The 105,819-nt window shown below is 40.4% G+C and overlaps 1 protein-coding gene and 2 long non-coding RNA genes across 7 annotated transcripts; 1 reads left to right on the top strand and 2 right to left on the bottom strand.

Moving 5' to 3' along the window:
• Positions 1-1,063: 1,063 nt before the first annotated feature.
• On the bottom strand, positions 1,064-50,976 carry SLC16A1 (solute carrier family 16 member 1). The gene is made up of 5 exons (XM_046018489.1): positions 50,826-50,976; positions 17,530-17,790; positions 11,534-11,677; positions 6,197-7,063; positions 1,064-3,844 (listed from the first exon to the last, which is right to left on the bottom strand). The coding sequence occupies exons 2-5, from the start codon at positions 17,744-17,746 to the stop codon at positions 3,573-3,575; spliced, it is 1,500 nt and encodes a 499-aa protein (XP_045874445.1). The 5' UTR covers positions 17,747-17,790; positions 50,826-50,976; the 3' UTR covers positions 1,064-3,572.
• A 125-nt stretch (positions 50,977-51,101) lies between these two features.
• Positions 51,102-101,333, top strand: LOC123955341. 5 transcript variants are annotated; one of them, XR_006821243.1, is made up of 9 exons: positions 51,102-51,401; positions 51,688-51,773; positions 53,818-54,214; positions 62,709-62,797; positions 73,366-73,500; positions 89,479-89,619; positions 94,883-95,011; positions 99,118-99,220; positions 101,274-101,326. It is a non-coding gene; the product is annotated as an uncharacterized LOC123955341 (long non-coding RNA). The 5 variants fall into 5 exon arrangements; XR_006821244.1 differs by lacking the exon at positions 62,709-62,797; XR_006821245.1 differs by lacking the exon at positions 94,883-95,011.
• On the bottom strand, positions 63,631-78,931 carry LOC123955352. The gene is made up of 4 exons (XR_006821251.1): positions 77,879-78,931; positions 71,965-72,044; positions 68,694-68,826; positions 63,631-63,665 (listed from the first exon to the last, which is right to left on the bottom strand). It is a non-coding gene; the product is annotated as an uncharacterized LOC123955352 (long non-coding RNA).
• Positions 101,334-105,819: the final 4,486 nt, after the last annotated feature.

Below are 105,819 nucleotides of genomic sequence, written 5' to 3'. Positions count from 1 at the left end.
TATTAAATGGCTCTTAACACATTTTTTTTTCTTTTTAAAATACAGGATTAATATTGACATATTATCTAAGGTACAAACAAACTAAATTCAGACAACTCAAGAATTCAGACGATTAGTCTTCGGTGTGATTATCAGGGATAAACCACCTCTGAAGTTTCCATAATTTGTCTTTACCATCATGCTTTCCTGGGTATTTTGTAGAAATTATTCATTTATCCTAACTAGTTAAGATAATTTAAATTCTCAACAGACGGGAGTGTGCCGGTTAATACAGTCTTGTCACCATGATCATCTATAATTGCTAACCTATCAGTTTAAGTAATACTCCAGCTTTGGCTTAGCAGCTTGTTACAGAGTAAGCTCTTAAACAGTGCCAAGCATTTTTAGGGCCTACGACTACAGAAGAGCTGTACATGTTCTCTCTGAGACTTATGGAAGGTGTGAGACAGAGAGAAAATGAAGATGGGCAGGTGGTCTTTGCATACATTTGTTTCCCAAAGCAGCCACAGAAACTGTGTGAATTGGAAGAAAACTGTCCTCACGTGGAGTAAGGGACAATAGCTTGGCTCAGAAAGCCCAGCTGCTTCTCAGCGTTTAACACAACCTACAACACAGACAGGATCCGCTGACTAATAACAAGGAAAAGATGGCACAGAGTCTGTACTGGGTTTTATGGTGGGCTGTTACCACAACTAATCTTGAATAAATACCTTAATTTCTGCCTCTTCAGGGGAAAAAAGTCTGGGTTGGACTGGGCAATAGAAGGTTTAATTCCAGCTTTGAGCCAGTTTTTAACCCTTTACTAACAAGATTCAACTACTGAACAAAGACTAAGGAGGGTCTTAGGTATGGACATAGCTCAATGATTGGGATGGGAGTGATGGGGTTCAGGACAAGGCTGCCCCCAAATGTGCCACTTTGAAATGTGGAGTATTTGAGCTGAAGGCAGTCAATGCCTAGCAGACTCAAGAAGAGCTTTTTACTTCCCCTGTAACTGCCTTAAAAAATTTAGATAGGGAGCCTGTACCAGGAAGAGAGGTATTACCATTTTTTTTTTTTTTTAAATGCAAGACTTCTCTATATTGGCATGGTCTACCAAACATTTGCTCTTCCCATCTTCGTATAAATTGCCTTCATTCCTTTTGAAGCTACAGACCCCTACCCGCCCCTCCTTGGCTTTGGATGGCTTGTAAGTCTCAGCTGTCTGATTTTGTTTTGTTTTTTTTTTAAAGATTTTATTTATTTATTTGACAGAGATCACAAGTAGGCAGAGAGACAGGCAGAGAGAGAGGAGGAAGTGGGCTCCCTGCCGAGCAGAGAGCCCGATGTGGGACTTGATCCCAGGACCCTGAGCTCATGACCTGAGCCGAAGGCAGAGGCTTAACCCACTGGGCCACCCAGGCGCCCCTGTCTGTTTTTGACCCTCTCATGTCTATGTGAAGTTCCTATATGTATGAAATTAAAATTTTCTATCTTATCTGTCTTATGTCAATTATTAGGCCATCCAAAGAACCTAGAAAGAAGGGAAACTTTTCTTCCTTAGAGGAGAAAATAATTCTGTACTCCTCTTCCACTCCACCCCTTCCCACTTCCTTCTCAAGGACAGTGATCCTCATTTTTATGGAAGGGGAAAGAGGCACATAGAGGTTATGGATTCAGGTCTATGGAAAACAGCAGAGTCCCAACTGGAGCCAAGCCTGCCAACAATCACAGCAGGCTTCTCCCCTAAAATTCCTTCTCCATCTGCCATGACACTCAGGCATAGAAAAGGAATTTTCATTGTGTCCTTAAGGTTAACTGCTTTGGATGCTTTCAGAGAGGTGATTTCAAAATTCTCCTCTTCCCTGCCTTAAAGAAGAGGAGGAAAGAAGAAAAACAAAAATAAGCCATATACACAGCTCCCACAGCACATAAGCTGAATGATTTAATTAGTAAGGGCCAAATTGGATCTTGATAACGAAAATGAAGACACAGTATTACTTTCTCAAGAAAATAAACATTTAGAGGGAGAAAGATTTCTTAAAAAAAAAAAAGGAAAAAAAAGTTTATTTGGAAAAGCCAGCCTCTTACACAAAAAGTTTTGTACCTGTACTTTCACTGTGTCAATTACAATGATACTTTAAAATGCACTAGATATGATTTATTGAGTGTCTATCATTATCTTCTTGTGCATTTTAGAAGATATTAGGTTAAAAAATATTTACAGATTTGATTCTGGTCCATCCTCCCAATCCTTATGCTAAACTCATTTCTCTACTTTTCAAATAAGTAAAAAGGGTCACAATATCTTTAGGTTTCTGTGGAGTAGTAAGACTGTGTCTAATAATTATAAGCAAAACATAATTTTTTTTTTTCAGGCCTTCTCAGTAAAAGAAATGGAGCAACTTCTCTCCCAATCTTACTCTTACTGGTTTGCCTGGGGCCAAATCACTCTGGCTTTAATTAGCAAACATTAAAAAAAAAAAAAAAAAAGAAACAAAAAAAAAAAACCCCTAAACACACAAAGACTGAGTATCTCACACACAGCTCTAAGCTAGACACAGATATAATGGAGCCACTACGAATCAATGGGGGGGGGGGGGATTCCAGGAACACCACCACCAACAAAAAATTCCAAGCCTCACAGTTTAACTAAGGTTTTGGTAAAACTGAAGGTGAATTCAGCTGCTGTTTGAAATATCTGCCTACATTTAATCGGATGTGTTGTGTTTACTAAGGAGGCACAAATACATAGTTTTGCATATTTTAAAATTAACTTTTAGAGTGAAAAGTACTAAGTAATTTCAAAGGGGGCAATGGTCTATAACCACTCAAAATGTGTCTTTGAAAAGGGAAAATAGTAATTTAATGAAATAAATTCTCAAGCACTAATAATATTAGCATCCTAAGAAAAGATTCCAGAGGGATGCTGTTGAGTACAATGTATCTAGAACAGCCAAGATGTTTCCAAAGTTTTATGCCTTAAATTTCCTAAATATTTAGCTAGCAGGCACTATGCCAGGCAACTACTGATACAGGGAAAATATTTTAGACAGGATTTTATAATATCCCAACTTCCAACCAATATTTCTATTCATAAATCTTCCAGTGATATGTCTGACAGTATATTACAAATAACAATGAAGCAAGATTAATTTTAAATTTTAGATTTGTCTTGAACAAGTTAGTTGTTATTTTTCCTTATAATGTAACACTTAAAATAGATGAATTCAGCAGAATGGTTTAAAAAGTTAAGGCTCCCTAAAGAGTTCTAAAGACTAAAACTTAAGGCACATATTATAATCTTCTGGACACTGTTAAAAGCTAGGATTTAAACAAACAAACAAACAAAAAACCACCACACTACTGCCTTCTCTCATTCTTTGCCAACCACTCCCTCCCCAAAGGTATGGCATTTTTAATTCAGGCTACTGGTAAGGAGTGAAACAAAAATCCCATCCATGAACACCTGGTATGATTCGCACACACATGCCCACTATCGTCATTGAGCACCACTGCTGGAATACAGGCCAGTAGATATTTTCAGGTATCTTGGGTCACAGCTACTTCATTGACCCTTGGGCCACACAGGTTTAGACTGGACTCTCCTCCTCTTTGGGACTCCCTTCTGTGTCCTTCTGCTCTGCAGATTCTGCTGCATATTCTTTTGGCTTCTCAGCAGCATCGACACTTGTCTCCTCCTCTTTGTTTTCCTTTTTCTGCTGCTCCTCTGCTTTCTGCTCTTTCGCCACAAGTCGGTAATTGATGCCCATGCCAATGAAGAGATAGAGGCCTGCTACAATAAGGATCACACCACATGACCAGTAGGTGTATTTGTAGTCTCCATAGATGTCATTCAGACGACCTGAAGATACCCAAAACAAAGTTATGTGGACAGACGTAAACATGTACACCTTCCCCCAAAGAGAGCTGAAGGATCCACTCAGAAAGATGTCAGCCAATCCTCAAAGAGCCCACAAATGACAAATGCTTCTAAAAAGGGACTGCTAACAATGATCTCATCTTTTATGACATCACACTTGATTTAAGATGGCCTTGCTTATGCCGTTACTTTTAGCAACTTGAGAGTAATGAAATCTTGGCCAATTGGAATAGGAAAAGGCCTAGAGATACGTAGAATCAAGTCTCCCCCTTCACAATGGAAAAATGTGTGGCTCAGAAGAGATGTAGGAGCCTTGCCCCAGGCTCCAGACCTAACTGCAGCATCCCGCCCAATGCTCTTTTGCTGACATCAGCATTCCCGAAGAGCAGCCCTAGGGACACTTTCCTGTGCTACAGAATTAACTAACAGCAACACCTTTCCAACTTCCAGTCGTAAGTGCTTAACCCTCACAACAGGCAGCGTCTGTCATCACACTTGCTGTATAATCTGCTGACTGAAGTTAGAAACCTTGGGTAACTTGTCCAAGCTCACAGAGCTAGTAAGTGAAGTAGCCTGGCTTGAACCCCAGGAGGTCTGACTCTGAAGCCTGACCTGTAACCTCCCAAGTGTTTCCAGAGTCAGACCTAGGAAATGGCACAGCATATGCTTCTCCAGTGAAGGGAGCATATTAAAGATTTTGCAAGGTCCTCTAGTAGAGACATTTACTAAACTTAGCGTTCCCAACATTTTTTTTGGCCATGAAATCCTTATGATAATAGAATTTATTAGCATCTCATCCAATTGGTATGTTAAGGAATAAACTCTGGAAAACCCTACTCTATCCCTCAGAGAAGGACCGAAGAGAACCAATTCAAACACCATTCCATGTGTTTTTCTAACTCAGGGCACTGGCCATCCAGCAATACTTACTGTGCCTATACTTGTTCCAGGCACTGGGCTGCTGGCCCTTAGGATAAGGGAAAGCAGAGGAGAAAACCTCCACAGTTCAGTGGACAAGAGAAATGTTAATCAAATAATTACACAAACCATGACAAGGAGGGTTTGCAAGCAGAAAATAGGGGGTTGGCAGCAGCAAGCAGGGTCAGGAAGGCTTCTCTTAAAGTGTAAATGAAGTGGAGACCTAGAGGGGGATGGGAGTTACCCAGGAGGAGGGGATGGGAGAAGGCTGGGGCCAGGAACAGCAAGTGCAAAGGCAGGTGGGAGGAAGTTCTGACGTGAGAGGGGAAGGAGGAAGGGCGGGGTTGCTGGAACAGAGAGAACAAAAGGTGAGTGACAGGAAATGAGGCTGGAGAGATTGGTGGCCAGGCTGGGGACTCCTTGTAGGCCACAGGAGGGAATTTCATCTTCACCCTGAGAACAGTGGGAAGCAACTGGAAAGATCTAATCAGCTGGGCTATCAGGTTTGTATTCGCACAGATAAATTTTGCCTGCAGTGTAGAAAACAGATTGAAGGTGGGATAGAGTGGATATGGGTACACCAGCCAGGAGGCTATGCGAAGCCCAGGAGGCTATGGGAAGCAGCAGCCCAGAAGGAATACAGGAGCTGTGAACAGGGTGGTGTGATGGAAAAATGGGCTGACTAGAAAGAGACTTAGGAGGTGGAAATTGACAAGTCTTGGCAATCATTGGATATGGGGTGGAAAAGAACAATAGAAAAGATAGCTGTAAGACTTCTTTCTTTTGTGTATCCTCACTCACTAGCTAAATACTTTCAAGAAGTATACACCTAAAAGGAGGGCCAAATTGTATTTTCACTAATATTATCTAATGAGCTATTAATTTAAAAGATGAAGTATTTAATAACCTTAGGAAACAGTTCCCAAATCATATCTTCACTTACTAGCCATGTGATATAAGGCAAATTATTTAACCTTTCAAAGTTTCTATTTCTTATGAGGTAGGAACTACAACAGTTCTATTTCATAGGCTTGTGAGATATAAGAGAATATAGAAAATTAACAGTCCTTGGTAAACCATGAGCTTACATGGTAGCTATTATCAGAGATGGAGTTGTATTTTACATGTTTTCTACAACAAGCACATAAGTTTTTTGAAGAGAAAACATACTTCAAAAAAGAATGCCATTTGTAAAAATATTTGACTCCCCTTTCAGGTGGATGGTTGAGTGTAATTCACTTCTGTAAGAATCGAGCAGTTCTGCTGTGCCAAGCACGGTGCCAGCACTGAGGCTAGAGGAATCGGAAATACCTTCTGCCACCAGGCAGCTTACTAATCTTGGCTTTCTAGCACCCTTCTATCTTCTATGCCTGCTTCATGTTAATAGAACCAAAGAGGGAGTAAGGCATACTATACCTAAAAGTGGTGGCCCCAGGAGGACAGGACAGCATTCCACAATGGTCACCAATCCCACGGCGCTGGAGAACCTCTGGGGTCCAACGAGGTCCATCAGGGTTTCAAATAACACGGAGCTGAGCCACCCAAATGCAAATCCGAAGAATCCAGCATAGACACAGAACCCAATGTAGCTGGAGGATAAAGGCGCTAGCAGATGACACACTCCATTTGCAACAATAGAAGCTGCAAAAAAATACTGAACTCGAGGTCTTATCCACTTGGTGTTGGCTACGAGTCCCATAGAAGGTCTAGCTACCATGTCAACAAAAGCCAGAATGGAAAGAAGGAAGGCAGATTTCTCACTAGAGTAATGTTGACTCTTGCCATAATTACTAAGAAAGACCAAAGGGGTAAATAGTCCAAAAAACATGAGCACATTTCCGGAGAGGTATAGCAAAAAGCCTCTGTGTGTGAACAGAGATAAATCCAGGAACTTATTAACTGTTTGGAAAATGGACCGTTTCTCTTCTTTGTGGTTTCCTCCAATAAGATCTGTATTTGCGTCACTTGACCCCTTTTTCTCTTCAGATTTCCCAGGTTCCTGAAGGGATTCTTTGGACCTGTCTTTCCCCGCACTTGTCACTGGGGGCCCTATTGGTCGCATCAGGGCTCCAGCCACACAGCAGTTTAGGAGGAGGCCCCCGAGAATTAGGAAGCTCCCTCTCCAGCCAAAGATACCAAAGAAAGCCTGATTGAGGGGGGCGAGGGTAGAGAGGAACACAGGGCTGCCGGCCATGGCCAGTCCATTTGCCAATGGTCGCCTCTTGTAGAAATACTTGCCAATCATGGTCAGAGCGGGATTCAAGTTGAAGGCAAGCCCAAGACCTGGGAGGAGGGGGAAAAAGAACCACATAAATGTCAGAAACATATTAGGGTTCAAACCTCAGCATCACTATTTAATGGCTGGTAAGATCAGACACGTGAGTGTTTCCTGATACATAAAAGAGGCATACAGTGCTACTGTGAGTAAAACATTTAGAAGAGTGCCTGGCATATAGAAAGCACTCAATAAATGTTATTTTTATTATTGTTGCTTATATTACTTGAAGGTGAGTAACTATTTGTCTAGTCTTACAGAATCATCTGAGGAGTCACTGTAACAATAGAAGATCATTATGTAGATAGTTACAACTAGAGACAAAAGTTTTACAACAGAAAATACAATACAAAATTATTTCTTTTACAGTAGTATCAAAAAGTAAAAAAACAAACATGTAATGTATATTCACTACAAAAACATGCTCACTATAATTCCATTACTTTCCTAAAGAGTCACTGAATTTAAAAACAACAAACACACATACACACAATTTTCAGATAATAAAACACAACATTATCAAGGTGTCAGTACTTCCCAAATGAATGCATTAATTTAATATTATTCCAAATGAAATGTCAGTGCATTTCATTTGGAATAGGTAAAATGACTCTAAAACATACTTAGAAGAATGCATGGGCATCAACCAGGAAAGTTTTGATGGTACAAGAGGAGTGGGACGAACTTTAACAGATATTTAAGTGTTCCTCTAAAAGCTACAATCATTACAACAGTGTGGCTCTGACTCAGGTAAACACTTATCAGTGAAAGTGGTCAGAAAGTCCAGGAACATACCTGATTTTATATATATATGTAGATCGATCGATCGATAGATATCTGTATATAAATGTAAATTATTTTTTAAAAAGATTTTATTTATTTGACAAAGATCACAAGTAGGCAGAGAGGCAGGCAGAGGGGGAGGGGGAGCAGGCACCCCACTGAGCAGAGAGCCCAATGGGGGGCTTGATCCCAGGACCCTGAGACCATGACCTGAGCTGAAGGCGCCCCATAAATGTAAATGATTTAATATATATAATGTAAAATGTAAAATGAAATGTATATTACATTTTAATGTAAAAATGAAATTTTAAATTACTATAGAATTATTCAATAAACAGTGCTAGTCAAAGTAAATACTCAAATAACTTCTAGATGGTCTCCCTGGCCCCAAGTTGCTCCAGCTCCCTACCATTTATGTTTAAGGTATTCACAGAGGCTTAAACCAATACACCAGGGCGGACCACTCTCTTAGTTCAGGCTTGCTAAGGGCTTCCCATCTTTAACCTTTACCTTGGCTTTTACCTTCCTTCCTCATCTCATATGAGACCATTCTCACCTGTGCCAATAAGCATACTGTTGACCTGGGGCTTAGATTGCCCCAAATTTTCACAAAGCTTGTTTCCTGTTGCTACTCAGATCTCTTGGTTAAGGTCATCTCTGCAGAGCGACCTACCTTTGTAGATTACCACTCCTTCCCTGTCAGAACAATTTGTTTTGAGGCTTTGTATAGCATTATCACTACCTGATATTCTTCCTACTTATAAATACATTTGTGAGTAGTACTGTCTGTCCCCTCATTAAAGAGTATGATTTAGCCCTAGTTGTTGCTCTATTCCCAACAAAATCTAGAATATTGCTTGACACACACATGGTTGTTACTCAGTAAAAATTTGAGGAAATAAAAGAACAAACGAACAAACTGAATAACCATGTGGGAACAAAGAGAGTTTCATATTTCTTCATTTTATGTAAAATGTTTTCCTCCAATCAGAAATTTTAAATGTAAAAAAAGGAGGGGGGAAAGATTAAATTTAATCCTTATCAAACTACCAAGAGCATTTTTCACAGAACTAGAACAAATAGGGACGCCTGGGTGGCTTGGTTGGTTAAGCCACTGCCTTCAGCTCAGGTCATGATGCTAGGGTCCTGGGATCGAGTCCCGCATCGGGCTCCTTGCTCAGCGAGGAGCCTGCTTCTCTCTCTGCCTCTGCCTTCTGCTCTGCCTGCTTGTGTTCTCCTTCCCCAACCCTCTGAGAAATAAATAAATAAATAAAATCTTAAAAAAAAAAAAAAGAACTAGAACAAATAACCCTAAAATTTGTATGGAATTACAAAAGACCCCCAAATAGCCAAAGCAATCTTGAAAAAGAAGAACAAAGCTGGAGGTATCACAAGTCCAGATTTCAAGTATATTACAAAACTGTAGTAATCAAAGCAGTATAGTACAAGCACAAAAATAGACACATAGATCAAGGGAACAGAATAGAGAGCCCAGAAATAAACCCATGATTATATGGTCAATTAAATTAGTCTTTGACAAAGGAGGCAAGATATGCAATAGGAAAAAGAGAGTATCTTTAACAAAGGGTGGTGGGAAAACTGGACAGCTACATGCAGAAGAACGACACTGGACCACTTTCTTACACCACCTACAATCATAAACTTAAAATGGAGGAAGGACCTAAATGTGAGACCTGAAACCATAAAAATCCTAGAATAGAGCAGAGGCAGTGATTTCTCTGACATCAGCATAATATCTTCCTCATATGTCTCCTGAGCCAGGGGAAACAAAAGTAAAAATAAACTACTGGGACTGCATCAAAACAAAATCTCCAGCACCACAAAGGAAACAATCAACAAAACAAAAAGACAACCTACTGAATGGGAACAGATATTTGCAAATGACATATCTGATAAAGGGCTAGTAGCCAAAATATATAAATAACACACACACACACACACGCACGCACCCCAAATAATTCAATTAAATAATGGGCAGAAGACATTAGACATGTCCCCAGAGAAGAAATACAGATGGCCAACAGACACATGAAAAGACTCTCAACATCACTCATCACCAGGGAAATGCATATTAAAACTACAATGAGATAACACCTCATATGTGTCAGAATGGCCAAAATCAAAAGCTCAAGAAACGACAAATGTTGGGGACGATATGGAGAAAAAGGAACCCTCGTGCACTATTGCTGGGAATGCAAGCTGGTAGAGCCTCTGTGGGAAGACAGTAGGGACGTTCCTCAAAAAATTAAAAGTAAAATTACCATATGATTCAGTAATTCCACTACTGTATATTTACCCAAAGAAGATGAAAACTCCAGTTTGAAGGGATATATGCACCTTGATGTTTACTGTAGCATTATTTACAATAGCCAATTATGGAAGCAACACAAGTGTCCACTGATTGGTGAATAGATAAAGAAGATGTCATACACACACACACACACACACACACACGAATATTATTTTTGTTAAGGATTTATTTGAGAGAGAGAGTGTGTGCATGCATGCATGCGAGAGTGGGGAGGGGCAGAGGGAGAGGAAGAGGATCTCAGAAAGACTTCCCACTGAAAAAAAAAAAGCCCGAGACAGGGCTCAATCCTAGGACTCTGAGATCATGACCTGGGCTGAAACCAAGAGTCAGATGCTCAACCACTCAATGCACTGAGCCACCCAGGCACCCCTATACAATGGAATATTATTCAGCCATAAAAAGAATGAAATCCTGCCATTTGCAACAACATGGATGGATCTAGAGAGTATAATTTTATGTTAAATAAGCCAGCAAAAGAATACAAAGAGCATATGATTTCACTCGTGTGGAATTTAAGAAATGAAACAAATGAACCAAGGGGCAGGGGGGAGACATACCAAACCAAAGCAAGCCAAAACCCCAGACTCCGAACTATAAAGAACGAGGGGAGAAGGGGTTAGGGGGATGGGTAAAATAGGTGAAGGAGATGAAAAGTACACTTATCTGGAGGAGTACTGAGTAATATATGGAATTGTTGGGTCACCAGATTGTACACCTAAAACTAATAGAACAGTATGCTAACTACACTGGAATTAAACAATTTTTAAAAAGTAGGCAAATACATTCATAATCTTGGCATGGAGAACAACTTTGTAATAATGATATACTAGACAAAAATCATAAATATTGTGAGTTTTGAATACCCGAAATTGTAGATGAAGAGGGGAAAAGATAGAATAAGACTAAACTAAAAAATTTTCTTTCAAACAAAATTCAACAGAAAAAAAATTGAGACACACACACAGCGAGAGAGGGAACACAAGCGGGGGGGGGGGGGGGCGGGTGGGAGAAGGAGAAACAGAATTCTGGCTGAACAGAGAGTCGGATGGATGCAGGGCTTGATCCCAGGACCCTGGGATCATGACCTGAGCCAAAGGCAGATGCTTAATGCCTGAGCCACCCAGGTGCCCCGTCTCTTTCATTATTCATTCATTCAACAATGAACACCCACTATATAACAAGAATTTCTTTAGAAGTTTGTTTTTCTTGTACCCTTTAATGTATTTATAGCTCTTCAAAATGATAATCAAGTAATTTCTTTAAGGTCAGAATTTCACTCAAAAGATCTGAAAGATGAACATTAAATGAATACCAAATAGCCAGCAATAAATTAATGCTTGAAAATGAATCAACAGTAACTCACCTCCAACAACTCCAACACTCAAGTAAAGTTCCTTAACAGTATTACAGAACGAAGCCGCAATCAAGCCACAGCCTGACAAGCAGCCACCAACAATCATGATTGGACGACTGCCATATTTATTCACCAGAATACTGCTGATTGGACCTAGGAGAGAACCAGAAATTTAGTAGCAGAGAGGAAAGGCACCAACTCCCTCATATCTACACAAGGCATTGAGGCTAAATTACAAGTCCTTTAAAATAAACAGATAAAAACAAAGACAACAGTAAGAATACCACATGTGTATTAGAAAATAAAGATGCGAAAACCCATCGTGTATCTTCCTTATGAATATTGGATGGAATTTTACTAAAATATCAGACTCTGGTTCTCTCCTTAATCTTCCTGTTATAAGGCGTAACTGGCTGAAAACACTTGTTAATGGATGCTCATAGGCTTGTTGATCTAAGATATGACGAACATATTTAGTAAAGTTTGCTCTGTTTTAATTTCTGGACAGGCACTCTGATATGATGATTATTAGAGCATTATTTACACATTACCATAAATGTATTTAATGTCATATTTTAAAAAAAAGATTCCCTGAAAAATATGTAATTATTTTTTCCAAGTTTAAGTAGCTTTGTAATTAGGAAATCTAAATTGAAAACAAAAACTGTTCCCAGTTATACCTAGATGTCTCAGGTACCAAAATGAATATTTCTTTTAGAGTTAACTTGGTTCCATGCCTAAATTACTGTTTCATGGTAGCAATACTGTAAAAAAAAAGCGTGCAGGAGATTAAGTCAAATAATGATCAAAATATCTTGGATCTAACAACTCAAGAAGATGGGAAATAGAGTGTTATCTAAAATAATCAAATTAAATTTCCTCTGATAATCAAATAGATCCATACCAAAATACCAGTTTTCCTTCAGTGTGAGAAAGGGACCCAAATAAAATATGAAGTATCATAAGGATAAGGAAGAAAAAGACTTGACGCATTTAATGTATCAGTTTTCAAATATGAGTATCAAATGGGCTCTCCTTACTTGCTACAAACAGATATAATCTGTAATTCTCCTATTCCCCTTTCCAAATTTTTAAGTGTTTATTATAACATGGGGTGCCAAGGGTTGGCTCAGTCGGTTGAGGCTCCAGTTTTTGGTTTTGGCTGGGGTCATGATCTGGAGTGGTGAAATTGAGCCCTGCATAGGGCTCCACACTCCTTAGGGAGTCAGCTGGCAGATTCTCTCCCCCTGCCCCTCCCCCGCCACCGCCTGCACTTGCTCGCTCTCTCAAATAAATCTTAAAAAAAAAAAAAATAAGAGCTGTAACACAACTCTTAAGTAGACTAACAATATTTTCTGATTACCCTGAATGACATTCATTGCATTTTATTTCTTTATAGAAGAATATACCCATGTCTGTACTGCATGGATAGGGACTTGTGGGAAGGGCAACTTTCTTTACATGACACCATACCTCATCTGCCTGTTTAAGGTAGATGACTGCAAACAGACAGGATCAGTGCAATCCATCAGTGGGGAAGGGCACACAAGGAAATGAACTGATGTTTGAACTTTGCAAAGTCACAAAGCTACCGAGGACCAAGTTTCAAATCTAGCCCATTTCCTCCCTATTATGTGTACTCCATATATTTGGAACTAAGCTATAAAGCAGAAGACATAAAAATTATATTTTTCTTCTATTAGCACAGTAAATTCGGACTTTATTCTGTTTATTCTATAATTAGTTCCTTAGAAGACAGTAAGTCCATTTTTTAAAACAAATATAGAATGTATGTATTCAGAATATATTACTAGTTATATGTTGACATATTCTATTTCCATAAACACTATGGGAAATTCTGCAGTTACTTGTATTCTAGTATTATACTCCAAGTTGCAGTATGATGCAATTAAAAGGTCAGCTCTGACCCTAGGGAACCCAGATTCAAATTATGGTGTATGTAAGCATACAAGAAGGAGGGGGAGAAGCAGGCTCTCCGCTGAGCAGGATGGAATCATCACCTGACCTGAAGGCAGCTGCTTAATCAACTGAGCCACCCAGGTGCCCCATTTTTTTCTTTTTAAAGATTTTATTTATTTACTTGTCAGAGAGAGAGCGAGCACGAGTGAGAGCACAAGCAGGGGGAATGGCAGAGGGAGAGGAAAAAGCAGGCTCCCCCTTGAGCAGGGAGCCTGACTCAGGGCTTGACCCCAGGACACCAGGATCATGACCAAGCTGAAGGCAGGTGCCTAACAGACTGAGCTATAAAGGTGCCCCAGAATCAAACTTTTTGATATCCTAGTGTTTCAGAGGACTACGTCTCTTTAAGGGCTGGATCAAGAACTGGCTGCCAGCAAAGACTTCCGACCCAATCAAGGATATATATAAAGAAGTTTTCATTGAATTTCTAAGTCACTTCATGAAAATATCAGGCCATGGCTGGTTTGGAAATAGTCTGAATTTACAGCTTGTATAAGATGAAAAGAATTAAATACTGAAAGAATATTCATGAAATATTTCCATATAATTTGGTCATGAAATAGATTTCGGTACAGTCAGAATTACAAAGATCAAAATCCTGCCACACACAAGTAGAAGTTAATACTGTAACATCTGCAGGGGCGCCTGGGTGGCTCAGATGGTTAAGGGTCTACCTTCTGCTCAGGTCATGATCTCAGGGTCCTAGGATAGAGCCCCACATTGGGCTCCCTGCTCAGTGGGAGACCTGTTCTCCCTCTCCCACTCTCTCTGCTTGTGTTCACTCTCTAGCTGTGTAATTCTGTCAAATAAATAAATAAAATCTTAAAAAAAAATACTGTAACATCTGCAATATTAAACTAGGAAATGTTAAGGACATTAGTGTGAAACTGAAAACAGGCAAATTTACACTTCCCTTTAAAAAAAAAATAGGAAAAACTCAAATAAATAAAAGAGTAGGCAACTAAAATCTCTTCCCTAAAAATACTTACACTCTAACAAGCATCAGCACATATCTCTGAACCAAAGTACTAAAAAATAAAAAAATGCTAAACCACTCATAGTTCAAAACATCAGCACTGAGGATGTGGGCCAAATACATTAAATTAAAGAATTGTGGCAGTTGAAAACTGATGATAACTCTTAGGGGATATGCCACCTAGGAGCCAATCAAAACAAAATAACCCATTTAGTAAAAATTCTGCCACAAGGCTCTCGATATGCAATTTGTCTTTCAGAGCTATTTCAGGAAGGATGGCCCCAATTAGCTATCATTAAAAATAGAGAGGGGTACAGTTTGTAGGCCTATTATAACACAAATTCAGAGAAATGTGCTAGTTATCTCTGAGTGAGGACAAAGAAGGAACTGTTTTTCCAGAAGAAAGTGTCATGTGCCATTAGTACAACTGACATCACTTCTGATGCAAAATGCAAGTGGTTCTCAAGCTCTTTGGCAGCTCCAAATTGTACATGTGAACCTCTGGTTTATAGTCAGCTTAAAGATACAGTGAGCACCTGGAGTACGTCTGGATAATATTTATACCAGTTTCTTCCAGTCATCATAGTTAAAACCTGATTAGAAAATCCTGGCAGGGGCACCTGAGTGGCTCAGTGGGTTAAAACCTCTGCCTTTGGCTCAGGTCATGATCCCAGGGTCCTGGGATTGAGCCCCGCATCAGGCTCTCTGCTCAGCAGGGAGCCTGCTTCCTCCTCTCTCTCTGCCTGCCTCTCTGCCTACTTGTGATCTCTGTCTGTCAAATAAATAAATAAAATCCTTTAAAAAAAAAAAAGAAAATCCTGGCAGATGGGAGGTCAAAGCCTCCAAAGCTACTGGCTCTCAGAAGCTAGATAATATCCAAAGTCCCTTTTGACTTCTCTGAACTTACAAAAAGAAAACAAGTACTACAATTTAGCACTTATAGTCTCTTTTTTTAAGATAAAAAAAAATTATTTATTCGACAGAGATCACAAGTAGGCAGAGAGGCAGGCAGAGAGGGCGGGAAGCAGGCTCCCTGCTGTGCAGAGAGCCCGACATGGGGGCTCTATCCTAGGACCCTGAGATCACGACCCGAGCTGAAGGCAGAGGCTTAACCCACTGAGTGCCCCACCCAGGTGCCCCAGCACTTATATTCCCTTAAAAGTACTGGACAGGGGGCACCTGGGTGGGGCACTCAAGTGGGTTAAGCCTCTGCCTTCAGCTTAGGTCATGATCTCAGGTTCTTGAGATGGAGCCTCACATTGGGCTCTCTGCTCAGCGGGGAGCCTGCTTCTTCCCCTCTCTCTCTGCCTGCCTCTGCCTACCTGTGATCTCTGTCAAATAAATAAGTAAAACCTTAAAAAAAAAAAAAGTACTTGACAGAATAGGCATACCTTCAAAATTCAAAAGGCATAAAATAAAAAGATATACAGTGAAAAAACTTAAGTCTTCCCGCTTCTGTTCCCAATCACCGAATTCACCTCTAAGGCAACCAGGTTACCTGTTTTTTGTAAATGAAATTATATGTTTAGTTAAATTATGACTTCAACTATTCTTGTTTCATGAGTTTATGTTATTGTCTCAATAGGATTATAAACTCCCCAAAGGCAGGGATCAGGACCAAGTGTTCTCTAACACAATATCTAGCCTAGTATGAAATATGTGCATACCGCTAAACATTGGTTGACTCTGCCACCAGGTTATTGGAATTCCAAGAATGCCTATTCTTTTTTTTTTTTTTTTTTAAAGATTTTATTTATTTGTCAGAGAGAGAGGATACACACAAGCAGGCAGAGAGAGAGAGGAGGAAGTAGGCTCCCTGCCGAGCAAGGAGCCGGATGCGGGACTCGATCCCAGAACCCCAGGATCACGACCTGAGCCGAAGGCAGTGGCCTAACCAACTGAGCCACCCAGGCGTCCCCCAAGAATTCCTATTCTAAGGTTTTACAGTCAACATACAGAATCTTTGTATTGGCTATGAAGGAGCTACATGTGAAAATAATCTGAGATACTAAACTGCTACCAAAAAGTAGTATTAACAGAGGTGAAAGTTTGGCTAACTAAGCAACATGAGACACTGTCAATCTCAGTAAATAAATACACTTGGCTTTAGAATCTCACTAAGCAACTATATTTTAAGTACTATGGAAGGTTTTGAGTTTTACATTTTACATTGTAATTAGATGTTCCAAGGGGAAAGGGAAACAGAGTATTTTAAATGATGTTAGTTAAGCAACATACTCTTCACATTTCCTTTATAACATGTCAAGGAAAACAGAAGGGAAAAAAATGATGAAACTTAAGTTTAAGGTTCAGCTGAAATGCTTTCAGGATGAATAACATCACAAGGAAGAATGGGAAGATTTTCATTCAGTTCTTTAAATCTAACACCATGAAAAGATTTTACCTGAGACTTTGAACTATACTACTAAGGTGGGCCTGATTTACTTTAATTCTCCCAACATCAATTTAAGAAAAATCTTTATTTGTGGGATGCCTGGGTGGCTCAGTTAAGCGCCTGCATTCAGCTCAGGTCATGATCCCAGGATCCTGGGATGAAGACCTGCATTGGACTCCTTGCTCAGTGGGGAGCCTTCTTCTCCCTCTGCCTGCCATTCCCCTTGCTTGTGAGCTCTCTTTCTGACAAAAAATTGAATAAAATCTTTGAAAAAGAAGAAAAATCTTTATTTGTGTTTACATCTTAAGAATCTAGCAGAGAACAGTAAGAAAAATCAGCTGTGCATGTTATTTCTCTGAGAATTACTTCTCTGAGAATTATTTCTCTGAGAATTTTTTTTTTTAAAGATTTTATTTATTTATTTGACAGAGAGAGATCACAAGTAGGCAGAGAGGCAGGCAGAGAGAGAGAGAGAGAGGGAAGCAGGCTCCCTGCCGAGCAGAGAGCCCGATGTGGGACTCGATCCCAGGACCCTGACACCATGACCTGAGCCAAAGGCAGCGGCTTAACCCACTGAGCCACCCAGGCGCCCCTCTCTGAGAATTTTTAATGATACTGAGTTGAACCAAATCACAGGCCCTCACAGATACTTACCTCCGCCATACATGACAGCCAACATGATTGAGGATATCCATGATACTTCACTGGTGGTGGCATTGAATATGCCTTCAATTTCTTTGAAGAACACAGTAATGGATTTGGGAAATGCATAAGAGAAGCCGATGGAAATGAAAGCTCCAACTACTACTGCCCACCCCCAGCCTCCATCTGGGGGAGTGTATCCAACTGGACCTCCAACTGCTGGTGGCATTTTAAGTGTAGATGAATTCCAAAATGCAGTTCAAATCCAAGTATCTGAAGGACATAAAATTAAAATACCATGTCAGTAATAAAGCACTTCCACCAGTAAAGCACGTCTACCCTTTATAACCAGCTCTCAAGTAACCAGAATTGTTTCCCAATATTACTTTAGCAATAGAGATGATCTTCTAAGGACATTATGAGAAAAAGAGTCTTAGGGCCCCCTGGGTGGCTTAGTTGTTAAGCATTGCCTTCAGTTCAGGTCATGATCCCAGGGACCTGGGATGGAACCCTGCACCAGGCTCCCTGCTTAGCAGGAAGCCTGCTTCTCCCTCTCACAGCGGTTGTGTTCCCTCTCTTTCCCTGACTCTCCCTCTCTGCCAAAATACATAAATACATAAAATCTTAATTAAAAAAAAATAAGAAAAGGAAGAAAATGAGTCTTAGATGGGGCACCTGGGTGGCTCAGTTGGTTGGGTTACTGCCTTCAGCTCAGGTCATGATCCCAGAGTCCCAGGACAGAATCCTGCATCAGCGTCCCTGCTCAGTTGGGAGGCTGCTTCTCCCTCTGACCTCCCTCCTCTTGTGCTCTCTCTCTCTCACTCTCACTCTCTCCAATAAATAAGTAAAATCTTTAGAAAAGAAAAAAGAAAGAAAGAAAGGAAGGAAGGAAGGAAGGAAGGAAGGAAAAGAGTCTTAGAGTCATGGTATTGCCAAGAATAGCATAAAGGAAAATAGCTTCATACCATTTAAGGAGCCATAACTGAAATATATCCTGTTCAATACAGCCTTTGTATTTCAAATAAACCTACTTGTTTCAGCAGTTAGTATAATTCCTCAAATTACTAACTAACTGTGTCATTTGACTTATCTGCTTGCAAAATTCACGCAACACATGCCATATGCAAGTTTCAGCCTTGAACAAAGTCTTTGTAAATTTTCCTCCTTTCCCAAAATTTATTCTTCAATCCTACCTTTACTTTCTCTTATTTGCTGACAAAATATTAGGAAGTGGGTACGCGAGTCACTAGATATGCAGGAATTTACAAAACAGATCATTCTGAACACCAAAGAATTTCATTCAGTGGGCTAGAAAATTCTCTCAGAAAAGTTTCCTTTTATCTAATTGTTTTGATTCAAGGTATTTTTTTCCCATTATATAAGAAAAGACCCTAAACATCAGCTAGTCAATATAAACTCACAAACTGAACTATGCTGTCAAAAGATGGTACTTCAAATTATTTATTTATTTATTTATTTATTTATTTATTTATTAAAGATTTTATTTATTTATTTGACAGAGAGAGAGATCACAAGTAGGCAGAGAGGCAGGCAGAGAGAGAGGAGGAAGCAGGCTCACCTGCAGAGCAGAGAGACCGATGCGGGGCTCGATCCCAGGACCCTGAGATCATGACCTGAGCCGAAGGCAGCGGCTTAATCCACTGAGCCACCCAGGCGCCCCTTATTTATTTATTTGACAGAGAGAAAGATCACAAGTAGGCAGAGAGGCAGGCAGAGAAAGAGGGGGAAGCAGGCTCCCTGCTGAGCAGAGAGCCCGATGCGAGGCTTGATCCCAGGATCCTGAGATCATGACCTGAGCCGAAGGCAGAGGCTTAACCCACTGAGCCACCCAGGCGCCCCAAAAACTCCCTTTTTCTTGAAGTCACCCAGTACTAATGAATAGCGTGGCTAGAAAATGTAACTTCCTGTTAAAGTGTGAACAAGATGAGTGAGTGTGTGATGGTAGTCTTGCCTGTTTTCTCATGAAGCTCTCCTTTTATTTATTTGAAGCTAACTTCTACCTTACAACTCATCCTGCAACACTATGTTAGCATGTCCATTTCAAATGATCACCACTCAGATTTATTACAGCAATAAATACTGGTCACAGGGGACAAGTTCACTCTTTGCTACAACATTCTTTAGTCTAAAATACAAATCCTAGCTTATAATATAGTAGTAGTATAGTAGTCAACTGCTAACCACTGTTTCTTCCAGTCCATTTGAACACTTCAAATATGATTTAGTGGTAGGAAAAAAAATAGCTCATAAGGGAAGTTTCCCTAAAAGCAACAGTATAGGTTTCAACAGTTCTACATGACATTATACTGGAGGTTCTAGCCTCTAGAGTATGCAGACAAGAAAAAGAAATAAAAGGTAAAAAGACTAGGAAGGAAGAAGTTGTCTTTAGTCACAGATGATATAATTATCTATGTACGCAATGCTAAAGAATATTTTTAAAACGTTCCTGAACTAAAAATGAATTTAGGGGCTCCTCGGTGGCTCAGTGGTTTCTGCTCAGGTCATGGCCCCAGGGTCCTGGGATCAAGCCCGCATCGGGCTCTATGTCCAGAGGGAGCCTGCTTCCCTCTCTCTCTGCATGCCTCTAGGCCTACTTGTGATCTCTGTCTGTCAAATAAATAAAATCTTAAAAAAAAAAAAAAAAGAATTTAACTAGGTTTCAGGATATAACAGTAATAAACAGAAATTATCTGTCTTTATATATAAACCAACATCAGAATTTGCAATTTTAAATAATACCATTTAGAACAACATCAAAAAACTATTGAACAGGGATACATCTGGCAAATAATGTGTAAGATGTATACAATGAAAACTACAAAATATTACTAAGAAATTAAAAAACAAAAGACAATCCATTCTCATGGTTTGAGAAACTCAGTATTTAAATTAGGCAAATATTTCTAAAGGCACGCAACAGCACATTTACTAAAAAGTGTATAAACTGATTTTAAGCTACAGGTTGGGAGAAAATAAATACAAAAAAATAACCAACAAAAGACATGTCCAAAACATAAAAAGATCTTTAATGACTCAGTAGTAAAGACAACTCAATTAAAAATGGACAACAGAAATGGAGAAATAATTTATCAAAGAAGATACACGGATGACAAAGAAGTACATGAAAAAATGCTCAAAATTGTTAGCCATTTGTAAAACGCAAATTGTAATCAAGAGATACTAATACATATTAGAATGACTAAAATTAAGACTGATAATATCAAGAGTTGGTGAGGATATGAAGCAAACAGAATGCTGTTGTTGGTGGTAAAGCAAAACGGTAGAGCCAGGTTGAAAAACATTTTGGAAGTGTCTTAAGAAGTTAAAGATATAAACATATGATCTAGTCATTACATCACTTGGTAAATGAAAACATATATCTTCACAAGACTTATGTGAGAATTTCCTAATAGCTTTATTCATAACAGCCCCAAACTGGAAACAACCCAATTGTCCTTCAACAGTGAATGGAAAAACAAATCATGGCATAGCCATATATTGGAACAACAGACTTAAACTATCGATGCATGTAAGAATATGGATGAATCATAAAAGCATTATGTTAAGTGAAAAAAGACTAGACATAAGACTATATTCTGTATGGTTACATTTATATCATGCTCTAGAAAAGGCCAAACCCTAGGGCACCTGGATGGCTCAGGGTTAAGCCTCTGCCTTCGGCTCAGGTCATGATCTCAGGGTCCTGGGATTGAGCCCCGCATCCGGCTCGGTCCTGGGATTGAGCCCCGCATCTGGCTCTCTCTGCTTAGCAGGGAGCCTGCATCCCCCTCTCTGCCTACTTGTGATCTCTCTGTCAAATAAATAAATAAATAGAAAGAAAGAAAGAAAGAGAAAAGGCCAAACTCTAGTAACAGAAAACAGATGAGGGACTAGAGAGATGAGGCTGACTGCAAAGGGGCCTGAGAGAATTTCTCTGGCCCATGGAAATGTTCTGTTACGATTGTGGCAGTAGTTACACACCAAATTGTATTTACCATATGTAAATAATACCTCAGGGGCATCCAGGTGGCTCAGTAGGTTAAGAGTCTGCCTTCAGCTCAGGTCATGATCCCAGAGTCCTGGGATCAAGCCCCACTCTTTGGGCTTCCTGCTCAGCAGAAGCCTCTTTCTCCCTGTCCCTCTGCCACTCCCTCTGCTTGTGTTCTCTTACTCTCGCTCTCTCAAATAAATAAATAAAAATCTTAAAAAAATAATACCTCAACAAAAATGATCAAAAAAAATAGTTCAAAGACAGTGACAAGGAGGATAAAATCTGTTCAGTAGCATATGGAGATTATACAGAAGCAAAAGGTGATAGCAGGCAAATTCTCTCTCGACTATCTGGTGATTAAAAGAAAGAAAAGGAAAAGGAAGAAGACTAGGAAGAGGAGATGACATACTCTTCTGGGAATTCACAACTACAGGTCTGGGTGAGCTTGTGCATGGCAGGGCAATGTCTGTGGGAAACTTCTGTTGTTCTTTTAGATATATACTATGCTTGACTTTGCTAGCAAAGATTTCCCACAGATAAAGCCCTGACAAACAAGCTGACAAACTATAAATTCTCATTCATTTAAAGTAGGCTGGAGCCCAGCCGAGGGTCTGAACTCACAACCCAGAGATCAAGACCTGAGCTCAGATCAAGAGTCAGATGCTCAGGGGCGCCTGGGTGGCTCAGTGGGTTAAGCCTCTGCCTTCGGCTCAGGTCATGATCTCAGGGTCCTGGGATGGAGCCCCACATCAGGCTCTCTGCTCAGCGGGAAGCCTGCTTCCTCCTCTCTCTCTCTGCCTGCCTCTCTGCATATTTGTGATCTCAGTCTGTCAAATAAATAAACAAAATCTTAAAAAAAAAAAAAAAGAGTCAGATGCTCAACTGACTGAATCACTCAAGTGCCCAGACAATCTAAAATTTCAAAACACATCAAGAATCAATTAACTATGAGTGAAGTAAAGCCAATTCAATATTGCTGGATTAGACACAAGCACTACAGACAATGCACATGAATATTTAAAATTATTAAAAGCATGAGATAAGAAATTAAGTCCACTAAATAAAAAACAACACATTAAATAGTATTAAAAGACCAGCTGACCTGAAACAGAACTTCTAGAAATAAAAAGTTTACTCAGTGAAATAATAGGTTAACCAGCAGACTGAATATAGCTAGAAAAGAGAACATAAATCTAAAGGATAGGTTTGAAGAAAACAGAATTCAGGGGAGAGCTTTATTCTGGAGCTGAGAGAGAAAGATTTACAAACACAGGAGTTGAGAATGGGAGCATCTGGCATACATCTAAATGGACTCGGGAAGAGAATGGAAAGAATGGGACAGAGGCAATTTTCAGGGGTTAATGCTATGGCTACTCCAGATTTGATGAATGATATGAACCTACAGTTAGAGGAAACCTAATAAGATAAAGAGGAAAACCTTAAAAAATTTTAAGAAAATACAGATTATCAGGAAATACAGATTACAAGATAATCAAACTTGACAAAACAGAATTCTCATCAATTTTGAAAAACTCTAAGCCACTCTGTCTTCAAATATTCCTTCTTCCTCCTTCCCTTTTTCCACTCCCCTGAGACTCCAATTAGATGTGGGCTAAACCTTCCCATGGTATCTACTCTCTCTTCTGCGTTTTCCATCCTTAGTACAGTTCCATCTGTACTGAGAATTTGAGGCTTAGGATAGTATCTTCCTCCAGAGTGATTTTCACTTACCTAGGGCTATATAAACCTAGAATCTTTTCAAGTATATTTCAAGGACCAATATGTTTTGTTCATACAGATGACGTGAAATCAGGCTGCAGTCAGTTGAGGACTGTTTTACCTCCAATGTACCCTTATTCCTATGGCACAACTCTTTAGGATCCCAACTCAAAAGAACAGGATTTACCAGAGCTCTTACTCTTGATGGGCCCTAGACTCTCAACATTTGTTCCCTTGGATCCATGAAGCTTTCCAAAGCACTACCCAGGCCACCAAGACAGTTGCTCCTCCTTCTATAATCAAAAAGCCACGGGATTCCATAATCCTATCACTATTGGCACAACTAGGAAGCCAGCAATATAAAAAAGCTGCCAAAATCAAGTAATCATCAAAATCAGGAAGTTGCAATCAAAGGCTGTTAATTTCTGCAGTTAGCTCCAGAACCATATGTGCCTCCTCTGATAACATCTTCAAGATGGATCCCATATGCCCTGCTTCTCAAAACCTCAAGGCTAGTGAGTAGACAGCAAGACCTTTGTTCTCATTCTGCCTTACAAATGTCACATGAATACATGTGACTGGCAGAATTTAAATCAAATTCAGGAATATAGTTACAAGGAAGCCTGAGAAATGAAGTTTAGCTTTAGAGCCTCTGCAACACAATAATGTACACTAGCAGAGGATGTATAATGGATGTTAAACACCATTTCCAAAATACACCTTAGACATACACAGTGTGATTCATGTAAAACTATATATGTATATATATCTGCATCTCTATAAAAGAGTGTATATTGATACTATTACATACAAACATATACAAAATTGAAAAAAAATTGCCATAAAAGTTTCTAAATGCTTACCACTAACATTAATGTTTGTACTTATCTCATCATGGACTGGAAATACACAATAGACCAGCACTGATCCCCTGCGCCATACTTAGTAGTGCTCCTTCAGAATTGTCTGAGAAAAGATGCTCAAGAATGTTAGGCAAGGGCATCTCCTCCATATCCTCCTGGTACTGGAACTTCCCAAGAGGAAGTACTAGCCAAGAATGATGTGATCAGATATAAACTGGAAGCCACCACAACAATTATAAATTTGTTACTATCAGGGTTTCTCTTCATTAACTTGTCAGGATAGGTGAAACTGTGTCATAATATAATTCTCAACCTATTCTTGTTCATTGGTGGAACAGACAAACATGGCTGATGAAAAGGTGAAGTGCCTGGAGAAACAGAACATACCATCCATTTCCTTTATAGAAGTTCAAACAGTGTGAAGAGACATTTCTGAGAGATAGTCACAACCTCACTGAGTTGCAGATAGGTCTTAATCTCCTGAAGCATAATTCTCCATTGTCAAAGAATGATTTCAGGCACTTGGCCTATCCATGGATCTCAAATTTGTTTTCTGTGTGAAAACAGTGTCACTATCCTAAAATAATATTCTTTTCCTTGGAACTCTAGTCTTGTTTTACTCAGTATGTACATTAATTATGACACATCATTACCCAAGACTCCATAGTTTGCCTTAAGGTTTACTCTTGGTGTCATACATTCTACATCTGGACAATTTATAATGATATGTATCCATCATTACAGTATTTAATAAGTAGTTTCATGGCTCTAAAAATCCTTTGTGCTCCCAATATTCATCCCTTCCTCCTCTTTAATCCCCGGCAACCACTGATCTTTTTACCATCTCTATAGCTTTGCCTTTTCCAGAATGCCACAGAGCTGGAATCATACAGTATGCAGCCTTTTCAAACTGGCTTTTTTCACTTAGAAATATGCATTTAAGTTCCCTTTAGGTCTTTTCATGGCTTCATAGCATATTTCCTTTTGGTGCTATATAATAATATTCCACTGTCTACATGTAGCACAGTTTATTAATCTGTTCACCCTCTGAAGGAATCTAGGTTGCTGCCGAGTTGTGGCAATTATGAATAAAGCTGCTGTAACTTCCACGTGCAGGGTTTTGTACAGACCAAAAAAAAAAAAAAAAAAACCCAAAAACTAAAACAAAACAAAAACTACTGTCTTATACATTAATTTTACATCTAAAATTTGTTATTAAGCTTAATAGTTACATAGACTAGAACTTCTGGCATATTATATGTTGTATTCTATGTGCTTTAAATATATTTGTCAAAACTTTGGTGCTAAAAATTTAGCCCAATTTATAGAAAATACCATCTAGTCTAATTGGCCAGATTTCCGTCAAAGTCATACCTCATTTTAATTGAAATAAACGTATTTACACCATCCCTGTGGTAACCACCTCACTTTTAAAATCTAATTCTAACTTAGAAAACAGAAAAAGAAGGAGTTCATTGTCCAAAAGGAATAAAGTCCTGTCTCCCCCAATATTTCTGACCTAACCCCTGGATTTCTGTCATGAGACACTCTGTGGGACAATGCATTCTGCAATTTTCTCTTGTTTGGGGAGCCCTAGAGATTTTGATAGTATGGGAGCAATGAACCATAGTCAGAATTAGGATATGTGAGAGATATACCTTTCTTTCACAATGGGGTTAAGGGCTTTTGAAGAAAACAAACTGAAAAAGGAAGGAAAAGACTGCAGACATCCATTTTCAGGAGAGATGATTTTTAGTTCAGAGTACTTTGAATCTGAAAATCTGAAGAATTAATTCCTTTAAAAATATAACCCAGTTTAAAGACTAAAGATCTCTGTCCTAGGGTATTTCACCTACCTATGGTTCAGGAGGGATTAAATTATTTACAAGTTGAAGCTTCCTAAAATTCCTATTGGAATGAATATAAGAAGCTATGTAACTACTTTGTTCTGCTAAAAGAAACAGTCTCGATTCTAAGATCATGTTAAAGAGAACTGCTCCAGGCATTAATTTTATGAGTTTTTCCTTCATCTTTGTATGAAAAAAGAGAAAAGCACTTGAGATTTTTCAAAGAACACTAAAAAGATTAATTTGCCCCAGATTGTTTACACACATAGAGAGATACCCAGACAGCTGAACTATTTAATGCATCAAGCTCTGACTCGAACAGCTAATACGTGCTGGACGTGATGAAACTGAGCTTAGCTGCCAGCTATGATTTGTCCCGGTTGGTTAAAGCAGTTACAATTTTTAGTCACTAAGACTTGCCTCATCAAGTTAGTAATATCTTACTCCCTAGTGTCAAAATTAGATTTAAAACTTGAAGAAGCTTTAAAAAGATTCAGAAGGAAGCCAAAAGTATAAGAGAATGCAAAATTTTGAAAACAACACTTCAAAAAAACCAGATATGGATTCAACACAATGTGGCTCTTCTTATTAACTTAAAAAATTCTGATGGCACACGGTTAAAAAAACTGTGTAATTCCATTATCTAAATATATTATTTCCTTTTAAACTGACCACATCTCAGCTATTAAAAAAAGGGTTCATACAAGTAAATTATGAAAGCAAGCTCCCCCACATTAGTATTCAGAGCCCTGTTGAGAAGTACTCAAGTCCAGAGGCTAAAAAGGATTAAAGTTTAAGATTTTAATCCTTACAGTGTGCATAGTAGCCTTCCTGTTAGCTTTGCTATTATTTGATGACTCTCTTGCAGTTCCCTGACAATGATGGGGAGATTTTAAAGAAAAGTGATATGGTGATCAGAAAGTTCACTGTCAGTTTTCCTTGTAAAGGACAATGGGAAACAACCTTAACTTCTTGGCGATGACCATGGTGCAAGAATCACCCAATTTCTCCTCTATCACTTTCTGATTTTTTTCCTTTTCCCATGACTCTCAGGAATTGTGCAAGTAAACTAATCTGGAAAGCTGAAGTTGTGCTCCATACCCCCCATGTTCTGCCCCCACTCCAGAAGAGAAGAGTTACAAAAGTCCTTGGAAATAGTACTACTCATTATGTTCCCTACACTTTTCTCCATCGACATTTAAAACAAAGCCACTGTGATTTCCTAATATGACAATGGCCAGTTTGTGAACTTAAAAGAGGCAGAAAGTATCTAAAATCAATAATCTTAAAAGAATTTGTTACTAAGTGTAGACTAGTTTTAGGTTTCAAATTCACATGGAAACATTCACATAGAAAATCCAGAAGGCTGATTTACTGAAGCTGTTGCTGTTAATGTGGGTAAGCTACTACTCTTTACAATCAGCTCTAGTCCAGTTTCATGGTTTACAGAACTACCTGCCTCAAGGTAAATCCCAAGATTCAATGTTTAGGAAATCTCATCTTCTTTTACCTTCTTTCCTACTTGAAACAGAACAGAAAGAAAGAAAAGACTGTGAACAGAACAGTAAGTAAGTAAATAAATAAAGCAAGCACTGGTGAAAGGAGAAATGTAATACTATTGTTAGGCAGTCAAATACTCAACAGTTAAGAAATGAATGGTTTTGACCAAACTCAATATAAAAAACCTAGAAAAATACAAACTGGCTCTGCAAACTTCCAACTGTTTGTATCTCCCTTACCACTGAAGGCCAATCTGACCAGCATTACAAAGAGTTAAATACACTACTCTTGAAGAGAAACATTTTGCTAATTGTTTATCTTAAAGAAAGATTTTGAGTTTGTCCTCCATATACAGGAAAAGTAACTGTAGATCTTACTTTTACTTAGCTCATATTTATAATCTCTAAAAATAGCAATATTTTAATTACTTTCAGATTTTTTATTATTTACATGGTCAGCCTATCCTACCCATAGATATAAAATAGATTCCTTTTTTAAAATATAACAGATCTCAAAGTTTTTGGTCTAAAGCAACCTTAAGCAGATACATAGTTGTACAAGGGAGTATTTTAATAGTCTTTTCAGATAACTGTGGATATTTTACCTTGATACTACACCAAAACTCAATAAACTGATTAGTTACAATGTGCAATCTAAGGATTCCAACCTTGAATCTTGCTGTCCTTGAGGGGCCCGTAACCACACTTTGAGAATGGCTGTTGTTTCAAATAATTAACTCTACTTGATTGCAAAAGTAACTAAATTGATATCTATTGGTTTTTGGTTTATTCAGACTGTAACTTATCTTGGTGCATTCAAATGAATCAGAATCTCTCTGCTAGGCCATATTTTTGAAGTGTTTTAGTAAATAATGATGTATAACCTGAATGTATTAATTACACAAAAAAGCTGATGCATATGTATACAGGAAAGGGTGGTAGGAGATGATGTATAATGGACTATCTTTCATTTTAAATCCTCGCACTTATTAAAATAACTTTGAATAAGGATGTCAAATCTTTGTTCTTTTTATTTCGCCAGTTGAAAAGAAAACAATCGTGGTAATTCTATTATAAAACAAAATAATAATTTCTTTTCCTTTAAGAGTTCTTTGGCTTATTAGGCATTCCCTGTCATCCTCCTCACATCTTTTTTTAAAGGATTTATTTGAGAGAGGGAGAGAGAGAACATGTGTGCACGTGTGTTTGGTGGTGGGGCGGGGGGTGGGGGAAGGCTAGAGGGAGAGGGAAAGACAGAGTCTTAAGCACATTTTGTGCTGAGATGGTAGAGGTGGGTTTGATCTCATGACCCTGAGTTCACCACTCAACCAAGAGTCAGAATGAATGTACCAAGAAACGAAGAGTCAACTGAATGTACCATCCAGGCGCCCCCTCCTCACATTTTTCTGGTTGTCCCAAATACCATATGTATCCTTGGAGAGTATTTTCTACCCAAACCAGCAATTTGTTCAAAGCTTTTCCCAACAGAAAGCTCACAATATATACCTGTCAGGACTCAGGGCACCATGAAACACATGAAACCTAGCATCTGTAACTGTCTCCACTACTACTGTGATGTAGAAAAGGGCTGCTGTTTCAAGTAAATGTATCATGTGCCAAAGGGTATGTGATGAAATTAAGAGTGTTTGAACTAAGGGCCTTTTACCATCTAAGGTAAGACTGAAGGGTGTGTCAGAAGTCAAGGGACAAGGGCTTCTCAAACATAAACAACCAATACCCTTAATTTCCAGCCCTTCAGCCATCTCTCTTGTCCACTGCGGTCTTATGTACAGATTGTTCAAGTATAACACTTTTCTGTGTTATGAATGACAGCTCTCTATGAACGATCTTCCTTAAATACTAGTCAACTACCTTTTGCTCAGTTGAGCAAAACCTCGAGGCTAAACTTTTTTGAAAAGGCAGAAATACAAATTTATCAATAACAGAGAGACATGTTAACATAAAGACCCAGTACTGAGAAAGGCTTCCAAAGAATGGAATTTAGTGCCACCATCGAATGACATGCATCATAAATATTCTTGGCTTATTTCATGAAATGGGTTTGTTTTCCTACAAGGCTTCCTGGCAATCAATACATATCACTTTTTATACCAATATATCACTATTATGGTAACAGAGCTACTTTTGTTGTACCATCAACAAGGCCAGGCAAGCTATTCGATGAATGACAAACATGGGGAAATTTTGGCTATTTGCAACTTCAACTACAAACTGCCTAACAGGGGCACCTGGGTGGCTCAATCAGTTAAACACATGACTCTTTTTAAGATTTATTTATTTTAAAGAGGGAGGTGGGGAGGAGAGAGGTGCGTGGTAAGGGGAAGGGGCAGAGGGACAGAGAATCTCAAGCAGACTCCTCTCTGACAATACATGGGCTCAATCTAACGACCCTGACATCATGATCTAAGTCGAAATCAAGAGTCAACACTTAACTGACTGAGCCACCAAGGAGCCCCTAAACATCAACTCTTCATTCTCAGCTCAGGTCTTGATCTGAGGATCATGAGCTCAAGTCCCATGTTGGCTCCACACTGGGCATGGAGACTACTTAATAAAATGAAAACTAAAAAAAAAATAAATTCCATGAGAAACTACAGAATGCCCAAGACATAACAGTAAATGAAAACCAATTTTTGCTTATTTCTGCTTGACTGGGCCTACACTGATGCAGACTTCCAATAAATTTATCTTGACGTTCTTTAATACTCTACAACACTCTATGATGCTGCTCTAACAACCTGAATTTTTAAAATGTCAATCCTAATTTCTTGTAGTTGTTTTAAGAAAGAGGACTGGGGTGCCTGGGTGGCTCAGTCGGCTGGGTGTTATACTCTTGATTTTGGCTCAGGTCATGATCTCGGAGCCGAGAGATCAAGCTCCGCATCAGGCTATGCACTCAGTGCGGAGTTTGCAGGAGATTCTCTCCCTCTCCCTCTGCCCCTCCTCCTGTTCGCTCTTTCCTTCTCTCTCAAAATAAAAATAAAATCTTTTAAAAAATTGAAAAATTAAGGGTCATCTGGGTGGCTCAGTGGTTTAAGTCCCTGCCTTTGGCTCAGGTCATGGTCTCAGGGTCCTGGGATCGAGCCCTGGGTCAGGCTCTCTATTCAGCAGGGAGCCTGCTTTCCCCCTCACTCTGCCTGCCTCTCTGCCTTCTTGTGAGCTGTCAAATAAATAAATAAAATCTTTAAAAAAAAATTGAAAAATTAAATAGAGGATTTAAAGTTTTATAAGTACTACAGAGAACTGATGAAATTGATCCTATCTGCAAATGAACAAACTAATATGCAAGCTTAAAGGTAGTGACTATACATATATGCACATGTGTATGTGTATATATGTGTGTATATACACATATTTACTTATTTAATCCTCTTTTGTCAATCTCGGCCAATGTCATACTCAATAATCTGAATCTGTAATGCTCTTTAGTTCTTATAAGACAATGATCACTGGCATCCATTTAACCAAATAAGCATAATTTTAATCAAGTGGGTAGGGGAAAGAAATACGGTTCCTGATATGTGTAGAAATTTTCAATTCAGGTTCTGGTTTCTCTTGAGGGTTAATTTTCGTATTTTATTTCTCTCTTCTCCCTGTACCAGTGCAATGTCTTTTAAAGGTAAGTAATCTACTTGTAGACTTACAGAATAGATAATACTGATACATATTAATATGCATTTTAAATTGAGAATAGAATTTTTTAAATAAGGAAAAGAGAAACTTCTACTTACTTTTAAAGTCTGATTTGCAGACTATAAGCATTATCAAACTAATTCCAATAAAAAGATCTCTCCCTTTGGGGCACCTGGGTGGCTCAGTTGATTAAGCGTCTGCCTTCAACTCAGGTCATGATCCCAGGGTCCTGGGATAGAGCCCCACACCAGGCTCCCTGCTCAGTGGGGAGCCTTGCTTCTTCCCCTCTTTCTCTCCCCCCTATTCAGGTTCTTTCTCACTTGCTCTGGACGTGTGCTCTCTCTCCCTCTCTCAAATAAATAATCTTAAAAAAAAAAGTCTCTCCCATTCATAATTTATTATAAAACTCAAATTATACAAAAAATTGTGAAATTGTTAAAATGTTTATTATAAAAAGGATTTTTTTTAATATGGAAAACTTTTTTTTTTTTAAAGATTTTTATTTATTCATTTGAAAGAGAGAGAGAGAGGGAGAGAGAGCATGAGCAGGGGGAGGGGCAGTGGAGAGGGAGAAGTAGGCTTCCTGCCAAGCAAAAAGCCCAATATGGCGTTCGGATCCCAGGACCCTGGGATCAGGACCTGAGCTGAAGGCAGATGCTTAACTGACTGAGCCACCCAGGTGCCCCTAAAAGGTTTTAAGAAACTAGCAACTATTTCTGCTTCAGCTGACAAATAGCAAAACATGAGAACAGAGTAAAATAATGAGACCCAACTTAGCATCTTTTATTACTAGGGTTCTGGCTCCCAACTTTCTAAGAATAAGTAGACTTTTAAGGGGACATAGTATGAAAAACATAAATCTTCAGTTTAACATTGCTTCTAGTGAACTACTAGATTCACTACTACTAAATTACTACTTCAAGAAGTAAAAAGTGTAGCTCATTAGCTATTACATACCATCCAAAGAAATGAAAAGACATTCCATGTTCATGGATTGGAAGAACAAATATTGTTAAAATGTCTATACTACCCAAAGTGATCTACACACTTAATGCAATCCCTATCAAAATACCAATAGCATTTTCCACAGAACTAGAACAAGAAATCCTACCATTTGTATGGAACCAGAAATAGCCAAAGCAATTGTGAAAAAGAAAAGCTAAAAGCATCAGAATTCCAGATTTCAAGTGAAATCACAAAGCTATAGTAATCAAAACAGTATGGTATTGGCACAAAAATAGATGCACAGATCAATGGAACAAAACAGAAAATCCAGAAACAAACCCACAATTATATGGTCAACTAATCTTCAACAAAGAATACGCAATGGCAAAAAGACAGTTTCTTTCAATTAATGGTGTTGGGAAAACTGGACAGCTACATGCAAAAGAAAGAAACTAGACTACTTATTACACTATATACAAAAGTAAATTCAAAATGGATTAAAGATCTAAATGTGAGACCTGAAACCATAAAAATCCTAGGAGACAAAACAGGCAGTAACTTCTTTGACATCGGTCATAACAACTTCTTTCCAGATACGTCTCCTGACGTAAGGGAAGGAAAAGCAAAAATAAACTATTGGGACTACATAAAAAAAAAAGCTTCTGCGCAGTGAAAAGAAACAATCAACAAAACTGAAAGGCAACCTACAGAATGGGTAAAGATATCTGCAGAAGACATATCCAATTAAGGGATAGTATCCAAAATCTACAAAGAACTTAAAAAACTTAACACCCAAAAAACAAATAATCCAATTAAAAATAAGCAGAAGACATGAACAGACATTTTCTCAAGGAAGACCTATAGATGGCCAACAGATACATGAAAAGATGCTCAACATCACTCATCAGGGAAATGCAAATTAAAACTACAATGAGGTATCACCTCACACTTCTCAGAATGGCTAAAATTAACAACACAAGAAACAAGAGGTATGGTGAGGATGTGGCAAAAAAATGGGCCCTCACGCACTGTTGGTGGGAATGCAAACTGGTGCAGTCACTGTGGAAAACAGTACAGAGGTTCCTCAAAAAAGTTAAAACTACAAGTACCTCATGATCCAGCAATCATATTTCTGGATATTTACCAAAAAAGACAAGAACGCTAACTAATTCAAAGGGATACATGCACCCCTATGTTAATTGCAGCATTATTTACAATAGCCAAGATATGGAAGCAGCCTAAGTGTCCATCGATTGGCGAATGGATAAAGAGGTGATGTATATACCTACAATGGCATACAGTCATAAAAGGAATGAAATCTTGCCATTTAAAAGGATATGGATGGAGCTAGAGTATAATGCTTAACAAAATAAGTCAGAGAAAAATAAATAGCATATGATTTCACTCATATGTAGAATTTAGGAAATAAGCAAAGGTTAAAAACTGAGAGACAAATCAAGAAACAATTAGAATAAACTGTTGGTTACTAGCGGGGAGGTGGGAGGAGGATAGGTGAAACAGGTTATGGGGAATGAGGAGTGCACTTGCGATAAAGTGATGTATGGAAGTGCTGAATTACTACACTGTACACCTGTAACTAATAAAACACTGTTATGTTAACTACATTAAAATAAAAACTTGAAGTCTTTTTTTAAAAAAGATTTTACTTATTTATTTCAGAGAGAGCGGGAGAGAGGGCCTGAGAGCCAAGGGAGGGGCAAAGGGAAAGGGAGAGGCAGAGTATCTCAAGTGGACTTCTGAGGAGCTTGATCTCAGGACCCTGAGACCCTTACCCGAGCTGAAAGCAAAAGTCAGCTGCTTGCTTAACTGACTGAGCCACCCAGGTGCTCCCAGTAATAGCCTCAGAATAGCAGATTAATTCTTTATTCTTATATATAACAACTTCGTAAGTGCCATACTGAATTCCTTGGGCAATTATCCTTCCTTTCTACTACCCAAGCACAAACCGTGGTGTAACTTTCTTTATAAACACTACAATCCTGGAGCACCTGGGTAGCTCAGTCGTTAAGCATCTGACTTTGGCTCGGGTCATGATCTCAGGGTCCTGGAATCAAGCCCAGCATCAGGCTCCCTGCTCTGGCGGGAAGCCTGCTTCTCCCTCTCCCACTCCCCCTGCTTGTGTTCCTTCTCTCGCTGTGTATCTCTGTTAAATAAATAAATAAAATATTTAAAAAAAAATAAACATTACAATCCCAAAGAACAAGGGTTAGTTCTATTCACGCCAATAAAGAGGCATACCTTGTTAATAATAAAGATGATTACAAAAGCAGGATTTTAGCATTATGAGATCCAAAGAGGATCGATTATCTATGTCCTAAATTTCATAAATATTTTTGCAATTCAGATTTTTAAGCTTAAACACAATAGGACTATATAACCATTTTAAAAAACTGTATCAGGTTACACACCAAATTTTTTGCCATTCATTTAATAAAATTTGAGTGCTTGGAGTGAAAGCAGTAAATAAACAGACATGGTCCTTGCCCTCAAAGGGTCTAGATTCAGGGAAGAAAGAAAAAAAAAAAAAAAAGGTAATGCATTTGCAACTTTATATCTTTATATTGGTTGCCGGTTGTGAAGGGTAGATAATAATCTTCTTTCCATATACCTGTGTTTGATTTGTTCCAACATACCTTATTCATGATAAAAAAAAAACCCATAAAGTAGCAAAGTAATAAAAGATACAAGTTATACATACTCATTACAAAGAAATTAAAAGATATACCCATATAAATAGAAAATGAAGTCGGCCTGGGGGCACCTGGGTGGCTAGTCTGTTAAGCGGCTGACTCTTGATTTCAGCTCAGGTCATGATCTCAGGGATCAAGCTCTGCATTCAGTGGGGAGTCCCTTGAGGATGTGAGTGCCCACCCTCTCTCTCTCTTTCCCTCCCTCCCTCTCCCCTCTCACCCAACTGCATGCTCTCTTTCTCAAATAAATAAATCAATCTTTAAAAGAAGATCCTTGCCTGTCATTCTACCATCCTCATATCACTTACTCACATTCTTTTTTTTTTTTTTAAGATTTTATTCATTTATTTGAAAGACAGAAATTACAAGTAGGCAGAGAGAGAGAGGAGGAAGCAGGCTCCCTGCTGAGCAGAGAGCCAGATGCGGGGCTCGATCCCAGGACCCCGAGATCATGACCTGAGCCGAAGGCAGCGGCCCAACCCACTGAGCCACCCAGGCGCCTAACTTAAGAGAACTTTCGCACTTCACTATGGTTAGCCACCTAGGCTACCCCTAAAAGTTACATCAAGAAGAAATTATTGTATATTGTAATATTAGAAAATAATAGTATAAATGGGGTGCCTGGGTGGCTCAGTTGTTAAGGGTCTGACTTGGGTCCTGATCCTGGGATCCTGCCCTGCCTCGGGCTCCCCGCTCAGCCAGAAGCCTGCTTCTCCCTCTCCCACCCTCCCTGCTTGTATTCCCTCTCTCACTGTCTCTCTGTCAAATAAATAAAATCTTAAATAAAAAAAAAGAAAAGAACACTATAATAAACTAAGACAAAACCCATGAAATCAAATTAGTTTAGTTCTCTTTAATAGTGACGCTTACTTGGGGGGATAAGGAGGTAGATGAGGATGTCCAGAAATGAGAAAGTAACTTCTACTGATATTTCAAAGCTTTAAGTGAAGTTAGTAGAGCCAATTCTCTATTATATCAGTCACAATTTAAATTTATACTTAAAAGTTTCCTTTCCCTTCATACTGTTGTATTATTAGCACTTCTCACACTTATTAGCAAAGACTGAGGCTTTTTAATCTCATAAACCAGAGAGGAAAGAAGGAAAGGGAAAAAGAAGAGATATTCTGGTAATGCTACTATGTAAGAGTTGGAAGTAGAGGAGGGAAAGTTTTTTTTTGTTTTTTTTGTTTTTTTTTTTTTTTAAAGATTTTATTTATTTATTTGACAGACAGAGATCACAAGTAGGCAGAGAGGCAGGCAGAGAGAGAGGAGGAAGCAGGCTCCCTGCTGAGCAGAGAGCCCGATGCGGGACTCGATCCCAGGACCCTGAGATCATGACCTGAGCCGAAGGCAGCGGCTTAATCCACTGAGCCACCCAGGCGCCCCGAGGAGGGAAAGTTAAGGGACTTTTTTTTTTTTAAGATTTTATTTATTTATTTGACAGAAAGAGAGAGAGAGAGAGGGAGAGAGAGACAGACAGACAGACAGACACATGCCGAGAGAGGGAACACAAACACAGAGAGTGGGAGAGGGAGAAACAGGCTTCCTGCAGAGCAGGGAGCTCCATGCAGGGCTTGATCCCAGGACCCTGGGATCATGACCTGAGCAGAAGGCAGACACTTAAGGACTGAGCCCCCCAGGCACCTGGTAAGGGACTTTTGAAGTATGTATTTAGAATTCAGGATGCATTCACACTTCAGTTATTCTCAGTTGTGAATGAGCAAAGAAGGGAAGAGAAAGTCAACTCCATGATTCTCCAGGAAGAAAAAGACAGTTCAAGAGGCAGCACTGCTTTAAAGACCATATCAGAAACAAAGACAAAATGTACAGTTTTATTCCAAATTTACATATTGATGTGATAAAAACATTTAGTAATTTATAAAAATGAAATTCTCACTTACTGACAATTTCCATAATCCTAATTTTATCTAATAATAAAAATCTATTCTAGCCCACCAACATCTTTATTGTTTTTCTGAATACATCACGTCACATGGAGTTAACTTCCTCCATGACATCTTAGGTAGCATTCTGAAAACTCTAAGATACTAAACTGTATGTCTATTTCTTTCTTTATAAGTAACTATTTTCCTAATTAGTTTAGGTGTGTACTTTTAGATCATGAATTAAGGACAGAGGCTATTATTACTTTTAAAAATTTAACCTCCAGGGGCACCTGGGTGGCTCAGTGGGTTAAGCCTCTGCCTTCAGCTCAGGTCATGATCTCAGGGTCCTGGGATCGAGCCCCACATCGGGCTCTCTGCTCAGCGGAGAGCCTGCTTCCTTCCTCCTCTCTCTCTGCCTGCCTCTCTGCCTACTTGTGATCTCTGTCAAGTAAATAAATAAAATCTTAAAAAAAAAAAAATTTAACCTCCACCTCCAAAAGTCAGCATTAGATGAACTTCAAGGAATTTGATCTCCCCAGTTTTTGAGAAGCAGAGAAAAACATGCAACCAGGCAAAACCTTCCAGGAATATGATGTTATGCTTTCTGGACCTAGTTAGTGCCCTATATAGTCAAAGAGGCAGAAAAGCTTTTTTGTTTGTTTTTATTTTTTTATTTGTTAGGAGGAGCATGGGCATGAGAGCAGGGGAGAGAGGAAGAGAGAAATCTTAAAGGCTTGATCTCACGACTCTGAGATCATGACCTAAGCCAAAATCAGGAGTTGGACATTTGACTGACTGAGCCACCCAGGATCCCCTTGTTTGTTTTTAAATAACGAAAAAAAATTACTGAAGACAACTTCTGGCACCTAAAATTTAATTTAATCAGCCTCACTTTCTGAGTTATTACTACACCAGCAGATCATGCCTTCTGTAATGCTTCATTTTTGCCTGTTTCTCACAGACTGAAAAACTGGCTAATGTCCATGTTTAGGGCAAGTCCTGTTCCCTTTCACATGCTAATTTATTTCTTGCTTGGACAAGAGTTTCCAAATATAAACCCATTTCACACTTTATAAAATAAAGAATTTGAGTAGTAGTAGAGAACGAGAAGTTGGGAAGCTTTATCCTTCGATGGCAGGTTCTGCTTGGCACAATTCCAAATTATATTCTGGAATACCTGTGTATGTTCTGGTTTTCTTCAGCAACCCAAAAATATGTTCATCAAATCAAGATCTAAATGGGTCATTCCAATTTATTAATATAAGATCTGTCTTGTTCCAGAATCTAAAAAAATGTACTGGTTAGATTTTTTTTTTTTTTAAGTTTATTTATTTATTTATTTGACAGGCAGAGATCACAAGTTAGGCCGAGAGGCAAGCAGAGGGGAGGGGGAGCAGGCTCCCCGCTGAGCAGAGAACCCAATGGGATGCCTGGCTCCATCCCAGGACCCTGAGATCATGACCTGAGCCCCAGGCAGAGGCTTAACCCACCAAGTCCACCCAGGCACCCCTGTACTGGTTAGATTAAAATTATAAACATATGTACTGTTAGGGTTGTGTCATTTATTACTTTGAATATATATGTGTATTTGAATATAGTAGGTGGTATTTCTGCTAGAATCTACTTCATTTCCAGGATTCTGAACCCTAATGGGGAGCGTAAGTGGATTATAATTCATTAAAAGATAAAGAAATCTTTTCTTTTTCTTGCAAAAGGCTGAGTTCACTGACAGAAATAATTAACATTATACTTACTTTCACATAAACATAGCTTAAGTTTTGAGGACCAGAGACAACGTAGTAATATGCTAACATTTAATTTCCAAGCTTTATTCTCGTTTTAAATGTTCTCAAACTGTATTTTCCTTCATCCCTTTCTAGTAACTTCTTGTACACATGGTAATTCTTTTTTTTTTTTTTTTAAGATTTTATTTATTTATTTGACACAGAGAGAGATCACAAGTAGACAGACAGGCAGGCAGAGAGAGGGGGAAGCAGGCTCCCTGCTGAGCAGAGAGCCTCATGCTGGGACTTGATCCCAGGACCCTGAGATCATGACCTGAGCCAAGGCAGAGGCTTTAACCCACTGAGCCACCCAGGTGCCCCACACATGGTAATTCTTTAATAAACATCCCTTCAATGAATCTGAACTTCATTATTATGCTATCTTTGACTCTCATTATCTCAAAAAACTAAGTTGTTTTGTTTTCTTGTTTCATCAGTAACAGACAAACCACAGTAGAGTATTAAAATTGAGTATTATCTAGAATCAAATCATTACCCACCATTCTTCAATGTATATCTGAGAAGTTTTTAAAATTTAGTTTTATTTAAAGTCAATTAACTAACATATAGGATATTACCAGTTTCATAGGTAGAGTTCAGTGAGTCATTAGTTTTATATAACACCCAGCGCTTATTACATCACATGCCCTCCTTAATGCCCATCACTTTGTTACCTCATCCCACCTTCCCCTCCAACAACCCTCAGTTTGTTTTCTATGGTAAAGAGTCTCTGGGTGCCTGGGTGGCTCAGTCCTTAAGCATCTGCCTTCAGCTCAGGTCATGATCCCAGGGTCCAGGGATCAAGCCCTGCATAGGGCTTCCTGCTCAGCAGGGAGCCTGCTTCTCCCTCTCACACTCCCCTTGCTTGTATTCCCTCTCTTGCTGTCTCTCTCTATCAAATAAATAAATAAAATCTTAAAAAAAAAAAAAAAAGTCCCTTATGGTTTCTCTCCCTCTGATTTCACCTTGTTTTATTTTTCCCTCCCTTCCTCTATGCTGTTCTGTTTTGTTTCTTAAATTCCGCATGAGTGAAATTATATGGTATTTGTTTTTCTCAGACTGACTTATTTCCCTTAGCATAATACCCTCCAGTTCCATCCATGTCACTGCAAGATATCTTTTTTTTGATGGCTGAATAATTAATATTCCATTGTGTATACAAATCATATTTTCTTTAACCACTCATCTGTCCATGGACATCTGGGCTCTTTCCACAGTTTGGCTATTGCGAACATGGAAAACTTTTAGAAGATATTCATAGATGCTAAAGATGTAGCAAAAATAAGTCAGCATTATTACTTCAAAATATACTAGGTTAAACTTAAATATGGGATACCTGGCTGGCTCAGTAAGTTAAGCATCCGCCTTCAGCTCAGGCTGCGATCCCAGTCCTGGAATTGAGTCCCACATTGGGCTCCTTGCTCTCCCTCTGCCTGCCACTCCCCTCCTGTCTCTCTCTCTGACAAATATATAAAATCGTTAAAAAACAAAAAACAACAGGGCGCCTGGATGGCTCAGTTGGTTGGGCAACTGCCTTTCATTCAGGTCATGATCCTGGAGTTGCAGGATCGAGTCCCACATTGCACTCCCTGCTCAGCAGGGAGTCTGCTTCTCCCTCCAACCTTCCCCCTCATGCTCCCCCCCTCTCTCTCTCAAATAAATACATTAAAATCTTTAAAAAAACAAAAAACCAAAAACTTAAATGGCGCCTTAATTGCTGACAAGACTATATTGTCTTTTAAAGTAATTATCAGTTCCTTTATTAGAAATATTCAATTTTCAAAGGAGTGTTTTTATTTTCCGGGAAACTATAGTTATCGTTAAACCATCTGTTTTCCCTCTACTAACTTCTCATGTAGTATTCTAGATGACAGCAAATACAAACATCATTACACAATCACAATAGAAAGGATGTGTCTTGGGCACCTTAGTGGCTCAGCTGATTAAGTGTCTGCCTTCTGCGCAGGTTAGCAGGTTACGATCCCAGATGCTGGGATCAAGTCCCACCCACATCAGGCTCCCTGAAGGGAGCCTGCTCCTCCCTCTCCCTCTCTCCCTCCCCTTCATTCAGCTTGCGCTCTCTCACACACTCCCTCTCTCTCAAAATAAACAAATAAAATCTTTTAAAAAATAAAAAGGAAAGAAAGAAAAAGAGAAGATGTGTCTTTCTTTCATTTTTATTTAAGTAATCTCTACACCCAACATGGGGCTCAAATTCACACATGACTCACACACTCTTCTGAATGAGCTAGCCAGGCACCCCAAAGATGTGTATTTCTAATCTCCAGAGCAGGTACTTCAAACCTGAATTCCACTAACCCCATTAAGGATTCATTCAGCTAAGCAAAATAAAAGCCTGCATCTAATAGAGTGAACTGATAAAGATAACACTGGAAACAATTTGAAATATTTTTGCTGATTATATCCAAAAGAGGGTAAGAAAGTCCTCCAAGTCAATAAAGACACCCCCTATTCCGTTTAACTTACGGCACTTAAGAGAATTTGGGGGGCACATGGTTAGCTCAGTCAGTAGAGTGTACAACTCTTGGTCTTGGGGTTGTGAGTTCAAGTCTAGAGCTTACTTTTAAAAAATTTTTTAAACTTTTTAAAAATAAAAAAACCCATGGAATTTTGGAAACCATAATTTTAAGTTATATAAACATATACTTCCTGAATACAAAGGAAAATTATTCTGCCCAAATTTGTAGAAATCATCTTACTAGCCCCTAAAATACATATTTTGTTCCCTATCATTTGTGTGGTCAAAATTTATGATTTAGTACACAAAATTCAATGGCCAAACAATTTACATAAACCTGTGATATCATGACTTATATGCTGTATTCCATCACAGCTTCTGGCTAACCATTCCTATATCAGAACAGACATATAAGAGTTAGGAGGAGTTAGGAGCAGAGGTTCTTAGCCTCTTTGGTGCCACAGATTCCTTTGACAATTTGGTAAAACCTGTCATTATTCTTGTCAGAATGATGTTTTTAAATGCATAAAATACAAACATACAATTGTCAAAATAGAATTTTAATTGACCTGTACTTTTAAAAATAACAAGTTAGATAAGATCTAGTAGTTGGTCTAATAATCACAGTAACTTTGAAGTAATGATGAGTTTAAACAATTTCAAGTTGGCTGCAACCACTGTATCATATGAAAATTTCTACTGATGACAAAGTCACAGGTACTGCAAAAACTACTCATTGCTTGTTGCCTACATTCATAGTTGGAATAACTAGATTTTATGCAGAAGTTAATGAGAAGATGTAACTTTTTTTCTTCAGCAAGTTCAGAGACCCCCTGAATTCCATTGACCATGGAAGACCAATCTGCAGATCCTAGGTTAAAAACCGCTGATGGGGAAGAGAAGAGAGTTAATAAAGTAAAACCTCTGAGTCTCAAAACGATATAAGGCAACTTTGAAAAGCCCTGTTAGAAGTACACTTATCATGATGAACACTGAGTACAGAATTGTTCAATCACTACATTGTGTATCTGAAACTCATCACACTGTTAAATGTATTAGATTTAAAATAGAAACTTAAAAAAAAAAAAAAAAAAGCCCTGTTGCTATCCAACACAGTTTAATACACTAGAGCCGTATTATCAAGCTTTCATTCACTCAATAATTTTGGTGATTTACACAGTAAAAGCAAAATCAAAGGGAAGAAATATTTTTCAACAAATGATCAAATATGTAGCTTACAATGCTTGTACATTTTGAGAAACTTCTCCTTTATATGAACGCTAAGTCATGGTAATCACAGCAGATTAGATTTAACAATATTATCAGCTGTGAGTAGTACCATAGTAGTAGTAAGGACAACCAACAGAGCTGGACCCTGCTTCTTCTGCATAAGTGGTCAGTTGTACTCCTCAACAGCTTAGCCCCTGAGCCAGGCTCCCTTTTGGTAGATGTGAACTCCTGCTGTCACTGTGTGTGCTGTGACCCCAGAAGAGAAATCATCATTTCCTTAAGATCATCATTGCTGGGGTGCCTGGGTGGCTCAGTGGGTTAAGCCTCTGCCTTCAGCTCAGGTCATGATCCCAGGCTCCTGGGATCGAGCCCCACGAGCCCTGCATAGCATCAGGCTCTCTGCTTAGCAGGGAGCCTGCTCCCCCCGCCACCCCCAAATAAATAAGTAAAATCTTTAAAAAAAAAAAACCATCATTGCTGTTTCATTACTTCTTTATAGGACACAAGGGTTCAAACATCTCAACTATACTAAACTTGGCATATAGATCCATTATAAAATGGATCCTATGACCAGGAAAAGAGAAAAAAAAATTACAGGGAAAAAAGCATGGAGAAAAATTTCAGTTTGTCAGTGCAAGTTAAAGGAAGAATAACATACAACTCAGAAGGGTAACTTGGGAGTCATATACTGAAGACTTTATCCAGACAAATACTAAATTTGGTAGACACTAGAAAACCATGAGAAAATTTTGATTAGAGAAATGACATGATCAGAACTGGTAGGACAGCAGTTATGGTCGAGTAATCTTCAACAGAGCAGGAAAAAATATACAGTGGAAAAAAGACAGTCTCTTCAATAAATGGTGCTGGGAAAACTGGACAGCTTTATGTAGAAGAATGAAACTCGACCATTCTCTTACACCGTATACCAAGATAAACTCGAAATGGATAAAGACCTCAACGTGAGACAGGAATCCATCAGAATCCTAGAGGAGAACATAGGCAGTAACCTCTTCAATATCAGCCACAGCAACTTCTTTCAAGATATGTCTCCAAAGGCAAAGGAAACAAAAGTGAAAATGAACTTTTGGGACCTCATCAAGATCAAAAGCTTCTGCACAGCAAAGGGAACAGTCAACAAAACAAAGAGGCAACCCACGGAATGGGAGAAGATATTTGCAAATGACAGTACAGACAAAAGGTTGATATCCAGGATCTATAAAGAACTCCTCAAAATCAACACACACAAAACAGATAATCATATCAAAAAATGGGCAGAAGAGCAGACACTTTTCCAATGAAGACATACAAATGACTAACAGACAAGTGAAAAAATGTTCATCATCACTAGCCATCAGAGAGATTCAAATTAAAACCACATTGAGATACCACCTTACACCACTTAGAATGGCCAAAATTAACAAGACAGTAAAAACGAGTGTTGGAGAGGATGTGGAGAAAGGGGAACCCTCTTACACTGTTGGTGGGAATGCAAGTTGGTGCAGCCACTTTGGAAAACAGTGTGGAGATTCCTTAAGAAATTAAAAATAGAGCTATCCTATGACCCTGCAATTGCACTACTGGTTATTTATCCCAAAGACACAGATGTAGTGAAAAGAAGGGCCATCTGTATCCCAATGTTCATAGAAGCAATGGCCACAGTCGCCAAACTGTGGACAAAACCAAGATGCCCTTCAACAGACCAATGGATAAAGATGTGGTCCATATATACTATGGCGTATTATGCCTCCATCAAAAAGGATGAATACTCAACTTTTGTATCAACATGGATGGGACTGGAGGAGATTATGCTGAATGAATTAAGTCAAGCAAAGAGAGTCAAGTATCATACGTTTTCACTTACTTTTGGAGCATAAGAAATAACACGGAGGACATGGGGAGATGAGAGAAGTGAGCTGGGGGAAACTGGAGGGGGAGACAAACCATGAGAGACTGTGGACTCTGAGAAACAAATTAAGGGTTTTGGAGGGGAGAGGGGTGGGGGTTGGGTGAGGCTGGTGGTGGGTATTAAGAAGAGCAAGTACTGCATAGAGTACTGGGTGTGGTGCATAAACAAAGAATTTTGGAACACACACACACAAAAATAAGCTTAAATTAAATTTTAAAAAAGGAACTGGTAGAACACCAAAGAACAGACTGGAGAAGGGGAATGGCAAGGATGGGAGGTACAAGGCCAAAGCAACAATCATAGCCGCAGCCAAAACTAGGGAGTAATGATAAAATGAAAAGTGGGGTTGGTGGGGGGAGAGAATGGACACAAGAGATAACAAAGAAGAGAAACTTTGGCACATAGTTGCATTTGGGAGGGCAGGGGGCCCACTAGGGAAGTGTTAAGATGACTCAGAGTTTTTAAGCCTAACTACCTGAAAGAATGTAGTCAGAAGAAAAGACTAGGTTTGGGGGATGAAGGGAAGTGGAGAACAGGCAGAAATAATGAACCTCAGGCAACATTTTATGAATGAAATGCCCAAGAGATAATTAAAAAAGCAGATCACGGGTAAGAGTAATCAATCTCTGTACTTAAGTAATTTAAAATCTATATTCTAATTACAGCTTGAGATTTAGATTTGGTAGTGATTCTACCAGAAATTCCCCAAAAGCTATGGGAACAAATAAGCTGAAAGAGCAGAGAAGAGCAAAAGAGACCCTATTAATGTAAGAATTGAAATTCTAAATATTCCAAATACTAAAAACCATTTGAATTGCTCATATCAAGTGCTAAAAACATTTTAACAAAATACCGGCTTTTAAAGAGGATGTATCTTGATACATTTAAATACATTTCTCCAGGGGCATTTTGGTGGCTCAGCGGGGTTAAGCATCTGCCTTAGGCTCAGGTCAGGATCCCTGGGATGGAGTCCCACATCCCCATGTCAGGCTCTCATGGCTCAGTGGGAAGCCTGCTTCCCCCTCTCCCTCTGCCTGTCACTCACCCAGCTTGTGTGCTCTGTCAAATAAGTAAATAAAATCTTTAAAAATACATACATACAGGGGCGCCTGGGTGGCTCAGTGGGTTAGGCCTCTGCCTTCGGCTCAGGTCATGATCCCAGGGTCCTGGGATCGAGCCCCGCATTGGGCTCCCTGCTCAGCGGGGAGCCTGCTTCTCCCTCTCCCTCTGCTGCTTTCCCTGCTTGTGCTCTCTCATTCGTTCTGCCAAATAAATAAATAAATTCTAAAACAAAAACAAAAACATACATACATACATATCTCCAAAAAAGACAGTGTCTCAATACATATGATATTCTATTAAAACACACAAACTTTGGGGCACCAGGGTGGCTCAGTCATTAACCATCTGCCTTCGGCTCAGGTCATGATTCCAGGGTCCTGGGAGGGAGTCCCGCATTGGGCTCCCTGCTGAGCAGGAAGCCTCCTTCTCCCCCCTTCCCCTCCCCCTGCTTGAGTTTCCTCTCTCTTAGTCTCTCTGTCAAAAAAACAAAAACAAAAACAAAACACACACAAACTTTAACTTGCCCTTACTATTCAAAAACCACTTAGAGGAAGGTAGTCAAAAGGTAACAAACTTCCAATTATAAGTACTAGAGATGTTAAGGTATAACATGATGACTATAGTTAACACTATTATATTATATATAGGAAGGTTAAGAGAGTAAATTCTGAGTTCTCTTTGGAAGGAAAAATTTTTTTTTTCCATTTTATTTATTTTTTCAGCGTAACAGTATTCATTCTTTTTGCACAACACCCAGTGCTCCATGCAAAACGTGCCCTCCCCATTACCCACCACCTGTTCCCCCAACCTCCCACCCCTGACCTGGAAGGAAAATTTTTTTTTTGCTCTTTTTATTTTATCTGATGAGCTGATGGATGATAACTAAACTTATTTGTGGCAATCATTTCATAATATATGTTCGTCAAGCCATTATGCTATGTATCTTAAACTTACACAGTAATGTCAATTATATCTCAAAATAAAACTGGGGGAGAAAACCCTATTTTCTATAGAGGTATTCTAGTTAATCAATTAGGAAGGAATGTTAGAGAGGGGTGCTTGGTTGGCTCAGTCAGTTAAGTGCCTGCCTTCCCTGCCTTCAGCTCTGATCCTGATACCAGAGTCCTGGGATCAGCCCTGCATCAGGCTCCCTGCTCTGCGGTAAGAAGCCTGCCTCTCCTTCTCCACCTGCTTGTGTTCCCTCTCTCGCTGTCTCTCTCTGTGTCAAATAAATAAAATCTTTAAAAAATAAATAAAAAGATTTTATTTATCAGAGAGAGAGAAAACAAGCAGGGGGAGCAGCAGGCAGAGTGAGAAACAGGCTCCCCACTGAGCAGGGAGCCACATGTGGAACTTGATCCCATGACTCTTGGGATCACAACCTGAGTCAAAGGCAGACGTTTAACCAACTGAGCCACCTAGGCATCCCTAAATAAATAAAATCTAAAAAAAAAAAAAGAGGAATATGAGAGAATTAAAGGCCATTCGCAAGCTACCTATGAATTATATTTGTTCTCTCCTCCACACTGTTCCTACTCTCAGAAATCAAACCTGAACTGATCTAAGCATGCTTGAAGTCTTCAACCTAGCTACCAATTTATAGGAAATACAGGGAAATCAAGGGATATGCTGAACTAAAACATGTTAAAACTATTCCAGAGGGACATATTCAACAAAATCCAGAATGGGAGAAACCAGGAAAAATAACCTGGTTCCTTCAGCAAATCAGTTATGAGAAATGACAAAGGGGGAAACTGCAGATTAAAAGATATAGCAACCAAATGTAATGTGTGACTATGTTTGGATTCCAAATCAAACAAACCAATTACTTAAAAGCAACCTGGAGTGGGGTGGTGCCTGCGTGGCACAGTTGCTTGAACACCCAACTCTTGGTTTTGGCTCAGGTCACCATATCAGGGTAGTAAGACAGCATCCGAGTCAGGCTCCATCGTCCACGCTCAGCATGAGTCTGCCTGACTTCTCTCTCTGCCCCTCTCTACATGGTTTCTCTCTCTCTCAAATAAACATTTAGATCTTAAAAAATTAAAAAACAAACAAACAAACAAAAAACCCTAGAGGTACAATGCCTGGCTGGCTCAGTCAATAGAGTATGTGACTCTTGATCTTGGGTTCTTGAGCTCAAGCCCTGTGTTGGGTGTAGAGCTTACTTAAAAAAACATAAAAACAAAAACAAAAAAACAAAAAAAGCCAACTGAGGAAAATTTGAATACTGCCTGGTTATTTGGTTATGTTCATTTTTACAGAAGAGACAATAATATGTGGTTATGATTTCCTGGAATCCTATCTTTTAGAGATATACTTAAATATTTGTAGACAAATTAATTATACACATATGATGTGCTTCCGAATAACCCAGCAGGTGTAGGGGAGAAAAGAAAAGGGATAGATAAAACACTGGCTCTCAACTGTGTCTGAAATTTTTCGATAGAAGTTTGTTTAGAGGGGAATAAATAAGAAAAAAAAATCACTATCAATAACACTATCAATAATAGAACTACAAAGAGGACAGGAATAGATTTATTTCCAAGACTGACAACCTGAGCAGCCCTGGGCTAATCATACAATGTCTTAATTGCCCCCACTGGTTAAATGGAGACAAATACTATCCGGTAAAACCACAAAATCGTATTTGGTCAAGCTAGAAAGCTCGGAGATACTTTTAACTCTAGCTGCCCTAGTTTCTACATCTGGTCCGCCACTGAATCCTGTGTGTTCCCCCCTCTCATGTCCTCCCACTACTGTCCATCACTGTGGTCTCACACACTCCCAAAAGCCTCCCTCAGCCTGTTTTCCCACATTGTATACAGAGTTAAGTTCCTAAAATGCAAAATATGATCCTCAACTCCACTTCAAACCCTTAAACTGCTTTTGATTAGCTTCAAGGCAAGAGTGCTTCCTTAAATTTTTAAGGTAGTTCCTTCCTTAATTCTTTAAAATGACTTATAAGACTTTCCATTATCTGATATTATCTATCTCTCCAACTTCCATCTCCCCCAAATTTCCCTTCTCCCTCTTATGCTTTAGCTTTGCTAAATTCTTGCAGTTTTTCCAACGTACTCTGTACTATGGAGCTTCAGCATTCATGGCTGGAATGCTTTTTCCACCATCATTTCCTGGCTTAGTTAGCTCCTAACCATCAAGTATAAAAAGTTAAGTAGCATTTCCTCACAGAAGCCTACCCAGATTGCTTTTATACTAGGTTGGGTGTCTTTGCATAAGTACAGAATACACCATTTCGTTGCCCAGGAACCTGTACTTTCTCTATCATAACACTCAGTATTTCTTTATAAAGAGTACTTGAAGTAATCACTGTTACCAGTCTATCTGCTCTTCAGTTAAACTACAAACTCCAGGAGGAACAGGGCCAGAACCTGTTCATTGCTGAAACCTAAGTCTCTCATAGTGCTTAGCAGCTAATAACAAATTGCTGAATACATAAATACCCACAACTCTCTGGTTTGTTTTTCTCACATCCAAGTTCCATCTTCCTAGTCTTCATCTGCAACAAAAACAGACTGACCATATAGGCATTTACAGGGACCTAAATCCTACATAGGGATGCATTATAAAGTGGACTGAAAACACAATGAGAATGAAGGACATAAATTGGGCAAAAGCTACTCAAATATCTATTTTTAGTATAAAATAATTTATATCCATATTAACAATTTTACAGAAAGCTCAAGAATGCCGATCTGATTAATAGGAGTCAAAAGACATTAATTCCCACACAAACAACAAGTTTTCACATCTAAGATGTTAAGTCACTTAACTTCTCCAATTTCAATTTCCTAATCTGTAGAGTAAGGGAATCTGACTAGCTGGTCATTAAGATCCTTTCCAGGTTAACATTATATGCATTAGTATTTAGAAGACAAAAAGACATGTAAACTATTCAAACACTATCAAATGGTTTCATCCTATGACCTTTTTATCCTTTCTAAAAAAATCTGTTTAGGGATGTTATAGCCTATTATGTTAAGCTTACAACCAAACCTTTAAACCTATCCAGCTATAAAAATCTCACAAAATCTCTCCAGACCATTAACTTACATATTTAACAAGAGTCACTGCAATACGATTAAAGAACAGCACTTAGGGCGCCTGGGTGGCTCAGTGGGTTGAGCCGCTGCCTTCGGCTTGGGTCATGATCTCAGGGTTCTGGGATCGAGTCCCGCATCTGGCTCTCTGCTCGGCAGGGAGCCTGCTTCCCTCTCTCTCTCTGCCTGCCTCTCTGCCTACTTGTGATCTCTGTCAAATAAATAAAATCTTAAAAAAAAAAAAAAAAAGAACACTTATCTAAACCCTAAATTACTCAAGTATGTTAAACTCTAAAATAACACTTACCATTACCTCTATTAAAACCTAGATACCTTGAATTCCTGATATTTCCTATGGCAATTTTAAGGCAAAGTTGTACTTCACAGCATAAGACTTGGACTTATGGGCACTACTTAATGCCATACTAAAAAGCTGAAGATACGCAGTCTCTAATTCACTCACAGTTCTGGTAAACGTCACTGACATTGTTTATTAATGTCTAATTCCTAGTCATACTCTTCCAAACTTTCACACAGTACTGAGTTCACCCTATCATGACATTCCACTAGTTACTAAGCCCACATTTGTTTTATCAGGGCACTGACATGTGCGCATTTTATTTCGAAACCGGAATAACTTTTGGGAAATTAAAAAAAAAACATTTCAAAACTAGTTATGGTAAAAAGTAGCTCTGTAAACATTCTACTGTTATCAGTAGGCGCCTAGTTCGTAAGCAAACGCTGCAAACCGGCTCAAGCAGAAATCCGTTTGTTCCTTGGTTGAAAATAATTACAAAGTTGTTTGGGCCAGTGCTCGTCACACCAAATAAGTCGTGACAAAGAAATGAAATGCTAAAATGCACGTGGAAGAAAAGGATGTACTTGGAACAAAACGCGTGCATCTGACCAAGTGTAACGCTATCCTTCAGATCCCTCCCAACAGGGCCGCCTTCAAGACCAGGAGCGCGAGGGCGCTCCAGTCGAGATTCGGCAGCCACAGGTTGAATGACAAAGAGTCCCCGGCAGCACCAGTCCCCGCGTCGGCCAGCTGCACTGTTCTCTCCGCAAAGTCCACTCGAACCCTGCAGTCACGTCTTGGCTGCGGGGACTGCGGCTCCCCAAACCACTCTCGCAAGTCACCAGGTGGGGCAAGGATTGGCCGGCCGAGGTTGGGGCGGGCATGCCACGAGTCCAAAATAACTCCCGCCCCGAGTCCCTTCCCTCCGAGCAGAACGCGGCCAGGAGAGCGGGGAGGCACCACGTGAGCCAGCCCCACGTCGTCCCTTTTCCAAATCAAAAGCATCTCTTGAGGAGACTCCTGAACGCTAGGGGAAAAGCTACTTCCCCAAGGTCACCGGCATCCAAACCCAACCCCCCGGCCAGGCCAGTGGCCCGCACCTGACTAAGGGGCAGCAGCCCCGCCGGGCAAGGGAAGGCGCTGTCCCCATCGCCTCAAGGTCTCCTTCCCCAACGCCGCGTTCCGGCGCTACGCGGCTGCCCGCGGGCACGATGCCCCTGCCGGGCCGCCTCCTTCCCCCGAGACCCAGGTCTGCGCCCCAGTCCCGAGGCCCCCTCCCACCCGCCAGGGAGGCAGGGGCACCGGGGGGGTCCGCGCCCAGCGCCGCCGCGGGCCGTTACCCAACTAACCGTTATGCGTGGTTCGCGCGGCCAAGCGTGTACGTGACACGGCTGGAGTCCCGCAGGGCCCAGGGTCCAGGTCGCGTCCTTCGCCAGCTACCTCGTTCGCTCGCTCGGGCACCCACGCGGCCGGCAGGTCACGTCGCAGCTCGCCAGCACTTTGTCGGGCCGGGCCCGCGGGGCTGCCTTATAATCCGCCGGGGCTCGAGCATGCGCACAGGGGGCGGAGTCGGCCCTCCCGGCCGCCGCCCCCTCCCCCCCCATACATACGCCCGAACCGCGACTCGCGCCTCCACACGCTCTCAGGCGCGCGCGCCCGCCCGCGCAGTGGCGCGCGCCGGCGCCCCCTCCCCGCCACGTGACCGGCGGCCCGGCAGGACCCGCGCTCTGCGCCCCCTCTCTGCGGCGTCCACAAGGCTGCTGCGCTCCTCTGCGGAGCTTGCCCCTGGGGTCCTCAGTCCAAGGAGTTCGCGGTGACCAACACGCGTGCGGGACTTCGGCACCGGCCTCCCCCTCAGTCTCGGGCAGAGAAAAGGGAAAAGCCATCAAGGACGGATGGGGCGTACCCCCGGGGGCCTGACTCAGGTGTGGGGAGCGACCAGCGCGGGGAGGAGCGGGGAAGCGACTGGAAGTGGAGGGACTGGGCAGGGTGTGAATGGACGCGCGGCCACCTCGGGCCCGGGAAGAGGCCGAAGGGGCGGGCGGTGAGAGCGCGGGCTGCGGCCTCAGCAGAGTTTGGTGAACTCAGGGAAGTCACTCCAACCCTCAGGGCCTGTTTCCTGTTCTCTAAAAACGCAGCCGTAGTAGAACCGACCTCCTGGGCACTTTTGGTGGTTTTGGGGCGAGAACTGATGCAACTTTCTTAATACAGAACCTCCCCTGCGGCATTTGATGAAGGCTGGGCGTTAAACGCCGAAGTCGGGAAAGCAGAGGGTGGTGAGACTGGTCCCCAGGGAGGTGCGTATGTTGGAAACACGGAGAAATGAGAATGCAGAGGCCAAGTTTTTGGTGGACACAGAATGTTGGGGACAGGATATAAATACAGGTAGCAGTTTTGAGGGACGATTATGTACTTAGCAGGTCACCTGAATTACCATCATAGCCTTATGAGGTAGGTAACTATTCTTATCATTTTACAAACAAGGGGCTTGAGGCTCAGAGAGGTTAAGTAACTTTGCAGAGGTCACAGAGAAAGTGAGCAACATCCAAAGTCAGACTCCAGACTCCAGAGCCAGATTTTGTTCTCACAGCCATTGTAGGTTCTTGAGCAAGACCAGACACTGGAGTGTATCAGTTTTGGTGATCAGGTTGAATAATCATGAGGTGTTTCTTATGTTGGCTTTCCAAAAATGTATGGAGGCTCCTGCCTTCAAGGAGTTTACAAGTTCTTTGGAGGGATTGAGTGAGGCAGAAGAAATCAACCAACATTTGAGGACCACTGGCTGTTGGCCCCAACCCTGCCCCCTCTGCCTTTAATTCTCACCTCCCTGCGAGGTTGGCCTTAAGGTTTTGTGTTGCAAATGAAGAACTGATTGAGGAGTGGGGATTGAGGGATCAGGTTCTGAGATGTAAATGTGCTTTCCCTTCACCCACTGTGCCTGGTTCACACAAAAGTTAGTTTTCTGTAATAGTTTACCACCTCAGAAGGCTGTACAGAATCTATCGCCAGACAGTGCATATGAGCAGTAACTGCTTTTCACCTTTGATAAATGCAGAGAATTACATTACAACAGGGCTTTAGGATTGCTAGGGTGGTAGCAGCATTCATGGTAGATGATAGGAGAACGGATTTGGGGAGACAAAATGGCACTGGTTGAGACATGGGCCTATCAGGCCCAGAACTGTAGATGTAGTAGGAAGTGGTAGAATAAGTTGATTCCCAGGAAACCCGAAAAAAAAGACTTACATAGGAACAAAGTACCGTAGATTTATAATATCAACCCAGGAGTCATGTCTCAGTTCCAGTTTTGATACTTTGCACTTACAAGCTCTGTATCCTTGGGCAAATTATTTTGCTCTCCAAGCCTCATTCTGTGCTCTGTAAAACAAGGATTATACCTACTTCATAGGGTTTTTATGATAACAAAAATAGTATTTTACTTAAGTGTCTGGCATACAGTGAGCATTAAATAATTGTGTAGTCATGGAAAACCATGAAACTCAATCCTTAAGATTAATCCTAAAAGCACTTCACTTGAATAGACCTCCTTCCAGCGCACTAAGAGGGGCCCTAACAGTGTGTTCACAGGATTATGTTAGTGCTTTATTGTAATTTTGTATTCCTTTTCTTGAAAATGTCCACCAAAATTGTATAAACCTCAGGCTCCACAAAATCTGGATCTGCTCCTAGTAGGAACGGTAGTGTTGTGGAAAGAGTATAGACTTTGGAATCAGAAGGTTTGTTTCCATAACTTATTATCGTGTTACTTTGGACAATTCATTCACTGAACTCTTCTGGGCAGGCCAGGTAGACTGAATATAATAGCTACCAGCCTGAGCTGTTACGATAATAATCAAGTAAGAGTATTTGCAGAAGGGGTTGGTAAATCTTGGAAAGCACTCTACAGGTGTTTATGATTAATAATATAATTTGTTCATAAAGTGCATAAGAGGGAAAGATCAAAAGCAAGGGAAAGGTTCTCAGCCTAAAATTAGAAATAGGATGAGTGAGCTGGCAAAACTGATGAAATGATACAGGTAGAAGTCTTGGTTTTCTCCAGATTTCTTCCTGATTAATTCATGAGACACTGAAGAAATAAACTAGTAAGCACAGGGTCCAAAATTTAGAGCTGAGAGGAGGTTTTACAAAATGGAAATTAAGGCCCAAAGGAGCTAATTATTCTGAGGCCACTCGTCTAATAAATGGTATGATCAGAAGAACCAGCTCTCCAGGCCCTAGGTTTTTCTACTGTACCAAGTGTGTTGTTACTTGTTTATTTGTTTGTTTTTTTGTCTTGGGATTTTTTTTTTTTTGAAAGGCTGTCTTTTTTTTGCCCTTAAGATTTTATTTATTTATTCAAGAAAGAGCACCGGCGAGATTGAAGGAGTGGGAGGACCAGAGGAAGAGGGACAAGCAATTCTACAATGAGGGCACAGGCTGCATCCAGGACCCTGAGATCACGACCTGAGGCGAAATCAAGAGTTGGTCACTCAGCGAACTGAGCCACCCAGGCGCTCCCCAAGCGTGGTTTTTTAAGATAAAAGCGTTTCACCACGGAGTCTTTCAAAATCATTATCTCAAAACCAGAGAACGCATGATGCTCTTTAGTGGCTTTCGGCTTTAGCATGAAATTCCCCAAATTCACTTTCCTGTTTTAAAGGCTGATAGACTGAATGATCTGTGGGTAATCTGCTCTTGGCAAGCTTGTAAAGTGAGAAAAACTTCTAAAGATTTTAAGGTAAGAGTTTTAACCTCAGAAATTAGTAATGGGATGAGAAATGCAAATGCAAAAAGTTTGAAAATTTGTAACGATTAGTTATTATTTAAGCTGAGTGAGTTACCCAGTTGCTTTATCTAGAAAAGGAAAATAATAAAATTAGAGTGTATTTTCTCTGGAATTCAAATACTTCACTTATGTTCTCTTAATTATTCCACCATTTCTGTGGTAGAAGATGCTGTTACCCTCATTTTACTAACACCAAACAAAGCAAGAAGGGGTTTTTTAAAAACACGGTAATACTTAATTGATTAAGAATACTTCCCCATTTATAATTTGTAATAACTCAAAGGAGAATATGGAAAATGAAATTTGCTTTTATACCATGTATGAAAAAAAGAGTTTGCTAAGCAAATACCTAGCATAAAGAAGATAATGTCAATGCTAAAATTAAAGTAGAGAACTCTTGGGCCACCCACCCGGCTGGCTCAGTCCGTCTGTGGGGCATGTGACTCTTGATCTCTGGGTTGTGAGTTTGGGCCCCATGTAGGACGTAGAGATTACTTAAAAATAAAATCCTGGGTGCCTGGGCGGTGCAGTCGGTTAAATGTCTGACTCTTGGTTTTGGCTCGGGTCATGAAATCAAGCCCTGCATTAGGCTCTATGCTCAGCACGGAATCTGAGATTCTCTCTCCCTCTCTCACTCGTGCAATCATGCGCTCTCTTTCTCAAAGAAATAATCTTTAAAAAAATATAATCTTGGGGCACCTGGGTGGCTCAGTGGATTAAGGCCTCTGCCTTCAGCTCAGGTCATGATCCCAGGGTCCTGGGATCGAGCCCCGCATCCGGCTCTCTGCTCAGCGGGGAGCCTGCTTCTCCCTCTCTCTCTGCCTGCCTCTCTGCCTAATCTCTGTCTCTGTCTGTCAAATAAATAAAAAATCTTAAAAAATATATATATATAATCTTTAAAAATAATAATAATGAACTCTTTCATTCAGAATATCCCATATTTTATGTCCTGTATCAGTGTAGTCCTGCTGCATCCTAAGGGCCAAGTCTAGATCTAAGATGAATTTGCTACCCTTTGAAGGAAGACTAACTCAGTGTTGGTGAGATGTATTTCATGCCTTGTCCTGAGCTCTCCCTATCTTCCCTTGGCCCTTCTTGCCCTGTTTTGACCCTTCACGTATCTCACCAGCCTACAGTTTGGCATCCTAATCAGTTAGCTCCTTTGGCTCTTTGCTGGCAAGAGATGGTTTGGTTAAAACAGTCAAAAAAACTGCCACATATGAAGAGAGCCTCAGCAATTTGGTAGAAAACAAAAATGCTCCCAATAATAATTTCCTCAACATGCCAAATTAGTAAAAAATGATTATATCCATCTGCTGACTTTTTGTGTGTTTGGTAGTTTTGCTTTTCTACTTGAGTCTTCGAGAATTTTTTTGTGAGAAACTCTGTGTTTTTCAAGGAATCATACTGTCCTGCGTTTACTAGTACACATATGCTAATTGTAATTACATGTGTGCTAATTGTAATTACATGTGTACTAATTACGTGTACTAATTGTTTACTGCATTTTTTAATATTTGCAATGGCTTTGATCGTAAAGGACATTTACATTGTTTTTTAATAATTGAAATTGAGATTAAAAAGCCTGCAAATTTGGGGGAAGACCTAAAAAATTATGATAAACTCATGCTAATACTTAAAGACTTCAAAGTCTTAAGAGACTTAAAGACTTTAAAGGTTGCAAAACAATCCATGTGAGTAAAAAGTACCAAGAGTATTCCTTTTGACCTGTTTATCCTCTAATTCAGTTTGTTTCAAGCAAACTGCCTAAGGCTCTGTTTGTATATGGCAGTACAGTTCCCATATCATCACTCCATTTCTGGTCTGATAAAGCTTGTGTCCTGCTTATTTCTGCCAGCACAGAGACAGTTTTGGCCTCTGCCCTTTGTAACCTATATCATTATTTAGGATCTTTCCTGGCAAGCATTCCTTCTAGGCATGGTCCTACATATTTTCCAGACCTGTCTACCTCCTTGACCCTGGCTAACCCCTAAGCTCCTTCCTTTTACTTTTTCTCCCTTCTTCCTTCCTCCCTACTTGCCCATCTTTAGTATTCTGGGCAGACTGGGGTGGGGGGGGATTGGAAATAATAATGATAAATTGATAATAGCTAGGACTTAGGAAGTGCTTACTATATGCCAGGCATTGATCTAAGCACTTTACACATATTAACTCATGTACTACACGTAAAAATGCTATAAACTAAGTAGTGTTATAATCCCCATTTTACAGACAGATACAGATACAGTAACTTAAGGTCACATAATCAATATTTTCTGGAATCATCAGGAAGTATTCTTCATTTTGTTCTCACCAAAAATACATGAGCAGAAATTGTCATTTATAACTATTAATACCATAGGAGGTTAATCCCTAGAGTTCGAAGGCCATCTTGACTTAAGAAAATCCTGTTCTAGTTTCCTTATATCCCTTGTAGGGCTAAACAGTCCTGACAAAAACTGTTGGCCACAAAATCTGCCTTCCAAACCAGAAAATGCACTGCAGGGAAGAATTACTCCCTGCTTATCTGAATTTGGGAGAGTTGTACTCACTTCTTGTGTTCATAAGGCACTTCTAGGCACTAAGTTGGGGATGGAGATATTGGGACATGTTTTTTAAAGCTTAATGTTAAGATCACCTGTATTCCAGGAAGTTCTGGGTGTCCTGGCGCCCATATTCCATGCTGCGAGATCTTTCGTTGTGAGAACTTGGACCTTATGGCCCCTACTCAACAGCAGCAGCAGGCAGTTGGAACTCCTGAACAGCTGTACCTCAAGCCTGATGTGACTCAGAAGAGTGGTGCATGCAGTGAAGGAGCCCTCTTAGATCATAATGACTAGCTTTATGTATCCACCTGCCTGGGTAACCAGACCAGGATGTTTTAACTGGACCTTGATGCTCCTGCACTGGTGAACAAGATAGGGATTAAATAAAGCATGAACTCAGTCTGTGGTGACCTCTGAGAACTGTAATCTGCCACAGTGCCTCATGCCATGCAATATCTATGACACCTGTACCCAAGCCATGTCCAGGGGCTACCAGTCCCCCTTCTGAGCTGTGTGTTGAAAGAGTGAAGCCTCCTCCCTCCCTCCAGCTTGCCTTTCCTATAAACCATGAGTTCAGATGTTATGCCTCTTGTACTCTGATAGGATTATTTTTATGGCCACAGAATAAGGTTATACACCGTTGGGTAGGGTGGAGAGTTTTCCTTAAATAAGAGATTCTCATTATCAGTCATTCATAGAGGAAGAAGGTCCAAAAACTTGGAACATAGAATAGGTAGAAAGTGGCACTTGCGGGTTTAGCTTTTCAGAGTTTGAACTTAGAGGAGTTAAAAAATTTGAGGGCCCTCCTTACTGATATGAAGGAAATGGCCTTTGCCACAGAGCTGCCTAGTAGGATCCAGGCCAAGAGGCTTTCCTGGAGACCCAAAAGGGAAGGTAAATACTCCTGTTTTGTAAGTCCGTTTTTGGTGCATTACTCTTCTTTTCCTTGAATTTTAGTCAAGTTTAATCTGAATCACAGATTTGAACCAGAGAATCTTCAAGAACTAGGAAAAGTTAAGCAGCCCCAGTATAAGATAATAAGAAGTAGAGCAGTATAGTAAAAGTGAGTCCGTACCCTTCTAGATGTAGTTCAGATGTTTCAAATGTGCTTCATGAAGCCGTTCCCTTTATAGCTCTAACTACAGGACATGTTTGCTTGACATTTCTACATCATACATTATTCAGTAATACAAAAGAAAGCAGAATTCTCTAAACTCCTAATACTTTGTTTCTAATCAGCATAAAGTGGAAAAACAACGACAGAAAATTGTGTGGGATTTAGAAAATGAGGGATGGACAGGCAGTTAGGGCAGAAGTGGCAAATACATATTGTAGCAGCTGGTTTGTTTCTGCTTGGATTCTGCGGAGCTAGCAGGCAAAACGGGAGGATACCTGGCTGGCTCGGTTAGTTGAGCATCTAACTCTGGGTTTTGGCTCAGGTCGTGATCTCAGGGTTGTGAGATCCAGCCCACCTTGGCATCTGCACTGACCATGAAGTCTGAAGATTCTCTCCCTTTGCCACGCCCCCCTTGGTCACCTACTCTCTAAAATAAATAAAGTGTTTTTTTTTTTTTTTTTTTTTTTAAAGGGAAGTGCTACCCATCCCCTGGTCTTCCTCAGAGTGTCAGTGATAATTTATGTAACATTCCCAAGGAAAAGTTCAATGTTGCAACAGGAGTCTTAGTAACATTTGGCAGTCTCCTCCCTCTATGGAGATTCTTTTTTTTTTTAAAAAAGAGATTCTCCTTTTATTGTCACCTTTGGCAGATCAGGATTTACAGTTAAGAGACCTGGTAGACTCCCTGACCACTTCTTCCACAATTTTTTTTTTTTTTAAGATTTTATTTATTTATTTGACAGAGATCACAAGTAGGCAGAGAGGCAGGCAGAGAGAGAGGAGGAAGCAGGCTTCCCGCCTAGCAGAGAGCCAGACGCGGGGCTCGATCCCAGGACGCTGAGATCATGACCTGAGCCGAAGGCAGAGGCTTTAACCCACTGAGCCACCCAGGCGCCCCCTTCCACAATTTTTTTTTATTTCAGGCCCATGGTTCCATTTTGGTCACCCTGGCCACAGTGACTAAAACGGCTCCATCCTTTGCAATGGACAGCCTTCAGCTTCAGATTCCAAACAACTACTTATAGACAAGTTCTTTTCTTTCTAGTGTCTTCAAACTCATCGTCTCAGGGGCACCTGGGTGGCTCAGTGCGTTAAAGCCTCTGCCTCAGCGAGGAGCCTGCTTCCCTTCCTCTCTATCTGCCTGCCTCTTTACCTGCTTGTGATCTCTGTCAAATGAATAAATAAAATATTAAAAAAAAACCAAACTCATGGTCTCAGACTGAGACTCTTTAACTCTATCCTGCTTTGGCAGAGCCCTCTTTAAGTCTTCTAGGTATACAAATATACCTCCCCTGTTTACTACCACCAATCTGGTAGCAAGAAAGAAACTGGAAAATCCTGTAGTAGGGGAATACTCTTTATACTATGCTACCAACCTCCAGGACTGCTAGTCTACTCAGTACTTCAGGGCCAGAAGTGGAGTAAATCTCACCAAGCTTAGAATATTCGATTTTGAGACAGCTATCATTTTTACCACTCGCTCATCCCCACCATACACACACACCTCATTATTTTGTCTTATGTATACTTGCCACAGCCACATCAGTGGGAACCAGAATCTGGAAAAGTTAAAAGCCAAAGGAAGTTAACAAGAGGCATAAAGACATAGATTGCAAACAGGTAACACTCATTGGGGTAGCCATCCAAGTAGAGAGCTACATACACTGCCCTTTGTCTCATGTTCCATCAGACCCAAACAGGCTAGAAAACAGTTTTTTGCTCCTGTTTCCAGTAAAGAGTTAAGTTAATCTGGAAGCCTTATAACTCCATTTTGTATAACCCCTGTGGTCCACTAGTCATTCCTTTGACCAGCCCAGGTATGAGAACACATTATGCATGAAACAGCAGAGATGTGCTTCAACCATAACATGGGAGTACATGACTTAGGCTATATTGGCAACCAGGCCCACTTACAGAATCCAGTGGAATGAGACAGAGATGAATTCCAAAAATTATTGGGGAGAACTCTTCATTCATTGTAAACCATGCTCCTAAACCAAGGTTTTTCTACCAAGAACCTAGGGAAATCCCATCTCCCCAAACTTACAGATATGCCACTGAACTGTTCTTAGCGTATAAGTACTTTAAAGCTGAGATTAAACCTAGGTCTGCTTAACTCAGCCTGTGCTAAAGCTAGGCTATTTTCATTTTATCTTGTTCAAAATCCTCAGGTCATAGGGAAGACAGTGATGAGGATAATAAGAGGTGGAAAATGCAGGGTTGTCTCAAAGTCCTAACCCTGGCCATTCAGCATATGTGTATGCTGTTTCTTCTTCCTAGAAACACTTCTTCCTTCTACCTAGTAAACTGTGTACCTGACAACCTGGGGATGAGAGAGAGGCAGAAAGACTAACAAAGGAGCGGTTTTAGTAATTCTGTTATATAATTCAGACCTCTTCATAATGAAATTTAGGTTCCCCACTGATAAATGTGAGTTAATAAGGTTTCATAATTATATTTATAACCAGGTTCTTTCTACATAATTATTGTTTGTGCTTGAATAAATTGCTTAGGAAGGCCACCTCCAAATCCAAATTGAATGTAATGTTTCATTTCCTATTTCCTCTATGGGGGTATGTGATTATTTTGGGAAAAGCATTGGTTTGAGAATTAAACTCCGTGTCTTGCTCTCTCTCCTCGGGAAGACCTAGATCTCTCTCTTTCTTTAAACATATTCCTAAGTGTTACCAGTCTGTGGGAGGAGCCCTTAGTGGATCCTTTGAAGTATTAAGGACCTCAGGCAAACATGTATGCAGTCTTTGTATTTTAAAATTCAGGTATTCCAAAGTCCATGTATTGTCCACTCTTAAGAATGCAAAAGTTGCAGAATTCAGAAATAATCTCAACAGTATCAGAGAGCCATATAAGCATGTTGTGATCTAATTTATACATTCTCCATGTAGAAAACTTTTCCTCAGGTTAGCAAAGCAAGTTAAATTTCTCCTTAATTTCCACCTGAGAAGAGAAAGCTGGGGGGAAGTGAGAGACAGAGTATATTTTAAGGTAGATAAGAAAGGCCTAATGCCTCAAGGGTAGATTTTCTATTGTATGTCAGAGGGAAATTTAAATTATGTGTTGGAGTTTGGTGTGCCTTCCTGTCACTTTGGAAAGTTAACCTTTCCAGGACAATCTCTACCAGAAATTAAAGCTTTCTTTTCAAAAAGATTTTTGCCCTCTCCTTTTCAGAGAGATTGTAAGACAGTTTTAATTCACTGAAGAACATTTCCCACCTTTCGATTATCCAGTACAGCTGTAGAACAGTTCCTTTTATTCCTCCCCCCCCCCCGCCTTTTTTTTTCTTTTCTTGTCTTTTCTTCCCCTTTTCATAGACTGGAAGGTATTCAAAAATAAAGATGTTCAGAAATGGAGGTATACATACATGAGAGCTAAGGACAGTTCCACATACCCAGGTCTATAGGCAGTCTTCCTCCTGGCCTTTTCCTCTTGGCATCCTACCCTTGTCAGAAAGAAAAAAAAAAAAAAGATTATATAGACTCCTACTCAAGTGCCTTACTTCTCTGAGAATTTTGATTCTTGTATTCAAGATCTATATGGAGTTTGGTTTAGATAGATTTTATGACACCAGAATTGTTGAAAAGCAATAAATTTGTTTCACTTTATTTTAAATATTAGTGGTCTCTGTTTTTAACTTATTTGGGAAGAAGGAGCTATGAACTTTTCTCAGCCTTTGATGCAGGACGCTAGCTAAACTATCAAAAGATGCTGCCTCAAAGAAACTAAATATTTTTTTCTTTAACAATTTAACTTTCTATTCTTCAAAATGTATCACTATAGGGGCGCCTGGGGGGCTCAGGAGGTTAAGCTTCTGCCTTCGGCTCGGGTCATGATCTCAGGGTCCTGGGATCGAGCCCCACATGGGGCTCTCTGCTCAGCAGGGAGCCTGCTTCCCCCTCTCTCTCTGCCTGCCTCTCTGCCTACTTGTGATCTCTCTCTTTCTGTCAAATAAATAAATAAAATATTTTTTTAAAAAAGATTTCTTTAAAAAAAATGTATCACTATAAACTTCTTACAAACAGGGACTGTTTCTCCTCTTGGTATCCTACAGGTTATATAAAGGTACAGTATGGCTGATAAAAACTTTCAACTATTTTGAAGTGGTGAGTGTCATAATAAGGATGATAATAAATAGCATTTAACATTTACATAGCAAATCTCTTGTGCCAGACACTGTTGTAAGCATTTTACATAGAGCTGCTCAACCTAAAACCACTTTTATCCAGTTGTCTTCAGTTTTTGGCAAAACTCTTTGAGAATCTGTGTGCTGTAGTGAATTCTACAATTCAGCTTTCATCTCCCCAACAAGAATAGCTAGAATTCCAGTGTCATCCCCTTATTACTTTGATTCCAAGAAACTGTTACTTTTTATTTTTTTTTATTTTTTAAAGATTTTATTTATTTATTTGACAGAGATCACAAGTAGGCAGAGAGAGAGGAGGAAGCAGGCTCCCTGCGGAGCAGAGAGCCCGATGCGGGGCTCAATCCCAGGACCCTGAGATCATGACCCGAGCCGAAGGCAGCGGCCCAATCCACTGAGCCACCCAGGTGCCCCAAAACTCACTTTTTAGATCCATGCTTGTTCCTAAGGCTTGACCTAACTGTACAGTAGGTTGCTGGTTTGCTTCTCTTAGGACATAAGGCAGTAAACAAAGCCTAAAGTAACTTTGCACTTCGTAAAAACTCTTGGTTACTTTCACTGACGTAGGTGACACAGTAAACCTATTCATTAGAAGTCTTGTTTTCCCTCCCTTTTACTATTTTTCAGAAAAATATCAGAACCAACTTCCTCAGCAAATGTAGGGAGACGCAGATCTTCCTGGACTTACGATGAGGTTACATCCCAATAAACCTATTGTAAGTTGAAAATATTATAAATCGGAGCGCCTGGGTGGCTCAGTGGGTTAAACCTCTGCCTTTGGCACAGGTCATGATCTCAGGGTCCTGGAATCAAGTCCCGCATTGGGCTCTCTGCTCGGCGGGGAGCCTGCTTCCCCCTCCCTGTGCCTGCCTCTCCGCCTACTTGTGATACCTCTCTCTGTCAAATAAATAAATAAAATCTTTTTTTTTTTAAATGCATTTAATACTCCTAACTTACCTTAAAAGTGCTCAGAACGCTTGTATTAGCCTATAGTTGAACAAAATCATCTAGCACGAGTCTATTTTGTAATAAAGTGTTGCATATCTCAGGCAGTTTATTGAATGCTGTACTGAAAGTGAGAAACAGAATGGCTGTGCAGATACAGAATGATTGTATCGGGGTTGTTTACCTTTGTGATCACATGGCTACCATGTGATCACATGGAGCTGTAGTTCACTCCGCCTGCCCAACATCACAAGAGAGAAACATACTGCATGCATATCACTGGCCGTGGGAAAAAATCAAAACTCGAAGTACAGTTTCTACTGAATGTATCACTTTTATACCATGGTGAAATAAAAAAATTCTAAGTTGAATCATCCTAAGTTGGGGACCATCTGTATAGGAAACTTCCTTGTAATAAAGAGTAACGAATTGGTTCCATTTAGAGATACAACAAAGTGACAATAGCTTTATCCCCAATTCAGTCTTCATTTCTGTTTTAAAAAGCCATTTAGGGGTGCCTGGGTGGCTTAGTTTGCTGAGCATCTGCCTTTGGCTTGGGTCATGATCCAGCGTCCTGGGATCTAGGCTCCGTGTTGGTCTCCCTGCTCAGTTGGAAGTCTGCTTCTTCCTCTCTTCCATCTCAAATAAATAAAAAAAAAAAGTCATTTAGTAAGGGTACCTGGGTGGCTCAGTCAGTTAAGCCTCCGACTTGATTTTGGCTCAGGCCTTGGTCTTGGGGTCGTGGAATTGGCCGCCTTGTCAGCCTCTGTGCTGGGCATGGAGCCTGCTTAAGATTTTTCCCTCTCCAAGGGGCACCTGGGTGGCTCAGTGGGTTAAGCCTCTGTCTTCGACTCACGTCATGGTCTCAGGGTCCTGGGATCAAGCGCCGCATCAAGCTCTGCTCAGTAGGGAGCCTCCCCCCCAACCACCGCCCCGTGTCTCTGCCTGCCTCTGTCTACTTGTGATCTCTCTCTGCCTGCCTCTGCTTACTTGTGATCTCTTTCTCTCGCTCAAATAAATAAATAAAATCTTAAAAAAAAATAAAAAAAAGATTCTCCCTCTCCATAATCCCCTTCTTCCCACCCCAAAATATAGATAAATACCATTTAATCTCATGCAATTATGAAATTTCACTGTTTAGCAGTGAGAGGAAGGTTGATAAAACTGCCACTAGACAAGTTTAGGACCTGACTTATTAACAGTAGAATTAGTGCTTTTCTTCTAGACCATAAGAGGTGTTTTTGCCCATGACTAGTAATTCTTTCACAGATTTGGGGGATGGAGGATAATCTGGTTTTATTTACTTAGGAATTTTTAAAGGCCTAACTCTAGAACCTATATACCTATATTTTATACCTAACAGTATAAAAATGCTGCTCTTCTATCAACCAAAGCGCTTTTCTTGGCTATGTCACAATTCTGCCATTTCTGAAGATTTAAAGATATTGACCATTTACAACCTTAAAGTTTGCTGCTGTTTGGGCACATACCACCGCAAGGCTTTAATGCAAGTTTAAGTTTAGTGCAGGTTTCAGATTCATTAAGATTCATTTTACTTAAGGGGCGCCTGGGTGGCTCAGTGGGTTAAAGCCTCCGCCTTTGGGGCGCCTGGGTGGCTCAGTGGGTTAAGCCGCTGCCTTCGGCTCAGGTCATGATCTCAGGGTCCTGGGATCGAGTCCCGCATCGGGCTCTCTGCTCAGCAGGGAGCCTGCTTCCCTCTCTCTCTCTCTCTCTCTGCCTGCCTCTCTGCCTACTTGTGATCTCTCTCTGTCAAATAAATAAATAAAAAAATTAAAAAAAAAAAAAAAAAGCCTCCGCCTTTGGCTCAGGTCATGATCCAGCATCCTGAGATCGAGCTCCGCATTGAGCCCCGCATTGGGCTCTCTGCTCAGCAGGGAGCCTGCTTCCTCCTCTCTCTCTGCCTGCCTCTCTGCCTACTTGTGATCTCTGTCTGCCCAATAAATAATAAAATCTTTAAAAAAAAGATTCATTTTACTTAATTCATTTATTCATATTTTTCCATGTTTATTGAATACCTACTATGTGTAATAGGATTTTTATTCTATTTTTATTTTTAAAGATTTTATTTGACAGAGAAACAGCAAAAGAGGGAACACAAACAGGGGGAGTGGGAGAGGGAGAAGCAGGCTTCCAGCCAAGCAGGGAGTCCGATGCGGGGCTGGAACCGGATGCAGGGCTTGATCCCAGCACCCTGGGACCATGACCTGAGCTGAAGGCAGACACCCAATCCACTAAGTCACCCAGGCACCACTTATTAAATTCTATTTTTAAATTGTTAATTCCTGTATATGGAATAAAATTTTTAAGGTATAAGGAATATACAGTGAAAAGGAAATCTTGCACCCCTGTTACCTAGCCATTCACCACACCTTAGAGTAAGCCAGTATTAATAGTAGCATTTTGTTACTTTGTATCCTGCATATATTCTATGTATATAAAAATATACACTTTTTAAATATATATAATGATGTATGCCATATACTATTCTGTCCTCTTTTTTTACTTAACAGATTCTAAGATTTATTGTCTTTTGGTACATTAGATTAATTTCAGTATCACAACCAACACATTTCAATATTAAATTGTTAAAAAAAGAGGATGCCCCAAAAAAGACCTTAAAGTGATATCCTTAAAATCATTAAGAACAGTGGTTGTAACAAATCAAAAAGTTATCACAAAGATTTGTCTTTTCTAAAAAAAAATTCTAAAAATAATTATACACATGAAACAACCCAAAACATGAGAAATTTAAAAAGAATAGTGTATATTGAAAAAATTTACCAGAAAATGGTAAAGGGACAAGTTGCATGAAGATGTGCTTTGTTATTCTGTACAGGGCCAGTGAGTTACATGTTGTTCTTTTGAATGATCAACTATCTACAATAACCTGCTCAGCCAGTATGTCAGCCTAGCAAGGGGGTTCTGTGTCTTTCCTGTGTCTCTAGCTTAGTATTTCTTCTAAAGCCTCTAAAGAGCACCACAATTTTTACGGCCACTGAAGGCCATTGTTCTGTGTTTTTCTTGAGGTTGTGGAGAAGATAGTCACTTCCAAGGTGTTTGCCTGTTTATTTATCTAGCTGGTCCCCCAACCCAATGTTGTGAATGTAAATCTTTTGTTTTGCTGCTGTAATTTTGACACATATTCTGTAATAAGTTACACATTTAAAATTGAACACCTGCAGTGTACTAACTTTCTTCCAGTTTATTCAGTATTGCCCTACCAGTGTTTAAGATTTGTTACTGTTCCAAGGCATAAAAGTAATGAGTCTTAGTATTTTATTCAAAATACTTCATTATTAAAATGTTGTTGGAAAAGGTGCTCCAGAATAGTGCCCTAAAATGACTGATTGCTGTGGGATTTAAAAAGCAAAACAAGGGGCATCTGGGTGGCTCCGTGGGTTAAAGCCTCTGCCTTCGGCTCAGGTCATGATCCCAGGGTTGTGGGATCGAGCCCCACATCGGGCTCTCTGCTCCGAGGGGAGCCGCTTCCTCCTCTCCCTTTGCCTGCCTCTCTGCCTACTTGTGATCTAGGTCAAAAATAAATAAAATCTTAAAAAAAGAAAAAGCAAAACAAAATCATAAAATGATTTGTGGGTAGGCAGGAGGAAAACTGTAAAAAAAAAAAAGAGAGAGAGAGAGAGCGCCTGGGTGGCACAGCTGATTAAGCAGCTGCCTTTGGTTCAGGTCATGATCCTGGAGTTGAGGGTTCAAGTCCCACATTGGGCTCCCAGCTCCACGGAGAGTCTGCTTCTCCCTCTGACCTTCTCCCCTCTCATGCTCTCTCTCACTGTCTCTCAAATAAATAAAATAAAAATCTTTAAAAAAAAAAAAAGAAAAAGAAAGGACATTCATTGAAGTTTTGGTCTGGGACCATAATTAGTGCGATTATCTCTAAAAACAACTTTGAATCTCCCTGAATCTGCAGGGCAACATCGAAAATAATGAGGAACTTGAAGTGTCTCAAAAAAAAGTGAACAAGTAGAAAAATGAATAAAGTAATGGAAGTAGACAACAAGAACAACAAAAAGAAATGCAAATGACCAAAACAGAACAAAAATGTTCAGTAATAATCAGATATGGATATTGACATTCATATAAGGGATATTGAATTATAAAGCCTACGACCTCAAGGGTTTTTCAATGGTATAATGCCCAAGATTTCTTTATGATTACTATTATTAGTAGTATTTAAAGATTTTATTTATTTACCTGACAGAGAGAGTGAGAGCACAAACAGGGGGAGCAGCAGGTAGGGGAGAGGGAAAAGCAGGCTCCCTGCAAGCAGGGAGCCCAACAACACGGAGCTTGATCCCAGAACCTAGGGATCATGACCCAAGCTGAAGGAAGACACCTAAAGTACTGAGCCATCCAGGTGCCCCACAAAGATTTCTTTAAATTACAAAACCTGTTTTACAACCTCCAGGATGTCTGGAAAAATCAGCACTCAAAAATTTCTAATAGGAATATCTCTAGTTATGAAAAATTGTTCTTAGGAAATAACCACTTATTTTTTTTTTAATATTTTATTTATTTGACAGAGAGAAATCACAACTAGGCAGAGAGGCAGGCTTCCTGCGGAGCAGAGAGCCTGATGCGGGGGCTCGATCCCAGGACCCTGGGATCATGACCTGAACGGAAGGCAGAGGCCTTAACCCACTGAGCCACCAGGCGCCCCAGAAAATAACCACTTATTCTTATACAAATTTGTTCACTACAATGTTATTTATAGCACAGATTATAAATAACCTAGATGTCTAACGATAATAGATGAGTTAAATTGTAGTATTTAATAGTTGATTGCAAATGCAGCACGAAGGAAAATTATGCTTTAGAAGAATGTGAGGAGATCTTTATGATATTATTAGGTAAAGCAGGTTTTCAAACACTAAGAGGGGTTGGGAGGGTTAGGGTGGCTGGGTGATGGACACTGGGGAGGGTATTTGCTACGGTGAGTGCTGTGAATTGTGTAAGACTGATGATTCACAGACCTGTACCCCTGAAACAAATATTACATTATATATTAATAAAAAAAACACTAAGTACAAAGTGATCACAATTTTATTTTTTAAATAAGTATGTATAGGGGCGCCTGGGTGGCTCAGTGGATTAAGCCGCTGCCTTCGGCTCAGGTCATGATCTCAGGGTCCTGGGATCGGGCCCCGCATCGGGCTCTCTGCTCCGCGGGGAGCCTGCTTCCTCCTCTCTCTCTGCCTACCTCTCTGCCTACTTGTGATCTCTCTCTCTGTCAAATAAATAAATAAAATCTTTAAAAAAAAATAAGTATGTATAAAAATATGGGCACTGAAGTAATAAAAGATTATAACTCAGTAGTGGGTTATAGAGAAGTATTTTCTTTTTATCTTTATTTGGATATATTTTATAGTCTTTGAGTGGTGCCATGACTACTTGGGGAAAAAAAAAAAGGCAGACATTCTATATAGAGAGCTTTTTATTTTGAGCATCTGTGGTAAGTGATTTAAAAAAAAGAAACCAAACTTGAAAAAAACTGAGCATTCTGCATACAACAAGGATGACAAAGGGGAGAGTTTGCTTGTCAGATGAAATCAGAGAACTGGAGGATGTTTTAGAAATAATTTAACTCAACTCCCTCTATTTTACAGATGAAAAAGTTAAGTCCAAACTTACCCAAGACCACAAAGATAGTGTTTAGAATCCAAACAATACTTGGATTTTCTTATTCCTAAAATCCTTATCTCATCTTTCTTCCTTTCTACTTATGTATTATAATGCCGTAGTTGTCAACTATGGTCTTTTAAGTCTGAAAAAGGAAAAGGAAAAACTTTAGGATAAAGAGAAAAAACATTAGGATAAAGGATATGTCAAATAATGTGGTAGCATAGCTTTTCTTCCTATTTTTGAATTAATATTTGCCGAGAAAAAAAAATACACACTTTGTACTTTTCTTCAGAATAGCCCGTACAACACATGCAGTGTGTTTGTCAAAGAACGTAGTACACACTTATATTCGAAAAGGAACATCATGTACATATCTTTTCATACATTTGTACATCCAACCAATATTTATTGAGTACCTGTCATAAGACAGACACTGCTATACTTGAATATAAAGTGGTACTTGAAACAGACCCCAAACCTGACCTTGGAGCATACAGTCAAGTATATAATAGTCTCTACTAAATTATATATTAAAAGGCAGCAATCATGTCTTATTCAGTACAATGAATATAGATTTTCTTTGAATATAGACTAAATGAATTAATTTCCCCCAAATTACTTTGCCCTAAAGTAAGAAGTTTATTATTTCTTCAGGCATTATTACTTGTGGCAGTTGAGGAATAATGTGGACTAAGGAACCCTGATAAAACCTCACTACTAAGTTTAGAATGCTTCTTCCCAAGCCAATTTGTCTTTCAAATCGCTCCAAATTGGGCCTACTGTCTGGCTATGAAAAGATTTCTGACAAAAAGTCATGTAATTGTGGCCACCCTATGATAAAACAAGCAGCCTTGATGCTCAGAGACTGCTGTCATTTAGATTAGAACAGGTTATTGTTATTATTGTGATTTTGTTCTTTAAAAAGAAAACCCTCTGACATTTGTTTTACAGTGGTTTTCATAATTGCATGAGATATTTGGGAAAGTAATCGGAGATTATATGACCCAGCATTTTTAGAACAAGTAACAGATTTCAACACCAACACTTAATAGAAATCTCAGGTAGTAATCTCTTAATAGTAATACATTTTTAAGTGATCAGAATATCAGAAACTTTTACATTTTGGGAGATTAATTGTTATGCAAACTTAGCATTTGTTGATATCTCCTTCATTTTAGAAACTGCTCTTGAATCAAAGAATCAAAACTTATAAGGGCTTTCCTTTTTATCTCCCCTGTAAATAATAGAGTTTTCTACCTTAATTTCCCTGGGGAAAGAAACACAAAATGAAAGGCAAAGACATTTGCTCTTCTAAGGTCTGATCTACCTAATGGATTAAGTGGCACTTACCTGGGACTTCCAAGAATTAGCCTCTACTGTGTTCTCCAAAGGAAAGAGAATGCATCGTCCTCTGGACTTATAGAAACAGGGGAAGACAGCAGCTATAAGTGACCTTGTGTTCTGATATGGTCCTGGCATCTGGACAGAATCTTTTTGGTAGCCTGTGCTTTGTCACTTTCTAGCAAGTACAGAGGCTGGGCACCATGAGATTCCAAGCCTCCTTGAGGGTAGGAGAAAGGGATCCCAATAGTCTGAGCATTTGGTTATCTGTCACAGATGAACTTTCGAGTCCGGTTAATGAGCAGGCACCATGCCAGGAAAAGATACATGAGCTTGGACCTCGAAGGGTATGTACTCTGAAGCTGAAATCATAAACCAGCACATCTGATGTGTGTCTCATACACAATGAGGGAGGGAGGGCTGTTGATGGAAATGTCACACGCAGCTGCTTTTAGCACTTGGCTCTCACTGAGGAAGCTTCCCCCTCTGCCACTATACCCCACCCTCTTCCTGCATAAAAGCCATTTAGGGCTCTTTAGTTCTTATCCTGTGTGCTGTGAAACAGGCTGAAAATTTATATCTGTTACATCAGTCAGGTTCATTGCTGATTGATGTACCTGATGGACTATGGGAGTGACTGGCTCAGTCAGCTATGTTTGGGTCAGGATAGAATCTGCCTTAGAGAGACAATTGTGTGCCATTCTCTGTAAGGTAAAGGATATGGCTTAGGGTCCTAATTAAGCTGCTTGTTAAATAGCATCCTTTGAACAAGTCACTTTCTTCTACCACTTCTCCAGCTATATGATTAAGCATGTAATCCTATTGAGATTTCCTAGTGGGGTTGTGAAGAGAAGCTATTCCCTCCATCTGGAATTCTTTCCCTCGCTTTTCCATGCCAAATTCTCTCTATGCCCTGGATTGAAATTGAAACATCGGTTTCTTGAGATCTTGCCTTAGACCCTACTTTCTTCCTGTTTGTACTGCTGAAAACGAAGAAATTTCCCAGTTCACTCTATAGCACCTGCGACTTAGCCTTTTGCAACCTATGTCATGCTTATTACAATAGTTCAGTGGCTGTCTTCCCTATTAGACTCTAAGTCCCATTGGGGTAGGACTCAGTATTAGTCTTTTGCACCTGAATCTCTAGCACCAAGCATTGTGCATGCACATATTTGGTGCTTAATAAACATTTGTTGAATAAATTATGAATTACATCTTATAGTCACTTTGAGACTCCTTTGTGAAAACCAAATATTGAACTTTTTGTGCTGTCCTATCATGCAGATAATGTTAAGAACGGGTGTTGAATTAGAGCCAAAAGGGCGGCAGGTAATGGTAAGAACGGGTGTTGAATTAAAGCCAAAAGGCAGCTACTTATTGTGCTTTCCCCATGCCTGACTGCTGTTTGCCTTCTCATATCAGCACAATCTAAATTCTTATCATGATGGCAAATTGTTCCCAACTCCCTAAGCAATCATTTCTAGGAAGATTGCAGTCTGTGTTCATTTTTTAAATGAAACTAACCATCCAAACTGGCTTTTAGAGTCGAGTGTTGTATTTCCTCATATTTTAGTCAATTTAAAGAATCATTAAGCTCCCAGAGAAAAGATTTCTTATAATTTGTAATTACGTTTGAGAATGAGTTTGCCGACTTCAATAAATTGTTATCAAAATGTCTTCTTGTCAACACTAGGTGTTTCTGAAATGTTAACCTGAACTTGAATATCTTCATTTTTTTCTGAAAACTTTTCAGATTCATAGTTGAAATGAGGAAAAACAGCTTCAGATTCGATTTATTCACTGACTTACTCATTTAATAATTGTTAGTGAACACTGCAAGCCAGACACTATTCTAGATATTTGGGAATATCAGTAAATAAAACAGATTCTTGCCCTCAAGAAATAATTATAGGACTACTGTGGTATGGACAGTACTTACCAAATATTCCATTGCTGCTCTGTTTTTGCCAGCCTCCCTTCAGGTAGGTTGGGGTCCTGTGATTACTTCTGGCTGATGGCCTGTGAAAGAAGTGATTTGTATCACTTTCAGACTGAACAAGTTATAAGCTGATATCCTCCCCTAACCCTTTTTGCCCTGTCACAGCAAGCTTGGAGGTTACATACTGCACATGGTATAGCTATATGATGGGAGAATCTGAGTCTTGTTGGCTACTGAGTGCAGTGGAGCTGCGCACGGCCTTCACCGCCTGCCACCCTGTGCTAGAGATAGGACATGCATGAGATAGAAACTTTCATTGGTTAAGCCACTAAGGATTCAGGGTTTGACCTCTGGGACAGCCAGCATTTAACTATCCTGAGTAACACGACATGTATTATTTATTTAACACGTTTTATGTGCTAGGCACATTACTAGGCTGTTTGTAATAGTGATTTATTATTGTTAAAACTGACAATTCACTTTCCTTGCCAAAAGGGAGACATATTCAATATTTATCCTGAACTACTGTGTTCATTCTCTTCAAAGCTGCCTTTTTTTTTTTTTAAGGTCGATATCAACCTTGTAATTTTAGAGGGAAAAAAGGGTTTTAGGCTTAGTCTAGAGGGCTGAACTGGATGACCCTTACGCTGATTCTGTGGCTGTTTGAGTAGGTTATTTCATCTGTCTTCTTTTTCCCATAGATAAAACTGGGGCTAATATTCTGCTCCTGATACAAGATTATTATGATGACCAAAATGAGTTAATATGTAAGCCATGAAGCACTTATACAAATATAATATGACCATTCTCATTGAATCTAAGACACCACAGATTGTAGGGTTCACCATTATTTTTTATTCCACTGAGGAAAGAAACTAATGAAACAAATTAATCTGTGACACAATACTTTCTTATCATTCAGCCCTCATTAAAGGACTTATTTAGATTTATTTGAACATTTTTTTATCATATATAAAAGCTTTGCATTAAAGGGAAACAATTCAGTTAAAGTAGCCCAAAATGTCTTCATATTCCGAGTCTGTCTTCTGAATCACTTTTCAATTCTGAAAAATTGATGTACTTTGTTTTTCAGTACAGTATTACCCTCGTGCCATCAAAAAGCAGTGGCAGGGGTGCCTGGTGGCTCAGTCAGGTAAATGTCTGACTCTTGGTTCTGGCTAGTTCAGAGTCTGCTTGAGATTCTCTCTCTCTCTCTCTCCCTCTGCCCTTGCCCTACTTGTGCTGCCTATAAATAGATCAATAGATTGATTGATAGATAGCTGGCTAGCAGTGGCAATGCAGCAGTGCTGAGGCAGGGCTCCCTTTTCTTCTGAGATTTTCTTCTAGCCTTCTGACATCGATTCTGCAAATTTTGATGTTGACACTTTCTTGTACTTACAGGAAGGTGTCAGTGTAAGGTCTTCAGACAACAAGGATTCGTATTTCTTGTGCAAATGTTGCTTAAGTGATTGACTGAAGTGTCCTTGGGTTTCAGTTGTCCAGTCATTCAACCAGGAGTAACAACCAAGTTTGTAGGTAAGCAGACAACAATGACTTTGAAAGTGCTAAGCAGCAGAAACAGCTGAAAACTGTCAGTTGCCTCAATTACAGAGATGTTAGGGGTGTCTGGGTGGCTCAGTCAGTTAAGCCTCGGCCTGTAGCTCAGGTCAGGATTTCAGGGTCCTAGGATCAAGCCCCTCATTGGGGTCTCCACTCAGTAGTGGGTCTGCTGCTCCCCCACTCCAATAATCTCTCTCCCTTTTGCTCACTCTCAAATAAATAAAATCTTTAAAAAAATTTTTTTCAGAGATGTTAAAAAGTGAAAACACATGTATCTTGGAACAACTAAAATAAAATACTGGATTTGGGGTTTTTTTCTTTACAAATAAAGATAAAGAATATCTTTATATCATATCTATATTCCTAGTATCAGCTATGCAGGAGCTCATAGATCATTCTTTGATCTCCACCTCATCATTAGCACTCTGATCCAGGCCTTCACAACCTTTAGTCTAGCACAGTGCAGTAAGAAGAGGCCGGGGGCAGGGCAAACAAAACTGGCTTTGGGGCCTGAAGACCTGAGTCTGACTCTCAGCCCTGCAATTTTTCAGATGTGCCACTTTTGGGGTCAAGGTACTGCTCTGGGGGCAATGACTAATTCATGAGGTTTTAGGGAGGATTTAATGTAAACAAAAGCAGGTTGTAAACTGTGAAATCCACATGCCAAAGGAGGGAGTGCCAGGGACTGTGCTGGGTACTTTGCATCCTTATTTCATTTGATCTGGCATGAATGTTAAGGCATATAGTGTCTTGACGGTCACCTTGCTGTCTAATCCATGTAATGCTTGCTATATTAATAAAATACCCCTTTCATTGCCTCATACTTTAAAGCAGAAATCTTTGGTTCAAAACCTAGTAGGCGACCAAGAGTCCTTTGCAGAGCTGTAGCCTCTCACTTGTTTCTGCCTTGTAGCCCGGAAACATTTGAAATAAGAGACCCTTGGGCTACCAGCGTACCATCTTTGTCACTCTGGTGCCAAAACTAGCCCCCGAGGGCCATACGGAAAGTTTTTAATTGATGATAAAAATTCCAAAATGAATCTGAGATCCAGGGTGTGGATCTAAATAGGCATTAGGCCATTTTCAGATTCAGATGCATGGAAAGTTGACATCCAGAAAACATGGCCGTAGAAACCAGAGGCCCCAGTGACAAGGAGATAGTTTGGGGGGCTGTAACTTTATTTTGGGGAAGGAAAGTTACTAGCAGGAAATTTAGTACTGAGGAATAGAGATAGAAGGTAGGAACCTTCCCAAAACCCGATTATCTTTGAGGCTGACTCTTTGAACTAATGATCCATTCTCTTCATGTTCTTCTAGCAGGAAGAATTGGGATACTTGAACTGGAGCAAAGCTTAATCTACAGGTTAGGATTATAGATTCAAGCTCACAGGCTAGAGGATATGAACAAAACACGTTACTACACCAGCTATGTGAGATGCTATCTTGAAATCCTAATGGGGGAGATGAGATGGAGGAGGGTGCTTTAGCAATAAACTTCTGTATGTTTCAAATATCCACAAGATAGAGAACTTTGTGACGACACAGAGGAGCAAAGACCTACAAAAATTAGGGAACTTCCAAGACCCATCTCAAGACTACCTTCTGTAGGACACCTTCTCCAACAGCAAAGCTATAATGTTTAATTTGTAATTCACTGTAACACTCATATTATTCTCTGACTAGTTTGGGAATGCATATGTTGAATTCCCATTAGGATTTTAATAATTTCTTTTTTTAAAAAAGATTTTATTTATTTATTTGACAGAGACAATGAGAGAGGAAACACAAGCAGGGGGAGTGGGAAAGGGAGAAGCAGGCTTTCCACAGAGCAGGGAACCCGATGCAGGGCTCGATCCCAGAACCCTAAGATCATGACCCAAGCTGAAGGCAGATGCCTAATGACTGAGCCACCCAGGCACCCCAGGATTTTAATCTTGAGGTCAGTAATAGTATTAAAAAAATACTCTCTAGGGGTGCCTGGGTGGCTCAGTGGGTTAAGCCTCTGCCTTCAGCTCAGGTCATGATCTCAGGGTCCCGGGATCGAGCCCCGAGGTGGGCTCTCTGCTCAGCGAGGAGCCTGCTTCCCTTCCTCTCTATCTGCCTGCCTCTCTGCCTGCTTGTGATCTCTGTCAAATGAATAAATAAAATCTTTAAAAAAAATTTTAAAACTATGTACAATACCTAACATAATGCTATGTAGTGCTAAGAAAACTTATTATTTCACCCTTTCCTATTTGAATCTAGTGGAGATTATATCTTGCTATGATTGCTATAAAGGTGAGAACCCAGATAACTTTTTGCCATTTAGCACATGTTTTTCCACGAACCCAACCACTCCAGAAAATCTATCTTATTTGCAGAACTATTGCAAAATCTGACACTCCTCTTCACTTCACTGGAATGCCCTTGTAATTGCCAAAAGTTGCCTTGCCTCATGGAAATTCTTGGCCAGAAACCTATGGATTTCCAGCCCTTGCAGCTGTTGACCCCAATTCTCCTATAACATCAAATCAAACAACAGTTCTTAATGACGTACTGAGAACAGGCCCTGAGCTAGTTGTCATCGAAGGTATAAAGATGCGATCACTGCCCTCAGGTAGTTTACAGTATATATAAAACAAACATGAACACTTAAATACGAGGTAAAGGCTATGTGACAGTTATGAGCAGTAGGAGGGATAGCGAAGGCAACGATGCAGGAAAAAAAAAATGGCGAAGAATTCACTGCAAGATGAGGCATGATTTCTACCCCTTCTATCTAGAAAGCTAAGAACCCAGTGTAGAAACTCCTCATGTCCTGTTCTCTTTTGTGTCACTGTTTTGAAGTACATTTATGGAAAAGATCAGGTGTCCTTGTCCCCTACAAATCTCTTTCTTTTTTTCTTTCTTTCTTTCTTTTAGAGCATGACAGAGAGCATGTGTGGGGGGTGGAGGGGAGGCAGAGGGAGAGAGAGAGAATCTTAAGCAGGCTCCATCTCACAACTCTGAGATCATAACTTGAGCCAAAATCGAGAGTTGGACATTTAACCAACTGAGCCACCCAGGCACTCTGTCCCCTACAAATCTTATGTGTACTGTGGGATACCTTCTGGATTTTAGATTCTTACCTCTTGACCTGAGGTTGCTCAGTGGCACCTTTGAGATTTCTGCCTTGGGAAAGCTTCACCTCCTCTCTGCTACTAATCCTATATATTAGAGCATAGACTCTTTTGGGGTTTTTTTCTGCATAAACGCTATGCCCAACATGGGACTTGAACTCATTACCCTCAGGTCAAGAGTCACATGCTGTACTGACTGAACCAGTCAAGCGCACCTACTCTTGTTGGTTTGTTTTTAAGTTTATAGATCTGGGGACTTTAGACTGGTACTACACCGCAAAAATATATTTATTCATATTACCACAAGACTTACTCTCTTCTCTTAAGATGGTGGGCCAGGATATATATGATTTCTACTTATCCTCATCATTCTGCCTAGAATACAATCTTCCTGAAACAGTCTTTTCTTCCAAGATGAAGAGACTTTGTCAAAGGTAGTGCAACAGCCACTGTCCCTATTCCTTCACCTCATTTTCCCTGTTCCCTCCCTACCCTCTCTTGGCGACCTCATCTGTTTCTCTATGCGAATGAATGTTATCCCATTCCAAGTCTTCAATCAATGTGTTCTAAAAGGAGAGAAAGCCTAAGAGTATGAGTCAACTTTATTCCTGGTACTGAACCCTGTTTGTTCTCTTGTTAGTTGCCCTGAGGAACAGGGAAGAGAAGTTCAACTTCTGTTTCTCTTGCTATTAAAGAGAAGTGAATGGCAGTCAACCCACTTCATTAAGTTAAAAGAGATCCCTTTAAAGGAAAGTGTTAACACACTGAGCTCCTGTTACATGCACATAGGGCATTACAAAATATTTGCTTATGCTGCCTAACATGTTACAGTTCATCTTGGCGTTGGCTTCTGAGGCCAAAAGAGATTCAGACTCCCCCATCCGATCAGTAGGCACAAGGCTAGTGGCCTGGTAGGTGAGAATTCTCACCTTTAACTTTTCCAGGTGTGGAGAGTACCACAGTGACTTATCCTTACATGCTCGCCTTTTATTACAGTGATTTCTGGGTGCACCTGTCTCTGTTACAGTGTGTACTTCTTTGAGGAAATTAGCCCTTCCTCATTCATCTCTGCTCCCCTTCACATCATCAGGTGGTGCATTGCACTTGCCAATGTTCAACAGATGCCTTTGAATCGATCCCTCAAGCAAGCCTTGCTAAAGTGGCAACCTGTTGCCTGGCTTTGTCTTTCAGCTGTGTGCGCCAGCTCTCTAAGTATTAAAAATCTCAACACCAACAGCAACTATCGTAGGAGTTACCTGTGGCAGCCATGAACAGCAATTCTCCTGACAGCCAGTGACAACAAGAGGAAGGGAAGGAGTCATGCTGGGAGTCGTCCGGAACCCAGGTCACGCAGAGCTAGGGAGCAGCTCTGAGGAATTACATCCAGAACAGAGCTGCTGGGAAACACCCACATTCAACAACAGTGTCTCTGACTTTCAGTACTCGGCAGGCAGCCTCTGAGAGACCTTGCTTTATGTTTTACACAGTGAGTGAGGAAGCGGAGACTCTCTGTGGCCCCAGCCTGTAAACTGGAGAGACTCCCTGACACAAGGATTGCTGAGAGACTGAGCAGATGCGATAGGAATGTCTGTGTTCTTCCCTGACTGCCTATTTTGGCCATCTCCCTGCTTTTAGTCGCTGCAGTGGAGGGGTCAGAGGCTTGAGCCAATCCAAAGATACAGGAGAAAGATGTGGAATCTACCTCAATGGGTAGGGCTAATTAAGACAAGAAGGGAGTGCACAGAGAAGAATGTTCAGAAAACAAACTTCTGGCAAGAATCTGGAGTCATAAAGGGGCCAAGTCTTCCCTCACTCAGTTAACCCCTAAACACTGATGGGAACTTCATTTTAATGTATGAATACTGGGGAGAGGTGGGCTATGGTAAGAAATGGTATCTTGAGTGAGTAGACTTGATAGTCTAGTCTCCTGGTTGGCTTTCAGTGAAGAGACTTGACTTCCCAGATCAGCCCTACTCCTTTCTCCCAGCATCATCTAGAGATCTTTTCAGGAAGAGGCTGTGGAGTCAACAACTCCATCCAGTGTTTTCTCTCCAGGCCCTGGAAACTCTGGGGCTCCCTGGGATTCTTAACATGCTATAGAAGGGAACCAGGAATGGTAGGCCCTGAAACCCAAGAGCTTCAGTTCTTGTACCTTCCCAGTAATGCTGGGAAAATCCCCGCCCCACCCAACACCCGCACCCTGCTCCCTGCTTCCTGCCCGTGTGCTCTGCCTTTGCTTTGCGTCCAAAGATACATACGCCTCACTTGCGGAAGGAGAGGAGAGGAGTTTGTCCACACTGTTCTTTCCTAATGATCGGCTGTGCATGGCTGCCGTGTGGCACGCATACACAGTGAGGCATCCATTCCTTGCCTTGTGGTTCTGAAGTTACCTTGAGCCCGAATGTTCTGGGGTAACTGCCCTTCTTTAAGTCTTGGCTGTTGTAGCTGGTAGGGCTTCCAACCTCTTTGCTTCCATTCCATACTGTTATCAGCAGGAGACTCCCAGGCATTTTGGAAGCTCTGCTTGAGAGAAGCAACCGCTGCTGTTGCCTTACCTGCCTGGACCTGCAGCAAAGAGCCAAGAAGAAAATCATTTCACACCATGTACACTGAATTCCCTCAAAGCTGGCATAGCCAGGCCATTGACAGAGCCATGTAAATCTTCAACCAGCCCATTCTTTCACTAGTTACGGAAACTGTTTGTTACCTTTGAGATTGTAGTAGGTGGGTGAAAATTGCCGGCAACAGTCTCTTTCTGAAGCTGGAGAGCCAGCCAGCAAAAGTTTCATAGAGGAGAATGCAGCTTCCATCGGAGGGGTCTGTCTCTTACTGCTGCTATGAGTACTTTGTGGCTTCAGTGAGAGGTCTCCCCACCAAATGAAGCTGCCCTTTTAGATTTAAACCTTCAAATCAATGCATCATGCGTCAAAGCATAGCTGTTCAGAATCTTAGCAAAAAAAAAAAAAAAAATTATGCTGTAACCTGAAAAAAATTAACCTAAATTGAAGAAAGAACATAGCGTCAGCACAGGTCGGCCCTGAAAACTTAGAAAGAAAGAGGATCTAGGAGGCAAATCCTGGTGATGTTTATCCAAGTGTTTTTAGGTAAAAGGTTACACTGATCTGTTCAGTTTTGGAAGTGGGTAAATTGCTGCTTTGGAGTTGGATGGATTCTGTTCTATCAATCATTCACACATAAAACAGACATCCTTATTTCTACTTCTATGCTCCATAAGCAGCCTGCTCTTACAATCTGATTCCCAAGTGTTGGTCACAGGATGTGAATTTTTTTTTAATTTTTTATTTTTTAAGTAATCCCAACATGGGGCTTCAACTCACTACCCTCAGATCAAGAGTTACAGGCTCTAGGGATGGAGCCAGCCAGGCGCCCCAGAACATGAATGTTTTGGGCCTTAGCTATTATATTTCTTTCTATTTATATTCATAATTTTCATTATGAGTACACTGGTGTTCTGGATTAGAATACCAGGGTCTGGGAACATGAATGTTTGGGAGAAGAATTCACAATCTGTGTATTAACAGATTGCATTTCTAAGCCTATTGGGCTGAGGACCAGAACCTCACTCTGATGAAAGATAAGACCATACTATGGAGGACATTTTGGGGTTCCTGGAAACTCCCTGACTGGTCAGTGGTCAATATCCTTACTATTCAGATTGCCAAGTTATCCGGGTTTTGTCTACATTCAGTGACTAGCACGATAGAATTGTTTGGGATCCTGGTTTGAAGTCAGATAGACTTGGTGCATATCCTTTCTTTCACTTTTAATTTAAGCAAATAGCAAAATCTTTCTGTGCCTCAATTTTCTCATCTGATTTGGGCATAACAGAAGTGTCTACTTCATGGAATTGTTAGGAGACAATGATACAGCATGTTATGTGCTGTAAGAATACTAGGCTCCTATGTAATACCTAACATAAAATGTTGCTTAATAAATAGCAGTTACTCTTATCTTTAGAGCTCTCACTCGATGCTAGGCACACTGCTGAACATTAATATATTTGCCCAAAGTAAAACAGTTGGCAAGTGCTAGAATCAGGAGTTGAACCAGGCCAAAGCTAATGCATTTGACTATTAGCTTAAACTGTCTCTGTTGATTTAATAAATACAGCAAACCTTGAGCTTCCAAAAAGTATTGTCTCCTTCAAATGAATAAATTTGGAAGACGGGGGGCACCTGGGTGGCTCAGTGGGTTAAGCCTCTGCCTTCAGCTCAGATCATGATCTCGGGGTCCTGGGATTGAGCCCCGCATGGGGATCTCTGCTCAACAGGGAGCCTGCTTCCTCCTGTCTCTCTGCCTGCCTCTCTGCCTACTTGTGATCTCTCTCTCTCTGTCAAATAAATCATAAAATCTTTAAAAAAAAAAAAATTGGAAGACGGTATATTTATTCTTAAGCCCATTCAGGACTCCTCTTCTGAACTCACCTGGGCAAATCTTTGTTCTTTTTCTTTTTTCTTTTTTCTTTTTTTTTTAATGATGTAGGGGTGCGCTGAGGGAAAGGGAGAGAATCTTCTTTTTTTTTTTTTAAGATTTTATTTATTTATTTGACAGACAGAGATCCCAGGTATGCAGAGAGGCAGGCAGAGAGAGAGAGAAAGGGAAGCAGACTCCCTGCTGAGCAGAGAGCCCGATGTGATGTGGGGCTCCATCCCAAGACCCTGGGATTATGACCTGAGCCGAAGGCAGAGGCTTTAACCCACTGAGCCACCCAGGTGCCCCGAGAGAGAAAATCTTAAGCAGGCTGCACGCCCAGCACAGAACCTAGCGTTGGGTCAATCTTATAACCCTGAGACCATGACCTGAGCTGAAATCAAGAGTCAGATGCTTGACTGACAGAACCACCCAGGCACCCCAAATCTTTGTTCTTTAAGAGAAGATTTGATCTTCCTTAATAACCAAAACTTATTCAGTGCCAAGCCCAGTAAGTGAGTTGGAGAATTACTTTTATTTTATTTTTTTATTTTAGCAAATAGTGGGACACGGCTATCTTTGGCCTAAAGCATGCGGTTAAGAGAGCAATTCCACAGAAGTAGCAAATATCTCTTTGTCACAAAAGGTATTTTCTATCATGGCTGACTTCACTATCCTATCACATTGGTTTTGTACAGGATTTGAAGTAAGAATTATGTATTATTATTTGTAAACTGGATTAGCTACAAATGGATTAAATTATTGTAACTAGTTAGCAGACTAATACAAACATAAAGAAAGTTGGCCAATGAAGGCCTTGTCTTTTTAACAGTTCTGTCATTTACATGAAAATATGCTCATCAAACAAAGCTGAGAATGAGTGCGTTTTTTTTTTTTTAAGGAGGGCAATTAAAAATTAAGTTTAACGAGTTAAATGTAAGATCCTGTACTTCAAGCTAGAAAAAAGTAACTGCATGTACAGAATATAAACAATATAGCCTAACAGACGTTAGAAGAAAAATGCTCGGGGGGCAGGCATCTGGGCTGACCCAATCAGAACAGCATGTGACTCTTGAGTTGTGGGTTCGAGCCCCATGGTGGGTGTAGAGACTATTAAAATAAATAAATAAAAACTTAAAAAATGCTTGGGTCGGGGTGGGTACCTGGTGGCTCAGTGGGTTAAGCCTCTGCCTTTGGCTCAGGTCATGATCCCAGGGTCCTGGAATCCAGCCCCACATCAGGCTCCCTGCTCAGTGGGGAGACTATTTCTCTCTCTCCTGTTCATTCTGCTTATGCTTTCTCTCTCTCTGTCAAATAAATAAATAAAATCTAAAAAAAAAATAATAAATAAATATTTAAAGTGCAATCACACAGGGAAAAGATTCAGTTCATTTCATATGGTAGCAATGAATGGGATAAGAAAAATGGGTAGAAGCCTCACTGAGATAGATTTTTAGTTCAGAATGCAAGAGAAGTGTATAAAATTTTGACACAAAAGTAAAAATGAAATGAGGTGGGGCGCCTGGGTGGCTCAGTGGGTTGAGGCCTCTGCCTTCAGTTCAGGTCATGATCCCAGGGTCCTGGGATCGAGCCCCGCATCGGGCTCTCTGCTCGGCAGGGAGCCTGCCTCTCCCTCTCTCTGTGCCTGCCTCTCTGCCTACTTGTGATTTCTGTCTGTCAAATAAAATCTTTAAAAAAAAAAAAAAATGAAATGAGGTTTCAGGAAAGTTTCCCCATCACTTGAGGTGCTCCTGCAGAAACAGAAACTGAACTAATTCTTCCTCCCTAAGAGAGGACTTAAGCCTCTCTAACAGGATAAAGGATAAAGATCCTATTAATAATACTCAGCACCATCATCCAAAAGAACTTTAAAGCAACCGTATGTGTTGTAAAGCTAGAGCCACCAACTGTCGTGATTTTCCCAGGACTGAGGGGTTTCTTGGAGTGTGGGAGTTAGGTTGCTAAAAAGTCCCATGCAAACCATGGCAAATTCATCACAGAGCTGCAGGAGTTTTGGTTAAAGAAAATAAGTCGTGTTGAAACACATATAGAAGATACAAAAACAAACCTTCATCGAATCAACACATGAATTAATGAGGGCATTGTCATTTATTTTCCATATAAATGAATTTTCCAAATATTTATTTACTTATTTTTAAAAGATTTTATTTTTTTGAGAGAGAAATTGAGATAATGAGTAGGGGGAAGGGCAGAGGGAGAAGCTGACTCCCTACGGAGCAGGGAGCCCAACTTGGAACTCTATCCCAGGACCCTGGGATCATGACCTAAGCCAAAGGCAGATGCTTAACTGACTGAGCCACCCAGACACCCTGAGTTTTCCAGATCCTTAAAGGTTTACTCTTTAAATACCAACAAATTTATATGTATTAGATTTTAAATGTCTTGGGGCACCCAGGTGGCTCAGATGGTTAAGCCTCTGCCTTGAGCTCAGGTCATAATCCCAGGGTCCTGGGATAGAGTCCCACATTGGGCTCCCTGCTCGTCAGGGAGCCTGCTTCTCCCTCTCCCTCTGCTGCTCCCCCCGTTTGTGCTTGCTCTCTCTCTCTCTGTCAAATAAATAAATAAAATCTTAAACAAAAAAAGATTTTAAATGTCTTAAAATACATAGTTCTCTGTGCTTTTTATCAGATGATACGGAATATAGATGTCTTCATTTGAAAATATATTAAGAAAGAGTTGGGATTGGAATATAGACCAGTAAAATAAAATAAGTAGGACTTAAGTTTTGAAGTTTGACATAGCTTTGAACTTACCTCTGTCCTTTGTAGCACATCAATTTATTTAATGCATGTCTCAGTTTTCTCACCTGTAAATTGGGGATAATAAGTACCTATTACATAGAATAGTGCCCAGTAGACTATGATAAGCACTCAGTAAATGGTAGCTATTTTATCATCGTTGTTAATAACCCCCAGAGTTATTTTCTGGGCTAAACAGCTCTAGCAAGTGGCTCTGTCTTCTACATCATCTGAATGGACTCTGCTGTCTGCTCTCAGAATCTCTGGTCAGTGTACTTGATCTCTTTATTTTATACACAATTGAATGCCTGTGTGAGGACACTTAAACTTCTGAAGAAACAAAACGCATGTACTTTTTGATGGCTGTTTACTCAGTGATATCTAGTTCCTGGACTATATTCCAAATACTTGAGAGTTTTGGCAACATTAGCTACCTGTAAGTGTGGCATTGCAAAAATCAGTCAACTAATCTGCATACTTAACTAGCAGTTTGAAGTTGGGGTTTTTTTGGGGGGGAGGGTTGGAGGGCAGAAAAGTAAGGTTTATTGAGCGATAGCAACGTGATAGAACAAAACTCCCAAGGAGGGATGGGACACGTGGAGGTTGCCCAGGAACGTGGAAGTTGCCCAGGAATTGGAAGTTTAAATGACTGTTTTCAAACACAGTTTTACGAAGACTCTTCTTTTTGTTCTATCATCCATTTTGTTTAAAAAAAAAAAAAAAAAAAGCTTATTCTTTTCTTACAGTTCTTCAAGTACTGAAGTACTTGGACAAAATATACATCTGAATGTTATTCGTTTTCTCAGGGAAGCCCAAGAGGGTAACATTCTTTTTTTTTCTCTCTCTCTCTTTAGATTTTTATTTATTTGTCAGAGAGAGAGAGAGCATGAGCAGGGAGAGGGGCAGGCAGAGGGAGAAGCAGGCTCCCTACTAAGCAAGGAGCCTGATGTGGGCCTCATCCCAGGACACTGGGATCATGACCTGAGCCAAAGGCAGACACTTAACTGACAGAACCACCCAGAACCTCCCAGAGGGTAACATTCCTAAAGCACAAAAATGAGACTTTTAAGTCCACAATTGCTTTTCCCTTGTAACTTTACTCTTCATCCTATGTGAAAAGTCAGTAGATAAACATGCATGGGAGATTCACAAGCAGGAGGGTTGAAAACAAGAACACTTAATATGGCTGCACTGACGTTCCTTATCCTCTCTCTCCTTCTACCTGCAGACCTAACCATGCCAGCCCTGATCTATGGGTCGTCTCTTAACCAACTGTACTCCTCCTTACAGGACTGGACAGAGATTGCCCATTAAAGTTGTTCTCTTAAATCCATACCACTCCCCTCAGGTGTGCCCTGGGAGGGAGGAAACACTTGGGAAGAGCAGATAAAGTCAAGCATACTGGCATCATTCACATAGCTGTTAGAAAATTGTGGAATTTTTAAAAATCTCTTGAGGGAGGCCAAAGTTAATCTGTTTGAAACTGACCACTGAGAGTTGGCCTTCTGTCTAAAGGTTTGACTGTAAGTAAACAAACAACAAAAAAAAATTAAAGACCTTGTTTTTGATCAGACTGTTCAAAGAAAGACTTTTGTGGGTAAAAGTTCACTAGGCTGAAACAATAGAAACATTTGAGAGTGGAATATGGCCTTCACCCTTAAAGCAGATGTCTTTGTCCACCTTTGCTGGCCTCCTTCAAGAGCATGGACGTGACTTCACCTCTCAGAGTATTTTGCATGTTTGTCTTTGATATTTGGAGAGTCAGAAGATACTATGTTCATCAGTTGGTCATTTAGGTCTAGGAAAAGCTGGCAACAACTTTCAGCAGGGTTGGTCTTTACTCGGCAAATAACCTCTTGAAGAATTTTTAATGATTAAAAAGCAAGAGGAAAAAAGTAACAAACTTTCTCACTCCCATGGCTCTGTATCGATCCCACTGTAGATTCTCAAACTGCTTCTAAAAACCACCCAGAACTAAAAAAGTAGCCAGCCTGGCCCTTCCCCTGATTTAATCTTACCTTTTAACCTTTAAGAGATAGAAAAATGAACTTAATCCTTAATTAATGAAGCTCTAAGTGAGGAAAGGCCAAAAATAGTTATTCTTTCAAGAGTATTAAGGTAATTACATGTCCATGCATTTGCCCATGTGTTTTAGGACCATATGTCCTAAATTTTAAGGGCAAGTTCAGATTTTATGTATCTTCTCACAGAAGTCCTTTATTCCTCAGATTATAAAGTTAAGAAAATTTTCGGTTTGTAAAATATGATTATTTTAGTTGTAGCCTCATAGGCTCTGTTAAAAACAATGATATGGAAAGCTGTTTGTTAATCTTAAGACTAAACTTAGTTTTTTTTACCAGCAAAATGGGTTTATTTGGGAATAAGGCAGAATTGCAATTTGAGACACACAAGCTATGACAGAACCATAGGAAATTCCAGCGAACAAAAGAGAGGAACCTTATTTTATGGAGAAAAAGGTTGGGAGGGGTTGTTTTGAATGAAAGTCCATTGAGGGAAAGCAAGAGTTCAGGGTGATGATGCTTTCTCATTAACTGGGTTGCCAGGATACTTGAAATTTTTTTTTTTTTAAGATTTTATTTATTTATTTGACACAGAGAGAGATCACAAGTAGGCAGAGAGGCAGGCAGAGAGAGAGGAGGAAGCAGGCTCCCCACTGAGCAGAGAGCCTGATGCGGGGCTCGATCCCAGGACCCTGAGATCATGACCTGAGCTGAAGTCAGAGGCTTTAACCCACTGAGCCACCCAGGCGCCCCAGGATACTTGAATTTTTGAATGAGATGCAGTGCATGCCCTTCCCTGTTGGAACCTGTAACTGATGATTCTTTCCGGTTGATTCTTTTGGGGTCTATAATCAACAATTCTTCCTGTAATTAATGTAGGGCTCCCCCTTCCAGCCTCCCAATTTAGACTCCCAAGTCCACTTAGTGAGATTTCTTTTTATTAATTTTGGCGTGTTCTAGACCAAAGGAAAACTGTTGAAATACAAATGGTTATCTCCTACCCTCTATGACATCTTACCAAGGTAATAAGTCATATCCCCTCTATGATTTTAAGGCACACCAAAAGCACTGGGCATAACACAAATTACTGCTTGAATTACCCTGACCTCCATACTCCAGTGTAAGTGGAGAAAGGAGTGGAGTATTGGTTCTTGTCTGTGTCCTCCACCTAATTTGGGAATCACATGCTCTTCCCAGGTGCCCACTGCATCATCTGCTCCTCACCAGCTATTTGTTCCATTATGGGCCACCACTCCTGTAACTGTAGATCAGTGCCCCCAACTCCTGCATACAGTTCTCTTGTAGGATGTTGTTCCCTGTGATGAGTGCAGCATAAGAGTAAGTATGAGGCAGGGCACACTTCTGTTTACTGTTTCATCCCTTTATCCTCCACACCTCCATCACACAAAGTATTAATAGGCCTATTAGACTTAGGAAATGGTTGGAATAAGTTAAGGAAATCACAGTGAGAAAGAGAAAAAAATAATTTAAACTGAATGCAAAATCTGCTATAATCACCCAACTCACCGTGCATTTGATCTGTAGGAGCTCTATTTAAACTGCCTTCCTGGTAATCCCATCAAGACTTCCACTTAATATCATTAATTAGAAACTAAGACTCTTGGCCACATAGATGGCTGCTTCAAGACGGAAGTCCATATTCTACTCTTGAATTTTTCGGGTCACTCTGGTTTCAACCTAGTGAACCCTAGGGAAGCTAGCAAAATTAAGTGCTCTGACCTCGCCCCCACCATAAGAGAAAGTCAGGTTGGAGAGCAAAATGAGATTAGTGATACTAATTGATCAAGTTATACATTTTTTGTACATTCCTAGTTTTAATGTATCAATGGGAGTTACCAGCTAAATAACCTTTATTTTTTCAAAGATTTATTTATGCATTTGAGAGAGAGAGAGAAAGAGTGCGGGAGTGGCAGAAGGAAAGGGAAAACGAATCTCAAGCAGACTCCCCAATGACTGCAAAGCCTGACTCGGGGCTTAACATAGGGCTTGATCCTACAACCCCAAGATCATGACCCAGGCCAAAATCAAGAGTTGGATGCTTAACCGACTGAGACACCCAGGTACCCCTAACTAACTTTTATCATCATTCCAGGAAAGTGAACAAAACATTACACCTTTGCCAGGAGATTGTGTTGTAGATAACTTAGTCTATAATCTTTCTACCCTACCTTCAAGTCTAAGAGCCCCGACATTTCCTAACCTCTGCTATTTGGCTGCCTGCATATCTTTGGCAAACTCTAGTCATTTCCTGTGTAGTTGGTCTCATCCCAGGAACTGTCCACGTAGTTCATTCTTCGAGGCTGCCATTCAGTCAAAACAACCCAAATACTTTTTTTTTTTAAGATTTTATTTATTTATTTGACAGATAGAGATCACAAGTAGGGAGAGAGGCAGGCAGAGAGAGAGAGAGAGGAGGAAGCAGGCTCCCTGCCAAGCAGAGAGCCCGATGCGGGGCTCGATCCCAGGACCCTGGGATCATGACCTGAGCGAAAGGCAGAGGCTTTAACCCACTGAGCCACCCAGGTGCCCCAACAACCCAAATATTTTAGACAACTCTACAGATCAACTCTATAGATCAACCAGTCATGGTTGTTAGGTGCTACAGCCCTACAGAAGAATCCAGATGGGCACATGAAACCTCCCAGTGTGATCCCTGTTTGTCTCTTCACTGCTGTGACTATCAAATACGCCTCTTTATTAAAATTGCTTAGCCAAGGACGCCTGAGTGGCTCAGTGGCTTGAGCCGCTGCCTTGGGCTCAGGTCATGATCCTTAATCCCAGGAGATCAAGTCCCCAATGGGCTTCTTGCTCAGTGGGGGGTCTGCTTCTCTCTCTGCCTCTGCCTGCCACTCTGCCTGCTTATGCATGCTGTCTCTCTCTCTCTCTGACAAATAAATAAATAAAATCTTTAAAAAAATAAAAATAAAATAAAATTGCCTAGCCAGTAACTGTTGGAACACAAACACATGCACACCTTTCAAGGGCAAATGTTAAATCACAGAGACAATATAAAACCTAAAACCCTCAAACTGCCTAAAGCGAGTTCTTGCTAAAGACATATCTGATCTGCCTAATGTTTTTATGGTCTTTAAATGATTTTTTTTTTAAAGATTGATTTATTTGACACAGAGAGACAGTGAGAAAGGGAACACAAGCAGGGGGAGTGGGAGAGGAAGAAGCAGGCTTCCGCCAAGGAGAGAGCCTGATGTGGGGGCTCAAACAACACAGGACCCTGGGATCATGACCTGAGCCCAAGGCAGACACTTAATGACTGAACCACCCAGGCACCCCTTTAAACGATTTTTAAGGGGGAGGCAACTCCCGTTTTCCCCCAGTCTCTACTCTTCACTATTATTTACATTCCAACTGCATCACCCATTTATATACTGGCCTAGCCTTTGAAAATGTTTGGGTTTGAGATCCCTGCATCTAAACCCACAAGGAGATACACATTTTCCTAATTACCCTATAATATGTAAATATCTCTCCTCTGTCCTTCTGCTTTTAAACCTTGCCCCTTGGACCTCCAAGTGATAATAGGCCACTCCCTTATCCATTCGAAAACCTTGTGAAGTTTGGTTTGGTTTTTTTTTAAACGATTTTATTTATTTATTTATTTGACAGAGATCACAAGTGGGCAGAGAGGCAGTAAGAGGAGAGAAAGGGGGAAGGAGGCTCCCTGCCAAGTAGAGAGCCTGATGCAGGACCCTGAGATCATGACCTGAGCTGAAGGCAAAGGCTTTGAATACTCCTTAAAGGATCTAGGTAAGTCCTCAGCAAGACTTCACATCTCCCCCAACCTTTGAACTACTGGAGATGGAGGGGAGGTTTTAATTCTTTGGGCTACGTTAATAGTAGCTGTTTTCTAAGTTCAGAACACCGATAACTGGGCACCAGTTCCTTCAGGATTTAGTTTAATACTTTTTCATTTCCTCTTGTGTGCCACCATACATTTTCATGTGTTCAGCAAACATACTGAACTCCTGCTATGATTTGGGCACACTTGGAGCTGGGAGTAGAGCAATGAGCAAAAACAAAGCTTACTGCCCTCATGAAGCTTACAGTCTAGCAAAGGACATAAAACTTCTGGAAAGATGGAAGAGTAGGAGGATCCTAAGCCCACCTGTCCCATGGACACCTGTAGAAAACAACCACATCAGAGACCCATAAAACAAGGAGAAGACTTGCAGACCAGACTTCACAGTTAATCGTAGAGAGGAAGCCACATCTAGTAAAAGAAACAATTTCAGTAACGACAGTAGAATCCCTATTGTTAATGTTTGTAATGTTGAAGATTTAATAGACCCTGGCTTTAATTTGGAATCATCTCATTCATGTAATAAGGAGATTTTATCTCAACTCGAGTAAAGCAATTGCATGTTGTTAAATACCTGCTTAGTAATAAAATGGTCAAATGAACCAGTCTGTGACTAGTCAGGTCAGCAGATACGGAAAGGTATGATGACATTAAGGTCATTAACTGTTGGGCTTATTCTTGGCACAAACTAGTTAATATCTTTCAGTCTCATTGCCACAGACTACTTTGCTAACCTGGGCCGTCCTCCTCCAGAGGCATGCAGTTGAAAACAAGAGAAATCAGGGAATGATAGATTAGGTGTCACGTTAGCACTGTTAGAAAAACAATTTAACCATCCACATCCTGATGATGGTGTTTTAAGAGGCCTGCAGGACAATAGAGTCATTGTGATCAAAAGTGGCCCAGGGCAGTCTTCAAGCTCTCAGGCTTCCTTCTGTCTCTGCCAGCCAAGAGAATCATGAGGGAGTTCTTTTCCTTGGATAAGATCCTGGTGATGGGACTGTAATCCTTGCATTTCTGCACTGCTTCCGTGGTATAGTCCTCAGTCTTCAAGAGAGTTTCTGAATTAGATTACTAATGCTGGGCATTTTAAGAGTATCACAAATGTGATGGGGGTGTTTTGAGAACTTAAGCTGACACATTCTTATATTCCGATGCGTCTGGAGGACCTGACTGCCAAGGTTCCATATATGTGAAGGATTAAGAAAGAGCTCATTCTGGGGCACCTGGGTGGCTCAGTGGTTTAAGCCTCTGCCTTCAGCTCAGGTCATGACCCCAGGGTCCTGGGATCCAGTCCCACCTGGGGCTCTCTGCTCAGCAGGGAGCCTGCTTCGCCCTACCCCCCCTCCACCCGCCCCCTGGCTGCCTCTCTGCCTACTTGTGATCTCTATCTGTCAAATAAATGGATAAAATCTTTTAAAAGAAAGAAAGAAAGAAAGAAAGAACGAGCTCATTCTAATGGAAGAGAGGACCACAGGACAGGGTAAACCACAAGAGAGGAGTGATTCTGGGCACAGACCAGACTCATGTTTGAATCCTAGGGAAAGGGAACTAAAATAAAGGGCCTATAAAACCCAAAAGAGTCATTTCCATAAAATCTCTGAGTCATCAGGACCTTAAAACAGCCCTTCCAGGTTGAGTGTGTCACTGTGTGGACGAAATTTGGGCTGAAGAGTGCTTTTTCCAAGTGGAATTTCTATTGCAAGCATTCAGAGGCTGAAATGGTCAACATTAGGGCCCCCAAAGAAGCAGGGGTGATGTCACACTTGAGGGAGCACTGGTGACGTAGCAAAGACATCCACACTTCTGATGCTCTGGCCCTAGTATCAGTGTGTGTAAACATTTTGGCTTAAGGATGACAGGAGATTGCACTGAAGTGAAATAGAAAAGAAAGAGTGCCTGTAGGAGTGGTTAAATGGAGTAGCTGGGACTGTGGTTCCACAGATTTCTCACTGCCAGAGAAGAGCGTTATAAATGTTTAGAAAGGGGGAAGGCTGGGATGAATCTACAGTGTTGGACAGGAATTGGAAAAATCTCTAAGTGTGTGTGTGGGTGTGTATTGGGGGTTGGGAAAGTTGTCTTCGGAGAGGACCTACCAGCAATGACACACTAGTGCAAATGAGCACACCTAGAACCCAAGTCCTCCTAAATACTATTCTCCATTCACAGAACTAGAGCTTAGAAAAGTGGCTGATTTCAAGATTGGTGCTGGGAGACTAGGAAAACCTGGACCATCTTATTGTGTAAGAAAGTTAGAAAGCTCAAAGAATTTTAGGGACATGTCAAAAGGACAGTTTGAAGAGATTCCCACTAGCTGTGTCAGGGACAATGTAAGTATCATAATAAGTAGTGTCAATAACAGATTATAACTTCTGAATAAAATAGACTCTGTGAGTCCCACTGGTATAAACAGCCAAACAAATCATAGAGAAAGGCACATTTTTCCTTACAGTAGAATACCAACTAAAAAATACAAAAGGAAGAAAGACTTATGAAATCACCATTTGGCAATCATCATAGTAATAATTGAGTCAGGCAAGAATCATCAATGCATGCTAAAACTAGTGGGTGAAGTTTGATGAGGGACAGGACATGTACATAGTGTCAAAATATCTCCCCACAAGGCACTTGTTAATGATGAAGGAAAATGCAGTAATTTTAAAGTGGAAAAAATGTAACCAAGTCATTAAAGGTAACTTCAATCGTAACGAACAAATCAACTACTATTATATACTGAGAAGATCACAACATCACTTCTGTGGTATTTCTGCTAAAAATGCCTCACCTGAATCTAATCATGAGGAAACATCAGACAAGCCAAGTTGAGAAACACTCTACAAACAACTTGCCTATAACTCTTCATATATGTCAAGGTCATGAAAAACAAAGTATAACATCTAGTCTAGATTAAAAGAGACTAAATACTTGACAACTGAATGTTGATCTTGATAACAACGTATGATCTGGAATTTTCTTTTACCCTAATGGGCATTACTGAGACAACTGAGCAAAATTTGAATAGGTCTATAGATTAGATAGTTTTATTGAATCAATACCGACTTCTTAATTTGCATAATTATACCGGGATTGTGCAAGAGAATGCCTTTGTTTTTTTGGAAATACATACATAGAGGGAAAGGGCATCATGTCTACAGCTTACAAAAAATAGTTTAGAAAAACAGAAAAAACAAAAAAAAAAACAGGAAAAAGTTAAACAGTTAAAAGTTTAAAGAGAAAAAAGTTTAGAAAAAATTATAAATAAATGCAGAGACTACACAAGCATGCACAAGATTGGCCTACATTGCTAGGAGAAAGAACTGAAACTAACAAGCGTTTTTTACATGGCTAGTCAGAAATTCTGAGAATATGCCTCAAAGCCCTTTTTATTTGGTGCCTGGTGCCCATTTATGATGTAAGATATGGTAGCAGCCCACATGGCAGAAAATCTTGAGTACCAGTGAGTCATCCTCTGTGTTTGAGACACCTCTAGAACACTCTCCTAACCCAGTCAATTTAACTCACCTCAACTTCAATACAACAAGCTCCTCTACCAAAAAAAAATTTTTTTTTAAGATTTTATTATGTATTTGAGAGAAAGAGAGAGAGCACAAGCAAGGGGAGGGAGCTACAGAGCAGGGAGCTCGATCCCAGGACCCTGAGATCACGACCAGACCTGAAGGCAAACACAACCAGCCGAGCCACCCAGGTGCCCAGATTCTTTCTTTCTTTAACTTTCATATTCAGATTGAGTTATTGCAGTCACAAATTCCATGCAACTCTCCTGCTTGAGCAGGAGATGAACAGGTTTAATCCAAACAAATTCCAAACACTTATCTTAATATAAGGATAAAATATTTTGGACCTAAAAGTCAAAGCTGATTAAGAAACAGCAAAGATAACAGACTGAACCACCATGAGCCTCTCTTTGCTTTACTGTTTGCTTGCTCTCTTTGCTCTATTATTTCTATATCACTTGTGGGCAGGAAGCAGCCATCTTGAAATACAAATTTTACTTGTTTCTTTGAAAAAAAAAAAAGAAAAACAAATAGATGGTTTATTCTAAGAATGTACAGGAACTTATATTCTAAACGTCCACAGATACATATTCCAGAAACTCTTATCACCTCAAAGCCCTACTACAGCTTCTCTTTAATCTTTTTAAACATCCTGTTACATAAATCGCAGCTGCATCTATAGCAGGAAAAATAATAAGATAATAATTGCTCAAACATCAAAAGCATTTGGGTGGGTCTTACATAGACCTTTAGTCTTCTCTCCCACCAATACCACGTTCTTAAAAAAAATTTTTTTTTTTACCCACCCACATTAATGTATTTTTTGTTTGTTGTTTCCTTTCCCCTGAGTAATTACTATGAAATTTTGCCAGGTCAGAAACTGTTCCCAGGAAGAGACCCAGAGTATCAAGAAAGCAGACAAATAGTACCTGAAGATAAGCTGTGACTCTTTCCAGGCCTGCCCTCCTTTGATTTCTTTCTCCATTTGAATGTGATTAATTGGTGGAATTGCACGTCCTCAGTGTGGTGTGAGGGAGAGTTCCCCTGCCTGACCTACGCTAGGAATTTCCTATTCACTTTCATGGGAACTTAGAACTGTCCTTACCACCCAGTATTCTTACGAACCACACAAACTGTTAAATGAGGGCTGTGAATCTAGTATGTGTATTCGTCCAGCAAGTATTTCTTGATCATAAGTTGGAGTTAGGAAGAGTTTTAGAAGTCTTTTAGCTTGACCTGTCTTCCAACGCCAGCATTTCTTCCATAACTTTTCTGGCAAATGGGCACCAGCCAAGACTCGGTTATTAATTACAGAGAGGAGCTCCCCATGGTGTTGGGAAGCCCATTTCATTGCTGGACATCTCTCATCATAACTCTTGCTGCTGGCTGTGGTTCTTTGCGACTTCAACAGAATATGTCTACCCCTCCTCCATATGACAACCCTTCACACATCAGTTGGCTGCTAATTTATCCTAGCTAAGTACCATCACTCATAATGGTTTTTTTTTTACTCATAATGTTTTTTCAAATCACGCTGAGTAGTGGTTAACATCCAGAAGTTAATAGTAGTTAACTTGGGAAGGGAAGACTGTAGTTGTTTTAAAAATTTCTTGCTTGCATGTAAATTCTAATTTTCACAATAAATATTTACTTTAATAACTGACAACATGAATTATTTTTATTGGGTTTGTTGTAGATGCCAGTCCTGGAATGGATATATAATTATCCTGCAGTAACCCTGAGAGATAGGACCTATAATTGTCCCCATTGTATGGATGAAGAAAGTAAGGCACAGAGGGATTAAATAATTTGCCACGATCACAAAGTAAGTGACTAAAAAGAGATTGGAACCCAGGTTTGCCTAATTCTTGACCATTCCCCTGTAACAAGAAAAACAATTTTTGTGAGGGGTGAGAGACATATTTGTTTTTAACATGGTGTCCAGAAATGGATACAATATGCTAGGTTTGATCTGAACACTGTAATTATTACATCCTTTGATTTGGACACAGTACAATCTATTAATGTCCCTAAGACTTCATTTGATTTTTTACCTCCTGTTATATGACTCTTATAGGAGCTTTCAAAATATCCTTTGGCTCTTATTTCATTTTTTCACCTCGACTCCCTCTTTGCCCCTCCTCCTTTGTCACCCCAACAGCTCTTACCCCTCCATTACGATTTTATCAACTTAGTTAACATTTCTCTTCATGCTCCTATAATCGTATAGACACATACAAATGTACACATATTCAGTATAGATTTTCTTTGTAATTTAAGAAGTGACTACGTTTTTGCCTCTCACTTTTACTTAAAACAATTTCTTATATAAAATCTCTCTAAATCAAATCCATTCCTTTTAATGGTTGTCCTAAAATATGGATGTACTATAATTTTTGCAACCATTCCCCTATTGATGGGCATGCATGGTATTTATAATGTGGATGTGTGTGCGTGTGTGTATATGTAAGTTGACATAGAAAATATTGCTTTAATAAATAACCTGGTATGTATGTACTGTGTATGTACATATGTATGTACTATGTTCTTACTTAAATAGTTTTCTTGCAACTAGTGGTTTACTTTAGTAGGATAGATTCCCAGAACTGAGGTTGGTAGGTCAAGGGGTATATATATTTTTAAAGATTTTATTTTTAAGTAATCCGTATACCCACTGGGGGGCTTGAACTCATAACCCCGAGATCAAGAGTTGCAGGCTTTACCAACTGAGCCAGCCAGGCGCCCCAAGGGACATATATATTTTTAAATAATAGCTATTGCCAGATTGCTTTTCAAAAAGCCTTTAATACTTTGTATTTCCATAGCGGCACATGAAAATGCTCTTTATTCTACATCCCTGCAGCAACAGGTATTACAGAAGTCATTCTAATAAAACCCTGTGAAATGAGATCAAAGGAGACTACTTAAATCTAATAAAAATTATGTACTCCAAATCAGCAGCAGTTATAATCCTAACTGGCAAAATGTTAAAACTCTTTCCTTTAGGGGTGCCTGGGTGGCTCAGTCAGTTAAGTGTCTGCCTTCTGCTCAGATCATGGCCCTGGGGTCCTGGGGTTGAGCCCCGAATCAGGCTCCCTGCTCAGCAGTGTGTCTGCTTCTCTCTCTCTCTTTGCCCCTCTCCCCCACTCTTGCTCTCTTTCAAGTAAATAAATACAATCTTTTAAAAAAAAGAAAAACCTTTTCATTTAAAATTTTTCATTTAAAATCAGGTACTGCACCTTGAGCTTTTAATTAAATATACCTAACCGGGGTGCTGGGTGGCTCAGTGTGTTAAGCTTCTGACTTTGGCTCAGGTTATGATCTCAGTTTCCTGGGATCAAGCCCTGCAATCAGGTTCTCTGCTCAGTTGGGAGCCTGCTTCCCCCTCTCTCTCTGCCTGCCTCTCTGCTTACTTGTGATCTCCCTCTCTCTCTCTGTCAAATAAATAAATAAAATATATCTTTAAATAAATAAATATACCTAACCAGGTCTTTTTGACTCTTAACTTTAAAATTGATGTACAATGTATATAGAAAAATGAGGACAAATCATAAGGGCACAGATCAATGAATCCTTACAAAATAAACACATCCGTATGACCACCATTTAGGTCAAGAAATTGACATTAGCGGGGCGCCTGGGTGGCTCAGTGGGTTAAAGCCTCTGCCTTTGGCTCAGGTCATGATCCCAGGGTCCTGGGATCGAGCCCCACATCAGGCTCTCTGCTCAGCAGGGAGCCTGCTTCCTCCTCTCTCTCTGCCTGCCTCTCTGCCTACTTGAGATCTCTGTCTGTCAAATAAATAAATAAAATCTTAAAAAATAAAAAAAAAGAAATTGACATTAGCAACACCTCAAAAGCCTTCCTCCTGTCCCCTCCTAATCATTGCCTCTTCCTCCTTCCTCAAGAGACCACAGAATAGTTTTGCTTGGTTTTATAATATGTAGAAAGAGAATCATACAGTATACACTCTTTGGTGTGTGTCTGATTTCTTTCCCTCAGCACTACCTTAGTGAGGTTTCTCCATGTAGCAGATATCAGTGGTTCACTCATTTTCATTGCTGCACAGTAGTTCATTGTATGAATAATATACTACAATTAATTACCCATTCTGTTGTTTTTTTTTTAATATTTATTCATTTGTCAGAAAGAGAGCCCACGCACAAGCAGGGGAGAGCAGCAGGCAGAGGGAGAGGGAGAAGCAGGCTCCCCACTGAGCAGAGAGCCCAAAGTGGGACTCGATCCTGGGACCCCAGTATCATGACCTGAGCCAAAGGCAGATACCTAACCAACTGAGCCACCCAGGAATCCCACCTATTCTGTTTTTGATGGGCTTTCAGGTCCTTTTGAATCTGAAACCTGTCATCCAGTGTATTAGCCACCAGTACTCTGCCAGCTTTGTATCGTCAGAAATTTGGATGATTACACCATTCATTCATTCACTTATTTTTAAAGATTTGGTTTATTTATTTGAGAGAGAGTAAGTGAGAGAGAGAACATGAACTAGCAGAGTGAGAGAGAGAGAGAGAGAGAAAGAGAGCATGACCGCTCCCACGAACAGGGAGCCCGATGTGGGGGTCTTAATCCCAGGACCCTGAGATCATGGCCTGAGCTGAGGGCCAGCGCTTAGCCGACTGAGTCACCCAGGCACCCCAGTGATCACACCATTTTTGTCTACACGCAAATCATGGATATTGACCCATTTGACAGGACCAGGCAGATTTGTGTCAGACAATTAGAGATCTCCCTTCAGGTTAGCCTTAATATGCTAATAAATAGTATTTGGGCAAGTTCTTAAATTCGCTAACATGGTAGCTATCTGTAGTGTCGTTTAGCAGAAACAAAATTTACTGAAGGTGTACTATGTTCTACATACTGACTGGGGATGAAGTCGTGAACCAGAGAGAACATGGAATTTACATTCTAGCTGATGAGACAAATGTACACAAAAAACAAATAATTTAGATAATTTTAGCCAAATGCATGAGGAAACTGAAACAGGGCAGCACAACAAGGAGTGCTGAGAAGGGAGGCAGACAACTTGTGGAGCTAGTTGCCTGAAGACTGGGACTAGTAACAGCCAGGCAAGGATATAAGCAAGTACGAAGGCCCTCAGGGGGAGATAAGCTTCAAGAAACAGGAAGGCTCATGTACCTAGAGCCAATTGTGAATGGAAGCAAGTTGAGGAGAGGTAGACAGGAACCAGATCATTTCCAGTTTTAAAGTCCTAAATGTCTAACTGTAATGATGAGATGGATAAGAAGATATAACACCCAGATATCCTTTTAAGGAAGTGCTTGGTGCCTAGAAATGAAGAGTGTGTCAGCAGACAGCCCAGAGCTGGCAGCTCTCAGGGTCTGCCTTAGTTGCCGAGAGCCTTGCTGCCTAAGGACATACTCCGCTTAGAGCGGACCACATCTTTGACTGAGTGGGCAGGGATATAAATGCTCACTCCTTTTGATCTGGCACCGGGCAACTGTGACCAACAGTACTCAGTGCCGAGCTCCCTGATGGGTTGGCCCAAGCTTTACTGGGCCTGTATCACTGATTTCTTCCTCTGTTCAGTCCTGCTTCCTTTCCTTTCCTTTCAGAGGTGTCAAACCCTGATAAACATCTCAGATCGCAGACTTGGTCTCCATATCTGCGGAAAACTCAAGTCTGTTACAAATGGGGAGCCACTGAAGGATTTTATGCAAAGAATTCAAATGGTCTGGGGCACCTGGGTGGTACAGTGGGTTAAGGCCTCTGCCTTCAGCTCAGGTCATGATCTCAGGGTCCTGGAATCGAGCCCCCATCGGGCTCTCTGCTCAGCAGGGAGCCTGCTTCCTCCTCTCTCTCTGCCTGCCTCTCTGCCTACTTGTGATCTCTGTCAAATAAATAAATAAAATCTTAAAAAAAAAAAAAGAATTCAGATGGTCTGATTTCGTTTTTAGATCACTCCAGCTGCTGTACAGAGAATGGATTGTGGAAGGTAAAAGTGAAAACAGTGGCCTTGGAAAAGAGATGGCTGTGGCCTCATCTTGGGGGGAGCAGAAGGTAGGGAAGAAGTGGGTAGATTTGGGACCGAATCTGGTTATAAAACGGATAACCGTGGTTCTTCCCAAAAGCTTTGATCAAATGTCTTTCTAGAAATAGATTTAGTGTGTCTTTGTATTTCTTTAATCTACCTGTCCAGGGGCGCCTGGGTGGCTCAGTGGTTAAGCTGCTGCCTTCGGCTCGGGTCATGATCTCAAGGTCCTGGGATCGAGCCCCGCATCGGGCTCTCTGCTCAGCGGGGAGCCTGCTTCCTTCCCCTCTTTCTGCCTGCCTCTCTGCCTACTTGTGATCTCTGTCTGTCAAATAAATAAAAAATCTTAAAAAAAAAAAAAAAAAAAACTATAACCTACCTGTCCAGTCATCAGTTCAAGAAAGGAAATAGCCATGGGGCGCCTGGCTGGCTTAGTTGGAAGAGTGTGTGACTTTTGATGTCAGGGTTATGAGTTCAAGCCCCACGTTGGGTGTAGATATTAGTTCAATAAATAAAAACTTGAGGGAGGGGGAAGCATTGGCACCTGGGTGGCTCAGTAGATTAAGCATCTGCCTTCTGCTCAGGTCATGATCCCAGGGTCCTGGGATGGAGTCCTGTGTCCCGCTCCCTGCTCAGCAGGGAACCTGCTTCTCCCTCTCCCTTGCTGCTCCTCCTGCTTATGCTCTCTCTCTGTCAAATAAATAAATAAAAATCTTAAAAAAAAAAATAAAATAAAAAAAGAACTAGCCTGTGTGGTATGGCCCTTAGTTACTTGGGTAGTCTCACTCTTGTACTCACCTGTTGAATGTTTCAGCCAAGTCAGCTTTTTCTCCGTCCCTCTAGTGTGCCAAGTTTATTGCTGCCTCATGCATTTTTCACATGTGGTTTTTGGGTTGTCTCTGCAGCACCCCCTAAACTCTGTCTATCTACATCCTATTCATCCTTCAAGGCTCTGATTACATGCTGCCTCTACACAGAGGATTTCTCTAGCATTGCCCCCTCCTGCAGTGAGGCTAGTTCCTCTAATTATGCGCTCACACAAATCCCTATGCTTTCTCTCGTAGCACTTACCACAAGTTGCAATTACGCTATAATTTCTGTTATTTGTCTTCCTTAGTAGAGTCCCACAAGGGGCAGGAGCATACCTGTTTTGTTTTCTGCTTCATCCTGAGTGCCTTGCCCAGTAACTAGGACCAAGGGGTGCACAATAAATATTTGTTTAATGAATGAACTTGCCTAGTCAAGTTGGTGTCTAGTCAATTGCTTTAAGTGCTCTTTTTTTTTTTTTTTTTTTAAGATTTCTTAATTTATTTGAGAGAGAGAGAACATGAGCCAGGGGTCAGGGCAGGGGACAGGGAGAGAGAGATAGAATCTCAAGCAGACTCCATGCTGAGCGCAGAGCCCAATGAGGGCTCCATCTCATGACCCTGAGATCATGACCTGAGCTGAAATCAAGAGCTGGGCCCTTGACCAACTGCACCATCCAGGTGCCCCGATTCCTTTAAGTGCTCTTGAAACATCTTATAGTAATCCATACCAAAATCTCCCAGGGATTACTGACGATTTTCATAATGTGGTTTTTAGGATCTCATTTTTTCTACACACACACACACAAACATTTTTTTGGAGTAAAATTTATTTATTATATTATATGGAGGTAATTTTAAAGTAGTACCAAATACTTATAATGAAAAAAATAATAATAACCCTGCTCTGTTCCCTCGTCTTACTGTCTAGATAAGCAACTACTTTAAACTCAACAGTTTTGACCAATCCTCTATGTTTAAAAGAAGTCCTTATTCACACTTAAAAATCAATACATCTCACCTTCTGACACTTTTCCCACTGTCAAAATAGTTTTTAGGTTTTCATTGGTGATTTGTTACCACACTGGTGATTTCTTTCACCATCTTTCAGTATTTGGGACTAGAAATCTTGGCTTTGTTAAAAGTGGCAGAATATCTCATATTATCTCACCTCAGTGGAACTTCAAATTTCTCACCTGTTTGTTCTTACCCTTCCAGCATGAAAATTATCTTTCTTTCTTTTTTTTTTTTAAGATTTTATTTATTTATTCAACAGAGACAGAGAGAAAACACAAGCAGGGGGAGCAGCAGGCAGGAGAAGCAGACTCCCCACTGAGCAAGGAGCCTGATGCCGGACATCATCCCAGAGCCTCGGGATTATGACCTGAGCCCAAGGCAGATGCTTAACCAACGGAGCCATCCAGGTGTGCCTATCTTTCTTTTTTTCAATGAGCTATAATTCACATACCATAAAATTCACCTTTTATAAAAGGTATCTTTCTTAAAGAATATGGAAAGAAAAGCAGACCTTCCCTGGTTTATCAGCAGACATGCTACTGCTTTCTAGAAGCAATGTCCCGTGCCCTCCTCAAAGGATGGCTGTGGGTCCAAAGTCAAGGTAAGGAGGGAGGGCAGTATGAAGGTAGAATTCGATGCAGATTGGTTCTTTACACAATTTGGACTGTTCCGCTACCCAGGTCCAATTTAAGAGCCTCTCATGCTCTAGGCTCCCTTTTGAGATCTTTGTAGTATCCAAATATGTACTAAAATATCCAATCACATTCCAAATCAAATACCAAAATTCACTGTAAAAATGTTGACAGAATTTTATATAATTTATCTTTTGAAATTATTAAGATATGAGCAAGTAATGTTTAATATGTGGTTATCATTTCTCAAGAATTATCATATTTTATGAATTTGTATAGAATGAAATAAAATTTAACCTTCAAATACTATTCTTTTTTTTTTTCTTTTGTTAACATACAGTGCTATCTTACTTTCAGGTGAACAGTATAGTGACTCAACACTTCCACACACCACCTGTACTCATTACAAGTGCTCTCCTTAATTCCCATCATCTGTTTTATCCACCCCCGCCCACCCACCTCCACTCCAGAACAAACCATCAGTTTGTCCTCTGTAGTTAAAAATCTATTTCATGGGGCACCTGGGTGGCTCAGTGGGTTAAGCCTCTGCCTTCGGCTCAGGTCATGATCTCAGGGTCCTAGAATGGAGCCTCGCATCGGGCTCTCTGCTCATCAGGGAGCCTGCTTCCCCCTCTCTCTCTGGCTGCCTCTCTGCCTACTTGTGATCTCTGTCTGCCAAATCAATAAATAAAATCTTAAAAAAAAAAAATTCTGGGGGTGCCTGGGTGGCTCAGTGGGTTAAACCTCTGCCTTCAGCTCAGGTCATGATCTCGGAGTCCTGGGATCGAGGCCTGCATCAGGCTCTCTTCTCAGCGGGGAGCCTGCTCCCCCCGCCAGTCTCTCTGCCTACTTGTGATCTCTCTCTGTCAAATAAATAAAATCTTAAAAAAAAAGTCTGTTTCTTTTTTTTTTAAGATTTTATTTTTGAGTAATCTCCACACCCAACGTGGGGCTCAAACACACAACCCCGAGATTAAGAGTCACATGCTCCACTGAGTGAGCCAGCCAGGCTCCCAAAGAGTCTGTTTTTTGTTTTGTCTCGTTCTCGTTAACCCTCAGATACTTTCCAAATGTAATAAACTTCTTTTGAATGTTAATTACATAATTAATGAATTTCATATGTTACATGTGTAGACATTTAATTGTTTTATTTATTTCCAGAAAACTGATGGTATGCAAACATAACTTTTGTTCTAAAATGTAGTATTTTTTAAATTATTATTATTTTTTTAATTATGTGGTAAACAAATCAACCAATCCAGAAAAGTATAAATAGAAAAGTAAAGTCCTCTTTCATATCAGTCATTCCCTTTTTCTTTTCTTTTTTTTTAAGATTTTATTTGTTTATTTGACAGAGATCACAAGTAGGCAAAGAGGCGGGCAGGGAGAGAGAGAGAGGAGGAAGCAGGCTCTCCTCTGAGCAGAGTACCCAATTCGGGACTTGATCCCAGGACCCTGAGATCATGACCTGAGCCAAAGGCAGAGGCTTTAACCCACTGAGCCACCCAGGAGCCCCAGTCGTTCCCTTTTTCTAGAGTCTAAAGGCAACCACTGTTGAGTGTGTTTTTAATGTCCTCCCAGAAAATTTGCATACATATCCCAGCATGAAATATATTTATAAAAATATACAAATAGTATTGCATCATATATGTTGTTATACATCATGCTATTTTCACTTTATAGATACTGTGGGAGTTTTTTTCATATGTATAGATATGTCTCATCATTTTCAAATGTTGCATAACATTGCACAAGATGAACTATAATGTATTGAGCTAGGTGCCCTATAAACATAACTTTTAAGAAATGCTCATCTTGGGGCTCCTGGGTGGCTCAGTTGGTTAAGCAACTGCCTTCAACTTGGGTCATGATCCTGGAGTCCCAAGATCAAGTTCCACATCCGGCTCCCTGCTTGGCAGGGAATCTGCTTCTCCCGCTGACCTTTCTCCACTCATGCTCTCTCTCATTCTCTCTCTCTCTCAAATAAATAAAACCTTTTAAAAAAGATAGAAATGTTCTTTTTTTTTTTTAAAGATTTTATTTATTTATTTGACAGGCAGAGATCACAAGTAGGCAGAGAGGCAGGCAGAGAAAGAGAGGAGGAAGCAGGCTCCCTACTGAGCAGAAAGCCGATGCGGGGCTCTATCCCAGGACCCTGGGACCATGACCTGAGCCGAAGGCAGAGTCTTTAACCCACTGAGCCACCCAGGCGCCCCTGTTCATCTTTTTTTAAAGAAGTGGCCTTATGGGGGGTGTCTGGGTGGCTCAGTCGTTAAGCTTCTGCCTTCAGCTCTGGTTATGATTTCAGGATCCTGGGATGGAGCCCTGCATTGGGCTCCCTGCTCCACAGGAAGCCTGCTTCTAGCCTTTCCCACTCCCCCTGCTTGTGCTCCCTCTCTCATTGTGTCTCTCTCTGTCAAATAAATAAATAAAATCTTAAATAAATAAAGTAGTGGCATTGTGGGTGACTTTATCTGCTTTTATGTAGAACTGTATTAATGTTCTACTGGTCGAGTAACTGAATTTTTAAAAAAATTATTAAACACGGGGCACCTGGGTGCCTCAGTCAGTTGATCATCTGCCTTTAACTTAGGTCATGGTCCCAGGGTCCTAGGATTGAGTCCTACATTGGTGCAGGGAGCCTGCTTCTCCCTCTCCCTCTGCTGCTCCCCTTGCTTGTGTTTTCTCTCTCCCTCTATGTCAAATAAGTAAATAAAATCGTAAAAAAAAAAATTATTAAGCAAAAAAAAAAAGGGGTGCCTGGGTGTCTCAGTGGCTTAAGCCTCTGCCTTTGGCTTAGGTCATGATCTCAGGGTCCTGGGATCGAGCCCATATCAGGCTCTCTGCTCAGCAGGAAGCCTGCTTCCCCACCTTCCCCGCCTGCCTTTCTGCCTACTTGTGACCTCTCTCTCTCTGTCAAATAAATAAATAAATAAAATCTTAAAAAAAAAAAAAAAGAAAGAAAGAAAGAACCATCCCTTAGAGTGTGATTTGCTGTAACAAATTGAATAGGAGACTCTGGATGTCAGTAAAGACTGGGAAGGGGCATTTGAAACCACCTATTCAGGAGTAGATAATGCCCCCTAATTACATTTTCAATAGAGACCAAAACCAAATTATTGGGAGCTAAGAGCCGGGAGTGCAGATAATTCGTTAAAGGAGTTTGACAAAGAAGGACAGAAACAGGACAGAACCTTTAGCGGCAAAGCTGGGCAAAGGCTTTGTTCTGAGTCGGAAAGACACAGACAAAATAGGTGTAAGCCCTGTGTCCTTAGCTATTTCAACGCAAGCCTGACGAAGACCTGATTAACAGTGGAAAGTTGATAGAGGGCTCTTTCACCTAGGTGGTGGGTATTAAGGAGACACTTTTAATGAACAGTGGGTGTTATGCATAACTGATGAATCACTAAATTCTACTTCTTAAACTGTTACACTGTATGTCAACTAACCAGAATTTAAATAAAATTCGAAACAAAATAAAAAAAAGAAGAAAAAAAGAGAGCAGGGGTTAAGGGTCTTCATAAATTATGCTCTTGAGAGATCCGTGGCAGGGAGTTAGGAAGGGGAGGAAGGAGCTTGATTTATGTATTCCTCACATTTCACCCGCAAGCAAAATCTAGTTTGTGTCAAGCTGGCTCTTGCAGAAAACAGGGGGCTGTCGGGAAAATGTGTCACATTTAAAATCCTAAAATTAGATTCGCCTTAGTGAGGGCCCCTCGGGGCTTCCCCAGATGTGCGTATGTTTTGTGGATGAGAGTGGGGAGAAAAAAATAACCAGAGGAAATAATTATTAGGTTGGTGAACAGAAAGACTATTAGGCAAAAGTACTGAGTTTGGCCATTTCCCTTTTCCTGTGTAGTTCTGGAAGTAATATCCCCACCTTCGCTTTAGTGGGAGGATGAACGTTCCCTGGGGGAAATTTCCTGCTTGTTTGAAGGGGAAGGTAGTACTGGGCTAGTGGAGATGTATTTTGGACAAGGCATTGGATCTTTCCACACTTGTCATCACACCATGCGAACAGCTCTCTCACTAATACCCAGAACACTCTGTGTGGGGGCTGAATCACGGTTTGTGGATACCTCATGCTGGTCAGGCTGGCTGGGAGGGCAAAGGAAGGGGAGTAAGTGACTTTTCACATTACGGCTTCTGAATTTTGTATTTTTGAATTTTGTC

This window comes from Meles meles, chromosome 1, assembly GCF_922984935.1.
Source record: "Meles meles chromosome 1, mMelMel3.1 paternal haplotype, whole genome shotgun sequence".
Classification (NCBI taxonomy): domain Eukaryota; kingdom Metazoa; phylum Chordata; class Mammalia; order Carnivora; family Mustelidae; genus Meles; species Meles meles.
This window is presented reverse-complemented; position numbering and strand designations above follow the sequence as displayed.

Coding starts and splice junctions, on each gene's coding strand:
- SLC16A1 (XM_046018489.1), bottom strand. CDS start 17,746: ATGCCACCAGCAGTTGGAGGTCCAGTTGGATACACTCCCCCAGATGGA. Junction 11,678..17,529: donor GGCTGTCATGTATGGCGGAG/GTAAGTATCTGT, acceptor GTTCTCTCCTAG/GTCCAATCAGCAGTATTCTG. Junction 3,845..6,196: donor CCTGGGGCCACCACTTTTAG/GTATAGTATGCC, acceptor GGGTATCTTCAG/GTCGTCTGAATGACATCTAT.